This window comes from Prionailurus viverrinus, chromosome X, assembly GCF_022837055.1.
Source record: "Prionailurus viverrinus isolate Anna chromosome X, UM_Priviv_1.0, whole genome shotgun sequence".
Lineage (NCBI taxonomy): Eukaryota > Metazoa > Chordata > Mammalia > Carnivora > Felidae > Prionailurus > Prionailurus viverrinus.
This window is the reverse complement of record NC_062579.1, coordinates 38,206,535-38,350,713: the sequence shown is the minus strand read 5'-3', so window position 1 is coordinate 38,350,713 and position 144,179 is coordinate 38,206,535. Positions and strand designations below refer to the sequence as shown.

General features: G+C 43.6%; 2 protein-coding genes across 10 annotated transcripts; one reads left to right on the top strand and one right to left on the bottom strand.

Annotated features, from left to right (window-relative positions):
* Nucleotides 1–43,204: 43,204 nt before the first annotated feature.
* On the top strand, nt 43,205–90,510 carry ZNF41 (zinc finger protein 41). Of its 8 annotated transcripts, none has more exons than XM_047844378.1 (5): nt 43,205–43,414; nt 63,653–63,899; nt 77,027–77,153; nt 77,421–77,516; nt 87,826–90,510. In XM_047844378.1, exons 2-5 carry the CDS (start codon nt 63,828–63,830, stop codon nt 89,844–89,846), a joined length of 2,316 nt encoding a protein of 771 aa, XP_047700334.1. In that variant the 5' UTR covers nt 43,205–43,414; nt 63,653–63,827; the 3' UTR covers nt 89,847–90,510. The 8 variants fall into 8 exon arrangements, with proteins under 8 accessions (XP_047700334.1, XP_047700342.1, XP_047700337.1 ...); XM_047844386.1 differs by having other exon boundaries at nt 77,011–77,153; XM_047844381.1 differs by lacking the exon at nt 43,205–43,414 and adding an exon at nt 43,558–44,048.
* A 14,550-nt stretch (nt 90,511–105,060) lies between these two features.
* On the bottom strand, nt 105,061–143,655 carry ZNF157 (zinc finger protein 157). Of its 2 annotated transcripts, XM_047843965.1 has the most exons (5): nt 143,461–143,655; nt 141,657–141,863; nt 108,843–108,969; nt 108,449–108,544; nt 105,061–106,869 (listed from the first exon to the last, which is right to left on the bottom strand). In XM_047843965.1, exons 2-5 carry the CDS (start codon nt 141,726–141,728, stop codon nt 105,647–105,649), a joined length of 1,518 nt encoding a protein of 505 aa, XP_047699921.1. In that variant the 5' UTR covers nt 141,729–141,863; nt 143,461–143,655; the 3' UTR covers nt 105,061–105,646. The 2 variants fall into 2 exon arrangements, with proteins under 2 accessions (XP_047699921.1, XP_047699922.1); XM_047843966.1 differs by lacking the exon at nt 141,657–141,863.
* Between the last annotated feature and the right edge of the window lie 524 nt (nt 143,656–144,179).

The following is a 144,179-nucleotide window of genomic DNA, read 5'->3' as shown; positions in this document are numbered from 1 at the left end:
ACCCCCACCTCTCTTCAGTCCTTCCACACTTTTTCTCTAGACCTCATTCTTTCTCCTCCATCGCTTCCTCCCACCCATCCATCCATCCACCCATCCATTTAGTCCTTTCTAAATGAAAGGAGACAGCACTGTATATGCCCCATGGGTGGCGTTGGTGCGTGAAAGACCATGGTCAAGTTGAAAGCACGACACTTGAGTTGTGGGATATCGTGGTCCCTGCCTCCTGTTTCCCGACATCCCCTTCGCTCCCTGTGTTGTAAAACCTCAGGCCAGAGTGAGACTTTTTCTGGGAAGAGTACGTGGCCGGTTGGTTGAATTAGAGATTCAACAGGTGGTTGAACCTCCTAACGGGCGGTTAGGAGGCTGCCAAGGTAGGGTGAGGGGTCATTGGGCCAGGATGGTGGGACTCTGAGAATGTCTCACGGAGCAGGCAGAGGCCCCCACAGCAACCCCCACCCTTGGATGGACCCCTGAAGGGCAGGAGGCAAATCACATCACTAGCTTGAAAGGAAGGCTTCTTGGGAAGGGTGTGTGGGCCTGGCTAACTGGGTCAGCTCCTGAACTACTTAACTTCCAGAAGTCCTTCCTCCTGGCCTACACCCACTGAAAGCAACCCATGGGCTTGCTTTCTGACAGAACTTGTCCCAGGGAGAAGAAGGGTGGCAACCTAGCCCTTATTTGACATCCATGGGATGCCAGACACCCTGCTGGCTGCTGTTCTCTAGGCCCACCTGATTTCAAGTTCACAAGGCGTTTGCAAGGGGAGTATGTATATCTGCCTCCCCACACTTCCTGCCTTCCTTCCTTCATCCCTTCTCACCTGGGTTATGATTTTTATTTCCCTTTTTTTAAGTTTATTTATTTTGAGGAGGGGAGGGGCAGAGAGAGAGAGAGACAATCCCAAGCAGGCTCCGCACTGTCAGCGCAGAGCCCGATGCAGGGCTCGAACCCACAAACTATGAGATCATGACCCCCAGCAGAAATCAAGTCTGACGCTTAACTGACTGAGCCACCCAGGCATCCCATGATTTTTATTTCCTACTGTTCCCTTTGCTTCCAGACTTTTGTTTTTTACCAAAAAAAAAAAAAAAAAGTTGTTACAACATTTCTAACTTTATTCAAACACACCAGTGGTGGCAAAGAGCGCCAACAAGTGACAGGCATGGAACCTAACACCTGGATCAAAGACCATGAGGGAGTCTGTGAGTGTCTATCAGTCCCTGCCCCTTTGGTATTGCTATTCCTTTCACTCTTATGCCTGTTGTCACCTTTGAGATTGATTGAATGTGTGCAGGAAACAAAGTCACTTTCAAGGAGTTTGGGCTGCACCCCATTATCAAGAAGTACCTTAGGCTCTGAGAAAAAGCAGCAACTAGAGATGACAATTTGCTTCTGCCCCACGTGGGACTCGAGCTGACCACCCCGGGATCAAGAGTCATATGCTCTACCGACTTAGCCAGCCAGCCCCCCACCCCTTTTTGGAGGATGGGGAGGATATCTTTAAGGAGAGAACACTAACTTGATTCACTAATGGCTTGGGTCAAATACTTTTGCAGAAATCCCAACAAATGGCTCATCCTCAGATTCCTGGCATGGTGGGATATTTTTAAATTTTTTATTTACTTTTGAGAGAGAGAGAGAGAGAGAGAGGGAGGGAGAGAGTGCAGGGGAGGGACAGAGAGAGAGAGAGGGAGACACAGAATCTGAAGTGGGTTCCAGGCTCTGAGCTCTGAGTTGTCAGCACAGAGCCTGACATGGGGCTCGAACCCGTGAACCATGAGATCATGACCTGAGCCGAAGTTGGCCGCTTAACCAGGTAAGCCACCCAGCGCCCCTGGCACAGTGGGATATTCAGAGGTTGTCACTGGTGGCTTTTTTCACCAGGTGCTAATGTTTGCTTTTTCCCTTCAAAGTGTTAAAACCATTGACCATGTTATCAAAATGCTACCTGACTGCCTGCAAAAAACAATCAACATAAGTCTTTACACTTATAATCTGTAAGTTGCCTTTGGACGGAACCAATAGAGTTTGAAATACTCTGAAAAAAAATAATAAATCAGATGTTGTCACTGGGTTGAAGTGAGGAGGGAAACTTGGTGCCTCTCAAGGCAGAAAGATGATCTATGTCTATCTGTCCGGATGCTGAGGTCAAAGCTCAACACCAGTCCCCAAGATGGCGCCCTCCACATCGCCAGTGGCCAACCTGCCAAACCCAAGTCCAACACACTTCCTCTACTCCTCACGCTGTCCTTTATGTTCTGGCTACTGCCCGCCTTGCCCACCTCCTCTGCTCCGGGGCAGCCTAGGTTGTGTGAAGAGGAACCTGGGGTCACTGCACACCTACTTCCTTTGCCAAGAGAGCCCAGCCTTTCTTTGTCTACTTGGCAAATCCCTGCTCACAGCGTCGTTCTGAAGTGACTTCTTGAGAGCTGCAATTTCTGGTCCCCTCCTGACCAGTTCTTCCTGGCTTCCCCTGCACATGCTCTCTGACTCTGCTTGGCTGTAACACCATCTGCCTTCCTTCCTCCTCTAAGCAACTTCTTTGCATCTCAAGCACCTGGGAGCTCTACAAATACTTGGTGAATGTGTGGATAGAAGAATAAATGGGGAGGGACGCCTGGGTGGTTCAGTTGGTTGAGCGTCTGACTTCGGTTCAGGTCATGATCTCTTGGTTCGTGAGTTCAAGCCCCATGTTGGGCTCTGTGCTGTCAGTATGGAGCCCGCTTCAGATCCTCTGCCCTCTTCTCTCTCTCTTCTCCTTTCCCACTCACACACTTGTGCTCTCTCTCTTTCTCTCTCTCTCTCTCAAAAATAAACATTAAAAATTAAAAAAAGAAATGGGGAAAGATGTGAAGATCCTGAGTCTTTGTAAGGCTGGGTCACATGTCTAAGCTCTGAGCTCTAAGCTGTGTGAATGGATCAGTGTCCAGGCTGGAATCCTGGGCTCTAGTGTTTGCAACTCTCCTCCTCCACCAAGCAGTCCTCCTGGTGAACCGTCTCTGCTTGGGAGGTCTATGGGGACCCTGGGGCAGCAGCTGGGTGGGTTCTGGAATCAACCTTCATGTCTGACTACTGGGAGTCATCCCCTGCCTACAAACCATGCCGAAGTGGCTTGGGTCTGGCCATCCAATCCCTGGTCTGGGACAGCAGGAGGGATAACCTGGTCCAAACACAAGAGACACAGAGAGAGGGCGCCTGGCTGGCTGTGTTGTTACAGCCTGTGACTCTTGATCTCAGGGTTGTGAGTTCGAGCCCCACGTTGGGTGTAGAGATCACTTAAAACTGAAATCTTAAAAAAAAAAAAAAAAGGAGGCACAGAGAGGCATATATATATAGGGGTTCCAGGTGAGATGAGATACTAATTGAACCTCACTTGGGGTGACTTGACGCTGGGTTTGTGGAGGGTCACTAAGGTCCCTTCTGGCCCCACGTGGATTAACTTAGCCTGGCAGCTGGACCATGAGAAGTCCCTCAGGCCAGGAGCCTGGTTGGAATCTGAGACTACTCTGAATCAGTGATAGTGAAATGTCAATCCCCAGCAGGCTGAGCTCTAGAGATCTACAAAAGGGGTGGAGAGGTGGCTTCCTCATGTCCCCCACAAGCCCCTCCACTCATTCCTGAACAGTCATCCTGCTCTCTAAAGTACCACCATCGAGGGGCGCTTCTGTGGCTCAGTCGGTTAGACATCCGACTTTGGCTCTGGTCACCATCTCACGGTTTATGAGTTCGAGCCCTGCATCGGGCTCTGTGCTGACAGCTCAGAGCCTGGAGCCTGCTTCGGATTCTGTGTCTCTGTCTGTCTGCCCCTTCCCTGTTCACACTCTGTCTCTCTCTCTCTCACACACACACACAAATAAACAAACATTAAAGTGCCAGCATTGGGCATTTCCAGGGTCTTGGGCCAAGAAGTGGTGACAAAAATTCCCTTTGACCAAACTCTACTCAGCCTCCCCTGAACTTTTCAACTAGGTCTTCTGTGCTCATCACTGCATTGTCCAATTTTGTTTTACTTATATATAAGTAGGCTTCGTGCACAGTGTGGAGCCCAACACAGAGCTTGAACTCATGACCCTGAGATCAAGACCTGAGCTGAGATCAAGAGTTTGATGCTTAACAGACTGAGCCACTCAGGCCCCCCTGCATTGTCCAATCTTTAATCAGAAACCTGCTAAGTCAGTTTAGCCAAAATCCCCATCCTCCATAGCAGATCACCATCAATACATGATGGGGTTCCTTATCCACCACCCCTCCCCCAGTGATGTCTGATCACCTTAGCCTGCCATCAGTAAGAATCCTGATAGGTCGCTTTAGCCACAATTCCTCTGACCCGTGACATTTCTTCTTAGTAATTTTCCATTCGCCGTCTCTCTGCTCCTCGGCTGTAAATTCCCACTTGTCTGTGCCATATTCAGAACTGAGCCTGGTTCTATACTGAAAGTTCTTTTCCCCTGTTGCAATAGTCCTGAATAAAATCTGTTTTCACCATTTTACTATCGCGCTCTGGTTTTTCTTTGACAATGGCAGGTGCGGGCCTCAGAAACCCCAGCCCTCTGGCTTTCCTGTCCCATTTCCTCTGCCTCCGCCCGAAGCGGGGGACCTATTGGGGGGCGAGGGTGTGCAGTCCCCACCACAGCCAGGGTCGGTCCCTTCCAGCACCTGCTTCCACAGAGATTGAGAGACCAGGATCTGCAAGGAGGGGCCCCGGGCCTTGGCAGCTAGGTACGACCACTCAAGATCAGCCGCCACGCCAGGAGGGGGACCTGGACTCTGGCCAAGTCTCCCGCCCCCCCGTCCTGGGTCCCCTCTGGGCCTGCTCGTTCCCCTGGGTCTAACGACAGCAGCCGCCTCCTCCAGGGGCTCCTCGGGCTGGAACCCCGAAATTAACAAGCGGGCGGCTGGAGAGAGAGGACGGAGAGGTGGGCGAAAAGCTGTAGCAAGATGGAGGAGGCGGCGGCGATGGGGAGAGGACGAAGAGCTGCCGCCCCTTCCAGGTTTACAGTGAGAACGGCAGGGGGCGCCAGAGACCGCCGAGGCCAAGGCCAAGCGCCACTGCGGCAAGTGCGCCCGCCTAGTTCTCCGCAGTGTGGAGGGCTGGCCTCCTGCTTCGGGCTCCGGCAGCTCCGCCCCGTTCCGCAGCCTCGGCAGGGTGACGATCGTGCCCGCTCCTGGCTCCGCTCCCCGGGACCAGGATTCCTAACGTGAGGCAATAGCCCTCCTCCCTTCGTCTTCCCTCTCCTCCCCCGCCTCCTCCATCTTTTCCTCCATCTTTTCGTCTATCTTCTCCATCTTCTCCCCCGTGTTCACCTTCCTTTGATAGATGATAGATACATAGAGATGGTGTGTGTGTGTGTGTGTGTGTGTGTGTACAGGTATCTATTCAGGCTTTGTTTGTAAAAAGGGGAAACATTTGTAATCACTGCAGTTGGAGGATAAGAAATTAACAAAACCAGGGTAGACGGTCTCTCTAAAGATATTATGAAAACATTTAAAATATTGTTTCTCAAGACCAGGTAACGTCACTGGAAAAGGATTTTTCATGTAATATTAAAGCAAAAAAAACCCAAAATGTACATGGATCTCCATGTGAAAAAAAGGTTAACTATGCACAGAAAAAGAATGACAACAAATGCTCTCCCCCCCACACAAAATATGAATAATGCATTTCTAGAGGCATAGTAATGGTTTTCTAGACCTTTCACATTTATAGCGTAGGTATGAATTCATACTAAAATAAAATGAAGCCTTCTCTGTTTGCAAATAGAGAAAGCAAGCTGCATCAGGGCTGTGGCTGGGCAGGAGGGGGAGCCTGGGCAGGGTTTGAGTTGGACAGCAGGTCTCCCTACACACCCCTGAAACCCACAGTTCTTTGTTCCCCTTCCTCTCTACCTACATATCTCTTAGCCTTAAGATCCCCACCCCACATGCCCCAACCCACTCCCACAACCCCCAAATCTCACTCCTTAGGCTTCTTGAAGTAATCTCCTATTAACATTTCTGTGCTGAAAATATTTTAAAATCTTTCCATTGGTCTAATGAATTAAAGAAGCCTACCCACCTCTGGCATTAGAAGCATGCAGACTTTGGCCCTGATTTACAGTTTCCCCGTAACTGCAGTTTTCCCCCTAGGTATATGAATCAGACAAAGGAGACAGCTTGCCAATTCCCAAATCCTCCCCACCTTGCTGATGGTGCCCAGAGCCCGAATGGGGAGGGCAGAACGCCCAGATGTGTTGACTTGGACCCAGGGGCTTTTAGTGTAATGGATGGGATCCAAGTAAAAAGACACACAGGTCACATCCCAGGTACGCATCTGGTGTTTAACCCATCTTTGTGGAATAAGGAATGCATTAAATGCCCACCAGTAAAGTTAAAATATTGGCAAACAGAGAAGCAAGATTTAAATTTTTAATGTTTATTTATTTTTGAGAGAGAGAGAGAGCGAGGGCAGGAGACACAGAGCACAAACGGGGGAGGGGCAAAGAGAGTCAGAGACAAAGAATCCGAAGCAGGCTCCAGCCTCGGAGCTGTCAGCACAGAGCCCAACGCGGGCCTCGAACTCAGGAGCCGTGTGATTATGACCTGAGCCAAAGTCAGAAGCTTAACCGACTTGAGCCACCCAGGCGCCCCAAGAAGCAAGATTTTAAAATATGCGTTTAATTTCAAAGTGTGTAATACCTTTTATAGTCATTTTCAGGCCCTGCCCAGGCTATGGCTCCTAAAAGTAATTTTTGCCTGAGTATATTGGGCCCTTGATGGCAGGTAAGAAATTTGAATTGAGCCCTGACCTGGTGCTTCCCGCGCAGGTGCAGGACTTAACTTGACATTTTCTGTCTAGTTATGAAGGGGCTCTGTATCTTCAGCCGTCTAACTCACCGGGACAGGCAAAGGGTGGTTTCATGCTGTTCACGGGATCTGATTTACAGTTCTGGCTACAGTGGGGTGGAGACGTAGCTCCTGACTGAGCTGCTGGAAGAGCTGTCCCTTTGCCCACAGCGCACCTGCCTTCCAGGCCGGGCTCCCTGGGGGATGGGGCAGAAGTGGTTGCAAAATAAACTGGGGGAAGCAGCTTGAGAAACAAGAGCCACTCCTATTCAATCCCCCCCACCCCCCTTCTCCCTAGTCAGACCTTCCCTTCCTGTGTTCTCGGCACCTGACTTGTCCCTTCTCTCCCAGCTTGTCACTGTGACTGGAATAAATGGAGGGATGAGTCAGGACCTGGCAGCAATGGAGGAGCTGGAGGGAAGGGGCTGGTCCTCTGGCTCTAACACTTCCTGTTACAAATTTGACCCCTGCCTTCAGCTGCTGGACAGGTGGCTGGGAGGAGGGGACCGATGCACCAAGAGTCAACACTGGTCATTTTTTCTCCTCCTCCCAACTTTCCTATGGCTGTTATTTCTGCCTTATGTCCTAGGCCGACCTGACACTCAGCCCCACTGCCCCAGCCACCCCCCCCCCAGGACCTCTGTCCCCACCCCATTCACTGTCCATCAAATTCTGATTCGCAATATTATTGAGGTGAAACATCGGTACCTCAGAAACAAGAACACATGGTATTTCTCTAGTTGTCAAAATGAAGATTGAAATGGCATTTTTGAGTCCCATCTATTTCTTTTAATTTTTTAAAAATGTTTATTTAATTTTGAGAGAGAGAGAGAGACAGAGAGACAGAGTGCAGGCAGGGGAGGGGCAGAGAGAAAGGGAGACACAGAATCCGAAGCAGGCTCCAGGCTCCGAGCTGTCAGCACACAGCACGCTGCGGGGCTCAGACTCACAAACCGAGAGATCGTGACCTGAGCTGAAGTCAGACGCTTATCCAACTGAGCCACCCAGGAGCCCCAGAGTCCCATTTATTTTAAGAGAAGGAATCTAATATACATCTGATCATTGTTATGCCCTTCCCCATTCTTGTTTTTTATTGTTTTTAATATAACTTAGGGGCTATAGCTCATATAGTTATCAATGTGCTATTTTATAGAATAATCTTTTGGCCATATTTTGACATTCAGTTTTCTAATCAGATTTAGAATCTTATAAACTATGATTATGTCTAACCAAACTCAGGCATCACTGGCCAGGTCCTGCCAGGACAAGCACCTTCTCCAATAGGAATACAATGTATGCCACATAAGTAACTTTAAATTCTCTTTATAAAAAGTAAAAAGATATAAATAAAATTAACTTTAAGAACATATCCCATTTGGGCACCTGGGTGGCTCAGTCAGTTAAGCGTCCAACTTCGGCTCAGGTCATGATCTCACAATTCATGGGTTCGAACCCCACCTGGGTCTCTGCACTGGCAGCTCGAAGCCTGGAGCCTGCTTTGGATTCTGTCTCTCCCTCTTTCTCTCCGCCCCACCCCCACTCACGCATGCGCTCTCTCTCTCTCTCTCTCTCTCAAAAATAAATAAACATTAAAAAAGAATATATCTAATTTAACCCAATGTATCCTAAGTTATGTCATTTCAAGATGTAAGCAATATGAGAATATTAATCAGATAGTGTACATTTTTTTCATTCTAAATCAAAATCCCACATGTATTTTGCACATCTCAATTCCTGTAGCTAGCGGCTACTGTATTGGACAGTGCAAGTCTATGAATTCTCCACCCTTGTATAGGCAGGATGAGGAATCCAATGAACTGAATTTGAAGATGAAATACTGGCAAATCCGTTTCGACTATGTCCCAGCAGCGAATGAGAACTTCCGGTCACTGTCCAAACAGTTGCAATCTTTCTTTATTTCATAGATTTCGCATGTTGAAACAAAAAGAAAAGTAGCAGAGATTTATGAACTCTGTCAACTATATCTAATTGTCTTATTACTCATTTTAATAACAATGACCATTTATTAAGCACCCACCTCATGCCAGCTCAGGTGTTTTACGAGCCTTCTGGAAGCACGCAGTGAAGCACATGGGACTTTGGCGGCAGACTGCTTACAGATTAATCTCGATTTGATCCTTCATTAGCTGTGCTACTTTGTACAAGGACATCGAGTAGGGGTAATCTTGTTTTCTCACTTGTGATATGGAGACGATAATAATGCCTAATGCGTGGTTGCCATAAGGATTAAATGAGGTAATTCTTGGGGCTCCTGGTTGGCTCAGTCGATTAAGCGTCCGACTTTGGCTGGGGTCATGATCTCACCGTACGTGGCTTCAAGCCCTGCATCTGGCTCTCTGCTGTCAGTGCAGAACCTGCTTCGGATCCTCTGTCTCCCTCTCTCTCTGCCCCTCCCCGACTTGCGTGCACACACTCTCTCTCAAAAAAATAAATAAATAAACATTTTTTTTTTAATGAGGTAATTCTTGTTAAGACCTTATCCCAATGCCTGGCTCATAGGAGCCCCCCAGTGAATGTTCACTTGCTACTATTCGTGTCCTACTCGACGCTTACCACAATCATGTCTGTTTGAGAAGTGAGGAAACTGGGGTTCAGTGGCTTTTCCAAGGCTATGGGAGCTGTTAGACAATGATGGAACTGGTCTTGAAACCTTTGTTACCCGGCCTCAGATTCCAGGGTTTTAACTCCCACAGTTCTCCCTTATTTGTCTCCATTCTCACCATCAGCTTCATAAGAAGAGGAAATGGTGACATGTGATTTGGAGTCTATTCAATACAGAGGTTTCTTATGGGATTTTAATGGGAAAATAAAGATACATAATTGCAGAACCTTTGGGGAGCAACTGACTTCAGAAATTAAATAGAACAATTCTTTATAAGTAATTTTTACGGGCGGGACTTTGGGATACATTTTTTTTTCCTAAATGTGAATAGCCATATAACTTTTTCTATTCATAGATCACTGTCCATTCATTATGAATATTCAGACTAAAAAGAACAACGGAATGCATTTTTAAAAGGAATCTGTGGGAGGGCGCCTGGGTGTCTCAGTTGAGCTCTTTGGCTCAGGTTGTGATCTCACAGTTCATGAGTTCGAGCCTCACATCGGGCTCTGTGCTGACAGCACGGAGCCTGCTTAGGATTCTCTGGCTCCCTCCCTCTCTGCTCTTCCACCACCCTTGTGTGCACGCGCTCTCTCTCTCGAAATAAATAAATTAAAAAAATTTTTTAATGTTTATTTATTTTTGAGACAGAGAGAGACAGCATGAACGGGGGAGGGGCAGAGAGAGAGGGAGATACAGAATCTGAAACGGGTTCCAGGCTCTGAGCTGTCAGCACAGAGCCCGATGCGGGGCTCAAACTCATGGACCATGAGATCATGACCTGAGCCGAAGTCGGACACTTAACCGACTGAGCCACCCAGGCGCCCCCCAAAAAAAATTTTTTTAAAGGAATCTGTGGGGCATCTGCATGGTTCAGTCAGTTAAGCATCAGACTCTTGATTTTGGCTCAGGTCATGATCTCACGGTTTGTGAGATGGAGCCCTGCCTCAGGCTCATGCCAAGAGCGAGGAGCCTGCTTGGGATTCTCTCTCTCCCTCTCTCTGCCCCTCCCCCCCAACCTTCTCAAAAAACAAAAACAAAAACAAAAACAACTTTCAAAGGAATCTGTATTCCCATTACCACAATAAAACCACCAGGCTTCTTTTTTCTATGTGTTTGTTAAGCCAACAGAGACCAGCACACAGAGACGGAACTAGAGAGATGAAGTTGGTGTGGGTGTGGGTGTGGGTGTGGGTGTGTGCGTGTTCTGTGCACTCTCGCGTGTTGACGCACCTGGCACTGACCTGACCTGCTTTGGGGTTAAGTTAAACAGCAGGAGATGCTGCTGTCTGGGGACGTGAGGTCCCTGTGGAGTGACCCGTGCTTCGTGTGTTCACATTCCCAGCTCCTGGCAATCGGCCTTTGGCTCTATGGGTCTTTCTCCCATCCCTGCTATGCTCCATCAGCTGGTCCTTCAGGGTTCTGAGTTCTCTGATCCCCGGTACTACACACCCTCTTGTGGCTTCTTACCCCTGCCCACACTTCTGCCCTTCTCTTAGACCCCTCGAATTACCCAGTTTGAGGGTGTCATCTGTTTTCTGCCAGGACCCTGACGGGCAGCATAGAAATATCCTAAAAGTATTTTGGTTATTTATCCTCCCTCCTCATTTGCATTGCACATACTTATTTTGATACGCTCTGTCGTCAGGATACAACTTTTTTCTTTCAGGTTCTACATTTTATACTGCATTGTTTACCATACGCATTCTGAGAATGTGCCATGCGTCAATAACATGCACCATTCCCCCCCCCCCCCCCCCCCCCCCCCCCCCCGTCTGGAGACTGCTGTCCCTGTGGCCTTGGCCTTTGAAGAAGTACTTGAGTCCTGGCATGCTGAGAGCAATTCCCACCCGTAGAGGGCCTTCTGCTGGGACACCTCCTAGGAGAACCACGACATCATGGCCTCTTGTGCAGACCAGCTTTGGGCTGATAGTTGAGAATTTTAGCGTAAAAATGAGGTGACATCATCACCTTCCATGTTTTAATCGGCATCTCTATACCAGGCAACCCAAGATTTAAAAACAAAAAAAAAAAATTAGCTGGTATTTATTTATTTAAAAAAAATTTTAATGTTTATTTATTTTTGACAGAGAGAGAGAGAGAGAGAGAGACAGAGCATGAGCGGTGGAGGGGCAGAGAGGGAGGAAGACACAGAATCCGAAGCAGGTTCCAGGCTCTGAGCTGTCAGCACAGAGCCCAACGCGGGGCTCAAACTCACAGACCGCGAGATCATGACCTGAGCCTAAGTCAGCCACTTAGCGGACTGAGCCACCCAGGTGCCAGAAGAATTAATATTCTTAAAATGTCCATATTCCCCAAAGTAATCTACAAATGCAATGTAATCCCTATCAAAATTCCAGTGGTATTTTTCCCAGAATTAGAAAAAACAATCCTAAAATTTGTATGGAGCCACAAAAGCCAAAGCAATCCCGAGAAAGAAGAACAAAGCTGGAGGCATCATACTTCCTGGTTTCAAACTATACTACAAGGCTATGTGAATCAAAATAGCATGGTACTGGCATAACAATAGACACATAGACCAATGGAATAGACTGGAGAGCCCAGAAATAAGCCTATGCATAAACAATCAGTTAAGATTTGACAAGGGAACTGATAATACTCAAGGGAGAAGAATGGTCTCTTCAATAAATGGTGCTAAGAAAACTGGGTATCTACATGGAGAAGAATGAAATTGGACCCCTGTCTTACACCATCACAATAATTAACTTGAAATGAATTAAAGACTTAAATTTAAGACCTGAAACTGGGTCGGCAGCAATTTTCTGGATATAACAGCAAAAGCACGAGCAAAATAAATAAGTAAATAGTGCTATATCACATCACACTAAAAATCTTCTGCACAGCAAAGAAAACAATCAAAGGAAATGAAAAGGCAACCTATAAAATGGAAGAAAATGTTTGCCAATCATATATCTGAGAAGGGGTTAATATCAAACCATATACAGAATTCATACAACTCAATAGCAAAACAAAACCTAACATCCCAGTTAAAAAAATTGGACGGAGGAACTGGGGAGAAGGTTTTCCACAGAAGACATCCAGATGGCCAACGGGTACCTGAAAAGGTGCTTGACATCACTAATCATCAGGGAAATGCAAATGAAAACCACAAAGAGATATCACCTCACACTAGTTAGAATGGTTGTCATCAAGAAGACAAGAGATAAGGGCAACTGTGTGGCTCAAGTGTTTGACTCTTGATTTCAGCACAGATATTGATCCCAGGGTGTTGGGATTGAGCCCTCGGTGGGGTTTCATGCTGAGCCTGGAGCCTGCTTGGGATTCTCTCTCTCCTCCTCCTCTGCCTCTCTTCTGCTTGCTCTCTCTCCCTCTCCCTCTCTCTCTCAGAAGAAGAAGAAGACGACAACGACAAGGGATAATAAGTGTGGGTGAGGATGTGGCAAAAAGGGAAACCTTTTTGTAGACTCCTCAAAAAATAAGAAACAGAACTACCATATGATCCAGCAATCTCACTTCTGGGTATAAAAGAATTGAAATCCGGATCTTGTAGAGAGACATCTGCTCTCCCATATGCATTGCAACATCATCCACAATAGCCAAGATATGGAAACAACGTAAGTGTCCATCAACAGATGAATGGATAAAGAAAATAAAGGAATCTGATACATAAAGGAATATCATTCAGCAATAAGAAAGAAGGAAATCTTGCTATCTGCAACAACATGGATGAAATTTAAAGGCATTATGCTAAGGCAGAGGAAGACAGCTGGTGTATGATCTCACTTGTATGAGGAATCTTAAAAAGCTGAACTCATAGAACCAGAGAGTAGAATGGTGGTTACCAGAGGCTGGAGGGGTGGAGGAAATGGGGTGATGTTGGCCAAAAGGTACAAACTCGTAGTTAGAAGGTTAACAACGTCTGAGGATACAATGTACAGCATGGAGATTGTAGGTAATGATACTGTTTCGTATACTTCAGTGTTGCTAAGATCATAGATCTTAAATGTTCTCACCACACAAAAAAGAAATGGTAACTATGTGACCGGATGGAGGTGCTAGCAAATACTATGGCGGTGATCATTGTGCAATATATAAATGTGTCAAATCGGCATGTTGTACACTCTAAACTTACACACTGTTATGTGTCAGTTATATCTCATTAAAGCTTAGGATGGGTAAAGAGTTGCTTAAAGAAAACCACAGAAGTGCAGTTTACAAGGCAAACATTTGGTAAATGTCATTATATTTCAGAAGAATGTCTGCTCAGGTAAGCGACCCACACACAACGTTAACAGACATATGAAAACTTGGGAGAAGATATTTAAATGCCTGACACCAACCAAGGCCAATGTCTAGTATATATAAGGAACTTCTGCACATCAGCAAACCACGACAAAAAGGAAAGGATCCCAATCGAAAAATAGGCAAAGTATATGACAAGCAGTTCACAAGCGAGATACCAAGAAACAGATGAAGAGATATTTGAACTTTTTAATAGTTAGAGAAGTGTAAGTTAAAACAACTATGATATGTTATTTACACCCATGAGGTTATCGTCAGTTGGAGAGCTGGATCATGCCATGCTTTGGCAGGGATGAGCAGACAGCAGCCCTTTAAGAGTGCTATCTGGCCCTGCTTATTGAGGTATAATTAAGTCCTGTGACTTAGAAATCTGAGACCTAGGCAGATATCCCTGGGCAAATCCTGGCCTCATGGTGGACACGGATGAGGACATAGATTGTTTGGAGGCAGCCTTGGGTGTGCGACACAGGTGGATGAACACTGCGAGGGACTAAGCAACATTGGTGAACCTTGAAAACACATGCTTCATGAAACAGAAATAATCCAACTAACTGTATGACCAGTACCTTTCGCATAATTTTTTTTAACTTACTAAACTTTATTTTTTTAATGTTTATTAATTTTTGAAGGGGTGGGGGGAGACAGCAAGACAGAGGATCTGAAGCAAGCTCTGCAATGTAAGTCCAGAATCCGATGGGGGCTTGAACTCACAAACCATGAGATCATGACCTGAGCTGAAGTCAGACTCAACCAACTGAGCCACCCAGACGTCCCACTAAACTTTATTTTTTAGAGCAGGTTTTAAAAAATGTTTATTTATTTTGAGAGAGACAAAGAGTGTGTGAACAGGGGAGGCACAGAGAGAGAGGGAGAGAAAGAATCCCAAGCAGGCTCCATGCTGTCAGCGCAGAGCCCAAAGAGGGGCTCAAACTCACAAACCATGAGATCATGGCCTGAGCTGAAGTCAAGAGCCAGACACCCAACTGACTGAGCCATCCAGGCGCCACAGTTTTGTTTTGTTTTGTTTTGTTTTGTTTTGTTTGAGAGACAGTGTGTGTGCATGTGTGTGTGTGTGTGTGTGTGTGTGTGTGTGCGCACGCGCACGCTCACAAGCCAGGGATGGGCAGAGAAAGAGAATCCCAAGGAGGCTACATGCTCAACACTGAGCTCAACACAGGGCTCCATCCCACAACCTTGGGATCATGACCTAAGCCAAAATCAAGAGTCAGGTACTCAACCCACTGAGCCACCCAGGAGCCCCTATTTTTTTAGAGCAGTTTTAAGGTTGCATAAAATTGGTCAGATAGTACAGAGTTCCCATGTACCCCTCTCTCCATGGCTGTTTTCTCTTGTTAGTAATATCTTGTGTTTACGTGATGTATTTGTTACAATGCATAAGTTAATGTTGATACCTGATTATTAATTGAAGTCCATGGTTTACATTATGGTTTACTCTTGGTTTTGTACAGTTCCAGGAGTTTTGACATGAAACTCTGGAAACCACTGATCTTTTTACTGTCTATAATTTTTTTAAATGTGGTAAAAAAAAAACACATAACATTTACCATCCTAACCACTTTAAGCGCACAGTTCAGTCGTGCTAAGTATATCCGCATTGTTGTGCAACAGGTCTCAAGAACTTTTTCATCTTGCAAAACTGAAACTGTCCTCATGAGACAACTCCTCATTCCCCCCTCCCCCCAGGCTTCTGGTAACCACCATTCTACTTTCTGGTTTTATGAATTTGACTACTGTAAATACTTCATAAGAGTGGAATCATACAGTATTTGTATTTTTGCAACTGATTAATTTCACTTAGCATAATGTCCTCAAGGTTCATCCTTGTTGTAGCATGCGTCAGAATTCCCTTCCTTGTTTAGTAAAAAAAATGTCTTAAGTGTTTATTTATTTATTTTGAGAGAGCGAGAAGGGGAGGGACAGACAGAGAGGAAGAGAGAGAATCCCAAGCAGGTCCTGCTGTCAGCACAGAGCCTGACTTGGGGCTGGATCCCAAGAACTGTGAGATCATGACCTGAGCTGAAATCGAGTTGGACCCTTAACTAACTGAGCCATCCAGGTGCCCCAGAATTCCCTTCCTTTTTAAAGCTGAATAATATTCCATTATATGTATATATCACATTTTGTTTATCCATTCCTCCATCCGTGGGCATTTGGGTTGTTTCTACCTCTTAGCTATTGTGAATAGTGCTGCTATGTTTTGCTTTTTCCAGAATGTCATGTATTTGGAGTCATACAGTATGTAGCCTTTTCAGATTGGCTTCTTTCACTAATATGTATCTAAAGTCCCTACATGTCTTTTCCTGGCTTGATAGCTTGTTTCTGTTTTAAAGAATTGAATAATAGTCCATTGTGTGGGCGCACCATGGTTTGTTTTTTACCTTTGGCCTTTGAAGGACATTTTGGTTGCTTCCACTTTTCAGCAATCATGATTGAAGCTATTGGAAGCATTCCTGTCTTGGTTTTAGTGTGGACACAAGTTTTCAATTCATTTGGGTTAATACCTGGGAGCACAGTGCCTGGGTCATATGGGAACACTATATTTAGCTTTATAACAAAATGCCAAATTCTTGCGATAAGAAGGCTGTGCCATTTTGCATTCCTGTCAGCAGTGAATGAGAACTCCTGTTGCTCCATATCCTCATTAGCCTTTGCTGTTGTCGGTTTTTTTGGATTTTAGACATTCTCATAGGTATGTAATGGAATTTCAGTGTTTAAAAAAATTTTTTTAATGTTTATTTATTTTTGAGAGAGACACAGAGCATGAGCGGGGGAGGGGCAGAGAGAGAGGGAGACACAGAATCCAAAGCAGGCTCCAGGCTGAGCTGTCAGCACAGACCCCGACGCGGGGCTGGAACCCACAAACTGGGAGATCATGACCTGAGCCGAAGTTGGTCGCTTAACCGACTGAACCAACCAGGCGCCCTTCAGTGTGGTTTTAATTTGCATTTCCCTGACGACATATGACACGGAGCATCTTTTCATGTGCTCATCTGCCATCTGTATATCTTCCTTGGTGGTTAATTTCCTGTGAGGTTATCAGTGATGGGAATCGGTGGCAATCAGTGATTAGTGGACTTCGGAGGACACAGGGCAAGAATCTATGCAGCTGTTTGCTGTCTGTTGAGTCTGGGGTAGAAGTCCCTGGATGTCAGGTTTTACTGTCTACTGGATCAGTGATTTGGGATCTGTTGATGTCAAGGGTTGGAGATCTGTGAGGGTCAAGAAAATGGAGTTCTGGTGCTTAATGCAACTGAGGGCCCGTGAGAACTGTTGATTGGGGGAAATGTGTAGGTGAATGATTGGGATGCCTATGGGTTAGGGATTGTGGTTGTCTGCAAGGCAGCGATTGGGGACATCTGGGGTGTAGGTGTTCTAGAGGATTGTTAGGGACTATATGACTAGTGACTGTGGGTGGCTTATGTTCTGTGTGGTCTCTGTAAGAACTTAGTCTTATGAAATCTATGCCTTTTAGTGATTGAGAGTCTGCAATTAAGGGGTTTGAGGGTCAAGCCAGTGGGTTTCCTGGGAGACACAGATGGAGGCAATTCTAGACCAGTATTTTTTAACCAGCACCAGATTCTTGGGTCAGTGATGCTGAGCATATGAGCTTTGGAAGTCAGCAAATGGAGTATTCTTGGTGGTCATTTACTGGATGTGTAATGGGCCAGTGATTCACAGCCCAGTAATGGCAATGATTGCTTCTCTAGAATATAATTACTGAGAAATAAAATATATAACCCCCAAACATCTAGAGCAACGTCTTTGTTGTGGGGGCGGGGCATATGGTGCTTTGTGGGCTGTTTTAGCACCATCAGTGTCTCCAGACATTTCTAAATGTCCTTGGTGGGGTGCGTATGGCAAAACCTCCCCCTGCTGAGCATTACTGGTCTAGAAATAAGGCCAAAGAGTCACACTGAATATAAATGATTACACTCACCCCTCATAAACATAGAGAATCTCACAGTTGGATATATGAATGAAATACAGCTATGGTCAATGTCGAGTGGAGACGAAATGGAAAAGTTGGAAATAATAAAATGGAAGACCGTGTTTTGTAAGCATGTTGGGTCTGGTGACGCAGTTCACTGTGGGTCTGCACGTTCCAGTATGGGGAAGTGACTGGGTTTCTAGAGGTTAAAGGTCATGGAAACTCAGTTCTGAAATACAGAGGAAGATGACAGGGGGGTGAAGTTGTATTCAGAAGGAGTGTGTGGTGGATGGAAAAGTGTGGGGTCTTGATCTTGCCATTAGGCAGTAGAGGTTTCGCTTTGAGGATGTCGGAAAGCACAAGCTTCCTGCCCCTGTGGACTATCTTGATTATAATTTGAGATTTTGATCTGGTGGCAGGCATGTTGCCTCCTTCTATTATTTTTGCTCGTGTAAAACTTAAGGGAGATGTCCGCTTCTGGAATGATCCAGTTGATGCATTCTCTTCCTAGAAAGCAACTCTAAAGGCTGGAAAGGGGCGCCTGGTGACTCAGTCAGTTAAGGGTCCGACTCTTGATTTTGGCTCAAGTCATGATCTCACAGTTCATGAGTTCGAACCCCGTGTCTGGTTCTGCGCTGAGAGTGAAGGCTGCTTGGGGTTCTCTCTCCCTCTCTCTCTCTGCCCCTCCCCCACTCATGCTCTGTCTGTCTCTCTTTCTCAAAAATAAACATTTAAAAAAATTTTTTAATGAATAAACTTAAAAAAAAAAAAAGAGAAGAAGGGCCGCCTGCATGGCTCAGTCAGTTAAGCTTCCAGCTTCAGCTCAGGCCATGATCTCACAGTTCATGAGTTCGAGCCTGCATCGGGTTCTGTGCTGACAGCTCAGAGCCTGGATCCTGCTTCGGATTCTGTGTCTCCCCTTCTCTCTCTGCCCCTCCCCTGCTCATGCTCTCTCTCTCTCTCTCTCTCTCTCTCTCTCTCAAAAATAAATAAACATTAAACTGTGGCTCAGAGCAGGGGAGTTCGCGGTGGTTTTTTTCCAGTGGGGGTCCCATCCCTCCTCCAGTGCTGTTGGTACAGTAGTTCAGCCAGGACAGAGCAGGCCAGTAAAACAATCTTCATTGCAGCTGCCGGAGACAGCTAACATGACTTGGAGCGTGGCCAGTTTAAGTGACTCTCTCAGCATCAAGCAAATGGAGGGGACCAACAGTGCCATTTGCCGGACCTGGCAGCCTGTTGGGAGCAAGCGATGGACTGGTCCGCTGAGAATCTAACATGGAGGTCTGGGAGGTGACACATCCCTAGGAGACCAAATAAACTCTATGTCTTGGGCAGACTGGAGCCTGTGCACCTGCATAGTAGAGATCAGAATAGACCCAAATCACCCACATATCTCTGGCTTACTGAGCCTGCATATGCACAGGAGGAGACACGAGCACGTCTCGTGAAAAAGATACGGGGCACCTGGGTGGCTCAGTCAGTTAAGTGTCTGACTTCTGCTCAGGTCATGATCTTGGGGCTTGTGGGTTCGAGCCCCGCATTGGGCTTTGTGCTGACAGCTCGGAGCCTGGAGCCTGCTTCAGATTCTGTGTCTCATTCTCTCTCTGACCCTCCCCCACTTGTGCTCTGTCTCTCTCTGCCTCTCAAAAGTAAATAAATGTTAAAAAAAACTTTAGGGGTGCCTGGGTGGTTCAGTCGGTTAAGCGTCCAACTTCGGCTCAGGTCATGATCTCATGGCTACTGAGTTCAAGCCCCGAGTCGGGCTCTGTGCTGACAGCTCAGAGCCTGGAGCCTGCTTCGGATTCTGTGTCTCCCTCTCTCTCTCTGCTCCTTCCCCACTCATGCCCTGTCTCTCTCCCTCTCAAAAATAAATAAACATGAAAAAATTATTTAAAAAATTTTTTTAAATAAATAAATGAAAAATAAAAGGCAGGGCAGACTTGCAAAAGGCCTGGGGTTTGAATGTACTCTCCAGCAGTAAAGCAAGTTAAACGTGGCTTGCCTCTGATCAATCTTTGGCTGAACATGAAGCTATACAGACAGGGGTGACCCCTCAAAAGCCACCTTAAGTACAAACAAAAACAAAAACAAAAACCGAGCAGAGACTTCAGTGGCTGCACATTGCAGGGGAGACAGACTTTGCAGATTTAGCTCAGCTATAAAACCTGAGCAAAATGCATGGACCAGCTCTTAGAGAGTTCTCAAAAGTAAATAGAGACAGAAGGATGAGAAAAGGAAACCCGAATTCGAGCTACCGCTGAAATGGCGGTGAGGTTAATATTTTTTTTTCCCCTCCAGAGTATTCTCCAACCTGAACTAAATGCGGTTGAAATCGGAAGTGAGGATGGGGTGCAGAAAGAAATCGGGGAGAAGCCCTTTAGTTCTGGCTTGAGGAATAGAAAAGAGAATGCCTAATGCTCAGAGAGAGTGTAGAAATCCCCCTACCATTTTATTTTTATTTTTATTTTTATTTTCTCTGGTCTCCTGTGCTCAGGCCTTTAAGCAATATCATGGTGGCATCCACAGGGGCCAAAGGACACCTCAGAGGACCTAGAACTCTGAGGGAGGGGAACCTTCCTTTCCAGTAGGTGGAGCTGTGGGCCCAGGAGGGTGGGGCCTCCCTCGCTCCCTCCCTAGGGTGAAGAACTTGGTAAAAGCAACCCTATAAAATTATTTATGAACTCCAGAGGTCAGTAAACTTGTCCTGTAAAGGGCCAGCCAGTAACCATTTTAGACTCGGTGCCCCGTGCAGGCTCTGTCACAACTACCCAACTCGGCCGTTATAGCAGAAAGGCAACCAATACATGAACAAATGAGTGTGTCTGGTTCCAATAAAACTTTATTTACAAAAACAGGCGTTGGACTGGTTTTGGCTCACAGGCTATAGTTTGCTGGCCTGTGCCATGGAGGAATGAAAACTTCTGTGCACGCCAAAACCAGTAAGTGAAGGTTGATCGCAGCCCTGTTCATCACTGCCCCAAACTGGAAACAACCCAAATGGCCTTCAGTGAGTAAATGTATAAAGAAACTGTGATACATTCGTACAATAGAACACACAGGCTATGCTGAGTATACTCAGCAATAAAAAGGAATGAACCATTGATCCATGCATCAACATGGATGAATTTTAAAGCATTATGTTGAGTGAAAGAAGCCAGTATGTTACATAATGTAACCTGAACAAAAAGGTCCTGATGATTCCATTTATATGGCACTCTGGTAAAAACAAAACTACAGGGATCGAGACAGATCAGTGGTGGCCAAGGGCTGGCATGAGAGGGAGGTTTGATCATAAAGGCGCAGCAGGAGGGAATTTTTTAAGATAGGAAACTGTTGGGGCACCTGGGTGGTTCAGTCGGTTAAGCGTCTGACTCTTGATTTCGGTTCAGGTCGCAATCTCATGGTTCGTGGGTTCGAGCCCCACATTGGGCTCTGCACTGGCAGCTCAAAGCCTGCTTGGGATTCTCTCTCTCTCCCTCTCTCTCTCTGCCCCTGCCCTGTTTGTGCGTGTGCTTTTTCTCTCTCAGAGTCAATAAATAAACTTAAAAAAAAAAGATAAGAAACTGTTTCGTATATCAATTTCAGTAGTAGTTACGTGAATCAATGTATGTGTTAAAAGATATGAAAATTTTAATTTTTTTTTTTCAACGTTTATTTATTTTTGGGACAGAGAGAGACAGAGCATGAATGGGGGAGGGGCAGAGAGAGAGAGGGAGACACAGAATCGGAAGCAGGCTCCAGGCTCTGAGCCATCAGCCCAGAGCCTGACGCGGGGCTCGAACTCACGGACCGCTAGATCGTGACCTGGCTGAAGTCGGACGCTTAACCGACTGCGCCACCCAGGCGCCCCAAGATATGAAAATTTTAAATTAACAATATAAAATATAAAAGCCTGGGGTGCCTGTGTGGCTCAGTCGGTTAAGCATCTGACTCTTGATTTTGGCTCAGGTCATGATCTCATAGTTCATGAGTTCGAGCCCCACATTGGGCTCCCCACGGAGCCTGGAGCTTTCTTGGGATTCTCTCTTTCCCTCTCTCTCTGCCCTTCCCCTGCTCTGTCTCTCTCACAATAAATACATAAACTTTAAAAAATAAAATACAAAAGCCATAAAGAAAAATATCGACAAATATTACCACATCTAAGTTCAAAATTCCTGCACAACAGATCACAAATAACGTTGAAAGATAAGCCACAGAAGCATGATGAAGATTAATATCCAAAATCAACCAACCAACCAACCAATGGGAAAAAGATTTTTTAAAATTTTTTAAATGTTTATTCATTTTTGAGAGACAGAGATAGACAGAGCATGAGCGGGGGAGGGTCAGAGAGAGAGGGAGACACAGAATCCGAAGCAGGCTCCAGGCTCTGAGCTGCCAGCACAGAGCCCGAGGCGGGGCTCGAACCCATGAACCATGAGATCATGACCTGAGCCGAAGTCAGATAGATGCTTAACAGACTGAGCCACCCAGGCGCCCCAGGATTTTTTAAACCCAACAGAAAAATGTGTAAGTCATATGAATAGACAATTTATAGAAAAAAATACAAATGTCCAATAAACTGAGGAAATTATGCTCAACACTAGAGTACAAAGGTATTTAGACACATGCAAATTAAAATAAATGTAAGATTTGATTTTGCTTGTTCTGCCTTTTGGAGGATAATTTGGCAGTTTAATTAAAATTAATAGCACCCCTCTTTGTCCTAGAAATTCTATTTCTAGGCATCCATCCTCCTACTAAAAGATTCATGCCCCATGGCATGAATACATGAGATATAAAATACATGAGATATAAAATACAAAAAACCCTGGGGCGTCTGGGTGGCTCAGTCCATTAGCCTCTGATTCAATTTTAGCTCAAGTCATGATCTCACAGTTCATGAGTTCAAGCCCCTTTGTCAGGCTCTGTCCTGTGCCCCTCCCCTGTTCACTCTCTATCTCTCTCTCAAAATAAATAAACAGACATTGAAAAAAAAAAGATTCTCATGAGTACCCACAGAATCATGTGCCAAAGAATCTGCTGAACATTCCAATGACAACTTAGATGTGACCTCAAAGTTCACTGACAGAGAAATGGCTAACCAAATAAACAATGGCATTCCCCTACTATGGAGTAACGACAAGGTAGCAGTTAAAAATGATGAGGTAGTAAGTATATTCACTTCCTTTTGCTACTATAATGAATTACCACAAAGTTTGTGGCCTAAAACAAAGTGACTATATTACAGTTTTGGAGGTTGAAAGTTCTAAATGGGTCTCACTGGGCTAAAATCAAGGTGTTCGCAAGGCTGCATTCCTTCTAGACACTCTACGGAAGAATTCGTTTCCTTGACCTTTCTACCTTCTAGAAGTCACCTGCATTCCTTGGCTTATTATCCCATTTTTCATTTTCAAAAGATTAGCATTGAATCTCCCTCTCTCTCTCTCTCTCTCTCACCATTCTGCTTCTCTCTCTCTGTTTTAAAAAAAAATTCTCTTTCTCTGCTGAGAATGCCTGCCTGGTTTTTTTGTTGTTTGGGTATATATATATATATATATATATATATATATATATATATATATTGAAAGGGAGAGTGAGGGGCGCCTGGGTGGCTCAGTCGGTTAAGCGTCCGACTTCGGCTCAGGTCATGATCTCACAGTCTGTGAGTTCAAGCCCCGCATCGGGCTCTGTGCTGACAGCTCAGAGCCTGGAGCCTGTTTCAGATTCTGTGTCTCCCTCTCTCTCTGCCCCTCCCCTGTTCATGCTCTCTCTGTGTGTCAAAAATAAATAAACGTTAAAAAAAAATAAAAAAAAAAAGAAAGGGAGAGCGAGAGTTGGGGGGGAGGGGCAGAGGGAGAGAGAATCTCAAGCAGCCTCCATGGTCAATGCAGAGCTGGACACAAGGCCCACAGCCCTGGGATCATGAAGTGAGCTGAAATCAAGAATCAGACACTCAACCGACCGAGCCACCCAGGCGCCTTTGTGTGTGTGTGTGTGTGTGTGTGTGTGTGTGTGTGTGTGTTAAGTTTATTATTTTCAGTAATCTCTACACCCAACGTGGGGCTCAAACTCACAACCTCAAGATCAAGAGGCACACCCTCTACCGACTGAGCCAGCCAGGCATCCCTGTTTCTTTCTTATAAGGACCCTTATGATTATATTGGGACCATCCAAATAAGCCAGAAAAATCTGCTCATTTTAAGACAATTAATCTAATCATATCTGTAAGTCCCTTTTTGCCATGTAAGGTCACAGGTTCCTAGATTCCAGAGATTTTGGTGTAGATATCTTTGAGGGAGTCATTATTCTGAATGCCACAGGTAGCTTTCTAAGCACCAATATGGAAATCTGTCTGAGGCATATTTAAGCTATATTTTTTATTGGAAAATCAATTGGCAGAACAATAAGCATATCCCCATAAAAAGAAAAAGCACAAACTATGCATTTTTCTATATACAATATATCTGTTAATGCATAAAAAATGGTCTGGAAGGATATCCCATAAACTGACCCACAGCAGTGACCTTGCTAGATTCTAGGATTAGAGTGGGTAGTCAAGTGTAGGACAGTCAGTTCCCATTGGGGCAAGTCACAAAGCTGAATTCTTCAAGCAGAGACGGAATGAGTAAACTACTTCTTATTATTTGCAAGAATGGACTCTAGGCCAGATTATCTGGATTTGAATCCCGTCACCACCACTTTCTAGTATGTGATATGGGGTGATATGAGATAATAGAAAATACAGGTTGGTTTCTGCCCCCAGTTCCTGGCACAGAACTTCAAGACCCTTTGTAATTTCCTAATTGATAAGAGCAGTAGAAGCACTTTTTGTTCTAATAGTTGGTCTTTGATCCTGCTTCCGGACACAGGGCCCCTAAAACTGTTGCAACTTGCTGGGTGATACCAACCTGTGGGTGGTCTCCTCGATGAGGGCTGGTCACTGGAAAGACTAAGCCATGATCAGAAACTCGGGATTTTCAGCCCCACCCCCCATTCTCTCAAAAAGGGAGAAGGGCTGAAAATGGAGTTAATGATCAATCAATCATGCCTAAGCGATGAAGCCTCTATAAACTCCCAAGATATTGGGAGAGTGGTGCCTGGAGACCGCATGGAAGCTGGGTCCCTAACCAGGAGTTTAACCACTGGTAGAATCCAGAGTCCGCTTGCTGCTCTGAAAAGCAGGCACTGGGGCAGGTGGGTGAGTGGTGCCGGGCTCTGCCCTTTACTGGTTGACATTTGGGGCCTGGCTTTGGCCTTGGCCTCCTTGATCTCCTCAGCAGAACTGAAGCGGTGAAGGCAGATAAATTCCCCACCCCCAAACCTGGGCAGCTCCCCCAGGCTTCCAGCAGGTCTCAGACGGAGCCCGCAAAGCAGGTGTGATTAATACTTTTTTTTTTAACTTTTGTTTTAGTTTATTTATTTTGAGAGAGAGAGAGAGAGAGCGAGTGAGGGAGGGGCAGAGAGGGGGGAAGGTGGGAGGATCCGAAGCCAGCTTCCTGCTGCTAGCAAACAGCCCAATGCAGGGCTCAAACCCACAAACGTTTTTTAACGTTTATTCATCTTTGAGAGACAGAGCATGAGCGGGGAAGGGGCAGAGAGAGGGAGACACAGAATCGGAAGCAGGCTCCAGGCTCCGAGCCATCAGCCCAGAGCCCGACGCGGGGCTCGAACTCACAAACCACGAGATCATGACCTGAGCCAAAGTTGGACGCTCAACCGACTGAGCCACCCAGGCGCCCCAGTTCTTTTAATTTTTGAACTCACAGGGCGAATATATAGTGGAGGCACTGGATAGAGACCACAGTGCTAGATACAATATACAAAGCACAGTAAAAATCGATTCTAGGTTTTAGTCACCCCGAAATACTGGAAATACCATGAAATTCTGAGTAAAGCTAACGAGTTTCAGTTTCAGGTCTTCCTCTTTTTAGATGTGAAAATAGAAAGAAGGTGATTTTCACTTACTCTGTCTGAAATATGGGTATTTTCAGACCAAGAGTACAGAGAATTTACCATCAATGTTCTGGGCTTGAGAAAAATATTTGACAAAATTCTCTAACCTTAGCACAGAAACCTCAAAATGAAAGAAATGGTAGCAAGAAATGACTCTTGTAAATTAGGCATAAAATGAAATCTAAATGGATGACAACTGGGCATTTAATATAAATATTCTCTGCTCTAAGAGAAAAACACAATAGTCAAGAACTTAAATATTTTTATTAAAAAATAAAAGACAGTGGCGCCTGGCTGGCTTAGTCGGTAGAGTATGAGACGCTTGATCTCAGGGTTATAAGTTCGAGCCCCATGTTGGCTGTAGAGATTAGTAAAAAATAAAATCTTTGAGGGCTGCCTGGGTGGCTCAGTAGGTTAAGCGTCCGACTTCAGCTCAGGTCATGATCTCATGGTTCGCGGGTTTGAGCCCCGCATCGGGCTCTGTGCTGACAGCTCAGAGCCTGGAGCCTATTTCAGATTCTGTGTCCCCTTTCTCTCTGTCCCTCTCCTGTTCCCTCTCTCTCTCTCTCTCTCTCTCAAAGTAAATAAACATTAAAAAAACAAAATCTTTGAAAAAAAATTTAAATACAATATAGATAGAGAAAGCCATATAATACAAAAGTATAGCTTAAGGGGTTATTATACCAAACGTCTTTATAACCACTGCCAAATTCAAGAAAGAACTTTGCCACTCACCCCAGAAGACTCATCCAAACTGAACCAACCCATCAACCATTACCCTGACTTTATAGCAATTATTTCCTTGCATTTCTTTATTGTTTTATTGCCCGAGGGTACATCCCAAACATTGTGGTTTGGTCTTCTGCTTTAAAAGATATTGTTAGGTGTTTGGGGCACCTGGCTGGCTCAGTTACTGAGTTGCTCACTGTTTCTAGGCCTCTTGGGCGGATAGGGCTAGAAAGTGCATACACACACACACACACACACACACACACACACACACATTGTTGTTATTTTAAATACACTATCTTATGACATCATACTGATATTTCCAATTTAAACTCAGGAATACAGATTTTTTGGGTTTTTAACCTCTTGTATATTGTATCTGTGTTTCCTTCTTCCACATAAAAAATAAAGGGTTCTCGAAGATAACAGGGGCTGACAGAATACACCCTAATTACTCATTTATTTTATCCCACTGTGTTAGGGGTTCCCAAGACCAGCTCACATTTGGTGGCTCAGTCGGTCGGGCATCAGACCTTGGCTCAGGTCATGATCTCACGGTTCATGAGTTCGAGCCCCACATCAGGCTTTCTGCTGTCAGCGTGGAGCCTGCTTTGGAGCCTCTGTTTCTGTCTGTCTTTGCCCCAGTGGTTCTCTCTCTCTCTCTTTCTCAAAATAAATAAATAAACTTCAAAAGAAAGAAAAACTCACAGGTTTGAACATACAGTTGTATTCACAGCTAAGTTTTAATACAGAGAAAGGATTTGCCGCAGAAAAAAAAAACAAGAGAAAAAGACATAGGCGGAGTCTAAAGGATGCCATGCACACAGGCCTGCCTTATGCTGTCTCCCTCCCACGATGGGTCATGCACAGCTCACTATTCCCTAGCAACGAAAATACAGTGACAAATATGTGATGTTTCTGCCCTGGGAAGCCATTAGAGATTCAATGCCCCATTATTGCGGGGCAGGTCACTAGGTACTCTCTGCCTAGAACATTCCAAAATTCTAGACTCTTAAGAGGAAAGCAGATGATGCATAAACCATGCTGTTTGCACAGTCTGGGCACAGTGAACCGTTCTTATCAGTTAAGGGATAGTGGGAGCAGTCCCCAAATCCAAGGTCCCAGCCAAGTGCCAACCTCTCAAGCAGGCCTTTCAAAAGATAGCAGTCTCAGGCCTGCTGTGTTAACCCCTTGGCCAAGTCAAGTTTACAGCAAAATTATCAGTAGGACCGCATGCAGCAGGGTGAGACCGGCCTGTAGTATTGACCTCATTTATACACTCCAGGGGTCCTAGATTTCACCAGTTCAAACAAATCCCAGGGGCGCCTGGGTGGCTCAGTCAGTTAAGCATCCAACTTCAGCTCAGGTCACGATCTTGCAGTTTGTAAGTTCGAGCCCCGCATGGGGCTCTGTGCTGGCAGCTCAGAGCCTGGAGCCTGCTTCAGATCCTGTGTCTCCCTCTCTCTCTCTACCCCTCTCCTACTCATTCTCTCTCTCTCTCTCTCTCTCAAAAATAAATAAATATTAAAAAAATGAAAAAAACCCCCAAATCTCATTAACCATAAAGATCCATCTTAGAAAGCCAGGTGGCTTCCTCCTTACATTTCTATTTTAATCCTTTTTGACCTGGCTCACGGCGTCCATTCAGACACAGCATAGCCTGGTCGGGAAGCGGAAGCTGATCTGAAAGGCTTCCAGGCCAGGACAGTGTCGGGCTAGTCGGTGCACACACAGGAAGTGCAATCCAGAGGGCACATGTAGCACCCCAGGAAACAGTTTAGACTTGTTAGGGCCCCCCCCACCCCGAGCAGAACAGACAATAGTCAGGAGGTATGGATTAACAGGTCCCCAGTGTGGCCTCCCACCCAGTCCAAACCACAGAATTACATTTAGCTCTTAGTTCCAGAGAGACTGCCTGAAGGCAAGCCAGACTCCGTCGGTTCTGCTTGCCTGAGACATATGCCTGAGATGTATGTCCGCCTTTTCTTTTTTTTAAAATTTTTTTTAATGTTTATTTATTTTTGACACAGAGAGAGACAGAGCATGAGCGGGGGAGGGGCCGAGAGAGAGGGAGACACAGAATCCGAAGCAGGCTTCAGGCTCTGAGCTGTCAGCACAGAGCCCGATGCGGGGCTCGAACTCACGAACCGCGAGATCATGACCTGAGCCGAAGTCGGACGCTCAACCAACTGAACTACCCAGGCGCCCCCGTATGTCTGCCTTTTCATGAGTGTGGACAACATCTGGAGGTGTCAGCACCCTGGCAGGTGTGACTTGGGCTCATCAGTCACTTTGCATTCAAGGTGCTCACAGCAGCTTGGAAATGAAACACCAAGGGGGCATTTTTCTTCCAGAAGAGGGGAAGCTTCCAGGAACACTTCAGAAAGGCAAAGGGCGCTAATGCCCTCTGTACTCCCTGGCTCCTCCCCGGATATTTCCTTATTTCTCCATGGTTACACCATCAGTGTGTCTCACTCAGTGACCTAAGCTTACATTTCCCAAGCATTTTATTCTCCACCAGACCTTATTTGTCTGGAAGGGTTGCGTGCAACAAGGACAGAATCATTTTCCCAAGAAAAACATTGTTATACAGTTTAACCAGAAAGATGCATCACGTCCAGGAACTGGTCAGGAGAAATTCTCAACTTTCGTTTTCTTTCTTTTTTTTTTTTTTTCCAAAATGGGTTTACATAACTCCCACTCTTTTGGTCCAGATCGTGTTCCCAGTGAACAGCCTAGAAAAAAATGCTGGGGACAGCTGCATTTGATAAGCAAACGGCTGGCAAATGCATGTGTAGCAAGAGGGAGATGAAGAAAAGAGAGTCAGGCTATCAGTTCAGGGCTACAAACTGCGAGGAATCTAGAACTTTGAAGACTGCAAGTCAACAGCAGTGAGACATCTCCAAGAGAGGGTCGGGAGTCTCATCCGTAGGGAGTGGGTGAAGGGTTACATTTCCTGTGTGTTCCCTCACAGTTAGTCCCCATATCAGTAATCTGAAGCCAATCCAAGAACAAGCTGTCTCCTGTCGGCATCTGTGTGATTTTCCAATATATTCATGGGTCTGTTTCTGATTTTTTTGTTGGCTTGCTTTGTTTCTGCATTTCTTGAGAAAAATTGGCAGTTTTCAGAGGGGAGGGGTGGAGGATGGGTGAAATAAGTCAAGGGGGTGAATAAATATACACTACCAGTTATAAAATAAATGAGTCACGGGGTGCCTGGGTGGCTCAGTCGGTTAAGCCTCCGGCTTCGGCTCAGGTCATGATCTCACAGTTTGTGGGTTCGAGCCCTGCATCGGGCTCTGTGCTGACAGCTCGGAGCCTGGAGCCTGCTTCGGATTCTGTGTCTGCCTCTCTCTCTGCCCTTCCCCCACTCATGTTTTTTCTCTGTCTCTGTCTCTCAAAGATAAATAAACATTAAAAAAATTTTTTTAATTAAATAAGTCACAGGGATGAAAAGTACATCGTGGAGAATATAGTCAATAAAGTGCAGTAACGCTATACGGCGACAGATGGTGCCCATACTTATGCTCACACCATGGCGAGCATCACATGATGTATAGAAGTGCCAAATCACGACGCTGTCCACCTGAAGCTAATATAATACCGTGTGTCAACCCTAGTTCAATAATAAAAAACACATAATAAAAAAAGCTCAAATATCCTATTCACTTGGCATCCACAATATTTTCTTTCTTTTTTTAAATATTTATTTATTTTGGGGAGAGTGCAAGGGGGGAGGGGCAGGGGGAGGGGATGCTGAAAGGCTGTCAGCAGAGAGGCCACCACACGGCGACTCGAACCCTCGAACCGTGAGACCATGACCTGAGCCGAAGTCGGATGCTCAACCGACTGAGCCACCCAGGCGCCCCTCTACAATATTTTCATAGCTTATGGCCCCTCAGAGGCTGTCTTAAATAGGGGACCGGTGCAGAATCTGAGTTCTTTTCTTTGAGATATGCTTGCAGTCCTGCACAACTCATGGATGGGCTGAAAACAGCTGCAGAAGCCAGTATCAGCTTTCAGCTCAGAGTCGGGCCCAGGCAATTAGGATCTGGGGAATCCAGGATTTTTTTTTTTTTTTTTTAAGCCAGCAGCCTTTCTTCAGGAGCAGCAAAGCCGACACAAGGAAGGGGACAGCTGTGTTCCCAAGTCCCAGTGCCAAGCAATGCTTTCCCAGTTGCTCTTTTTATTTTGTCAATTTTTTAGAGTGCAAACAGACCCCCTCAAACATACAAACATACGTGTTTGGGGCTGGGACACCAGCACACTAAAAGCTGAGTTTTAAATCTCCTGAAGTGCCATTTCTTTTTTTTTTTTTTAATGTTTATTTTTGAAAGAGAGAGAGCAAGCACGAGCAGGAGAGAGAGATGGAGAGAGAGAATCCCAAGGCTCTGTGCCTCCCTCACAAAGCCCGATGCAGGGCTTGAACCCACGAACTGTGAGATCATGATCCGAGCTGGTCGCTTAACCTACTGAGCTACCCAGGCGCCCCCCCACCCCCCTCCCCCGAAGTGTCCTATATGGAGATTGCCTCTTTTCACATCCTCCCTTTTTCCACAGTCTTGTTCTGTCTCCAGTACTCAAAGACTTTAATAAACTGCGATCTGCCCACAGGCAAGACAAACGAGGGGGGTGTGATCCATCAACACTTTTTGTTTCATTTATGGCTTTCCTCTACCTTCTTAGCACTGATGAAACGTCTAATGTCTTCATCAATTGTTATCAGACCCCCCTCCCCCACCACCATGCGGTAGCCCCAGAACCCAAGGTCTTTGTAAAAATCCCTCTTTTTCCCTCAAACCCCAGCTTGTAAAATCAGCATTTACAGGGTTAACATTACAGCTGCCAGGAGGAGATCCTTGCAGCCCAGTCAGGAGGGGCAGCTGCTAAGCCAAAGAAAAGGCTGGCGTGTTTTTTTTTGTTCTTTTTTTGTTTGTTTGTTTCTTTTGCCCTTTTTGTCCCTCTGGCTTATCTAAAGCCTTGCTGCAGCCCTCGGATCCAATTTAGCTGTTTTTCTTCCAGTTGGAGGAGAGAGCAAGACAGGACTAAACATTTTCCGTCCACCCAAAAATCCGCCTGCAGGAATTTGGGGATTCTTTCCCCTCCTTGTCTTTAACTCATGCAAAGCTCATTTTGTGCGTGGGGGAGGGATATTCGGGGCCTTTCTCCTCTTCTTGGAGGACAGAACGAAAACCAAAGCCACCTTCTGAGTTGTTCTTTTTCCTCCCTTTAGCCAGCAGGACCAAGAGTAGCCAAGAGACTGCAGCCCTGTTACTATTTAATACTGTAGGTTACTCCACAGCCACCGAGACACCAGGATTTTGTCATCCCCACCCCCGTTCCATTTTCCTAAATTTTCAGTGAGTCCCACTGCTGCCACCACATCCGGTGATTAGCTAAAAGGACTCATAGGACTCGGGGATATAGTTGTACCCATGGCTAAGCTTGATAACAGCATGTAACTATGTGGTAGGATCTGCAAGGGAAAAACAAAACAAAACTGTCTTCCTCCCACGAGGGGTCACACACAGATTGCTGTTCCCCCAGCAACAAAAATGCAGCCATACATGTTTCTGCCCGGAGAAGCCCCATTACAGACCCAGTGCCCAAGATTAGTTATTCTTGGGACTTAGTCACTAGTCACCCTCTGCCAAGCACGTACCAATATTCCAGATTCCCAGCACGAAAGCAGATGTTTGACATACACCACACTGTTTGCACCGTCACGGTGCACATCGTGAGCCATCCCTATCAGTCAGGGAATGGTGGGAAACCTCCCAAAATCCAAGTTATGAGACTCCAGCCAGGGGCAAACCTGTGAACAGGACTTTCGGAGGACGGGCTCAGGCTTGCTAGTGCGTGCTCTCCAGTCTCAGAAAAACAATACTAATTGCACCACTGATTTAATTACCACGAATAGTTTAAAGACATGAGCATATTCTTTCCCAATTGTTTTTATTTTTTAATGCTTATTTATTTTTGAGAGAGAGAGAGAGAGGGAGAGAGAGACAGAGTGTGAGCAGGGGAGGGGCAGAGACAGAGGGAGACACAGAACCCGAAGCAGGCTCCAGGCTCTGTCAGCACAGAGCCCGACGTGGGGCTCGAACTCAGGAACTGCGAGATCATGACCTGAGCCGAAGTCAGATGCCCAACTGACCGAGCCACCCAGGCGCCCCTCCCCCAATTATTTTCGTGGTTGCGTTTTTATCTACACTACCTGAGCCACTACATACTCACCTCTCCGTTTGAACTACTATTTAGTCTTACTCCTTCGTTCAGTACTTACTGTACCTTAGGTCAAAGACCCCTGGGTCATTGTGGTTTTCTGAAGCCTGTTCTTTCATAGATTCCTCAGAAAGGAATGATGAGGACAATATTCCTTCAGTTTTTGTATGTTGATAACATTTTGTTGAAAAACAGCTTTTCTTGGTAGAAAGTTCTTGGCTCACATTTTCTTTCATCCTACTGTCAAAGTGTGAGGATCTAATTTTCTTACCCTGATCTATCACTTGCTCTTTTTCTTTTCTAGCTGCTCAAAGATTTTTTTTGTCTCTTTTTCTTTATTTTAAAGTGCAATCACTTACGAGGGTATGATGTAGTGGTGTTCACTCTGGATGGATATGCTCATTTTTCAGTTCTTTTTCCCTTCAGTTTGGATAGTTTCCATCACTATGCCTTCGAATACATGAATCTTTTCTTCTGCAATGTCTAATCTGTTGTTAATCCTGTCCGTGCATTTTTTTTCTTTTTCTTTGTTTTTTTCCATCCATGCATTTTTCATTTCAGATTTTATAGCTTTAATCTCCAGAAGTTCTATTTGGGCCTTAATATGCTTAATCTAGGCTTCTGAACATTTGGAATAGAGTTATAAGGACCGTTTTAATGTTCTTCACTATTGATTCAGATTCTCTATCATTTCTGGGTCAATTCGAATCGATTTGTTTTTCTCAAAATTATGTATCATGTCTCCTGGTTCACTGGATGCCTGGTTATTTTTTACTAGGTGGCAGGCATTGTGATTTTTATCTTGCTTGGGGCTGGATATTTTTGTATTCCTATGAATATTGTTCAGCTTTCTTCTAAGACACAATTCATTTGTCTGGGAACAGTTTGATTCTTCTGGGTCTGGCTTTTAAGCCATATTGGGCACGAGCAGAGCAGCATTTAGTCTAGGGCTAATTTGGTCCCCACTGCTGGCCTCCTAAGTCGTCTACTTGATCCTCTGTAAATTATGAGGCTTTCCACTCTATCTAGTGAGATCAGGAACTTCTTCCAGCCCTCTGCAAACTCCGAGGATTATTCCCTCTAATCATTTCTGGTGGTTCTTTGCCCAGCCTTGGGTGGTTTCCTCACATGCAAGAGCTGAGGAGTATTTAGCCGAAGGCTCAAGCGGGACCCTCTACAGACCTCTACAGCTCAGCTCTTTTCAACTCTGTGCAGCTTTCTCTTCTCTAGTACCCTGTCCTTGAACTCCAGCCGCCTTGGTCTCCTTGGACTCCCAAGTCCATCTCCTTAACTCAGGGAGAGCACCGGGCTCTGCCTGGATTCCCCTCTCAGGGCTGTGATGGGAAACTCTATCCAGGCTGAGATGTCCGTAGAGCTCACTTCATTTGTTTCAGGTGAGAGGGTAAATCTGGTCCCTGTGACTCTGACTCAGTCAGAAGCAGAAGAAAATCTGGCATGCTCTTTCGGTATGCAGGGGCTTTTTTATTCCAGAAAGTTTTATGGAATTATAGTTTTCAGTATTTCTTTTGTTCCCTTAATCTGGTTTTCTTTTCTTTTTATTTTAATGTTTATTTAGTTTTGAGAGAGAGAGAGACACAGAGAGCGAGTGGGGGAGGGGTGGGGGGAGAGGAGGGGGACACAGAATCTGAAACAGGCTCCAGGCTCTGAGCTTTCAGCACAGAACCCGATGCGGGGCTCGAACCCACAAACCGTGAGATCATGACCTGAGCCGAAGTCGGACACTTAACCGACTGAGCCACCCAGGCGTCCCGATCTGGTTTTCTTGTTCAGGGACTCTGATGGTGTAACAATTAGATCGTCTCTAACTTGATATTTGTCATTTGTTCTCAAATCTTTTTCTTTTTTATTTGAAGAAACACGTTCCTGCTTGTCACCTTCTATTTCTCTTAAGCCATCATGTGTTGTGTGTATTTGCTTTGTGTTCCTTGTAGTTTAATCTTCTATTCTCAAATGATCTTTTTCTTTTATTTCCAAATATTTCCTGAGATCTATCAAGTCATTTCTGAATTTTTCTAGTACTTATTTTATGTTCTCCATTATCTTACACCATTTCCTCTTTTTTTGAAAGATTTTATTTTTAAGTAATCTCTATACCCAACACGGGGCTCAATCCCACAACCCCGAGATCAAGAGTGGCACACTCCACCGACTGAGCCAGCCAGGCGCCCCCTTCCATCATTTTCTTAATGTCTCTTAGCTTGTTCAAAATAGCTGGCTATAGCTTTGATCTGTTCTGTTAGCATGTGTTTTTGGCGTGCTTTTACTGTCTCTAAGGATGGTATTCTGCCCCTGATTCTTTAGCCTTCTAGCGACATTGTATGGGATTTCCCCTCCAAACATTGTTGTAGCTCTTTATACAAAAGTGATCTTCCTTAACTTTTGGAGGGAGGTGGGGTTCAGGGTTAGCTTCTTAAATGTCAGAGCTCCCTCTTCTGTTGTTTTTGCATAGTGCTAAAAATTATGGCAACTTGTTTCTGAGAACTCTTGGCTCTATTTACCTACTATTATCTGGACATTCTCTTTCCTTATTGAGGTAGGCTGAGTTATGTCTCCCTGAAAGAAACCCATGTTCTAACCCTGGAAACCTGTGAATGTTACCATGAAAGGACTTTGCAGATGTGATGAAGGATTTGCAATAAAGAGATTCTCCTGAACTATCCAGGTGGGCCCTAATTGCAGTGGAAAGTGCCTTTATAAGAGGGAGGCAAAGGGAGATCACACAAAGAGAAGAAAATGTGACTATGTAGGCAGATATTGGAGTGATGGGGCCACAAGCCAAGGAATGCCAGAAGCCACCAGAAGCTGGAAAGAGCAAGGAGTGAATTTTCCCTTAGAGCTCCCAGAGGGAGCATGACCCTGCCAGCACCTTGATCTTGGCCCAGTGATCCTGATTTGGGACTTCTGGCCTCCAGAACTGTGAGATTATAAATATCTGTTGTTTTAAGCCACGCAGCTTTGTGGTGATTTGTCCCAGCCACAATAGGAAACAGAGTTTGGTACTGGAAGGATGGTATAACTATACCAGATTTCTAAAAATGCAAAAGTGGCTCCAGAATGGGGTAACTGGGTAAAAGAGGCTGGAAGAATGTTAAAAAGCAGGACAGAAAAGGCCCAGGTTGCCCAAAACAGACTGCTGGTGGAAATATAGATGCTGAAGGTGCTGCTGGTGAGGGCTCAGAAGTGAGGAACATGGTGGAAAAGCTTATATTGTCTTAGACAATATATATATAATATATAATATAGTATAATATATTAATATATGATGTATATTAATATATATTATAATATATAATGTATATTGATATGATGTATATTAATATAATATAGTATATATTATATATTAAATAAAATATTGGCATAAATATGAGCATTAAAGGTGCTGTTCATGAGGGCTCAGAAGGAAAGGTGGAACGTGTTATTGGAAACTGGAGGAAAAGCGATTCTCGTTATAGCGTAACAGAAAATGTAGCTTAATTGTGTCCTACAGTGATATGGAAAGCAGAACTTATAAGCAATGAACTTGGATATTGAGCTGAGGAGATTTTTGCCCCAAGTTTTTATTAACCCCCAGCTTGTTAGCATCCAGTGCAATATTAGTTTCAGGCGTAGAATTTAGTGATTCATCACTTACATACAACACGTGGTGCCCATCACAACACGTGCCCTCCTTCATCCCCATCACCTGTTTAACCCATTCCCCTCGCCCACCTGCCCTCCAGTAACCTTCAGCTTGTTCTCTATAGTTAAGAGTCTGTTTCTTAGCTTGCCTCTCTTTTTCCCCCTATGTTCATTTGTTTTGTTTCTTACATTTCACATATGAGTGAAATCATACGGTATTTGTTTTTCTCTGATTAACTTATTTCACTTAGCACTATACTTTCTGGCTCCATCCACGTTGCTGCAAATGGCAAGATTTTGTTCTTTTTATGGCTGCATAATATTCCATTGTCCATATTTACCACTTCTTCTTTGTCCATTCACCAGTCGATGGCCATTTGGGCTCTTTCCATAATGTGGCTATTGTTGATAATGCTGCTATAAACATCAAGGTGCATGTACCCCTTCGAATCAGTATTTTTGTGTCCTTTGGGTAAACACCTAGTAGTGCAATTGATGGCTTGGAGGGTAGTTCTATTTGTAACCTTTTCAGAAATCCCCATACTGTTTTCCAGAATGGCTGCACCAGTTTGCATTCCTAGCACGAGGAATTCCCCTTTGTCCACATCCTTGCCAACACCTGTTGTTTCTTGTGTTGTTGACTTTAGCCATTCTGACAGGTGTGAGGTGGTAGCTCATACATGGCTTTGATTTGCATTTCCCTGATGATGAGTGATGGGGAGCATCTTTTCATGTGTCTGTTGGCCATCTGGATGTCTTTGGAAAAATGTCTATTCATGTCTTCTGCCCATTTTTTAACGGGATTATTTGGTTTTGGGTGTTGAGTTTTATTAGCTGAGGAAATTTTAAAAAATTTAATGTTTATTTCTTTTTGAGAGAGAGAGACACACACACACAGAGCAGGGGAGGGGCAGGGAGAGAGGGAGACAGAATCCGAAGCAGGTTCCAAGCTGTCAGCACAAAGCCCGATGCGGGGCTTGAACTCAGAAACCGTGAGATCGTGACCTGAGCCGAGGTCGCTCGCTCAACCCACTGAGCCACCCAGGCACCCCTAGTTGAGGAAATTTTTAAGCAAAGTGTTGAAGGTGCAGCCTGGTTTTTACTTGCTGCTTATAGTAAAAAGTGAGAGGAGAGAAACTGAAGGAAGAACTACTAAGTAAAAAGGAGCCAGCACTTGATGATTTGGGAAATCCTCAGCCTATCAAGATTGCAGAAGGTGCTAAAATTAGGAGATTCACTGTCAGGAAAGCATGTTCTGGAGATGGGGCCAAGGGTGTGGCCATACAACCTTCTGCTAGTACTGAAGAGATTAAGCATGTGATTCATGGAGCCCCTCAACCTTCACAGCAGAAGCCAGGAGTAGAGAGGGGATTAATGAAGAAAAACCTGTGGACGTTCCTCTTCTCTAATGATGTGAATCCCTGTGACATACACGGGAGACCTGCAAGGTTTTTGAGAATGTTAGACCGTCAGAAACACTGCCAGTGTGGACCAAAAGGGACAAAGATAGAATAATATGAAGAAAGGCTGTCAGAGTCCTAAAACCAAAAAACAGTTATAAAACTACTCAGCTTATTTTTTTTAATTTTTTTTTCAACGTTTATTTATTTTTGGGACAGAGAGAGACAGAGCATGAACGGGGGAGGGGCAGAGAGAGAGGGAGACACAAAGTTGGAAACAGGCTCCAGGCTCTGAGCCATCAGCCCAGAGCCCGACGCGGGGCTCGAACTCACAGACCGCGAGATCGTGACCTGGCTGAAGTCGGACGCTTAACCGACTGCGCCACCCAGGCGCCCCTCAGCTTATTTTTTTAATGTTTGTTTGTTTTTGAGAGGGAGAGACAGAGCGTGAGTAGGGAAGGGGCAGAAGGAGAGGGAGATGCAGAATTGGAGGCAGGCTCCAGGCTCCGAGAGATCAGCACAGAGCCTGACATGGGGCTCGAACTCGTGAGCCATGAGATCATGGCCTGAGCCAAAATTTGGACTCTTGCTTTGGCTCAGGTCATGATCCCACAGTCATAGGATCGAGTCCTACCTATGTCGGGCTCTGCGCTGAGTGTGGAGCTTGCTTGAGATTGTCTCTCTCTCTCTCTCTTTCTGCCCCTCTCCCCAGCTTACACACACACACACACACACACACACACACACACACTCTCTCTCTCTCTCTCTCTCTCTCCCCCCCCTCAAATAAAAAAAAATTAAAAAGAAGATGATTCTAGAAATGCTAGTATGGTTTAATATTTATAAGTCAGTCAACATATTCATTACATCAATACTTTAGAAAAGCTATATAATGCTATTAATATTTCAAAAGTATATGGTACAATTCAGTAGCCATTACATGAATGATTAAAAACTCAAAATAGCAATAGAAGGAAACTACTTAAAATTAACACAACCGTTTTCCAAAAATCACCTGAAAACTTTATACTAAATGATAAAATGTTTAAATTATTTCCATTAAAATTGGCAACAAGATAGGGATGTTCTCTACTACATGTATTATTCAACATTATTTTGGGTTTTTGTTTTCTTAATTTTTATTTTTTATTTTTTTAGCATTTATTCATTTTTGAAAGGCAGAAAGAGACAGAGTGCAAATGGGGGAGGGGCAGAGAGAGAGGGAGACACAGACTCTGAAGCAGCCACGGACCGTGAGATCATGACCTGAGCTGAAGTCGGCCGCTTAACGGATGGAGCAACCCAGGCGCCCCTGTTTTCTTAATTTTTGTTTAATGTTTATTTTTGAGAGAGAGAGAGACAGAGAGAGACAGAGTGCAAGTGGGAGAGGGCCAGAGAGAGAGGGAGATACAGAATCCGAAGCAGGATCCAGGCTCTGGTCTATCAGCACAGAACCCAATGCAGAGCTTGAACCCACAAACCATGAGATCATGACCTGAGCCAATATCGGATGCTTAACCGACCGATCCACCCAGGTGCCCCTCAACATTATTTTGAAGGCTGTATTTCAGCATTGTCCAATACCACTGTCCAGAAATGTTTTATATTTAGTGCTGCCCAAGACAGTAGCCACTAGCCATATGTAGCTATTGAACATCTGAAATGTGGCTAGGTAACTAAGAAACTGAATTTTAATTTATTTGGCTTAAATAAATTTAAATTTATTTGTTTGTTTATTTATTTAGGCTTTTAAAGTTTTAATTTTAATTCCAGTTAGTTAACATACAGTGTTATATTAGTTTCAGGTGATTCAGCACTCCCATACATCACCTGGCACTCATCATGACAAGTGCACTCCTTAATCCCCATTACCTATTTAACTCATCCCCCACCCCTTCCCCTCTGGTAATCATCAGTTTGTTCTCTATAATTAAGAGTCTGTTTCCTAATGAATTTAAAGAGCCACATGAGCCGCACGAGCTACTGTGCCGAACAGCTAACACAATAAAAAAGAAGAAATAATCACACCAAATATTGGATAAAAGAGAGAATATTATCTGTATCTGATGTCACTGTACAATTAGAAAACTTTAGCGACTATACTAAAAAGCTACCAGAATTGGTAGGTAGTTTTGGTAAGGGGCTGGATACAAGATAAAATTATAAAAATAGGTATTTTCATCCTATACTAACAGTACGCAGATAGGATTAGCCAACATTAAGTCTTGACAATTACAACGAAGGTATGGTAAATACCTAAGAACAAATTTAACCAAAAAAGACGATGGACTTATAAGAAGACTACAAAATGTCATTGCAGTATATAAGACATAATCAAATAGAGACACATGAAATAAAAAACAGTAACTCTTCCCAAACTATTATATTAGGGTAATAAGCTCCAATCAGAATCCCAATAGTTTTGTATTGTTTATTTAGTTTGAGAGAGAGACAGAGAGAGAGAATCCCAAGCAGACTCTGGGTTGTCAGCACAGAGCCCGATGTAGGGTTTGCATACACGAACCATGAGATCATGACCTGAACAGAAATGAAGAGTCGGACGCTTAATGGACTGAGCCACCCAGGCGCCCCAACATTCATTTTGAAACTCCATCTCAAACTTCAGAGAGTTCTTAGAAAAATAAATTTGCAAGAAACAAAAATCCTTTGAAATTCGGTTACAGAGACACAACAGAGTTCAGATCAAGCAAAACATACTTGCAATGTTGTATGACAAAAGTGATATTTCATTCAGTGGATACAGGGCAGTGTGTCCCATGAACAGTGCCAGCTGATACTGCTGAATTTTTTTAAATATCTTTTTTATTTTATTTTTTTAATGTTTATCTATTTTTGAGAGACAGTGAGTGAGACAGAGTGCAAGCAGGAGAGGGGCAGAGAGAGAGGGAGACACAGAATCCGAAGCAGGCTCTGGGCTCTGAGCTGTCAGCACAGAGCCCGATGCGGGGCTCGAACTCACAAACTGTGAGATCACGACCTGAGCCGAAGCAGGACGCTCAACCAACTGAGCCTCCCAGGTGCCCCTACTGCTGAATTTTATCTGAATTTTATCTGAACCTTGTGATCCTGGAAAACAGCTTACTGCAAAGAACTCCCCTTCCCTACGTGACTTAGGACTCATGGATGCTCCTGTTGTTTACCTATGACAAGGACAGACACCTTCCAAATTCTCGTTCCTTGCCTCAGAAATACTGATTTAATCAGAACAAGATGCTGGTAGCCAAACTTCAGTTGAGCTCCTCTCTTTCCTACAGGCTCCTGAACTCTGCTCGTCCCCGCCCCTGAGAAAACACAAGAACATGTGGAACACTGCTCCCTCTTCTCAGCCTCTCCTGGGTGGGAATCCACTGACCACAGTGGGCACTTTCCAGTCAGATCCTACTGGCCATTCCCCTGCTTAAGCAGCTTCTCCTCTTACAGATTCTGCTTAGCTCGGTTTGCCTCCCCCTTACCCTATCTATAAAGGAGAAGCCTTTTTGTTTGGTTTGGAGATAATTGCAGATTTCCGAAATGGAAGCTTTCTCCCTATTTGCAACCGTCTTTATAATTAATATCTCCCAATCTAAGTCAGGACTTGTTTTTGACGCAGCAAAAACAAAGCTTGACCTTGACCTCATACCGTAAGCCACAGTAAATTCCAACTAGATTAAAGGTTTAAGTAGAAACAATTAAAGCAATACAAATCAAATAAATGTTAAGACTATCTTTGTAAGCCTACCTGGAACGGAGGAGGAGGACCACGCTAGACAGGAAATACAGAAGCCAGGAAGGAAAGCGTAGACATTTCTGATGAGAGAATACATTTTTCTAATTACATATCAAAGGACACCTATAAAATGCAAAGGAGAAAAAGAGTGAAGGGGGAAATACTACAATGCAACTCACAAAGGGTTGATATCCCTAATGCACAAAGAGCTTCTACAAACGGATAAAAAAACCACAAATCAAAGTAAATTGGACAAAGGATATGAAGACTTACAGAAGAGAAAATCTAAGTGGTCAACAAACAGGAAAAGATCCTCAGTTGCACTAGTAATCAGGAAAAAGCAAATTAAAGCAAATTAAATACTACTGCCCCCAGATTGGCAAACATTAAAGACAGCATCAACATCCAGGGCTGAGAAAATTTGCCTCCGTGAACTCATAGGTTGCTGGTGGGAGTAGGAATGGTACAGTCTTTTGGGAAAGTGATTTGGCTGTATCTATTCCACAACAAAATATCCTTACCTAAATTTAATAATAAACTTCAAAATATAGGAAGCAAAAATTGACTAGCACAATGAAAACCTGACTTAGCAATACAGTGGGAGAATCTCTCTCCTTTCTAGGAACTCAGCGCACAAAGAAGAAAGTCATCAGGAAGGAAATAACACATTTTTAAAAAGTATTTATTTTTGAGAGAGAGAGAGAGCAAGCGCATGTGCACTCATGTGCACACAGGGGAGGGAGAGAATCCCAAGCAGGCTCCATGCTGTGGGCTCCATCACAGGACCATCTGGAACCCTGAGATCGTGACCTGATCAGAAATCAAGAGTGAGAGGCTCAACGGACCAAGACACCCAGGTGAACAAAATAACACATTTTTAAAGACCCAACTAACAAGCTTGAGCCAACAAACACATACGCTAAATGCCACAACTGGAAAATAGCCATTTTTTCTTTAAAAAAAATTTTTTTATGTTTATTCATTTTTGAAAGACAGAAAGAGAGCGCAAGCAGGGGAGGGGCAGAAAGAGAGGGAGACACAGAATCCAAGGCAGGCTCCAGGCTGTGAGCTGTCAGCACAGGGCCAGACACTGGGCTCAAACTCACAAACCATGAGATCGTGAGCTGAGTCAAAGTCGGAGCCACCCAGGCGCCCCAAAATAACCGTCTTTTCAATGAAGAGATGAAACATTTTTGAAAACTGGGCCCATACTTGAGCCTTAAGACAAGTTTAAACAAATTTCAAACACTCAACATCATTCAGACAATGTTCCCAGACCACAATGCAATTAGGTTAGAAATCAGTAACATTGGATTATCTTGGTGTTTGGGAAAATGAAAAACGGTGTAAGGAACTGTCAAATTTGCTGCACTCCTTCTAAATCCGCTGTGGAGTCATTAAATTTTTAGAGGAGTATGTGACAGACTGAGATGAGTCAAATCGCAAACAGCTCCTTCGGGGCAGCATTTCTTTCGACACGTGTGGACCAAAGCCCACCAAACGTGCAGCTGGCACTCGGCCGCTTTTGTTTCCTTCCTCTTATAAAACTCCCCAGGCTCCAGGAAACTCTGGGCTGGGCTGTTCTGCCTGTGGGCAGCAGTCTGAATAAAGTACCCATTCCGTTACCCTGTGTGTCCTGAAGTTTTGCAAGTTGGACAATGGACTTCTCAATAATTCATGGATTTAAAGGGGGGGGAGCGGAATTTACAAATGAGCACTTGAAACCGAACACGGATGGAAATAAATCAAAACTCGGATCTTTGGTACTTTTTAGCCTTAATGCTTATATAAGGAGGCCAGGAAGGTCGATGCCTCGATTTTTTTAAACTGGAGGAAATGCCCCACCACTGATGTCACAGGTCCCGCAATTAGTCGCTCCGCAGACACTTGGTCCCTGGCGCTAAATCACCTCCGCTCCCCGCGCCCAGAGTGGTTAAACTCTCGCTGCGGGCGACTTCCGCTTCCTGGCCTAAATCTGACACGTACTATTCCCCCCACCCCGTGGGAACCACCCAGGGTCGGTGACAGTGGAGGAGCCCGGCGATGCCCTCAGCCGACGGGGCGGACAGAAGCGCCGGCAGGTGGGCATGTCGCGGCGCCCCGGGCCGTCCGGGGCCTTTTCCGTTCCCCGGAGCGGGGGAGCCGGGGCGGAGGCCGGGGCGGGGGCGGGGGCGGGCCGATCTCTGAGCCTGCGGCTCCGCGGTGTCTTGCCAGCGGGGACGGGGCGGCGGGAGACGCAGGGTGGCCCAGCGGCTTTTGAAGACGCCGCGGCTCCCCCCCACCCCCACCCCCGGGGGATGCGGCCCGAGGGCGGGGCCCCCTGAGCGCTGGGCAGGGCCTGCGCCCGGGCGGCCGCCGGGGAGGATGCGGCCCCGCGGCGGGAGGAGTCCCGGCGCCCAGCGCGCGCTCCGGCCGGCTCGCTCTCCCCGGCAGATCCCGCAGGGGCGGATCGGGCCTGGGACCCGGCGGCCCCGCGGCCGAAATGACCACCCTTCCAAGATGGCGACTCCCGTAGAGACACTCCCGAGGGGACAGCCATGTTAGTTGCCTGACAAAGTCACTAAAGAACACTTGAAAGCCCGCCTCTCCTCCGACACGCGCACACGCACTGGCACCTCGCGAGTGCACCCCGTGGGGTTGCGGGCTGCCGGCCGCTCCCAAGCTGACACTGAGCATGTGCACGGGGAAGTCCAGACACGGAAGAGTCCCTCAGAGGTAGTTTCAACACTTAGGGGCCCGGGACGGAGTTTAACAGAGGCGGCACAGTTGGGCCAGTAAAACAATTGATATGATTATGAGGCTGTTACGACATGGATTTCGTACGCAGTGATGGTACTCTTTAGGGCCAGTGATGATGAGGCTTCTCTGAGGTCCCTAGGGAGGAGGTGTGTAGAGGGAGTGACAAGGGTTTGGGGGTGAGTGATGGGGTCAACGGGGAAAATAAAATGGGTGCTCTGTGGGATGAGTGATGGGAGAACTGTGGGGTGACTATTGGCGGGTCTATGAGGTGAGCGATGAGGAGTCTACGGGGTGAGTGGTGACGACTCTCACAGGTCACTGAGGGGGTCTGTAGAGTAAGTGATGGAGGTCTGTGGAACAATGATGGGAGTTCTGAGGGGTAAGTCATAGCGGGTTGGTGGGGTAAGTGATAGGGGGTCTGCAAGATGACTGATTGGAGTTCAGTGGGTGAGTGATGAGGGCCTTTAGGGAGTAATGAAATGGTCTGTGGAGTAAATGGTGGAGAGTTTGTGGGGTGAGTATTGAAGAATCAATGAATGAATGAATGAGTGATTCCGACCGCGAGGTGAGTGTTGCATGGTCTATGAGGTGCGTGATGGGATTTATTGAGTGGATGGTCAAGGTTTCTGTGGTGTCATTGATGCATTTATTTGGGACTAGTGACAGAGGGGCCAAGGGAATCAGATATGATGCTTCATGGAGTCAGTCAGTGATAGGTGGTCTGAAACTGACATGGGATGGTTTCAGAACCCCACTTTGACTTTGTTGGGCCTCCTGTATCTTTTTCTTCTACGTCATTAATGTCTCCCCTTGGTTTCATTATTTATCTTCTTTGGGTTTGTTTTTTTTTTCTTTCACGCGTCTTTTCAAATTCCTGACTTGAATGCTTATCTCGTTAACATTCAATCATTTTCTTTTATAATATAAGCATTAAGTTGATGAATTTTCCCCTAAGAACGCTTTAGCTCCGTGTAACGCATTTTGATGTGTAACATTTTCACTGTAGTTTACTTCTAACGTTTTCTGATTTGTGTTGCAGTTTTCTCTCTGACCCTCATATTTAGATAGGAGATTTCAATTTCCCCAAGAGTTGACATTTTGGTTATTGATTTCTAAACTATACTCAAAGGGCTCATTCTAATATTGTCTCCTACACTGAATATTGCTGCTTTTCTTCATTTTCCCCATTCTGAGAGCCAAACAGAATGGTATTTGTCTTTAGTTTCGTAAAGTAAATGGTACCTAGTATCTTGTTTTACTTTGATGTGCGTTTTCCTGGCAACTAGTGGTTGAATATCTTCTCGTATTTATTCGCCATTGAAATGTATTTTTCAATGTTTTTTGTTTTTTGTTTTTTTTTTGAGAGAGAGAGACAGAGAGAGAGAGAATTAGTGGGGAAGGGGCAGAAAGAAAGGGAGAGAGAACCCAAGCCAGGGTCCATGCCATCAGCGCAGAGCCCGATGCAGGACTCCATCCCACCAACTGTGACATCATGACTTGAGCCAGAATCAAGACTCATACGCTTAACTGACTGAGCCACCCAGGTGCCCCAAAATCTATTTTTTTAAAGTTTTCATATTCCTTGCTCTTTTTTCCCTTCAGGTGGTTTGTCTTTCTAATTTGTGAATATTAACCTTCTGTCATTTACTGTGATTTTTTTCCCCTCGATTTCTCTTTATATCTTGATTTTTGAAAGATGTCTTCACATAGGAAAAAATAATCATCTGATTAGAGCTCTCTTTTTCCTTTTCATATTATGAGTATCTTGTCTTGCCTACTGAATTCTTCCTATTTGTGCTTCCATAAATACATGCCTTAAAAAAATAAATATATATATGCCTTAAGTTTAACATTTTTATTGTTTTAATTTTTAAAGTTAAATTTCAATCAAACTGAAATTTACTCTGGTGTGTGATGTGAGATGAGATCAGTGTTTGTATCTTCCATTTGGATAGGAAATTTGCCAGCACCAATCATTAAAGGAATATACTTTTCTAACTCAATTAAATGCCTCTTTTGTCACAAAATTTTTTTATTTTTTAGAATAATTTTATTATTATTTTTTTAATGTTTATTTATTTTTGAGACAGAGAGGCAGAGCATGAGCAGGGGAGGGCCAGAGAGAGAGAGAGAGAGAGGGAGACACAGAATCCAAAGCAGGCTCCAGGCTCCGAGCTGTCAGCACAGAGCCTGACGCGGGGCTCGAACCCATGAACCACAGGATCATGACCTGAACGGAAGTTGGACGCCCAACCGACTGAGCCACCCAGGTGCCCCGTCACAAACATTTTTAAATGTGTATCACTCTGTTTCTGAGCTCTATTTTTCCTTCTGATATATGTATCTACTCCCTTTCAAAAAATTGTATTGACTTTAGAAATACTTTAATAGCCAACAGTGCTAGTCCCCTCACTGTTCTTTTTCTTTCTTTCTTTTTTGGTTGTTTTCTTTAGTATTCTTAGCATTTATTCTTCCATTTGAATATTAAGACCATTTTATTTTGTTTCAAAATGACCATTAAAGCTATAGTATTTCATAGTTTTCTTCTTGTAGACCCAGCACCTTTTTCTTAAAAAAAAATTACATTCTTAGATATTTTACATTTGTTTTTGTCACCAGGGTGAAGAGCATATTTTTTCTATTTCCGTAGAAAAAAAAATCTGTCAATTTTTCTTTTTCTTTTTTGTATTTTATTTCCTATCCAATGCAATCATTAGATTCTCATGTGAATTCTAGTTGCTTTTTATAGTCTCTTCGTTTTCCTAGATAGAATATCCGTCCATCCAATTAACAATAATACTCTCTCTTCCTTCCAAATATTTATGCAGATTACCTTGCCTTCTCTTACACTAGCCAGAGCTTTTGGAACAATGTTAAATGATAGTTGACAGAGGGAATCTCTATTTTGTTACTAATTTGAAAGTGAAAGGTGTTCATTCATTCATTCATTCACTCATTCACTCAACAGTTATTGAGTACACATTTGTGTACAACTTTTTGTGTGGACATAAATTTTCATGTCTCTTGGGAGTGGAACTCATTAAGTGTTGAGTGAATGAATGGGAGTAGAATTGCCAAACTGTTTTTCAAAATGGCTGTGCCATTTTACACCCCACTGGGAATGTATGAAGGTTCCAATTAGTCTCACCCTCACCAACACTTGTCACTGTCTTCTTTTATTCTACTGTTTTTTTTTAAGATTTATTTATTTTTGAGAGAGAGCACATGTTGGGAAGGGGCAGAGAGAGAGGGGGACAGAAGATCTGAAGTAGGCTCTGTGCTGACAGCAGTGAGCCCGATGTGGGGCTTGAACTCACGAACCGTGAGATCATGACCTGAGCTGGAGTCAGATGCTCAACCTACTGAGCCACCCAGGCACCCCTTTCTTCTTTTATTCTAGCCATCCTAGTGGGTGTGAAGTGGTATCTCATTGTGGTTTTGATTTCTATGTCTCTAATGACTACTGATATTGAATACCTTTTCGTGTGTGCAATGGACTGAATGTTTGGGTCCCCCCCAAAACTCATATGTTGAAATCCTAATTCCCAATGTGATGGTATTAGGAGATTAGGCCTTTGGGAGATGATTAGGTCATAAGGGTGGAGCTCTCATGATGGGATTAGCACCCTTATAAAAGAGACCCCAGAGAGTCCTTTCCCCCTTTTTGCCATGTGAGGACACGGCAAGAAGATGGCCATCTATGAACCAAGAAGCAGTTCTCACCAGATACCAGATCTACTGATGCTTTGATCTTGGACTTCCCCATCTCCAGCACTGTGAGAAATGTTTGTTGTTTAAACTGCCCAGTCTGTGGTAGTTCATTATAGCAGCCCGTAATCACTGACCATGTGTTTTTTGCCCATTTGTGTATCTTCTTTGAAGGAATATCAGTTCAAATCCTTTGCCTATTATTAATTGAGTGATTTGATCTTTTTTTATTATTGAGTTGTAAACATTCTTTATATATTCTGGATGCAAGTCCCTTGTCAGCTATGTGACTTCCATTTGTTTTCTCCTATCTTGTGGGTATCTTTTCACTTTCTTGGTGGTTGACTTTGTAGCACGAATTATTGAATTATATTGGGGCGCTCATCTAAAAGCAATTGACTGTAAATATAAGGGCTTATTTCTGAACTCTCAATTCTATTTCATTTATCTATATGTCTACCCTTCTGCCAATACCACACTGTATTGATTTGTGTAGCTTTGTAGTAAGATTTTTTTAAATGTTTTATTTATCTTTAAGAGAGCAAAAGCAGAGGAGGTGCAGAGAGAGAGGGAGACAGAGGATCTGAAGTGGGCTCTGTGCTGAACAGGAGATCATGACCTGAGCCAAAGTTGGACGCTCAACCGACTAAGCCACCCAGGCGCTCCTGTAGTAAGTTTTGAGATAGGGAAATGTGTGTCCTCCAATTATGTTCTTATTCAATATTTTGGCTATTCAGCGTCCCTTGCATTGCCATATGAATTTTAAGATCCACTTAGAACCCTCTGTACAAATTCCAGCTTGGATTTTGACAGGGGTCATGTTGTACCTGAACATCGTTTTGAAGAATATTACCATCCTAATGATATTAAGTCTTATGATCTGGGCACTCTTTAGCATAATGTTTTCTGGTGATTTTTTGGTAGCCATTATAATATTTAAGTAGCTTTTTGTGTTCCCATTTTAATTTGTATTTTTATTAGGAATGGCTCCTGAATTGTGTCAGATGCTTTTTTTAAAAATGTTTTTTTTAATGTTTATTCTTGTGAGAGAGAGACAGCATGAGCAGGGGAAGGGCAGAGAGAGAGAGGGGAGACACAGAATCCGAAGCAGGCTCCAGGCTTGGACCTGTCAGCACAGAGCCCGACGCAGGGCTCGAACTCACCGTGAGATCATGACCTGGGCTGAAGTCAGACGCTTAACTGACTGAACCACCCAGGCGCCCCCAGATGCTTTTTGATGTTACTAGTCTTATGGTGTTGTTCTCTTTAATTGACTGTTGTAATGAATTATACTGATATGTAGTGTGGCCCCATCTTTGACTTCCTGGGATAATTCTGTTTGGCTAGGAGGAATTTTTCTTATGAGACATGGTTGGATTTGAGTTAGTAATATTTTATTTAAAAAATTTGCCACTAGAAGAAAACTGTTTATACTTTTCTTGTCTTTGTACTATATTTGCATATGTCGATATTAAGGTTCTGCCACTTTTTAACAGGAATCCCGGAGATTTCTATCTTTTTATAGGTTAAAATGGCATAGAGATTATTTTCTTTAAGATTCAGCCATTTTCTTTGTCCATTCATCCATGCATTGACACGTGGGTTGCTTCCATATCTTGGCTATCGTAAATAATGCTTCAGTAAACATAGGGGTGCATATATCTTTTTGAATTAGTGTTTTCATTTTCTTTGAGTATATACCCAGTAGTGGAATTACCAAATCATATGGTATTTCTGTTTTTCAGTTTTTTGAGGAATCTCCATACTGTTACCACAGTGACTGCACCAATATACATTCAGCACTGGTCTTTTAAAATCCGAAAATTGTAATTATTTTCTTTTCTCTGGTTACTGGTCTTAACGGCCTTTGGGGGCGGGGGGATTAATTTCGGTAGTTTATGTTTGCTGCGGATTTTATATTCTCATAGAGCTGCGTGCGATACTCACATTATTTTGTTCACTCCCACCTTATTCTTCTCCATTAATACTGCTTTCGCTATTCTAGGGGCTGTGCCTTTCCATAGAAATTCTAGAATATGCTTGTCTGTGGATGTTGAACATATTCTCTGGTGATTATTTGTGCCCCCTATATCGTGTTTGGTGAAATCTCTTCATGTCTTTGGCCCATTTTCTAACTGGATTGTTTTGTTCCTTCAGTATTGAGTTTTGAGAATCCTTCATACATGGCAGTTATGAGTCTTTGCCAGATGCTTTCTCAAAGTCTGTAGCTTGTCATTTCGTCCTCCTCCCAGTGCCTTTTGCTACAGTTTTTAATCTGGCGAAATCAAATATATGTGCATTTTCTCTTATTGATCATATTTTTGGTGTCGTATCTAAGACGTCTCACTAAGCCTTAAGTCCTGATGATTTCCCCCCACATTGTCTTTTAACACATTGACAGTTTTACATTGTGCATTTGAATCTATGATCCATTTCAGGTTAATTTTTTATGAAGTGTGACATTTCAATCGAGATTCATTTTGTTTTTTCCTTATGAATGATCCAGTTACTCTGGCACCATTTGTTGAAAAGACCTTCCTTCATCCATTGAATTGTTTCTGCGCCTTTGTAAAAAAAAAAAAAAAAAAAAAAAAAAGTTGGCTCTACTTGTGTGGGGCTATTTCTGGGTTCTCTCTTCAGTGTCACTGATGTGTGTGTCTGCCCTTCATCAGTACCACATTGTCTTGAATCCTGTAGTTAAATAAAATGTCTTGAAATCAGGTAGATTGATTTCTCCTGTTTCTTTGTCAGAAATGTTTTAGCTATTGTAGATCCTTTGTCCTCCCACATAAATTTAAGAATACCTTTGCCCAGGGGCTCCTGGGTGTCTCAGTCGGTTGAGCGTCTGACTCTTGGTTTTGGCTCAGGTCGTGATGTCATGGTTTGTGGGTTCGAGCCCCCACGTTGCGCTCTGTGCTCACAGTGCAGAGCCTGGTTGGGGATTCTTTCTCCCCCTCTCTCTCTCCCCCTCCCCCGCTTGTGCTCGCTCTCTGTCTCTCTCAAAATAAATAAATAAACATTTTTTAAAAAGAGGGGCTCCTGGGTGGCTCAGTCAGTGAAGCATTCATCTTTGGCTCGGGCCTTGATCTCACGTTTTGTGAGTTCGAGCCCCACATTGGGCTCTGTGCTGACAGCTTGGAGCCTAGAGCCTGCTTCGGATACTGTGTCTCCCCCTCTCTCTATCCCTCTCCTGCTCACACTCTGTTTCTCTGTCTCAAAAATAAATAAATGTTAAAAAATTTTTTAAAGAAAACAATAACTTTGCCTATGTCTACAAAAACTTCTTGTCGAGATTTTAATAGGAATTCTATTAAGTCTGTATGTCAACTTGTGGAGAATTGATATTTTTCCTATGTTAAGGCTGCCAAACCATAAACACAGTAGCTCTCTCCATTTATTTAGATCTCTGTTGATTTCTTACATCAACATTCTCTAGTTTTCAGCATGCGAGCCCTATACATGTTTTGTTACATTTACACCTAAATATTTCATTTTCTGAGTGCTGTAAATTATTGTATTTATTTGTTTCATCTGTTCATTTGTAGTATATAAGAGTACAGCTGATTTTTGTGTATTGTTCTTGTGTCCCATAACCTTGTTGAAGTCATTACTTCTAGAAGTTTTTGTGTAAGTTCCTAGGGATTTTCTATCAGGACCATCATGTTATCTGCAAATAGGGTCAGTATTATTTCTTCCTTTTCAACCTGTATGCCTTTTATTCCTTTTTCTTGCTTTATTGCACTGGTTAGAATTTTCATTACTATATTGAATAAGAGTGGTGAGGGGCACCTGGGTGGCTCAATCGGTTGAGCATCCGACTTCAGCTCAGGTCATGATCTCATAGTTCATGAGTTTGAGCTCCTCATCGGGCTCTGTGCTGACAGCTCAGAGCCTGGAGCCTGCTTTGGATTCTGTGTCTCCCTGTCTCTCTGCCCCTCCCCTACTCACACTCTGTCTCTGTCTCTCTCTCAAAAATAAATAAACATAAAAAAATTTTTAATTAAAAAAAAGTGGTAATAGTCAACATATTTGCATTGTTCCTGATATTAGGAGACATTCGGTCTCTCACTATTAAATATGGTGTTAGTTATAGTTTTTTTTGTAGGTCTTTTTTTATCAAGTTGACAAAGTTTCCTTTTATTCCAAGGTTCTAAGAGTTTTTCTTTTTTTTTTTTTTATCATGAATGGGTGTTGGATTTTGTCAAAATCTTTTTCGGCACTGATTGATATGATCATGTGATTTTTTCTTCTTTGGCCTGTTAATATGGTAGATTACATTGATTAATTTTCAAATATTGAGTTCATCCTGCATCCCTGCAATAACCCCCCTTGGTCACGGTGTACAATTCTCTTTGTATATCGCCGAATTATATTTGCTAATATTTTGTTAAGAATTTTTGCATCTATGTTCATGAAGGATATTGGTCTGTAGTTTTTTTTAAGACTTTTTTGGTTAGGTAATAGAATAATTCATTAAGAAACATCCTATTTTCAAATACAGCTGATGGCAGAATACAAAATTTGCTATGCAGACCAGGTATAAACCCAGTGGGAAAACATTAGCACATCAACAGTGTATTTTTTGTACTCTTTGTCTCATTTTGGTATCAGGCTTTAGGGAATGAGTTAAGAATTCTCTCTTCTATTTTCTGGAAGAGATGGAGTGGGACTGATGTTAATTCTTCTTGAGAAGTTTGTGGAAATCTCCAGTGAAACCATTTTAGCCTAGACATTTCTTTTTTCTTTTTAATTTTTTTTAATTTTAGAGAGAGAGAGCGCGCGCGAGCAAGGGGGAGAGAGAGAGAGACAGAGACAGAGACAGAGACAGAGACAGAGAAATAGAGAATCTTAGGCAGGCTCCACACATGTGGAGCCTGATGTGGGGCTCAATCCCACAACCCTGGCATCATGACCTGAGCTGAAATCGAGAGTCGGACGGACGCTCAACTAAGTGAGCCACCCAGGCACCCCGGGTACCTATTTCAAGCATTATTTTTAAAATCACAAATTCAGTTTCCTTAATAGTTACGAGGCTATTCAAATGAACTATTTCATAGTGGAAGAGTGGTGGTAGTTTGTACTTTTCGAGGAATTAGTCCATTTCCTATAAGTTGTCAAATTTATAATTGTATTTCTTTATTATTCTTTTGATGTCTTCAGGGCCTATAGTGACATCCCCTATTTCCTTCCTAATATTAATCATTTGTGTCTCTGACTTTTTCGTTATCAATATTAATAGAGGTTTGTTTATTTTATTATTCTTTTTGGAAAACCAGCCCTATGATTGATTGTTTTTCTCTATTGTTTTTCTGTTTTCAGTGTCCTTGATTCCTGCTCCTATTTTATTATTTCTTTTCTGCTGTTGGCTTTGGTTTGCTTTGTTCTTCTTTTCTAATTTCTTTTTTTTTTTTTTTCGGACTTTATTTCTGAGTACTCTCTACACCCAACGTGGGGCTCTAACTCATGACCCTGAGCTCAAGAGTTGCATGCTCTACCGACTGAGCCAGCCAGGCATCCCTTCTTTTCTAATTTCTTGAGATGAGAGTTTAGATTACTGACTTGAGGCTTTTTCCTTTTTACTTGTAAACATTTAGTGCCATAAATTTCACTTACAGCACTCCTTTAGTTTATGGAGCAGTGTCTTGGGCACTGGTTATCAATCCCAGGGGAGGACTCTGAACACTTCTGCCCACTGCACTTTGGTATCAGAGTCACCAAGGAAAACACAACACAGTCAAGCATGGAATGGAACAATGCTTTACTCACACGGAGAAGAGACAGAGCGAGATCAGCATCAGGAGTGTGCATTCTTTTCTCATAGCTAGCAGGTCCCCTGGCAGCCAAATGGCAAATAAGCATCGGAAAAGATCCTTCACTCCATTAGTTAGCAAGGAAATAGAAATTAAACTAAACTTAGATACAATTCACACACCTCTCATGTCACAGTGGAAGCACCTCACCCCCTCCCTTGCAGAGTCTGAAATACTGAAAGCTGGGGGCCATTGATGTACAAAAGTTCAGCAGAAAGAAATAGCACACACTGGGGCACCTGGGTGGCTCAATCAGTTGGGACTTTGGCACAGGTCATGATCTCACCGTTGTGGGTTAGAGTCCCGCATCGGGCTCTCTGTGCTGACAGCTCGGAGCCTGGACCCTGCTTCAGATTCTGTGTCTCAGTCTCTCTCTGCCCGTCCCCTGCTCATGCTCTGTCTCTGTCTCTTGTCTCTCTTTCTCTCAAAAATAAACAAACATATAAAAAATTTTTAAAAAAGGAACAGCACACACTCAGTCTGAAGTAGAGAAAAATATTCCCACACAAGGCAATAAACCCAACACAGGCTATGTGAGCTCTTTGTCTTTTGGGAAGGAAGTGTTCTAGGCCCTAGGTCAATTCTTAGGTCATCAAGTAGGGATTAAAAGATTATATGCCTGAGATTGTATCCTACAAATTTTGATATGTTGTATTTTCATTTTTATTTAGTCCCATGTATTTTTTAAAAATTTCCCTTGTGGGGCGCCTGGGTGGCTCAGTTGGTTAAGCGGCTGACTTCGGCTCAGTTCACGATCTCGCGGTCCATGAGTTCAAGCCCCGCATCGGGCTCTGTGCTGACAGCTCAGAGCCCGGAGCCTGTTTCAGATTCTGTGTCTCCCTCTCTCTCTGACCCTCCCCCGTTCATGCTCTGTCTCTCTCTGTCTCAAAAATAAATAAATGTTAAAAAAAATTAAAAAAAATAATAAAAATTTCCCTTGAGACAGGGCACCTGAGTGACTCAGTCGGTTAAGCGTCCGACTTCGGCTCAGGTCATGATCTCACGGTTCATGAGTTCGAGCCCCGCATCGGGCTCTGGGCTGACAGCTCAGAGCCTGGAGCCCGCTTCAGATTCTGTGTCTCCCTCTGTCTGCCCCTCTGCTGCTTGCACTCTGTCTCTTGCATTGTCTCAAAAATAAATAAACATTAAAAAAAAATTTTTTTAAGTTTCCCTTGAGACTTCCTCTTTGGCCTGTGGTTTATTTAGAAGATGTTGTTGAGTTTCTGAGTGTTTGGGGATTTTCCTGTTCCCTTTTTGTTTTGATTACTGGTTTCACTCCATTGTTGTCAGCGAGTATACTATGTGTGATTTCAGTTCTTCTACAGTTGTTGAGGTTTGTCATGTTGTCTGGGATATGGTCTTTATGGTCTATTTTCTGTGGACATTTAAAAAGAAGGTATATTCTGCTACTGTTGGGTGGAATGTTCTATAAATGCTGCTCAGATCCTGTCGGTTGATGGTGTTCATGAATTCTTTTTTTAACCTTGCTGATTTTCTGTCCAGTTGTTCTGTCAGTTGCCGAAGGAAGGGTATTGAAGCCTCCAACTATAATTGTGACTTTTGTCTATTTCTCCTTTCAGTTTCATCAAATTTTGCTTCATATATTTTGCAATTCTATTGCATGGTGTATACACACTTAAAATTGCTATGTCTTCTTGGCGGATTGACCCTTTTATCATTATGTAATGTCTCTGTATGTCCCTGGTAATTTTCTTTACTCTGAAGTCTACTACTCTATCCAATATTAATAAGTTCATTCCTGCTTCCTTTTAATCAATGTTTGCATGATACAGCTTTCCTTTTCAATTTTTATTATTTTATTTTTTTCCAAATTTTTATTTAAACTCTAGTTAGTTCAACGTACATATATCATCATATTTGAAGCACATTTCTTGTAGGCAGTACATAGTTGGGTCACGATTTTTTATTTTTTATTTTTTTATTTTAGAGAGAGAGAGAGAGAGAGAGAAAGAGCTCCACACTCAGCATGGAGCCCAATACGGAGCTTGATCCCACAGCACTGGGATCATGACCTGAGCCTGAGCTGAAATCAAGAGTCGAACACTCCACTGACTGAGCCACCCAGGTGCCCCTGGATCATGATTTTTTAAATTGAATCTGCCAATTTCTGTCTCTAATTAGTGCATTTATACCATTTACACTTTATATAACTATTTATATGTTAAGGTTGGAGCCTGTCATATTTTGTGTTTTCTGTTTGTTCTCTCTGTTTTTGTTTTCTCCTTTATTTTTCCCCTTTCTTTGGGGTATATGGACATTTTGAAGAATTCCATTTTGATTATCTAGTATTTTCAGGAGGATCTCCTTATGGAGCTTTTTTTTTTTGCCAGATGTTTTATGTATTGTGTAATATATACACAACTTATCAATGTCTATTGGTATCATTTTACCACTTTCAGCAAAGTGTGGAGATCTTCCTTACCCCTTTTCTCTTTATCCTCCCCTATTCATTGTCTTAATATAATTGTCTTATATATTTCCTTTATATGCATTGAGCACCACATTAGATGGGGTTATAATGTTTGCTTCAACTGTCAAACCTATTTTATTTTTTAAAAAAAATTTTTTTTTTCAACGTTTATTTATTTTTGGGACAGAGAGAGACAGAGCATGAATGGGGGAGGGGCCGAGAGAGAGGGAGACACAGAATCGGAAACAGGCTCCAGGCTCTGAGCCATCAGCCCAGAGCCTGACGCGGGGCTCGAACTCGCGGACCGCGAGATCGTGACCTGGCTGAAGTCGGACGCTTAACCGACTGCGCCACCCAGGCGCCCCTGTCAAACCTATTTTAGAAAACTTAAGAGAAGGAAAGCATAGTATATTTACCTATATTTTTTGCTCTTTCCATATTCTTTCTTCCTTACTGATGGTCCATTTTCTTTCATCATTTCCTTTCTGGTTAGAGAACTTCCTATAGCCATTCTTTTATGGTAAGCCTGCTGGTAATAAATTCCTACTTTTCCTTGACCTGAAAATGTCTCAATACTTCTTTCATTCCTGAAGGATATCTTTTATGGGCATGGGATGCTAGACTAACAAGTCTTTCCTTTTAGCACTTGAAACATGTTGTTTGGGGCGCCTGGGTAGCTCAGTCGGTTGGGCATCTGACTTCAGCTCCGGTCATGATCTCGTGGTTCGTGGGTTCAAGCCCTGCATCAGGCTCTGTGCTGACAGCTCGGAGCCTGGAGCCTGCTTCTGATTCGGTGTCTCCCTCTGTCTCTCTGCCCCTTCTCCACTCACGCTCTGTCTCTGTCTGTCTCTGTCTCTGTCTCTGTCTCTCTCTCTGAAAAGAAATAAACATTAAAAATTTTTTTTTTCAAGGAAAAATGTTGTGCCATTTACTTCTGGTCCTAAATGGCACCTTCTTCCAATAGAGGGTCGTTTCGTCTACATTGAAAATCTACTGTTTAGTGTGGCCACCTTCATTATCTGAGCTAGATCTTCTGGATAATTTGCTGCAGCTTCTATATCAGCACCCACTGCTTTGCCTTACACTTGTATGTTATGGAGGTGGCTTCCTTCCTTAAAATGCATGAACCGACCTCTGCCAGCATCAAACTTTTTTTCTGCAACTTCCTCACCTCTCTCAGCCTTCAGAGAATTGAAAGGAGTGAGTGCCTTGCTGGGGATTAGGCTTTGGCTTAAGGGAATGTTGTGGCTGGTTATATGGAGGTGGCTTGCGGCACCCCAAAACCGTTATTATAATAGTAACGTCCAAGGTCACTGGCCACAGGTCACCACAATAAATATAAGAATAGTGCAAAGGTTTGAAATATTACGAGAACTATATTACCAAAACGTGACACAGAGACACGAAGTGAGCAAATGCCTGTATTTCTTCGCTGAGGTTTTCTATTGTCTCATTTGTGTTAGGCATTCTTCATAATTGCCCAGTGAAGTGTGTTTATGATGGCTGCTCTAAAATCCTTGTCAGGCAGTTCCGGCATCTGTTGGGGTTTCAGTGTTGGCATCCGCTCAGTAATCTTTCCTCCCTCCAGCTGAGGTGTTCCCGGTTCTTGGTATGACATCTGATGTTTCATCGTGTCTAGGACATGTGGGTATTAAATTAAGAGGCTCTGGAATTCATTTAACTCTCATGTTTTCACAGGCGTCCTTTGACAGACCTCCGTTGGGTGAAGGGAGATGTCAGCTCATTACTCCACTTGGCTTCTTTGCGGTGTGGGGGGGTGGTGTCCCTTATATTGCCCGGTTGGGGTAGGAGTTCATGCTTCCCCCTAGGCCTCTGCTGATGCCACCCTGACTGGGAGGGAGATAGGTGCCTTGTCACTGCTTCCCATTTGATGCCCCTTGACATTGTTGGCAGAAGTGGCCTAGTTACTGCTGAGCCTTGGTGAGAGCTCTAGTAGGCCTCCTCTGACATCACTCAGTGGGGAGAAGGGAGGACACTGTGTTAGCTCTGGGTGAGGATGGAAGCCCAGACTCCTCACATTGTCTCCACTGTCACCGACGGGTGGGAGAGGAAGAGGCAGTGGTTACTGTTGCCCAGCAAGGCAGAAAGCTCCAGCACCCTAATGGGCTTTCTCTGATACCGCCTTGGTAGGGGGCAAGGGTTGTTGGGCTGGGGGTACTGTAAGAAGTTATAGTTTGTCAAGGGTGGGAGTATTGGCTCTCCACTTGGCCTTTGCTGTTAGTGATGGTGGTGGGACCCCAGTGTTTTCTGTGGTGCTTGGCTTGAGTAGAGCCATCATTGTCTGAAAGTTTTCTATCTTCCTAGACTGCCTCTTCCCTGGTCCTTTGACTAGAGAGAGCAGGCTTTTCTTTGGGCACTTTTTGTCTGCACCCATTGGCCTTTCTAGGTTGCTGGCTTCTCCAGCACCAAGTCTAAGATATCTGAGGCTAAAAGAAAACCCCGTACTGCCACATCGTTTTTGGGGTCTCAGGATCCCTAGCCAATATGCCTTCTTCATTTCTTTCAGAATCTTCCTATGTTTTACATATAATGTCCACACTTGTTAGTTGTATGTAGCAGAAAAAACAGTTAAACATATCTACTCCATCTCCACAAGAGGAAGTCTCCATAATTATGATTTTTAAGACCTCATGTGGTTTTGGGGTACCTGGGTGGCTCAGTTGGTTGAGCATCCGACTCTTGATTTTGGCTCAGGTCATGATCCCAGGATTGTAGGATTGAGCCCCGCATTGGGCTCTGTGCTGACTGAGCATGGAACCTGCTTGGGATTCTCTCCCTCCCTCTCCCTCTGCCCCTCTCTCTGACTCGTGCTCTCTCTCTAAAAAAAAAAAAAAAAAAAAAAAGACTTCATGTGAGTTCATGCATCTGTGCTACTTTTATTTGTATATATTGAATGACCACTAAAGGTTTATGCAAAGGTTTACATCCTTCTTTATTGTATATTTTATTATTAAAAATGGCCCCCTTTGTTAATGTATTGAGCACTTTGGGCTTAATTTCCACCTCAATCATCATATTTCTAGATGTGCTTGCATTTTCTTGCACTTGCCTGGTGTGTCATATGTTTTTTAAATGTTTAATTATAATACAGAAAACTGCACAGATTATGCACATTTAGCTTGATGATTTTTTAACAGACTGAGCGAACACGCACAACCACCTAGATTAAGAAATAGAACGTGACTAGCACCCAGAAGACACCCCCTTGTGTTCCTTTCCAATCCCCAACCTCCTCCCAACGGGGGACCAATATCCTGCCTTCTAGCGGCAATAGATTGGTTTTACATGTTTTCGAAAGTTATATAAACACAATCGTACAGTGTTGACTCATAGCTCTTTTGGGTCTGGCTTCTTTGGCCGATGCATCAGATGAGATTCATGTGTGTTGTCTGTAGTCACTTGTTCATTCCTGTTGCTGTATAGTACTTCCTTGTATGACTGTAAGACCATTTATTTATCTAGTCTGATGTTGATGGGCGTTTGCCTAATTTTCAGGTTTGAATAAAGCCACCCTGAACATATCCTGTCTTTCAGTGAACATGTGTTCGCATTTCTCAGGAGTACACTCCTAGGAGGACATTGCCTATGTTCAGCTTTCGTAGATAATACCACACCCAACAGCTCTGCAAAGTGTTTGTACTCTTTTGTGCTCCTTAAAAACAACTTACGGGTTTCCTCCCCTCGTATCCTTACCGGGTCTCTTGGTTATTTGCCATCGTTTTCGTTTTAGCCATTTCTGGTGGACATGAAGGCATGTCTGATTGCAGTTTATATTTCCTTGCTAACTAATGAAGTTGAGCATCTTTTCCTCGGCTTATTCGCCACTCGGGTATCTTCTTCGGGAAGTTCCTGTTCCTTTTGCTCTTTTCCTCTGGCTCCTATTGGTTTCTAGGAATTCCTGATACATTCGAGACATGAATTGTTTGTCAGATACAGGTATTGCAGTTAACTTCCCCCACTGTGGGATTTGCCTTTACACTCAAAGTTTTGGGTTTTTTAAAAATTTTTATTTATTTTTGAGAGAGAGAGACTATGTGTGAGCAGGGGAGGAGCAGAAAAAGAAGGAGACACAGAATCCGAAGCAGGCTCCAGGCTCCGAGCCATCAGCACAGAGCCCGACGCGGGGCTGGAACTCACGAACCGCGAGATCATGACCTGAGCCGAAGTCGGACGCTCAACCGACTGAGCCACCCAGGCGCCCCTACACTCTTAATTTCATCTTCTGATGAACAGAGGTCTTTAATGTTAGTGTAGTCTAATTTAATAACCTTTTATTCTACCAGATAGCAAAACCTGATATGAGGCACATTAATTAAGACACGGTAGTGCTGGTCCAAGAATAGACAAATAGACCAATGGAAATACAGGGTTCAGGAATGAACCTCCACATATACAGTCACAGAGCAACATTGCAGAGCAGTGGAGAAAGGGTAGTCTTTTCAATAAGCCATGCTGGATCACCTTGATATCCATGTGGAAGAAATGAATCTTGACCCTAACACACACCATGCACCAAAACCCTTCCCGAGAGGACTATAAATCTAAATGTGAAAGAACAATAAAAATTAAGAAAACATGGGACATCTTTATGACCCTGAGGTAGGCAAAGCTTTCCTAACTAAGACATAATGAGTGCTGACCATAACAGAAAGAATGATAAATAGCACAGCATGTTTCTGTCCAGTGCTTCATCTCACATCTTTGTCTTTTTTATTTAGATGTGTGGCGATTGTATTTTTGTTTTGTTAACCGGTCCCATCGTCTTTACCTTTTATGGCAGGATTCAGCTCATTCAGTTTAGTTGAATTGTAACATATTAAATTTCAGGGCGCCTGGGTGGCTCAGTCAGTTAAGTGTCCAGCTCTTGGTCTCGGCTCAGGTCATGATCCCACGGTTTGTGAATCTGAGCCCTACATCGGGCTCTGTGCTGATGGTATGGAGCCTGCTTCAGATTCTGTCTGTCCTTCTCTCTGCCCCTACCCTGCCTGTGCTCACTCTTTCTCTCTCAAATTAAAAAAAAATAATTTGGGGCGCCTGGGTGGCTCAGTCAGTTGAGCATCCTCTTTTGGCTCAGGTCATGATCTCACCACTTGTGAGTTCGAGCCCTGTGTCGGGCTCTGTGCTGACGGCTCAGAGCCTGGAGCCTGCTTCGGATTCTGTGTCTCCGTCCCTCTCTGCCCCTCTCCTGCTCGCACTCTGTCTCCCTCTCTCAAAAATAAATAAATATTAAAAAAATTAATAAAAATAATTTTTAAAAGGTCTTAATATCTTGGGATTCTAATAGTTTGGAGTTTTGATTATTTTTATCAATTTCTGCTAGTAGTTGCCTTCACCTCTCTTACAAGTATGATGGTCTATATTTTCTCTATTACTAGATCCGATAATGTTGTACTAGTATTTGGATCTACTAATAGAGGTATGTGATTGATTGGCCTTCCCCTCCTCATTTCACTCAGTAGATTTTTCCAGGGTATTTTAAAATTTCCAGTTAGTAATGATCTTATTTATTCAAAATGCCCAATTACATTATTTTTCTTTATTCAGATATAACTGTGTATTATGAGAATCATTTCTCAAGACTGCTTTCCTCTGATTTTGAGGTTTCTGTTACTATTCAGTTTATAATTGTTTAGACTATTCCCTGGAGTATTCTCCTGAGATAGGAATATTGGCATAATGCTGTAGATGCTTTTGTGTCTAAAATCGTCTTTTGCGCTGACAGAAGAATGGTATTGAACTAGGATGGGTTTAAAATTCTCGGATCTCAGCCCTTTTCTCTCAATAATTTGTAGATGTTTTCTTCTAATATGATTCCTATTGGTGCCAGTAAAAAGTCTAGTGCCATTGTGAGCCCTTTCCGTTGTAAATAATGTGTTGTTTCTTCCTGGAAGTGTTTTGGGTTTGCTTTTTATCCTTTAAATTCAGTGCCAAATCAGATCTGGGGTTGATTTGGTTCCTCTGGGAGTCCAGGATTGGGGGGATTTCTGTGGGGGAGGATCAATGAGTTAGGGTCCATTAGGATTAGATAATCTAAAGCCTATAGATGTGATTCATATTGGAGCAGTGAGTGACAATCGGGAAATTCTTGAGGTTTTATAAGAGTTGGAGATGTAAATATCTGAAGGCATCGATTAGCCCATGCGAGTTATTGATTGGAACGTGGAGGTGGTGAATGATTGATTGCAAGCCTGGGATTACAAATCGTCGGGAGTCAGTTTTGGTGGCCCTATAGGAGTCATTGATTGGGACCTGTGGATATCTGTAAATGCAGGACTGTGTGAGTTAGTATGTGATGGACTATTATTGAAGGTTTGATGGGAGTCCCTCATTCTATATATGGGCTGTGAGTTAAGGGGTCCTCTAGGAGGTCAGGTTTGGCCCTCGAAGGGCATTGAGTAGATCAGTGATTGGTTTTCTACTGAGGGTCAATTGCCTGTATTGGTGATTATTTGAGGAGCCTCTGGAAACCAGTTGACGGTGCCATCTGGGACACGGTTTTGTCAAGCAGTGGGGGTTACAGATTTAGGAGCCTATGCAGACATGCTGGTTTTCTGGACCCAGGTGGGAGCTGGGGAAGGGAGGCAATGAGTTTATGTTTTCATCTATGGCAGAAGAGGGTGGGCTTTATAAATTGCCCAGAACATACACTGAATTATACAGAAACTCAGTTTATACATGTGTGACATAATCATCCCCTAGCCAGAGCACTTTAAGGGCAGCAGGAAATGGAAATCATGTTTTTTATGACTCTGCCATGTACAGAATACCATCTGGCATGGTAGTTAAGAAAATGTACTGTAGAGCCCGGCGTACCTGGCTTCGAGTCCCTGTCCTTCCCCCTAATCTGAGTGATCTTGGGGCAGATTTCTTGATATCTCTGAATACCTTTATCTGATGATAAATGGGAATAATAATAGCAGAATTACCTAGTTCCCAGGATGAGTTTGAAAATTCAATGAGGTACCTGATAAAACGTGCCTTGCAACCTTGTAATAATAGCAATATTTAATATCACTGGAATATATTCCAGGTAGCAAGCAGAGGTGAGTGCTTTAGAGGCTTTATACCGTTTATCTCTAACATCCCTATGAGGCCAGTGTTTTCATCCTCAATTTTATTTACTTTTTTTTTTTCAACGTTTATTTTTGGGACAGAGAGAGACAGAGCATGAACGGGGGAGGGTCAGAGAGAGAGGGAGACACAGAATCGGAAACAGGCTCCAGGCTCTGAGCCATCAGCCCAGAGCCCGACGCGGGGCTCGAACTCACGGACCGCGAGATCGTGACCTGGCTGAAGTCGGACGCTTAACCGACTGCGCCACCCAGGCACCCCCATCATCCTCAATTTTAAGGTGAAGGAACTCAGACCAAAGTGACTTGCCCCAGATTCTAGCTAGGACATAGAAGACCTGGAATTCAAAGCCTCATTCATTTTATACCAAATCCTATGAGTATTTTTTTTTCATGGTATATGCTAATGCTTGGTGTCGGTTTTACTAAACTTGTCTCTTTCACAGTATCCGGCACAGAGAGCCGCCCGCCTTGGTGCCCCCAGGAGGCATCTGTGGGGTGGCTGCTGCTTGACGGACTGTGTGGGCACTGTCTTTCTAGGGTTTCTTGGAGTCTCTGAGGAGCCCCTGGGCCAGACCCCTCAGTGAAGGCTGCAGGACCCACCTCCCGGCCCCAGCAGCTCTGATTGAGTCCACACGTGTCTACCTGACTTCAAGCTCCTGGGAAGAGTGGAGTCGTCAGCAAGAGAGCCTGAGAGCTGAGGCCCGGCGGGAACATGCCAGCTGACCAGAGTTCTCCCCGGTGGTCCTCGGTCCTGGCTCCAGAGGGACATGGCAGCTCATGTGAGGTGAGCAGGGAGAGGACCCCACAGGCAGGAATTCATTCAGTGAGGACACAGCCCAGACCTGTCAGCAGGCCCTCAGGGAAGGGGCAGAGGGGCCACAGAAGTGGCAGATTCTAGGCTACCAGATCACCATCCACCTGCTGTCCCACATCCAGAGCCCTGTGTGTTTCAATGGACCTGTGATGTGGCTGATGGAGGAGAGGTGGGATGGGAGGGCCACACTACATCTGGGGTCCTAGCCAGAGAGAGACGCTTCCCCTGCCAACCCTCGACACAGGCCCTGCCCTCTCCATTGGCTCTTCACAGATGCTCAGCTGATCCACACTAGACCCTCCTTTTCCCTTTGTGTCTGGAGATTTGCTGATTTCTCCTCTATCCTGATCTAGGCAGAAGAATCCCTTTTCTTTGGAACTGAGAGGATGGCAGGGAAATAGGGTGACAACATTCTCCAGGGTCCTTCTAGGTCTTCCTCCTCTTTTCGAAGATGGTAATGGCCTGAGAAGGGACATGACTTGCCCCAGCCTCTCAGATTGTGAGTGACAACACTGGACTGGGACCAGGTCTCCTGAATGTGTCCTCCACCCTTGCCGCACTACAGCCAAACCAAGTTTCCCACTACAAGTTCCCCCTTGAGGGGTGCCTGGTTGGCTCCGTCGGTTAGGCGTCCGACTTCGGCTCAGGTCATGATCTCACGGTCCGTGAGTTCGAGCCCCGCGTCGGGCTCAGTGCTGACAGCTCAGAGCCTGGAGCCTGCTTCACATTCTGTGTCTCCCTCTCTCTCCGCCCCTTCCCTGCTCATGCTCTGTCTCTCTCTGTCTCAAAAATAAATAAACATTAAAAAAAATTTTAAAAAAAAGTTCCCCCTTGAGAGTCTGTAAACAGGGGAACGTGATGAAAGAGCCAGACCCTGCCCGCCAGCCCCTTCTTCGGACCTTCCTGGATGCTGTCACCTCTGGGACAGGCTCCTTGTCACAGGGGCTCAGGGTCATATGGTCATTAGGATCACAGTAAACATTAAAAAATTATTTTGGTTTTATTATTTCACAACTTCACTATTTCCCAATAAAACGTCAGAAAATGCAGGTAAACAAAAAGAAGAGAATAAAACATTACTTGTAATTCCAGCATTACCCAAAGTAAACCATTGTTAATATTTAGCTATATTTCCTTTCAGTTGATTTTTCCTTTGTATGCGCATACGTGCACATATATGGGTATATGTGTGGGGCTGTGAGTGTGCATACGTACCATATACATATGCATTATATAGCTCAAGTTTGAAAATGGAATCACAGCATTTGGTTGCCTCCTTTCTATTTATTTTTATTTTTTATTTTTAAGTTTATGTATTTATTTTGAGAGGGAGCGAGAGAGAGCGCATGAGCAGGGGAGGGGCAGAGAAAGAGGGGGGTAGGGCGCCTGGGTGGCTCAGTCTGTTAAGCATCCGACTTCGGCTCAGGTCATGATCTCACGGCTCATGAGTTCGAGCCCCATGTCGGGCTCTGTGCGGACAGCTCAGAGCCTGGAGCCTGTTTCAGATTCTGTGTCTCCCTCTCTCTCTCTCTGACCCTCCCCCGTTCATCCTCTGTCTCTCTCTGTCTCAAGAGTAAATAAACGTTAAAAAAAAATTTTTTTTAATAAAATAAAATAAAAAAGAAAGAGGGGGGGAGACAGAGAGAGAATCCCAAGCAGGCTCCGCACCGTTAGTACGAAACCCACCCGACCAAGGGCTCGATCTCACGAACTGTGAGATCATGACCTGAGCCAAAACCAAGAGTTGGATGCTTAACTGACTCAGCCACCCAGGCGCCCAGTTGCCTGGTTTTTAATTTGATAGTTTAACATAATTTTCTAGGCACTAAATACTTTTGTCTTCACGTACACATAACACACCGCATTATGTCCTTTGGATAAACTTTAATTTAACCCCTCCGCTGTGTGTGCACTTAGGGTGTTTCAGGTTTTCTGTTGTGATTAACACTGCTGTGGTAAAATTCCTACGCTTAAATCTTTTTGCCCGGGTCACCGAATAAGGAATAAGTAGGAAATGCTGCCTGACTGCAGTGCACTTGTACCCGTGGAGGCGTTTAGGCTCTGCTCTGTCATCTCCATCACAGACCCACACTTTGGGGCCACAACAACGTGGTCCTCCCCAGTCTTTCTACAAGTGGCCTCTTGGCCAGCCGGTGTGTGGGAATTTCTAGATGAATGATTCTGGGCTGTACGAGGCACATTTCTCCACTCATCTCTTCCTTCCCAAGAACAGGACCAGGAAATAGTGGCTGGAGCTGGAAAAACAGGCAGAAGGGTCAGTGAGAGAAAGAGGGATGCGGAATAGCCCCAGGCACCTGCTGAGGGAACCCTGGTGCACTTGCTGGAGACAGAGGATCGCCAAGGGGCCCCAGGCACAATTGAGAACGCAGTGGAACAAACAGGGAAAACGGGAAAGAGAAGCCCAGAAGCCAGGGGCAGCAGAGAAACCAAGAAACAGTCACTGGGGCTGGAGAAATGGAGAGCAAGGAAAAGGAAGCTGGTCCGAGAACAGTAAGAGGGGGCTCCAAATAGGAGCAGGGATCAGAATGTAGAGGAACCAGGTAGCAGCCAGAAGGAGCAGGGACCATCCAGAGGGATGAGAAAACAGAAGATTTGGTTCTAAAATGGAAAAAAAGCAGGTGGGTATGGTGTTCCGGGCAAGAGCCTGTGAGACAAGCAACCTCTCAAGGCACCAGGGTTTAGAGGGGAATCTGAGGGGATGGGGAAAGGCAGAGGTACTGGGGAACAAGGAATAGGAAAGAATGGGAAGGGACTAGATAGCAGCCAGAGCAAGCAGGGGCCAGCTGCTGAGGCTGCAGAACAGGTGGAGGGGTGGGGAAGGGACTGACCCATGGGACAGTTGGAAGGACAAAGAAAGGCCTCCCAGGCTGAGGAGTAGCTGAGGAAACCAGGAGCCACATGGAACAAGGAATAGTCTCTGAGGTTGGGGAACATCCAGAGGGAACAGCAAAGCTGTGCTGGGCACTGGGTGTCTACTAAGAAGTCCCAGGGGCTAACCAGAGGACAGGGACACAACGAAGTGGGCATTCAAAGTTTACCTGGTGTTGGAGAGTGACTCGAGTGACCAGAGAGCAGCAAGAGGGACTAGAGAACAGCTGAAAGGCATAGTAGCCATTCCTGAAGCTAGTTGCCAGCCAGAGGCCCCACGCAACAGGCACTGGGGTGAAGGGACAGTTGCAGAAGCTGGAGAGAGGCTGAGGAACCACCAGAGTTCCCTGGAATAAGGTGACAGGGATTTCCTGGGACGTGGGACTTCAGTGCTAAAACAGAGGAAGTCCTAGACAACTGGAACAGTTGGTCACCCTACCCAGGAGGCAACCAGAGGAACCAGCAAATAGTCAGACATGATGGAAACGATGGACAAGGTGAAAGTACAGAATCAAGCATGGTGCAGAGTGCACAGAACCAGTAGACTTTGGTGGTCAAGAGCCTAGGCCAGGAGCCAGGTCGACCAGCTCTCCGCAAAGTGTGGTCCCTGAACCAGATGTGGGAGCATCAAGTGAGGGTGTCTGAGAAATGCATTCCAGGAGTGCCCAAGGCACAGGAAAGAATTGGGACTGGGCGGCAGTCAGAGGGCTCAAAGGGCAGTCAATCTGTGTCAAACAGAAGGAACAAGTAAGGCTCATCAGGACCAGGGAACAGCCCGATGGACTAGGGCACAATCAGAAGAAATGTACCACAGACTAAGGATCAGCTCAAGGGAAAACTGTCCAAGGAAAACACAGGACAGTCAGGGGCAGCAGGAAGCAGTCAAAGGGAAGAAGAAACAGGAGGCATGGAACAGTTAGAGGAATCCAGGGGCAATCAGGAAAGAGGCCAGGGACAACCTGCATTAAGAGGGAACAGGAAACAGAGGGATCAAGGAAGAGTCAGATGGGGACTATGCAGGCGGAATAAGGACCAGCAGAGGGAGCAGCAGGGAGAAGTGAGGCACAGTAGTGGGCAGGAGAAGCAGGGGAAAGCCAGAGGGAGGAGCATAGGGGCACCAGGGAACGGGAATAGCCAGAGGGAGCAGAAGGGATCCGAACAACCCCCGCCAAGGGCAGACATACAGAGAGGCTGGGTGTCTGCCCTCTGGGGAGGGCACAGTGAGCCAAGAAGTCACCGCACACTTTCAGCCGGCTCAGCGAACATGCTGGAAGCCCTTCTGCTAGGCTGGGACAGGGTGTAGAAAGGCAAGATCATATATCACAGGAGGTGATGCAGATATGTTCTCGGGCACGAATGAGGGCAGCCCCCAAAGTGGGAGGACCCAGCCCTAAGCCAGCTGCAGGGTGGGACAGAGAAGGTGGCAGGGACACAGTGGGTAGTGAGCGCTCAATCCCGGCAGCCCAGCACGCCCTGGGGATGAGAGCGCACGGTGTGCCGGCTCCAGTGATCCCGAAGGGAGACATTGCTGTGTGGGTCGCTGGAGAGCCATGAGGAGCTGGAGTGGGGACCCTCACCTAGGATGAAGAAGTCCTTGTAGGGGTCCTGGTGGTGCTAGGGATACATGCCATCCTCCATGGTAGAAATGGGCCAGAAAATCAAACCTTCTCATATGTGGCAGATGAGACTGGAATCTGGGTGAATCTGTACCAGCAACTTTCTACCCAAATTCCTAGTACCAAAATGCCCCCTCCCAAAGCTTCTATTTTAGTGGGGAAAGGATCAAAGAGGGGCAGCTGTGGGCAGCGTACCTTGCGTGTATTCATCTTGTGTCAATGCTCGTAATGCCTATCATGGTCTTTGTACACTTTCCCTGAGAATGTGGCCTTAGTGACTCCCAGGGAGGGGAGAGACAGATGAGGGTGGTCTTTCGTCCACCAGCTTGGGCCGCTGGAGTTGTTAAAATGTTTGAGAGTGTAAAATGATGGAACATCTTCATTCGTTCCTACTGGTTGGTAAATAGCCACTCCTGTCCTGCTGCCTGAGGCTCCTCCCCTGTGTTACCCACCACACCTGCGGGCCTGTCCTGGGTAGCCGGCAAGCTGGTAGGTTGGATGGGCAGGCAAAATGAGAGCTTCGCTCAAGCCTGACCCCAGGGCTCTCCCTGGTTGACTGCTCTTGGGTGAAGAAGGGGGCACAAGTCAGGGGGTGTTGCTAGGGGCCCAAGTGGAGGTCCTGCTCTCAGTAACCCTCAGGGCCGTGCTCAGGAGAGCTGGTGGGTGGAGAAGTGCTGGGCATGTTCTGGTGCTTATGGATCTGCCTCCAGGAGCTACTGGTGGTGGAGAACGTACTGTGAGTTCCCTGCCTGCTTGGTGCCCCTGAACATTCACCAACAAAGGGAGGGTGACCCAGGCCCCCAAAGTGAATAAAGGCTCCTCATTTCCTCATAGTCAAATCATTGGATCTCTTCTTTGATACTTAGCATGTTTTCTGTCTTGTTTAGGACATCCTCACCTACCCCAAGGCCTGACCAAACATTTACCTAAATTTTATTTATTTATTTATTTATTTATTTATTTATTTATATTTTAGAGAGAGAGCACGCAAGCAGGGGAGAGAGGCAGAGAGAGAGAGAGAGAGAGAGAGAGAGAGAGAGAGAGAGAGAATCTTAAGTATGTTCCACACTCAGTGCGGAGCCCAACTCAGGGCTCGATCCCACGACCCTGGGATCATGACCTGAGCCAAAATCAAGAGTCAGATGTGCAACCGACTGAGCCGCCCAGGTGCCCCTCACTTACATTTTCTACTAGGAGTTTCAAAGCTTGGATTTTCTTGAAACTTTTGATTCTTTTGAAATCATTTTAAAATTAAGAGAAGTTACAAGAATAGTAACATCTTGCCACATTTGCTTTTGCTGTCTCTTGACTTATGCATGTATGTTTGTGTGTGCATGTGTATATGTTTATACACACAGATATAGTTAAAACTTTATTTTCTGAACCATTTGAGAGTAATTTGCAGACACAATTCCCCTTTACCCCTAAATACTTCAATGTGTATCTCTCGAAACCAAGGACATTCTCTTCCATAACCACAGTACAGTTACCAGAATCAAGAACTTTCATACTGATGTTACTACATACCATGAGGGTACTAACATACCATGTATTATCTAATTATCTGACATCTCATGTGTAATATACAGTTTTCCCAGTTGTCACAATAAGGTCCTTTAGAGCATTTTCCCCTGATCCAGGATCCAATCCAGCTGCCTGCATTGTGTTTGATTGTCATGTCCCTTTAGTCTTTAATCGGGAACAGTTCCTCAGCCTTTCCTTGATTTTCATGACACTGAACATTTGGAAGAATGTCCCTCAATTTGGATTTGTTCCTGCCTCCTCATTTGATTTAAGTTATTCATTTTTTTTTTCTCAGAAATATCACAAAAATGATGCTGTGTTCCTCTCAGGGCTTCATGTCAGCAGGCATTCAATATCAATGTAACCTTTCTTGATAATACTAACTGATTACCCACGACTACAATGGTGTCCATCAAGTACTATAACCTGACCATCTTTCCCTGCGTAATTAAAAACCATTTTGTGGGGGGATAATTTGAGACTACATAAATGTCCTGTTTCTCATGTTCTCTGATTTTAGCATCCTGTGGTGATTCTTGTGTGTAACAGTTAATTACTGTACTGTTTCCCTAATGATGTTCTAATCCCATCATTTCTCCTACATTGATTAGTTGGCATTCTACTATAAGGGGAAAATATTCCTCTCTCTGACCGCTGGAAGTATAATTACATGCCAGGCACAGTGAGCACACCTCGATTTGTCATTAGTCACCAAGAACCAGAGCTTTTTGGAGAAAAGACAGACTCCAGGGCTAGAGCAGAGAGAGTACAAAATGATCCTGGAAGAACTCATTGTTCTGGAAAGTAATGAAGTGCTCAAAAGATGGGGACGAGTCGACAGGACACAGGAGCTACCTTGAAGGAGCTCCCTCTGGTCCAATTTGGGACAATTTGAGTAGCAAAGTATAATAAAGATAGCAATAAGTTATAACCCACGGCATAAAGTAGGAAGTCACCAGTTCATTTAATAGGTAAATAGGTTTGTAGGTAGGCAGACAAGGGAGAACTGAGTGCTTCTTTTTTTTTTTTTTTTTTTTTTTTTTTTTTTTTTTTTTTTTTTTTTTTAATGAAATTTATTGACAAATTGGTTTCCATACAACACCCAGTGCTCATCCCAAAAGGTGCCCTCCTCAATACCCATCACCCACCCTCTCCTCCCTCCCACCCCCCATCAACCCTCAGTTTGTTCTCAGTTTTTAAGTCTCTTATGCTTTGGCTCTCTCCCATTCTAACCTCTTTTTTTTTTTTTTTTTCCTTCCCCTCCCCCATGGGTTCCTGTGAAGTTTCTCAGGATCCACATAAGAGTGAAACCATATGGTATCTGTCTTTCTCTGTATGGCTTATTTCACTTAGCATCACACTCTCCAGTTCCATCCACGTTGCTACGAAAGGCCATATTTCATTTTTTCTCATTGCCACGTAATATTCCATTGTGTATATAAACCACAATTTCTTTATCCATTCATCAGTTGATGGACATTTAGGCTCTTTCCATAATTTGGCTATTGTTGAGAGTGCTGCTATGAACATTGGGGTACACGTGGCCCTATGCATCAGCGCTCCTGTATCCCTTGGATAAATTCCTAGCAGTGCTATTGCTGGGTCATAGGGTAGGTCTATTTTTAATTTTCTGAGGAACCTCCACACTGCTTTCCAGAGCGGCTGCACCAATTTGCATTCCCACCAACAGTGCAAGAGGGTTCCCGTTTCTCCACATCCTCTCCAGCATCTATAGTCTCCGGATTTGTTCATTTTGGCCACTCTGACTGGCGTGAGGTGATACCTGAGTGTGGTTTTGATTTGTATTTCCCTGATAAGGAGCGACGCTGAACATCTTTTCATGTGCCTGTTGGCCAGAGTGCTTCTTTTTAATAGCATTCTGATCTTTTCTGGTGAGTGCTTCTTTTTAATAGCATTCTGATCTTTTCTGGTGTGCCCATTCCTCCGGTCCTTCTGAGGCTCATATTGGTAGTTTGGTATTCTTTGGAAATAATTACAGATTTACTAGAAGTTGCAAAGATAGTAGAGAGAGGTCTCATGTATCCCTTTACCCAGTTTCCCCCAGTGGTTACATCCTGCATCACTAGGAAACTGACATTGCTACAGTGTGTGTGTGTGTGTGTGTGTGTGTGTGTGTGTGTGTGTGTGTAGTTCTCTGCCAACCATGCATTGATCCCTGGGAAATAATACACATACAGCACTATTCCATCACCAAACAAGTCTACTGGTGTTAAAATTTTACCAAAGTATAGAAAACTCAGCTGCCTTTAAATCCCTTTACCCTCAAAAAAAAAAAAAAAATCCCTTTACCCTCACCGGTTTATATTATAATACAGTTGTCTTAAATATTTCCCTTACATACATGGAGATCCACAATAGACAATGTTAGACTTTTTGCTTTGGCCCTCAAACATAGTTTAGGAAAAAACTCAAGAGGTGGGGTACTGGGTGGCTCAGTTACATGTCCGGCTCTTGATTTTGGCTTAGGTCATGATCTCGTGGTTCATGGGATCGAGCCACATGTCAGGCTCTGTGCTGACAGCATGGAGCCTGCTTAGGATTCTCTCTCTTGCTCTCTCTCTCTCTCTCTCTGCCCCTCCCCTGCTCACACACACTCTCTCTCTCAAAATAAATAAATAAAAATTAAAAAAAAGAAATCTCGAGAAGAGAAGCAATGTCTACTGTCTTTACTCATATTTTTGCTTTTTCCATTTTTTCTTCTTTCCTGATGTTCCAATTCCTTCTCTTATTATCTCCTTTCTGTTTTGAGAACTTCCTTTAGCCATTCCTTCAGGGTAGGTCGGCTGGCAACAAATTTTCTTAGTTTTCCTTCATCTGAGAATATCTTGATTTCCTTTTCATTTTTTCTTAGTAACAGTTTTACTGAAATAATGACTTTCATACCATACAATTTACCCATTTAAAGTGTACAACTTACTGTTGTTTATATTTATGGGTAGGAGCAACCACCACCACAATCAATTTGACAACATTTCCATCACCTCAAAAAGAGGCCCCATTTCCTTTAGCCATCACTCCTCCCCACCCCACCCGTGTTCCCTGCCTCCCTTAACCTTAAGCAACCACAAATACACTTTCTGTCCTCTAGACTTCACTATTCTGGACAGTTCACATGAATGGGATCATATAATCTGTGGTCTTTGTGTCTGGCTTCTTTCACTCAACGTAATGTTTCAAGGAGCTCCCTCTGGCCAAATTTGGGACAATTCGAGTAGCAAAATAAATAATGATAACCATCGATTATAACCTGATGAATAAAGTAGGAAGTCACCATTCCATATGATAGGTGGGTAGATTTGTACATAGGCAGACGGGGAAGAATGTAGCATGTTGTGCGTGTACATGTTGTAGCATGTATCAGTACATCGTCCATTTTTATGGCCGAATAATATTCCATTTTACTGGAAATGTTGATGGGTCAACATTTTGTTTATCCGTTCGTCATCTGATGTACATGTTGGTTGTTTCCACCTTTTCGCTATGATGGGTAATGCCACTATAAACATATGTGTACACATTTTTGTGTGGACATATATTTTCATTTATCTTGTGGATACATATACCGAGGAATGGGATTGCTGGGTCAAGTGGCAACTATGTTTGATCATTTGGGGAACTGTCAGACTGTTTCCCCAAAGCAGCTGTACCATTTTACACTCCCCCAGCAATATATAAAGGCTCCAATTTCTCCACATCCTCACCAGCACTTGTCGCTATCTGACTTTCTGATGCTAGCCATTCTTGTGGGTGTGAGGTAGTATCTCATGGTAGTTTGGATTCATAATTCCCGCATAATTAATGATGCCAAGCACCTTTTCATGTATGTATTGGCCAGTGCCACTTCATTCCTTAAGGATAGTTTTGCCAGAGCCAGATACGGAATTCAGAGTTGCCAGTTCTCTTCTTCCAGCCCTTGAAAACTGTTGGGCCACTTCCTTCTCTCCCCCATGGTTTCTGATGAGAAATCCACTGTCACTTTAATTGTTTTTCCCCAAAAGGTAAGTTGTGGTTTCTCTCTTGCTGATTGCAAGATTTTTTTCTTTGTCTTTAGCTTTCCGAAGTTTGATTATAATGTGTCTTGGTGTAGATTTCTTTGGCTTACCCTTTTGGGGTTCGCTCAGCTTCTCGAATCTCTAAGTTGATACTTTTGCCAAATTTGAGAAAATTCCGGTCAATTTCTTCAAATACTCTTTCAGCCCCACACTCTTTCTCCCCTCCTCCTGGGACTCTGATGACACCAATGCCAGATCTCTGATTATAGTCTCACAGGTCCCTGAGGCTCTGCTCATTTTTTTCCAGCCAATTTTCTTTCTGTTCATATTGGATCATTTCCATTGTTCCATGGTCAAGTTCTCTGAGTCTTTCCTCTGTACTGTCTACTCTGCTGCTGAGACCACAGTTGAGTTTTAAATTTTTAGTCATTGTATTTTTCAGTTCTGAAATTTCCATTCAGTTTGTCTTTATATCTTTTCTTTCTCTGCTGAGACTTTCTATTTTCAAATTTAAGTGTATTGAAACATTTTTATGATAGCTGATTTAAAATTCTTGTCAGATAATTCTAACTTCTGTCTCATCTCAGTGTTGGTGTCTGTTGATTATCTTTTCTCGTTCCAGTTGAGATTTTTCTGCTTCTTCACATGATGCCTGATTTTCAATTATGTCCTGGATATTTTGGGGAACTATGAGACTTTGATATTATTTAAATCTTGTGTTTAATAGGCCTCCTCTGACACTGTTCTGCTAGAAAAGGAGAATCTTCTTTTTCTGAAGAGAATTCGGAAGAGGATTCAGAAAAATCCTCCTTACTGCCACGTGGAAGTGGAAGTTCAAGTTCCCCACTTGGCCTCCTTTGACACCCCAGAAGGCGCCAAGCACCTTGTTGCTACTGGGAGGGGGTGGGTAGAATTTCAGGCTTTCCACCAGACCACCTCTGACACCACCCTGGTGGGAAGACAAGACTGACACCTCATTTTTGAGTCAGGGGTGGAGTCCAAGATCCCCACCTAGCCTAAATTGACGCTGTGGGGGAAGGGTCTCATTACCCACAGGCTGGAATGAAAATCTAGCCTCCCCATTCAGCCTTTACTGATAAGAATGGAAGTAGGGGGCACAGTTATTTCTGTGATGCCTGGCTGGAACAGGGCAATATGATCTAGGTTTTTCTCTCTTGCTACGTTGCCTTTTTCCTGGTACTTGAACTAATGAAAGCAGATTTCTCTGGCTGTTTCTGCCTGTGCCAGTTGGCATTCTAAGTTGCCAGTTTCTCTAGCACCTGAGGATCATGACAGGTTTGCCTCCCTCTCTCCAACGGCCAGAGTATTCTTATCTTTGTTTTATATATAATATCCAGGGGTTTTAGCTATACTTAGCAGGAGACCTAGGAAGAATTATGTCTATTCCATTTTGGTCCCATTGGTAATTTTTAACTTATTTTTTTTTAAGTTTTTAAATGTTTGTTTATTTTTGAGAGAAAGAGAGAGACAGCGAGAGAGAGTGAGCGAGCACGAGCAGGGAGAGGCAGACAGAAAGGGAAACACAGAATTGGAAGCAGGCTCTAGGCTCTGAGCTGTCAGTACAGAGTCCGATGCAGGGCTCAAACGCACGAACTGCAAGTTCATGACCTGAGCTGAAGTCGGACCCTTAACTAAGCCACCCAAGCACCCCTAACTTAATTTTTGAATAGGTAATACATTCACATGGTTCCCTCCTTGAACTCCCCAGATCTCTCTAGCAGAAAACCGGTCTTGGTTAGTTTGTGAGTGGGTGGGGTATATGCTTAGAGATTATGCAAATGAAAGCAACGAAGAAACTATTCTTAATATTTTTCACAGAGTAGATATTGTTACCATTATGTTGAACACTGATTTTTTTAATTAGTAATTTTTAACTTTTTATCATGAAATATTACACACATTTGAATAATGCTGCCATAAATATTCTTGACCATGCCTCTAATTGCACATGTATGCATATTCAGATTGGGCATATTTCCATGAATGGAATCACTGTGTCCTAGTGTATGCATGTTTCAACATTACCCAATAAAGAAAAAATGCCTTCTAACGTGGTTGTGCCAATTTACACCATCAACAATATGATAGTTCTCATTGCACCATATTCTCCTCAACACTCCGTACTATCAGTCTTTTTTATTGAGGACATTCTAGAAGCCATATAGTGGTGTCTCACTGTGGTTTAAATTTGCATTCCCTGGTTACCAAGGTTAAGCCCTTTTCATGTTTATTGAAACCTTGGATTTCCCCTTTTGTAAAATGCCTGTTCAAATGCTTTGCCCACTTTTCTACTTGGCGCTCTCTTTTCTTCTTATTGGCTTGTAAGAGTTCTTTACATCCTCTAGATATGAACCCTTTGACAGTACTCTGTGTTGCAGATATCTTCTCCTTTTCCGTGGCTTTCCTTTTGTTCTCTTATAATGCTGTCTTTTAAATAAATAGAAGTTTTAAATCGTGTTGTAGCCAGACATCAATCTTTCTTTATGGTTAATGTTTTTTGCATCTTGTTTTGAGAATTATTTTCCTAATCTGAGATCATGTCTTTTTTCTGCATTTTTGTTTGTTTGTTTGTTTGTTTGTTTGTTTTTGGTGCCAAAACCTGGGAAGGAATTTTCTGCATTAATTTTAAAGGCTTTATTGTTTTGCCTTTTCCCCTACGTTTCTTGTTAGTCAATTCTAGTTCATTCAATTCTATGTTGCCATGGCTGGCACATAATCAAGCAGTAAATGTATATAGTGCCCACATTAACTAGCGGATTTAAACAAAGCCTAATTTAATCCTCATTTTTGAAAAAGAATGACTGCATAAATCAATGAATAAATGTACTACATACGCAAAGAATGCTAAGATACTTCAACAAGTTTTTTTTTCCTCTCATAAAATACAAAACCAGACACTGAGTGCAAACCCTGTGTGATACATTATGTCATTATGTCATATACAGATACGTCATTGAAAACAACTTCCTATTTGCCTTCTATCCAACCCCCCAGTGCTGACCATATTGCCTTGAACAGGATTGTGTTGTTACAGGTCTCCGTGTCATTCGAGGATGTGACCGTGAACTTCAGCAGGGAAGAGTGGCAGCATTTGGACCCTGCTCAGAGACGCCTGTACCGGGATGTGACACTGGAGAACTACAGCCACCTGCGCTCAGTGGGTAAGCACAGCTGCCCTGTGTGTCTGCCAGGGGCGTCAGTGTGCTATTTCCATTCTCAGCTGCTGAGTGTTCTGGAACATCTTAAGTGTGTGATGGTGTCATCCTTGATTGGTCCAAGATTCTTCATTCCCTTTCCATGACTATTATTATTACCCTGTTCCCGGTGCAATGCGTGATTACTTTTCTGAAGGGCAAATGGAAATGTCACTGAAAGTCCCCTGAAACCCAATTAGCTGGACCCAATCCTGTATCATATCCTGTCAACAGGGTACCAGGTTCCCAAACCAGAGGTCATCTTCAAATTGGAGCAAGGAGAGGGGCCATGGACATTGGAGGGAGAAACCCCACATCAGAGCTTTTCAGGTGAGTGTGACCAGAGCAGACGGGGGACACAAAAACAAATCGACTCTTTCTAGAAGAAGCTGTGAAGATAACCAGCCTTGAAAGTTCTAAACGTTGGTCGTTTATTGGAGATGGTTGACAGAAGCGTCTTTGATACCTAAACAACGTCTCTAAGTACAACCCTCGCAAAAAACCATTGTCTTGGTTGTTTGGCTTTTTTTTTTTTTTTTTTTTTTGACAGGAGAGCTGTCTCTAGTCTCTGCACCCTGGATCACACACACGTGCCGCCTTATCTTATCTAAGGCCTTTTTATTCTTTCTACTCCACTCCTACCCCCTTTATCTTAGATTCTTTCCTTGTACGTTCAGGTATTCTAAAATGTCTTCCCTTTTATGCCAATTCCACATGCTCCTTCCCTACATGTCCTCCCAGGGGCAACTGACCTACTGCGTCTGGTCTTTGAATTTGTGCGGTGGTCTTTTAAAGCCTGGAGGGTTGGTGTGTGAGTAGGTATTCTTAGTGTATGTAAATTGTGTTGCACCACGTGTCTTAATTCTGTTCCTCTTTCTCACTCATCCATGAGGTCTGTCCATACTGCAGTGTATTCCGCTGGCTTCCCTCCTTCAGACTGCTGCAAAGCACCCCCCCTGTGCCAGCAGCACATCTTAACCATTCACCCTGTGGCGGAACCTAGGGTTGTTGCTAAATGAAGCTCCCAGCTAATACAAACAGCTCTGCGAGAACTTTCTACAGCAGTGTTCCCTTATGGAGGGTGAGAATGTCTCAGGGGATGTTTACAGAAGAAGGGATTTGCCTGATCATTGTATATTTCCATCCTGAATTTGACTGAGTGCCACCATATTGTTCTCAGGTTGACTGAACGAGTCTATACTAGCAATAGTTTCTGCCAACGATTAGTAGAACCAAGCTTTCTCATCTTTTGGCCAACAATGGGTATAAAGTGGTATCTCATTTTTTTATTGCACATCTCTCCAATACCTAGTTTCAGCCTTTCATGACTGATCTGTTGTGGTCTGTTTGAGTTTCCCCTTCTATGAGTGACCTTGTTCATGTTCCCCGTGTTTTGCTTGAGTTTCCTGTTTCTTTTTTTTTCTCTTCAATTCTATATGTTCAAATTTTTATTGTTACCTTCTTTTTTCTTCTTCTTTTTTCTTTTTTTTAAAATTTATTTTAATCCAAGTTAGTTAACATATAGTGTAGCATTGGTTTCAGGAGGAGAATTCAGTGATTCATCACTTCCATACAACACCCAGTGCTCATCATAACAAGTGCCCTCCTTAGTACCCATCACCCATCTAGCCTATCCACCCCTCACCCACCTCCCCTCCAGCAAACCCTCAGTTTGTTCTCTGTATTTAAGAGTCTCTTATGGTTTCCTCGGTTTCTTACTGGTTTACATCCAATTTATTACCTGCCCTTTTTCCCAGTCTTCTCCTCTTCCTTATCCCCATACGTGAGGTTGCCCTAGGGACGCTGCCTACTGTTCACCAGTCTTTCCTTCATATACATGCAAGGATGCATCCATACTGAATTCTGATGACTCTGCTTTTGACATCCCCAGTCCGGTTTTCTCTGGCACTTTATTTATTTACTTGCTTATTTTTAAAAATTTTTTTCATGTTTATTTTTGAGAGACAGAGAGAGAGACAGAGTGTGAGCAGGGGAGGGGCAGAGAGAGAGGGAGAAACAGAATCAGAAGCAGGCTCTAGGCTCTGAGCTGTCAGCACAGAGCCCGATGCGGGGCTCGAACTCACAAACTGTGAGATCATGACCTGAGCCTAAGTCCAATGCTTAACTGAGCCATATGGATACCCCTATTTACTTATTTTTATGGTTATTTATTTTGAGGGGGGAGGAGAAAGATAGAGAGCAGGGGAGGGGCAGAGAGAGGGGGATAGAAAGAGAATCCAAGGCAGGCTCTGTACTGATGATGCAGGGCTGAAACCCACGAACCGCAAGATAATGACCTGAGCCGAAACCTAGAGTCCGATGCTGAACGGACTGAGCCACCCAGGTGCCCCTGGTACGTTATTTTTTTAATTTATTTTTTAATTTTTAAATTTTATTTTAGAGAGGCAGGCGTACGAGCAAGGGAGAGGGGCAGAGAGAAAGAGAGAATCCCAAGCAGGCTCCATGCTCAGCAGGGAGCCTGACACAGGACTCGATCCCACGACCCTGGGATCATGACTTGAGCCAAAATCTAGAGTCTGAGACTCAACCGACTGTCCCACCCAGGTGCCCCTTCACTGGTACTTTAGTACTAGATTTAGCTTCCTAGAAAGTTTCCTTGAGATGTTTCTCTTGATCCTCAGTACATAAGAAATTTGAATCATCATCTCACGCATTACCTTCTCACCTTCAAATTCTGTCACAGTCTGTCAGTGCTTCTTAAATCTTTTAGTCTTTTTTTTTTTAATTAATTACCTGCAGTTCCTAGTGCCTTTCCATTTTTGCAAATATCATTTTTGGATCTCAGCTCATCTTCTCAATTCCCAGTAATACCACCTAAAACCAGCTTCTTATTTTCTTATGCTTGGATTACGATGATTCTATTCCTGATTGAATTTGCCGATTCCATTCTTTTTATTAGTTCACTTTAAGTGCTAATGACAGATGTCATTACCTAAAACATTCCATTTATGTTGTCAGCTTTATGAAATAAACCCAACAATTACTTAGAATGTCATAATTAAACTCTTCTTTCAAAGAGATAAACAATATGGCCACATATTTCCAATTCAAACTTGTATCTGTATATTTTCTATAACCTCTACTCATCTCCGTTTTAAACAGTTTGATTGTTTATTGATATTTCTATCAGTAATTGATATTAATAATTTATCAATGTAAATAATTCTATGCGTTTTGATAAATGCATACAGTCCTATAACCACCACCACCACTGTCAAGAATATAGAGCAAAAAATTACACCACACCCCTTTGTTGTCACTCCTTCCCACTACTTCTGGCCCTGAAAAATACTCATCTTTTTTCTGTCCTTATAAGGTTTGCCTTTTCCAGAATGTCATATATATGGAATCATAGAGCACGAAGCTTTTTTAGCCTGGCTTCTTTCACTTAGTATAATGCATTAAAAACTCATTCATCCTCTTGTATGTTTCCATTGTTTGTTATTTTTTTATTGCTGAGTGGTATTCCACTGTATAAATGTACCACGGTTTGTGTATCCACTACTTGAGGGCTATTTGGATGGTTTCCAGTTTGGGTGATTATAAATAAAAGTGTTATGAAGTCTATTTACTGGTTTTGTGTGATGAGAAGATTTCAGTTCTCTAGGGTAAATACCTAGGAGTGGGATTCCTGGGTTGTATAGTAAGTGTATGTTTAATTTTATTAGAAACTGCCAAACTGAGTTTTAAAGCAGCTGTAAAATTTTACATTCTAGCCAGCTATGTATGAGAATTCCAGTTGATCTCCATCTTTACCAGCATTTGGAATTGTCCATTTAAAATGTTTTTAGCCATTTTAGTAGGTGGGTGGTAGTATCTTACTATGGTTTTAATTAGCATGTTTGTAATGTCTAATAGTTAACATCCATATATCTTCCCTGATGGAGTATTTGTACAAATATTTTGTCCAGTTTTCTATAGGGAACTTTGTGTTCTTATTGAGTTTTGAAAGTTCTTTGTATATTCTGAACACAAGTTATAAGATATGTGTTTTGCAAATTTTTCTTTTTATTTTCTTATCAGTGTCTTTCATAAGACATTTTATTTATATTTTTAAAGTTTTCATTAAATTTTTTTAATGTTTATTTTTTTTTCTTTCTTTTTTTTTTTTTAATTTTTTTTTCAACGTTTATTTTTTTATTTGGGGGACAGAGAGAGACAGAGCATGAACGGGGGAGGGGCAGAGAGAGAGGGAGACACAGAATCGGAAGCAGGCTCCAGGCTCTGAGCCATCAGCCCAGAGCCTGACGCGGGGCTCGAACTCCCGGACCGCGAGATCGTGACCTGGCTGAAGTCGGACGCTCAACCGACTGCGCCACCCAGGCGCCCCAATGTTTATTTATTTTTGAGAGAGAGAGAATGAGAGAGAGAGAGAGAGCATGAAGTGGGGAAGGGACAGAGAGAAGAGAAAGACACAGAATCTGAAGCAGGCTGAAGGCTCCAGGCTCCAAGCTGTCAGCACAGAGCACAACACCAGGCTCGAACTCACGAACTGTGAGATCATGACCTGAGCTGAAGTCGGATGCTTAACCGACTGAGCCACCCGGGCACCTCTCATGAGACATTGTAAATTTTGACAGAGCCTAATTTATCTATTTTCTTCTTTTACAGAGTGTGTTTGGGGGTTGTATCTATGAAATCTTTACCTAATCCAAGGTCACAGAAAATTTAGATTTTATATTTGGTTCTGTGATCTCTTTTCTATTAATTTTTTATGTGATTCAAGTATGGATCAAAGTTCAATTTTTTACACATGGCCATCAAATTATTCCAGCATCATTTATTTTTTAAAAAATGATGCTGGGGCTCCTGGGTGGCTCAGTTGGTTAAGCATCCCACTTTGGCTCAAGTCATGATCTCACAGTTTGTGTGTTTGAGCCTTGCATCAGGCTCTCTGCTCTCAGTACAGAGCCTGCTTTGGATTCTCTCTCTCTCGCGCGCACTCTCTCTCTCTCTCTCTCTCTCTCTCTCAAAAAGTAAACATTTAAAAGATTAAAATAAACGATCCTTTCTTGGGGCACCTGGTTGGCTTAGTCAGTTGAATGTCCAACTTTGGCTCAAGTCATGGTCTCTCAGTTCATGAGTTCAAGGCTTATGTCAGGCTCCTTGCTGTCAGCATAGAGCCCGCTTCAGATCCTCTGTCCCCTTCTCTCTGCCCCCTCCCACTTGTGCTCTCTCTCAAAAAAAAAAAAAATAAACATTAGAAAAAAAATGATCCTTTGCCAACTGATTTGCCTTTGCACGTTTATTGAAAATCAGTTGCCATATGTGTGTGGATCTCTTTCTGGAGTCTTTACTCCATTCCTGTGATCTATTCATTTATCTTTATACTATTCCCACACTGTTTTGATTAGTATATAATAAATTTGAAATCATGCAGTGTTAGCCCTCCAACCTTGTTCTTCTCTTTCAATTGTTTTGGCTATCTGAGTACTGTGTATATCCATTTGAATTTTAAATCAGTTTTTTAATTTCTACAAAAGTGAATTTTGACTGGGATTATGTTGACTCTGTGGCTCAGTTTGGAGAGAACTGACATCTTAACATTATTGAGTCTTCGAAGCCATGAATAACTTATACATTTCCATTTATTTAGGCGTTCTTTACTTCCTCTCAGTGATATCTTCTACCTTTCAGTATAGAGGTTTTGTGCATCTTTTGTCAAATTTATCCCTAAGTATACCACATTTTTACTGTTTATTTATTTTTGAGAGAGAGACAAACAGACAGAGTGCAAGTGGGGGGAGCCATAGAGAGGGAGGGAGACAGAATCCGAAGCCGGCTCCAGGCTCTGAGGTGTCAGCACAGAGCCCAACACGGGGCTCAAACTCACGAACCATTGAGATCATGACCTGAGCCAAAGTTGGACACTTAACCAACTGAGCCACCCAGGCACCCCCTAAGCATACCACATTTTATGCTATTTCCCCCCAGCTTTATTGAGATATAATTGACACATAACATTATATAAGCTTAAGGTATACAAAATGTAGGTATTGCAAAATAATTAACACCACAGCCTTCGCTAATATCTCCATCCTGTCACATAGTTACCAATTCTTTTTTGTGGTGAGAACATTTAAGACTTACTCTCTTAACACCTTTCAAGTGTATGATACAGTATCGTGAGCCCGAATTACCATGCCGTATCTTAGATCCTCAGAACTCGTTCCTCATAGAACCTAGAACCGGCAGTTTGTACCCTTTGACCAATACTTCCATTTCCTTCACCCCCAACCCCAGGTAACCACCACTCTAGTCCGAGTTTGACTTTTTTTAGATTCCACATACAAGTGATAATACCATACAGTATTTGTCTTTGTCTGACTTATTTCATTTAGCATAATACCCTTAAGATTCAGCCAGGTTCTAACAAATGGCACAATATTTTTCTCATGGCTGAATTATATTCCCTTGGGTGTGTGTGTGTATATATATATATATATATATATATATATCTTCTTTATCCATTCAACGTTGACTGACAGATTGTGTCCGTATCTTGTTATTGTGAATAATGCTGCAATGAATACGAGAGTGCAGATATCTCTACGAGATCCTCATTTCTGTTCTTATGGATATATACCCAGAAGGGGGATCGCTAAATCATGTGGTAGTTCCGCTTTTAATTTTTCAAGGAACCTCTATACTGTTTTCCATAGCGGCTGTACCCATTTGCATCGCTACCAACAATGCACAAGGACTCCCTTTTCTTCACACCCTCAGCAACACCTCTTATCTGTCATCTTGATGTAGCCACTGTAGCAGGTGTGAGGTGGTATCTCATTGTGGTTTTGACTTGCATTTCCCTGGTGATTAGTGATGTTGAGCACCTTTTCACGTACCTGTTGGCCATTTGGATGTCTTCTTTGTGTTTTTGTTTTAAAATGTTTATTTATTTATTTTGAGAGAGAGAGCGCGCCAGAGAGAGTGAGAGTGGGGGAGGGGCAGAGAGAGAGGGGGAGAGAGGGAATCCCAAGCAGGCTCCTTGCTGACAGCATGGAGCCTGACGTGGGGCTCAGTCTCACAAACCGTGAGATCATGACCTGAGCCAAATGGAGAGTCTGACGCTTAACCGACTGAGTCACCCAGGAGCCCCATTTTGATGTCTTCTTTGGAAAACTGTTCAGTTCTTCTACCCATTTTTAATCGGTTTATTTCTTTTTTGCTATTGAGTTGTATGAGTTCTTTATATTAACTCCTTATCAGATATATGACTTGCAAAAATGTTTTCACATTACAGAGGTTGCTTTTTCATTTTGCTGATTTTTTTTTGATGTGCATTTAAGAATTTTTACTTATGTCTACCATATGTGTTAGTGTTCTATGAATCAGACTCTTTATTCTGTGCTCTGTCAATTCAGTGATACATTTTCACCTGGTGATCAGATTTCGGTGTTCCATGAAATGGCTCAGTGACTCTTTTTTTTTTTTAATTTTTTTTTAACGTTTATTTATTTTTGAGACAGAGAGAGACAGAGCATGAACGGGGGAGGGTCAGAGAGAGGGAGACACAGAATCTGAAACAGGCTCCGGGCTCTGAGCTGTCAGCACAGAGCCCGACTCGGGGCTTGAACTCACGGACTGCGAGATCATGACCTGAGCCGAAGCCGCTTAACCGACTGAGCCACCCAGGCGCCCCTGGCTCAGTGACTCTAGCATATGTGGCTCTTTCCTCTTTCTCACCTTTCTTGCCACAGGAGCTCAGAAAGAAAGCACAGACTTTAGACTATGTGGTAACTGAGGCTTTTACCTCTCTGTTTTTAGAAAGTTCCCAGAACTAAGAGCCTGTTTCTTCTTGTATAACTCAGGGGCTGAGCAGGAGACAGAAACTACCTACTAATTTGAACAGCAAAAGTATAACATAAAGAATGATTGGCTACGGTGAGATTGAAGTGACAAGAGATTAGCTAGTAAAAGTAAAGAGAAATCTAAAGAATAAAGGAATAGCAGATAAAAAGAACAGCTGGGGGGCGCCTGGGTGGCGCAGTCGGTTAAGCGTCCGACTTCAACCAGGTCACGATGTCGCGGTCCGTGAGTTCGAGCCCCACGTCGGGCTCTGGGCTGATGGCTTGGAGCCTGTTTCCGATTCTGTGTCTCCCTCTCTCTCTGCCCCTCCCCCGATCATGCTCTGTCTCTCTCTGTCCCAAAAATAAATAAAAAACGTTGAAAAAAAATTTAAAAAAAAAAAAAAAAAAAAAGAACAGCTGGTACCTCTAGGGCTGTGATTGAACACCCAAGGAAGGGCCTCCCTTGCTTCCCGGGGATGAATCCAGACCTTGATGGGAGGCGCAGCCATTGGCTCACAGCACTGAAGAAGAGTTACTGCGGTGCCGTACTGGTGGAACTCGCTGGAAATCTGCTCTCTGGGGTTCCAGAGAAAGCTGATCATGCGGAAGCTTCTCAGCAGAGGCAGCCCCCTACGAATCATCTGAGAGGGGTGCTAGGGTAAACTGCTGAGTGCTGCTGGCCATGTCGCACTGCACAAACCTGGAGCTAGAGAAGCTCCCAGAGTTTACGGGAGCTGGGTGCTTGGGAAGCCGTATGAGCCACAGGAGGTAGGTGCTCGAAAAGTCGTCCCCACCGCAGGAGCTGAGGTCTAGAGAAGCCACCCACACTGCAAGACCTGGGCGCCCGGGGAGCTAGAAGTGCATCAGCAGCGTGGTGGTGGCGAAGCCACAGGTGGCTGCAGGAAGCCCGGTGGCGGACGAGCTGCCCTTGCTGGGATGGCAGGGGGGCTGCTGAGTGGGCCCACAGTAACCAGGAAGCAAAACCCCTTCCTCCTGCGGTGTTTCTCCATCACCCGGTGCCGAAAAGGCCCAACATCATGCCAGTTGGCAAAGGAAACATATCTAAAGAGACTCACATCCATTTTTGTAGAGCAGGCAAAGGGGAGTGGATTCAGAGCTGAGAGGCAATAGGTTGGTACCTGGCACGTTTATTCTTCAGTTCACTGAGGCAGAGCCTGGAAAATGTTTGGCAAACTTCCAGTTATTGAATTTGGGGAGATAGGCAGCGGAGGATATCTTGCTCTCTTTTGGCAGGATTTTGCAAGTGTCTGCTCAGGGAAATTCAAAGGACCATACATTATACTTGGAAAGGGAAGAAATGTTAACATGTTCAGCCTTTCTGTTGGAGCAGAAAACTGGGCCAAATTAGGTATCAATATGAGCGGCACCCTGTCGGCTTTCTACACTCACAGCAGATAGAACCTCCCTAGAAGTGTACTGAAATTAGAGCTAATAGCAAGGACAATACATTTTGAATATGCAGAGAAACCAAACAACAAACTCAGTATAAATTCTCTTATGTAAGAATTCGGAGGTGAACGGATGCAGTCAACAGGTCAACTCTACCCCTGACGGGTCATTCAGGGGCCATGTTCCAAGTCATTGCCCTGCCATCCCCCAGGGCACCATTGTCAGCTGCGTGGTTAATGTTGGGTCACTGCTGAGTCCAGTGGGAAGGAGAAAGGGGAAGAGAGTTTTTCCCACTGACTTCAGGCCCGGCTTGGAAGCTGCATATACCTCTTCTGCTCATACTTTTCGCTGGTGAGGACAAAGCCAGGCTGGTAAATGCAAGTGCAATTAGTTGTGGGCGGACGGCTTGTACTTTCTGCCTCAGGTGGCTTTTCCTCTCCTATCTGGCTCTTGTTGAAAGCATAGATCCCTGGGACCAAGGAAAACATGCAGCTGGCTATAGAGTAGGAGCACAGATACCTATTTACTATTTGGATGGTTGATGTTGCAACACTGTTGGGTATAGCTGCAGAGGAATGGGTCTCTGAGGCACAGAAATTTAATGTTGGTGCTCCTATGGTTCAGAGGAAAAGCAAGACAAAGCAGAGAGGTTATAAAGGTTCAGAGCAAGGGCGCCTGGGTGGCTCAGTCAGTTAAGCGTTCGACTCTTGATTTCGGCTCAGGTCACAATCTCACGGTTAATGAGATTGAGCCCCAGCATCAGGCTCGCAGAACCTACTTGGGATTCTCTCCCTCCCGCTCTGTGCCACCCCCCACTCCGCTCACGTGTACACTCTGGCTCTCTCTCAAACTAAATAAATTAAAAAAAAAAAGAGAAAGGTTTAGAGCTGATAAGTAATAAAGACATATAACCTGAAATATTTCTTCCATGCTAGGATTCCCCTTAACAGACTTAGGTTTCTTCTTCTGGTTAGTCTCATTATCAAGACCTCCTACATAATGGATATGAATTCCCAGGGTCACAGCCCATCTCCCTGACTTAATTAGTGATTTGGTCTTCAGCAAGTTACACAACTTCTCTGTACTTCTGTTTTCTCATCTGACTGGTCATGACAGCTGCCTCTTAGGGGTTAGTGAGGACTGAATGAGCTATTTATGCATAAAGCACTTGGAACAGTGCCTGGTGCATCATAAATGCTATAAAATTATTTTGTATATAGTAAGTGCTTTAGAAGAATTTTGTATTACTACATTATTACTATTTTCATTATTGTCATATGGACCCTTCCATTTCTGTGTCCACCTCGTACCCCGTCCACGGCCAGACCACCCCAAACGCGCCCCATCTTGTCTGAACTACATGTACCCTGGGCTGATTGCCCTTTGAGTCATTTTTACTTTCTTCTTTTTCGTTTTAGGTGAGGATATTGGGAAAGTACAACAACAGAGAATTTCTGGAAAAGTTCCACTCCCCTGTGAGAAATTTGGTCAATCTATGAGAAAAGCTCCATTGTGTTCCATTTTAGAAGAATTGTGGCAAAATAATAGCGAGCTAGAGAGATATCCAGGAAGCCAAAATAACCCTTTAAGTCCTGTGAAAGTGCTGAGCTGTGAATGTAAAAATATTGAAAAAATAATTCACGTGAGTTCCAAGCTTGTTCCTTCAATTAAAAGACTCCATAACTATGACACATTTGGAAAGAGTTTGAAGCACACTTTAAACTTACATAACCATAATAAAAGCAATTCAACAAAGAACCTTGATAAGATTTTTGGAAATGATAACAATTTTGCCCACAGCTCTTCCTCCCCCGAGAATGCTGCCACAGGGGCAAATGCCTGCAAAATTAGTCAATGTGAAAAGCATCTTGGCAACAAACAAGTTCTCATCCCCCAGCAGCAAATTCAGACCAGGGAGCAACTTTATGTTTGTACTGAGTGTGTAAAGAGCTTCCCCCAGAAGTCACATCTCTTTGAGCATCAGAGAATGCATGCTGAGGGAAAATCCCATGAATGCAATAAAAGTGAGAACGCCCTCACTCAGAAGCCACAGATTAATGGACCTCAAAGTGTTTATACAGGGGATAAACCCTATATATGTACTCAGTGTGGGAAGGCCTTTACTCTCAAGTCAAACCTCATTACACATCAGAAAATTCATACTGGGCAGAAACCGTATAAGTGCAGTGAGTGTGGAAAAGCCTTTTTCCACAGATCGTATCTCTTTAGACATATGAGAATTCATACAGGAGAAAAACCCTATGAATGTAGTGAATGTGGAAGAGGCTTCTCCCAGAATTCAGACCTTAATATACATCAGAAGACTCATACTGGAGAGAAACACTATGCGTGCAGTGAATGTGGGAAAGCCTTTACAAGAAAGTCCGCGCTCAGAATGCATCAGAGAATCCACACAGGAGAGAAACCTTATGTATGCACTGAATGTGGGAAGGCTTTCATCCAGAAATCACATTTCAATACACATCAGAGAATCCATACCGGTGAAAAACCTTATGAATGCAGTGAGTGTGGAAAATCATTCACTAAGAAGTCACAACTCCATGTGCATCAAAGAATTCACACAGGAGAAAAACCCTATATATGTACAGAATGCGGAAAGGTCTTTACTCATAGGACAAACCTCACTACACATCAGAAGACTCATACTGGAGAGAAACCCTACATGTGTGCTGAATGCGGAAAGGCTTTCAGTGACCAGTCAAATCTCATTAAACACCAGAAAACTCACACTGGAGAGAAACCCTATAAATGCAATGGCTGTGGAAAAGCCTTTATATGGAAGTCACGCCTCAAAATACATCAGAAGTCTCATATCGGAGAGAGACACTATGAATGCAATGAATGTGGGAAAGCCTTTATCCAGAAATCAACACTAAGTGTGCATCAGAGAATCCACACAGGAGAGAAACCCTACGTTTGTCCTGAGTGTGGGAAGGCCTTCATCCAGAAATCACACTTCATTGCACATCACAGAATTCATACTGGAGAGAAGCCTTATGAATGCAGTGACTGTGGGAAGTGCTTTACTAAGAAGTCACAACTCCGTGTGCATCAGAAAATTCACACAGGGGAGAAGCCCAACATATGCGCTGAATGTGGGAAGGCCTTCACCGACAGGTCAAATCTGATAACACACCAGAAAATCCATACCCGAGAGAAACCCTATAAGTGCGGTGACTGTGGGAAAACCTTCACCTGGAAGTCCCGCCTCACCATCCATCAGAAATCTCACACTGGAGAAAGGCACTATGAATGCAGTAAATGTGGGAAAGCCTTCATCCAGAAAGCAACGTTGAGCATGCATCAGATCATTCATACAGGAAAGAAACCCTACGCTTGTACAGAATGTCAGAAGGCCTTCACCGACAGATCAAACCTCATTAAACACCAGAAAACGCACAGTGGAGAAAAGCTATAAAGGCACTGACGGCAAACGCCTTCAGCTGGACCTCACAACTCGGTACGCGTCAGATGTCTCATAGACGGGAAGAGGAGTGACCGTGACACTACAGCTTCCGTGAACAGAAGGCAAGCAAAGCCAAGTACCCTTCAGTCAACGGGAAGTACAAGTACCTGCATCGCTGCAAGCTGACGCGCAATTAGACGCGTAGGGAGACGCTTTGATAAAGCATTTGAGCAATAGTCCTATTTGGGTGCATGATTCATCCACAGACCCTCAAGCTCCTACAAGCGGTACAAATAGAGACCCCAGGAGATGACTTGGAACCTGTTATGTTTCACTTTTTGGATGAAGGACTTGATAAATTCGGCACTGATGAGTTCTTCGTCCCCCGGGGTGTAAAAGTACTCGATATTGACCACTTCTTTTTCAGATTCCTAGGGCGGGGAGAAGAGTTTTTAGAGCACCAAGGTCAAGGCAGAAAACTATTTGGGAACGCAGGTCTGTGAGTAGAAGCCACAAGTTTTTGTGATCGTTGACATTTAAGACACACAAAAAAGATTGCCATGAGGAACTGTTTGTCTCTTCCCTTCACCATAGAATTTAAAAAATGTAATATTTAAAAAAATTTTTTTAATGTTTATTTATTTGTGAGGCGGGGGAGGGGCAGAGAGAGAGGGAGACACAGAATCCGAAGCAGGCTCCAGGCTCCGAGCTGTCAGCACAGAGCCCAATGTGGGGCTCGAACTCATGAACCCTGAGATCGTGAGCTGAGCCGAAGTCGGACGCTCAGCCAACCGAGCCACCCAGGCACCCCCAAAATATAATATTTTTTAAAAATGAAATAGAATTTTAAGCTGAAAGTCTCGCTTTAGGTTTAAATTGGCAACTTAGGCACGGCTGTAGTGGATGTTACAGAAATACAGTTGTTAAGCCTTACAGACCTCTGAAGGTGGCAATTGTTCCCTCATTAATTCCATGCTGTGGCAGCAGGCGATTCACATCCAAAAAAGACGTGCATGCGTTCTGACCTGTATCCCAAAAGCTATCATTTATGGAAGCTGGCAGACCACAGACTTCTCATCCCCTTAGATGCTGACCCTCATCCACTGAGGCTTCTGCTTTCTTTGGGATTCCTGTTTGGAAAGGAGTGGTTGACAAATTGGGTTTCAGTACCTAAAACTTTGATTTGGTTTTCCTTTCAATTTGCATAAGATACATTCGCATTCTACACGCACGTTAAGAGCAGTTTTGTGTAGATTGCTACAGGATAAAGTCATCTCGCACTGTATTTGGTTAGTCTCGGATATGATTATAGTTGAATAACTGCGAGACTTCTCTAGAAAGAGCACTGCTTTTTTTTAGGCAGTGATATGCAGACACTTTCTCATTTTGCCTTAAATGGTTTTTTATGACACTCATAAGAAAAGGGACTTGCTTTCTCGCATGCAATTTTATTTTGTTTTTAAACCTTTTTATTAAAGTATAATGTACACAGAAAATGCAGATAGCATGAGCAAACAGTTCAGTGATCTCTCACAAAGTGAACATACTCAGATGAAGAAGGAAAACATGCCCAGCACTCCAGAAGCATTCCAGGCCTTGTCCCCCATCCCCAAGTTAAACACTATCCTGACTTGTAACAGCACAGATGGTTTTGTCTGTTTGGTATTTTATATAAATTGAGTCCAACAATTATATTTCCTATTTTAGTAATATACTCTTTAGTGTCTGTCTTCTTAAATTCACATTATAAATGTGAGATTCATCCATTTGGTCAAATGTAGTTGTAGATAATTCATTCTCATTGTCACGTTATGTTCCATTGTGTGAATATACTACAATATATTTATCTATTCCTCTGTTGATGGACATTTGGGTTGTCTGCAGCTTGGGGCCATTAGGAATAGTGGTGCTATAAATATTTTAGTGCCTATCTATTAATGAACATATTTACGAATTTCCATTAGGTATATATATCTAGGATTTGAACTGCCAAGTCATACGGTATCCGTATGCTCAGCTTTAGTTTCTAAAACTAGTTTTCAAAAGTGGCTGTACCAATATACACTCCCACCAGCACAGTATACGAGTTCTACTTGTGCTCCACGTTCTTGCCAACACTTGGTGTTTTCTGTCTTTTTCATTTTAGCCCATATATATATATATATATATATATATATGTATAGTACACACACACACACACACACACACACACATATAACCATTATGGTTGGTATATAGTGATATCTCAATGTGATTTTAATTTTTATTTCTTGTCTTCCAATCTCAACGTAGTATCTCTCCAAGACAGTTAACTGATATCTGAGATCTGAGACCTCATCATGGTCCTCACATGGCTGCACCATTTATATTTCAGCAACAATAGTAAGCCATTAGTAACTTTAAATCTTCCCACACAAAAATGCCTAAAGCCAGATGGTTTCACTGGTTAATTGCATTAAACATTTATAGGAGAAATAACACTGACACTCCACGAAATCTTTCAAAAAGAGGAAGAAGGAACCACTCGCCAAGTCTGTGAGGCCAGGATTACCCTTATACTTAAGCCATATCAACACATAACAATCACAAAGACTACAGACCAATATTCCTCATGAATATAGATGTGAAAGTCTTCAGCAAAATACTAGCAAATTGAATCTAGCAACATATAAAAAAATTATATATCATGACCAAGTGAGGTCTGTTCTGTAACACAAGGCTGCCTCAACATTCAAAAATCAGTGTAATCTCCCATATTAACAAGCTGAAGAAGAAAAATCACATGACCTACAGATTCAGTACCATTTTATCAAACTTCCAGCAGCCTTTCTTCCCCCAGAATTGATAAACGAATCCTCAAAATATAGAGAGAAGTAGAAAGGACCAAGAATAGTGAAAAGGAATCTGCCAAACAAAGTGGGAGGACATTTACCTACCAATTTCAGACACATAGATTAACAGAACAGAAAACAGTCTGGCAACAAGCCCTCATACTATGATAAACATGTATTTTCCCCACAAAAGTGTGAAGGCAATTCAATGGGGAAGGAAAAACCTTGCAACATTTGGTGCAGGGATCATTGGATATCCACGTGCAAAAAGATAAATTTAAATCTTGCTTCCTGCCATTCTAACAATGAGCTCAAAATAGATCACAGACATAAGTATAAAAGCTACAACTATAAAAGTTTTAGTAGAAAACAGGAGAAACTCTGTGACCTTGGTTTAGGCAAGAAATTCTTAGATAGGACATCAAGAACATGATCCATAAGGAAAAAAAATCATAAACTGGACTTCCATCAAACCAAAAACCAAAAAGGTTTGTGCTTCAAAAGACACAGCTAAGGAAACAAAAAGACAAAACACAGACTGGGAGAAAACATTTGTAAGGCCTGTATCTGATAAAGGACTTCTATCCAGAATATATAAAGAACACTTACAGCTCAATAAAAAGACAACCCACTTTAAAAATGGACAAAAGACTTGAAGAGACATTTCATCAAAGAGGATATAATGCAAATAAGCACATAAAGAGATGCCCAACATCATTAGGGAAATTCTAATGAAAACCCCAATGAAATAACCACTTTACATGCACTAAAATGGCTATAATTAAAAAAGACCATCCTAACAAATGTTGGCAAAGATACGGAGGATTAGGAACTTCCATACATTTCTGGTGTACATGCACGAAAGTGGTATAGCCACTTTGGAAAAGGGGCAGTTTGCTTAAAAGTCGATCATAAATTTACCATAGGACCCAGCGATGTCACTCCTAGTATCCACCCAAAAGATATGTAACATGTGCTCACACAAACTCGCCCTTATTGATAATAGCATAATTTATATAAGGCAAAAAGTACAGACAGTCCAAATGTCCATCAACTGGCAAATGGATACACCAAATGTGGTAGTCAGCAATAAAAAGGAACCAATGCTAATAAATACTACAACATGGATGAACCTCAAAAATAGTATGATAAGTGAAAGAAGCAAGACACAAAGGATCAAGTATTGTATTTGTATATTGTATTTACATGAAATGTCCAGAAAAAAATCTATAGAGATCTGTAGATTAGTGGTTGTCTGGGGATGAAAATGGGAATGGTCATGAATTATACATTACTACAAGGATTTTTATTGGGGTCAGAGACATGTTCTAGAACGTGATCGTGGTGACGGTTGCCCCACTAGGTATAAGTTTAATAAAGGTCACTGAGGCGATCCTTAATTCCATTCCTTTTTAAACACCTGGATCCCCTGCCATAACATCTGTTGCCGCCTATAGCTACAATGAACTGTTGTCTTGGAGCTTGTTGTACATTGAAGAAGAAACTCTTGTTTAAAAAAAAGTCATTGACCTGTACAATTTAAATACGGAATGTAAATGCTACCAAAATAAAGTTGTTCCTTTTTCAGAGTTGCTTTGCCTATTCTGGGTCCTTTACATTTCCATATGAATTGTAGAATAGGTTTGTCCATTTCCACAACAACAAAAAAGCTGCTGTGGTTTTTATTGGGATGACTTTGAATTTGTAGATCAATTTGGGGATAATTGAAATCTTAACAATATTGTTTTCTGACTCATAAATAAGGTCTATCTCTCCATTGCTTTAAGTATTCTTTAATGTCGTTACATTTTATTACATTTGCAGCTTTCAGCGTATACATCTTTTGTATCTTCTGACAAACTTCCCTAAGCATCTCACATTTTTGATGCTTTTTTACTTGGTGTTGTCTTGTTTCCACTTTATTGTGTGGTGTTGGTTTTCGATTTAAATTTCTTGGGCACCTGGGTGGCTCAGTCGGTTAAGCGTCCAACTTCAGCTCGACTTCGAGCCCCACATCAGGCTCTGTGCTGACAGCTCGGAGCCTGGAGCCTGCTTCAGATTCTTTGAATCCCTCTCTCTCTGTCCCTCCCCCGCTCATGGTCCCTCTCTGTCTCTCTCTCTCTCTCTCTCTCTCTCTCTCTGTCTCTCTCTCAAAAATAAATAAACATTAAAAAAAATAAATAGGGGCGCCTGGGTGGCTCAGTTGGTTAAGTAGCTGACTCCGGCTCAGGTCATGATCTCATGGTCCGTGAGTTTGAGCCCCGCATCGGACTCTGTGCTGACAGCTTGGAGCCTGGAGCCTGCTTCAGATTTTGTGTCCCCTTCTCTCTCTGCCCCTCCCCCTCTTGCGCTCTGTCTCTCCTTTCTCTCTCTCTCTTTCAAAATAAAGTAAAAACATTGAAGTAAATAAATAAATAACTTTTTTTTTTTTTAAAGTAAGCTCTATGCCCAACGTGGGGCTTGAACTCAGGACCCTGAGCTCAAGAGTCTCATGCTCTACTCACTGAGCCAGCCACGCACCCCTTTAATTAAAAATTTTTATTGTTAATCACCAGTATATAGAAAGTCAGTTGCTGTTTATATGTGTTTCTTGTGCAGAAGTTAGAGAAAACAGTCCCCACACAAGACTGTCCTCACTTATGGACAGCAACTGCAAATTCAGAAGTCTCCAAGACCACCCTAAGTTTCAATAATTCACTAGATGGACTCTAAGAAGTTACTGAAAGCTGTTATAACTCACGGTTACATTTATTACAGCTAGAGGACAGAGATTGAAATCAGTCAGGGAAGAAGTGAATAGAACAGAGTCCAGGAAAATAAGCTTCCAGTTGGAAAGAACAGCTTCTAGTTGTCCTCTCCCCATGGAATCAAGACATTACTCTCCCGGCATTGATACGTGACAATGACATGGAGGGAGCACTGGCAACCAGGGAAACTCACTCCAGCCTTGGCGACCACAGCCTTCAATGGGGCTCCATCGTGTAGGCATCGGATGACTGCTCACATGGCTGGCTTCAGTTTCCAACCCTCAGGAGGCCGAGCTTCACAAACCAAAGCCCCCACACTTCATCATGTTGTTCATATGACTCTGAGCCCTCACCCTAAATCACGTAGTTATGATCTGAAAGGCATAAAGACCCCATGTAAACAAAGACATTCCTATCAGGCATGACATTCCAAGGGCCTAAGAGATTATTTCCCAGAAGCTGAAGGCAAAGGCCAGGCTTCTCTTTGAGTAAGGTTAAATTATTTACTATACAGGCCACCCCCCAGACCTTTGGCCATGGCTCTTTCGCAGCAAAATATATTTGGGCATCGACGTTTAGCATTTACATGACATCAGCAACAGTAAAACATCCATCCCATAAGGCCATTATATACATTTTCATGTTTTTATGCTTATTCGATTACTCTTCCCCTTTGGTCCATCTCTATTTGTACCTTATTATTAAGAACTTTTGGGGGGCGCCTGGGTGGCTCAGTCGGTTGAGCATCTGACTTCAGCTCAGGTCATGATCTCACGGTCTGTGAGTTCGAGCCCCGCGTCGGGCTCTGTGCTGACAGCTCAGAGCCTGGAGCCTGCTTCAGATTCTGTCTCCCTCTTCTCTCTGCCTCTCCCCAACTTATGCTCTCTCTCTCTCTCAAAAATAAATAAAACTTGAAAAAGAAATTTTTTTTAAAAAAGAACTTTTTGGGGCACCTGGGTGGCTAGTCGGTTAAGTGTCCAACTTTGGCTCAGGTCATGATCTTGCAGTTCATGGCCTGGAGCCTGCCAATAGGCCGGTGTTTAAAAAATAAGGCAACCTGTCATCAAAAGTCATAAATAAGTTACACAATCAGGTGGGTATTTAATACAGATTTTATATAGAATTTTTTATATTCTATATATTTTCTAAAATATATATATTTTATACAATATAGATTTTTTTCAAAGGGCAAGCAACAATGGAGTATGTATTATGAGGGCTATCGATAAAGAGATTTTTGGGGGCGCCTGGGTGGCTCAGTCAGTTGAGCATCCGACTTTAGCTCAGGTCATGATCTCACAGTTTGCGGGTTTGAGCCCCGCGTCAGGCTCCGTGCTGACAGTGCAGAGCCTGGAGCCCACTCGAGTTCTGTGTCTCCCTCTTTCTCTGCCCCTCCCCCACCCCTGCGCTCTCTCTCTCTCTCTCAAAAATAAACATTTTAAAAATAAGGAAACAAAGAGATTTTTAAACAAGAGTGTTGAATAAGAACTATGCCAATGGGTGTTTATGAATAGTATTTCTTAGTGGCAGACATCTATGGGTGATATGTCAATGGTTTTTATTTCTCAGGGGGGAGACTTGTCAACAGGGGTCATGAATGGAAATATTTTAATGGGTATTTTTGAATGGAGTGATTTTTTCCCCCAAGAGGTTAATGAATGAAAGAGTTGCCAGTGGGTGGGTATTTATGAAAGGGGAGATTTACCAATGGGAATCATAAATGGAGACATGCCAGTGGGATATTTCTAAACAAGCAGATAGCACAAAAGTGGCTACAGTAAGCAGAATTGTGGGAATGACCCCCAATATTCCAATCCCCCTTACATAAGCTCCTCCCCTTAAATGTGGGTGGAACTTGTGAATAGGATGACGGGTAACTCCATGACTGTATTACATTAAGTAGCAAAAGGGATCTTGCAAATGAAAATAAGGTTAATCGGTTGGTCGGTTGGTCGTAAAATAGGGAGGTTATCCAGGTGAGCCTAATCTAATTAAGTGCAGGAGGACTTCAAAAATGCAATTTTCTCCTGCTGGTGGCATAAGAGGTCATCAGAGAAGTTGGAAGCATGAGAAGCATTTGGCACATCCTAATAGTCTTTGAAGGCAAAGAGGCCCCTGTGGCGAGGCATGCATTTGGCCTCTAAAAGCAGAGAACCACCCCTGGCTGACAGCCAGCAAAGAAACGGGAACCTCAGTACTACAACTGCAAGAAGCTAAATCCTGCCAATAACCTGAATTAGGTTGGAAATGGATTCTTCCTGCGAGCCTCCAGATGAGAGTCCAGTGTGGTCAACTTCGGTTTTGTGAGACCATTAATTTAGCAGGGTATCCAGCTAAGCTCACTTGGACTTTGTTTTGTTTTGTTTTGCAACATTTTTTTTTGAGAGAGATAGAGGGCGAGGGGCAGAGGAAGAGAGAGAATCCCACAAGGGGCAGAGAGAGAGAGAGAGAAGTTGGGGGTCAGCCAGGGCTCCTGTCTTACCCAAAGCAGTGCTCGAGCTCACCCGATGTGGGACTTGAATTCACGAACCATGAGATTATGACCTGAGCCGAAGTCAGATGCTTAAGGACTGAGCCACCCAGGCACCCAACTCGGACTTTGAATCTACTTTCTGTCTCCACAGTTTTGCCTATTCTGGACATTTCTTATAAATGGAACCATACAAAAAAAAAATAAAAAATAAATTTAAAAAAATAAATAAATAAATAAATGGAACCATACAATATGTAGTCTTTTGTAACTGGCTTCTTTCAAGTAATATTTTCAAACTTCGTCCATGTTGTAGCAGGTATCAGTACATCATTCCTTTTTATTCCTGAAGAATATTCCATTGTATGGATATACCATATTTTGATTATCCATTCATCAATGGACATTTGTGTTTCCACTTGGGGGCTACTATGAATAATACTGCTGTGAACATTTGTTTCTTTCTATATGTGGACATGTTTTCATTTCTCTTGGGTGGCTGCCCCACTTTATGCCCTACCAGCAATGTAAGATGGGTCCAATTTTTCCACTTCCTTGCCAACACTTGTTATCGCCTATCCTTCTTATTCTAGCCATGCTAATGAGCGTTAGGTGTTATCTCATTGTGGGTTTTTTTTTTTTCATTGTGGTTTTGATTTCCATTTCCCTGATGCCTAATGATGTTGAGCAGCTTTTCACATGCCCTCTCCCATTCTGTGCGTTTTCACTGTCTTGACAGTATCGTTTGCAGAAAAGTGTCTCTAATTTTGATGAAACCCTATTTATCTCCTTTTTGTTTTATAGTGTGTGCTTTTGATGCTGTATCTGAGAAACCATTAAGGGATAGGATTGGAATACAGATTTGGCTCCAGTATCTATGTTCTTCATCACACTACGTTGCCTGTTGAGAACTTACATCACTGGTACTAATAGTACACAGGAAGTTATTATTATGAGTTTCATGTTTTGACCTGAAAAAAATACCCATTAATCATCCTCCAACCCTAGTACAGACCTCAGGATTCTGATCATGTACTGTGAGGCCCATGTTATAGGGAGAAGTACTGAGGCTCAGGTGAGGGAAAGGCTGGCCCCCAGGCTACCCACTGAGCTGTACCACCCCCCCCAAGGCTGCGCATGTCACAGGGCTGACACCCCTCCACGTGCTTCCTCTCAGTCATCAGTCTCTCTCCTAAGCAGAGATTCATACCCAGACACGTGGAATGCTGGCTTTGGGGGTGTGGGTAATTGACCTTACTCACGTTAGCGGATTTTCTAGAAGGGTAATGGGAGGAAATGGAGTGACCTCAGGACTACAGATCTCCTACCAGGAGCCACACAAGGACTGTGAAGTAGGAAGCTTGCCTGTAGGGTATGCTTCTTCATGGCAGCCACAACTAAAGGAGGCAGATGCCTGGGTGGCTCGGTCGGTTAAGCATCCGACTTCGGCTCAGGTCATGATCTAGCAATCTGTGAGTTCAAGCCCCGCTTCGGGCTCTGTGCTGACAGCTCAGAGCCTGGGGCCTGTTTCAGATTCCGTGTCTCCCTCTCCCTCTCTGCCCCTCCCCCACCCACGCTCTGTCTCTGTCTTTCTCAAAAATAAACATTAAACAATAAATAAAGGGAGCTACCTGGAAGGAAGGTGCTCCCTCTGCAGGCTGACACTCTTTGCTGTTTAACACCCCCAGCCACATCCTGTGTATGCAACAGTCCTTGGTGCTGAGAAACAGTTGGATACACCAGAAAATAAGCAGGTACAAACACACCCAGGATTGAGGGAACAACTGGGAGAGGAAGGTAAATTATTCCAGGCATTGGGGAACACCCAGAAGCAGCAGGAACAGTCTGTGGCTCCAAATAGGCCAGGGCTGAGGAACCATTCCAGGTCACTAGAAAACAGCTTTAGGGCAAGGGATCAGTCACCGCAGTGATGTGCAACAAAGAGGCTATCAAACAGCCAGAGGGACAGAGACTCTAGAACAGCCAAATGGAAGAGGAAACCATTCCTGAATGGCATGTGACAGCCAGAAATACCTAGGAGACAGCCCCGAGAGATAAGGGAACAATCTCAGGCTGAGGGAACAGCCAGAGAAACAAAGAAACAGCTGGAGGGACAAGGAGACAGTGTCTGGACCCGAGGAACAGTAGGATCAACAAATATCTGGAGAGACCACAAAATAGTCCCTGTATGTGGAAGACCATCAGAGGGACTGCAAAACAACCAGAGGAACAGGGGGTAGACCCTGAGGATGAGACCACAGCAAAAAAAGACCAAGGGATAGTCTCTGAAGCGCAAGGAACAGAAAAATCAAATAGTCTGAGGCACTGGGGAACCGCCAGAATCTAAAGACTGATCACAAGGATTGAAACAGCCAATAAACCGGGATACAGAGATCAGGGAACAGCGGCTGGTCCTAACATAGGTTTATCAGAAACGGGAGTAATCACAGAGATTAAGGACACTGTACTTATAACTAGTGGGAATTCAACAAACACAGTCACGGGAGCTAATATAGTGCCAGCAGATACAGCCAGGGGGACTAACGGGGTCAGACACTATACTGGTGACTAATACAGGATCATCCGAACCATGAAGGACTGTAATGTAGGGTAGGCTCTAATGAGTCCCAGGCATTATACTGAGGCTCATGAGGCAAATACACCATACTAGCGAATAATGAGGGACCAGCAGCCACAGGGATGCAGGTGGTAAATGAACTGATGCTGAGATAGAGACAAAATCACTTTAGTGATGGCTAATGGCTAATCAGCAGAATGACGAAAGGCTAACGTGAGGTCAGCAGACACTGGGCTGATTTTTTACGACCAAAAACACTGTATTTGTGACCAGTATTAGTAGACATAGGGATGGCAGTAATCCGGTGTCAGCAGCAGATGTCATGACTGAGAAGCATGAGGCAAAGACTGAACTAGCGAGCAGTCAGAGTGTTGAGGCTAACGTGGGGTGACGAGCACTGTGCTGGGGGATCGTTGCATTCTGACACTGTATTAGTGGCTAATGAGGGAGCAGAGCGATGAGGGTTCATGCAGTCACAAACACCATGATTGGAACTTCAGAGGGTGAAAGACATTCTAGTCGTGGCTAAAGGGTGATCGGCAAGATGGGGCTAATGTGGAATCAGCAGATACTGTACTGGAAGCTCGTGGAAGTTAGTCTCTGCTCTTACGGCTAATTGGGGATCAGCAGACAGAGGGATGGTAGCTAAGGAGGGTCAGCAAACACATTGCTGGGGCCTCATGGGTGTCCAAGAAACTACTGTTGGCTAATGGAGGATCAATGGACACCATGATGGGGGCCAATGAGGGGCCACCAGACTTTACTGGGGCTTCAACTGGTCAAAGACACAATATTAGTGGTTAAAGGGAGGAGATTTAACAGACACAATGATTTGACTACTATAAGGACAAAAACCATGGTGATACATCCTCAAGGAGTTCATCCTCAGCTAGTGGCTAAAAATAAAAAGGCACTGGTGTATGGTCAGCCCATACCCTGACAGGCTGTAGTGTTGGGTGAGAAGACACAGTGATGGGGGCTATTTTAAGCAGACACCACTGGGTCTGAAGGTTAAAAAACTTGAAGGTTCGTAAATAGGGGTTCCGAAGACAGAGTGACAAGGTCATCCAAGTTCTGCAGATGGTCTACTGGGGCTCAGGAGGATCAAAGTCACCACACTGGTGGCTAACTGGGGAACAGCAGATAGATACTGGCGCAACTGTGCTGTGCTGAGCTGTGGGTTCATTCGGTGGCCAATAAAAATCAACATAATGATAGGATCTAAAGTAGGAAGAGCAGACGCTGTGATTAGAACACACTGGGTTGAATGTATTGCATGGTAGCCAGTAGGGGAGCAACAGACACTGCCGATATGGGTCAACAGACACTACATTAGGTCTAAAGGAAGGTGACAAGACACATTGCTGTGAGCTAATGAGAGGTCAGCAGTCACCACGCTGAGTCCAAAGAGAGACAAAAAGCATGATATTGAGTTAATGGAGGATCATCAGTCACAAAGCTGGGGCTAAAGGCGTGAAGAGACTCCGCGATGAGCAAACAGGTCAGCAAAAATTGTCATGGCAACTGAGAGGGGTGGCGAGACGTGATGCGACAAACTGGGGGGGGGTCAGTAGACTTGGTGGGAGCAAAAAGTTGTGATAAGACGGGATATTGGGAGCTGATGGTAGGTCATTGTACAGACATTGTGCTCTAGACTAGCGGGGGTGAAAAGAAGTGCTGTTAAGTTAATGGGGTGTTGGTAGTCACCATGCGGACATATTCTGGGGGTAAAAACTACTGTCGTGGTGGCCAATGGAGAATCAAAGGAGACTGTGCTTAAGCTGTTGCGAGTCAAATACGCACGGCAGTGCTGGCAGTGAGGGATCACCACGTAAATGACGTTCCCTAACACGAGGCCAGCACAACCCATCATGGGGCCTCAGTGAAGGTCATTTTCATGGAACAAAGCCATTTCTAAAGCCCTGGGACTAAGTCTCCCATTGCCGGTGTCTTTTTCTCCCAGGCAGCCCACATCCAGCTCCTGGTATGGGAACAGGGAACTTTTTATTATTGTTTTTAAAGTTTGAGATATAATTTACATGCAAGCAAGTGCAAAAATCTTAAATTTACTCATTTAATAACTATTCATACACATCCCAATCAAGATATAGAATAGTTCCATCAACCAGGAAGTTCCCTCCTACCCTTCAGGAGTTAATTCCCCTCCTAGAGGCAACCGCTGATCTGCTTTCTGTTATTATAGATGACTTTTATTATGTTTGACATTTTCCAAAACAGAATAATAATTCTGAAACATAAACTTGAGGGGCGCCTGGGTAGCTCAGTTGGTTAAGCATCCGACTTCAGCTCAGGTCATGATCTCACGGTTCGTAGGTATGAGCCCCGCGTCAGGCTCTGTGCTGACACCTCAGGGCCTGGAGCCTGCTTCAGATTCTGTGTCTCCCTCTTTCTCTGCCCCTCCCCCACTCACCCTCTGTCTCTCTCTGTCAAAAATAAATAAACATTAAAAAAATTTAAACATAAAATTGAATTTTTTAAATGGATGATCTGAAGATTAAAAGAATCACTGAGATGACATCTTGATAAATTTAATTAATACTCAGTAAATAAGGGTGAGGGCATGCTGTTGAAAAAATGCATAAAGTGTAATATATACACTCAAGTGTATGCTATATTTGGGGGCATCTGATGGTTAATTCAAATACGTGGGTCATCATATTTATTATGGAATATCCAGGGAACAAAAAAAAACAGGTATTTAATGTAGCATCAATTTTCTATGGCATAGCATTACCAAATGCTAAAGGTAAAGGGTTCACTTTTGCTCATCAAAAATGCTGCATTAGAGAACATTCTCAGGGCACCTGGCTGGCTCAGTCAGTAGAGTACGTGACTCTTGATCTTCGGGTCAATAGTTCAAGCCCTACACTGGGCCTAGAGCTTACTTAAAGAACAAATTAAAAGATAAGCTTTAAAAAAAGAAAACATTCTCAAAGGTCAGAGGTTTGTCACTGGCAGACTTCCACTAAAGGGCATTGTTCAGGCAAAGAAGAAAATGATTGTGGATGGAATGCAGAAAGGTGGCAAATATGTGGGCAAAATGAAATGAACGTATAAAAGAAAAAAGTTTTCTGTGGATATATATGTATCTCTTCTGTGTGTATGTGTGTGTGTTACACATAAATATTTATATAAACCCCATAATACATCAGTATATTTTGAAATGTATATGTATATACATGTACAAGCAAAATTTCTGTTAAAAGTTAACTTTAATTAAAGACAATTTATGGGAGAAAACCGTAACATACAATGGAAGTCGAAAAAAGTTGAGTTAAAAAATAAAAAGACAAACCATATTCATGGATGGGAAGGCTTAAAGCCATTTTACATCTTCCGGACTGGCAACAATTTGAAAGACTGATAAGTCCTGGTGTATATGTGGGATAATGTAAACTTCGTCTCAAACTGCTCATGAGAGTGTAAATTAGTACAATTTGGAGGGGGGCGGAATTCAATTATTTAATAAAGTTGCAAAACTTCTGTAGCAATCAGAACCCAGCTAGGAGGGGCGCCTGGGGTGGCTCAGTCGGTGGAGCCTCTGACTCTTGATTTTGGCTAAGGCCATAGTCTCACAGTTCACAGGTTCGAGCCCTGCTCTGGGCTCTGGATGATGGCACGAGCTTGCTTGGAATTCTGTGTCTCCCGTTCTCTCTGCCCCTCCACTGCTCACGCCCACCCTCATTTTTGAGGGTCTCAAAAATAAATAAACATTAAAAAAGAAAAAAAGAACCCAGCTAGGAGACAGAAACGATGCCAGTTGTTTTAATGAAAAGAACTTCTTATAAAGAATTTTTGACTAGTCACAAAGTTATTAATCATGTAACTGAAAAGGACAGAAAGAGAACATTAAAATTATCATGGAGGCAGCAACTGCAGGAAGCAGCTAGGCTACGGTAACAAGGGAAGAAACTGGAATTATTAAAAACTGGAAGGTTGGCTGGGGTGCCTGGGTGGCTCAGTCGGTTGAAAAACTGGAAGGCTGGGGAGTGGTGTCACGTGAGTGGGACTGGTAACTCCCAAGGGAGTGGCACGAGCCAGCTGCCGCTAGTGTTTCTGAGGGGGTGGGGCACCATTGGCTGTTCTGTGAGTGCTGAATTAAACAACTGCCACCATGAGGAACTTCTGCGCAAGGGAGGGAGCGATACTGGGCTGACACTCAGATGAACGGGGCGCTAACAGGGAGGAAAAGAAAAGGAGCAAGGCCCTTCTTCCTTCCTCACGCTCACGGTTCACGGTTACTATCTCCGATTGGCAAGGCCCCACGGGAAGCAGCTGGCAAGACAGAAACATGTTTTGTAGAGTCACAGCCCCAGCATCGCAAAGAACAGCGTAGAAGGGGGGTGCTGGAGCTAGGGGCACAACAGCTTAGTAACTTAAACACTGCCTATCCTCTATGACCCATCAGTTCCACTTTTAGATCCAGACGCTAAACACAGAAACAACACAAATGTCTTGCGCTAGGGGGAGAGAAATGAATACACCAGACCTATATTTATCAGCATGGATAGATCAAGGACAGGTAACGTTTCATGAAAAAAGCAAGCTGCAGAACTTTCAACACAGGGTGGTACCATTTATGGAAAGTGTACAGAGGAATATAGTATATATTGTACAATTCACGCTATACACACACACACACAACCTCAGGGGAGATTAACATTCTAAATGTTGAAAGGAAAACCTTAACTTTAGAGGAAAAGTGTAAGAGAATTGTGATCACCTTGAAACTGATAATATTCGAACATAAAACCTCAACGGAAGAGTTAACAACATTAAATAACCAGCCACAGTCCAGGAGAAGATATCTGCCGTACACATGACTGAAAAAAGGTTTGTACATTCTCATATACTGAAAAATGAAAACAAGACCATGTAAAGCCAGGATGTAAAAGATAAGCAGCCCGTCAGAAAACAATGGGGAAAGGATACACAACAGTCAAAGCACAGAAGAAAAGAACCCAAACGGCCAGTCAACAGGTAAGAAGTTATTCAACCTCACCATTAATTAGGGGAATCCAAATGAAACGAAAACAACGAGCTATCCCCTAAGAGGAATCAGGATGTATTTTCACACCAGTGTCCGAGCCTAATTGTTACGGGTGTGCTCTGTGTGCCGGTGACCAGAGGACCCAGAGGGCTTGGTCAGATGGTGATGGGAGTCTTCACAAAGAAGCTTTCTCCACAGTAAAAGGCAAGGGCCGGCCCACGTGAGTTCTCTGATGTTCCGTGAGGTGCGCTTTCCGGCAGAAGGCCTTGCCACATTCTTGACATTCAAAGGGTCTCTCTCCCGTGTGAATCCGCTGATGTTCAATGAGGCGTACTTTCACGTAGAAGGCGTTTCCGCACTCGCTACATTCATAGGGCTTCTCTCCCGTGTGAGTTCTCTGGTGTTGACAAAGGGATTTCTTCATACTGAAGATTTTTCCACATTCGCTGCATTCATAGGGTTTCTCTCCTGAATGCATTCTCTGATGTTCAATGAGGCGTGCTTTAACATAGAAGGCATTGCCACATTTGCTACATTCGTAAGGTTTCTCTCCCGTGTGAATTCGCTGATGTATCCCAAGAGACGAGTGTACCCTGAAGGATTTCCCACATTCATGACACTGATAGGGTTTTTCACCTGTGTGAGTTCTCTGATGATTATTGAGAGTCATTTTCATTCTGAAGAACTTCCCACATTCGCCACATTTATAGGGTTTCTCACCTGTGTGAATTCTCTGATGTTGATTTAGGGATTTCTTTGCACGGAAGTTTTTCCCACAGTCACCACATTCATAGGGTTTCTCCCCTGTGTGGGTTCTCTGGTGTTGGGTAAGGGATATCTTGACTCGAAATGTTTTCCCACATTCGTTACATTCATAGGGCTTCTCCCCTGTGTGGGTTCTCTGGTGAATCATAAGGGTTGCCTTCTCAGAAAAGGTTTTCCCGCATTCGGCACACGCATACGGTCTCTCTCCTGTGTGTGTTCTCTGGTGTAGAATGAGTTGTGACTTCCGGCCAAAAGACTTCCTACATTCATTACATTCAAAAGGTTTCTCCCCCGTGTGAGTTTTCTGGTGAGCAATGAGGTATGACCTTGCACTGAAGGTTTTGGCACACTCACCACACTTATAGGGTCTCTCCCCTGTGTGTATCCTCAGATGTTCAATAAGGTTTGATTTCCTGCAGTAACTTTTCCCACATTCATGACATCCAAAGTTTTTTACTCCTGCGTGTGTTCTTTTATGTGCAACAAAGCCTGTGTTCTTGTAGAAGACTTTTCCATATCCATTATACTCAACAGTTTGATCCACAGGTTGAATCTTCTGACGCTGAAGGTCACTGTCATGCCTGAGGGCACCACCCCCGACAGAACTCTTGCCACACAGCAGTGAGAGAGATCCTTTAAAAACAAATCAGATCACTTACTTAAAAGTCAACAATGGTTTCCCTTGTCACGGTACCGAATGAAAGTGCTTACCAAAGCCCACAAAACATAGCCTGTTAAAAAGTGCTTCACCTCGCCTAAAAAACTCAACATAATTTGGCCCCCAGCTAACTCTCTGATATGGCCCCCGGCCACTCGCACCACCCACCATTAAGCTACACTGGCCTCTTTGCTCTTTTTAGGATCTATCACCCTGACACACACTGTTCTCTCCACCCCGAATATTCAAAGTCTACGTGGCTCTGTCTCTCTCACATCACTGATGTTGGTGCACCAATGTTAACCTCCCCAAAAAGTCGTCCCTGGACATATCCTCCACAGGCACACGACACATCATTGTCTATCTTTCGTATCTTGCATTGATTTTCTTCTCACCACCAAACGTGATGTATCAGACTGCCAGCTCCGGGACAGTGATATTAGTTTCCCAGGTGCTAGATCCCTACGCCTAGAACGTGACCAGATCATAGCTGACACTCATTTAAGAGGTGGTGGAACACCAGAGGCGCGTACAAACGAATGCCCCACAACGAACGGCATCCAAGGCAGTGGAAAGCGGGCAGGCAATTGAGAATACTAAAGGGAGACAGACTAGCTGAGAACGTGTAAGACGAGGCGGGCGGGGATAGGTAAGAGTGGTAGATAACCACAAAACTCAAGAGGGGCGCCCAGGTGGCTCAGTCGGTTGAGCGTCCGACTTGAGCTCAGGTCACGATCTCGTGGTTCCTGGGTTCGAGCCCCACGTCGCACTCTCTGCTGTCAACACTTCGGCTGCGGCTCCTCTGTCCCCCTTTCTCTCTGCCCCTCCCCTGCTTGTGCTCTCTCTCTGTCTCTCTCAAAAATAAACAATCTTGGGGCACCTGGGTGGCTCAGTCGGTTGAGCATCCGACTTCGGCTCAGGTCATGATCTCACAGCTCGTGAGTTCGAGCCCCGTGTCGGGCTGTGCTGACAGCTCAGAGCCTGGAGCCTGTTTCGGATTCTGTGTCTCCCTCTCTCTCTGTCCCTAACCCACTCGCATTCTGTCTCTGTCAAAAATAAACATTAAAAAAAAATTTTTTTAATAAATAAATAAATAAATAAGCTTACAAAAAAAAAAAAACCTCAAGATAAAACAGGCCAGGGGCGCCTGGGTGGCGCAGTCGGTTAAGCGTCCGACTTCAGCCAGGTCACGATCTCACGGTCCGTGAGTTCGAGCCCCGCGTCGGGCTCTGGGCTGATGGCTCAGAGCCTGGAGCCTGTTTCCGATTCTGTGTCTCCCTCTCTCTCTGCTCCACCCCCGTTCATGCTCTGTCTCTCTCTGTCCCAAAAATAAATAAACGTTGAAAAAAAAATTAAAAAAAAAAAAGATAAAACAGGCCAGAGCACTTAAGTGTGAACGTAATGAGGGCAGGTGTGATTTAGGTACCTGAAGTGTGTAAACCTTCTGCCCTCCAGTCATTTGCAAAGAGGAAGGGCCCCTAGAAAGAGCCTACTGGAAACCACTGCCCCAAGCGTGAATTTCTGCACTCTTCCTTCCCGTTTCTGCTCACTCACCTGGGAAACCTTGGCCTGAGGATTCCTCCTCTAAAATCCACAGCTCTTCTCCTCGCTCCAACTTGAAGATCATCTCCGGTTTGGCCACGCAGAGGCCTGTTAATGGGAAATGGCAGAGGACATGGGCCAAGTTGTCTGAGCGCTAGGGCCTCTGATGGAGGAGGAGGAAGGTGCATCTTCATGAGCTGCACAAGGAAGGGGGCCCATTTAAACCTTTCATTGGGGGAAGTGACAACACACATCACGCTTCCTGGTGCCTCAAACCTAATCAAGCATCTGTGACCCTTGAATCTAGAACCTAAAGTATTGTTAAAGTCTACAAAGGCCACACACGTTACAGTAACCAAGAAAGGAAACCTATGGTACCAGGAGTTACGTGGACAGTAATCCTCACCCACGGATGCCAGGTTGCTGTAGTTCTCTAACATCACATCCTTGTGCATGGTCCTCTGAGCAGGGTCCAGTCTGTGCCACTCCTGTCGGGTAAAATCCACAGCCACGTCCTCAAATGACACAGATCCCTGTAACAACAAGCTGCAATGATCAGAATGGGACACACGGAGGGGCGCCTAAGTGGCTCAGTCGGTTACGCACCCGACTCTTGAGTTCGGCTCAGGTCATCATCTCACGGTTCGTGGGATGGAGCCCTGTGTCGGGCTCTGCACTGATGGCACGGAGCCTGCTTGGGAGTCTCTCTCCCTCTCTCTCTGCCCCTCCCCAACCTGCTCACACACTCTCTCTCAAAATAAACATTAAAAAAAATGTTAAATACTATCTCAAAAAAAAAAAAAAAAACAGATGTGTGAAACTAATTCTCTCCACAGAGCACCAGTAAGAGTTAACTAGAACTACATTGGACACCTGACCCCGTGTCTTGCTCGATATTATATTTTGTTGGGCGGGGGGAACCCAGAACGGCCCTGCTATTGTGTTACTATATCAATCCATGAAGAAAAGACTGTTGACTGCTGAGTTAACACGAGGTGCCCGGACCTGTCCCAGTTGCTGGGAAAACAAAAAAGGGGTAAGATGGAGTGCCTGTTCTCAAAGAGCTCAAAACCCAGTGAAGAGGCTTAGGTATGAACACAGTCTTGCAATGAGGTGTTACGGGAGCTGCGTTAGGCATGCGTACAGGGTGCAGTGGGCTGTGTTATCAGATCCAACTTCACTTGGGGAGACGGAGCGTGGAATCCTTCAACAAGAATACAGTTTCCCTCAAAAATATGGGACAACAGCATAAAAAAAGGCAGGAAAACATGAAACACACATGGTGAGCTATGAAACTACATATAGAACCGGAGGAGAGAAAAACAGCACTTCAGGCTATGATGAGTTTAAGGGCTGCAGAGACATTCCGGGGCCAGAGAGGGGAGAGATTTTCAACTGTTTTTTTTTTTTTTCCTACAGATCATCAGTCTCTAAAATGCCTGACTCCCTATACCATCAGAATATTTTCTGACCCTCCCACAATATATTTATATTTCGAAATTAGACAGAAGTCCTGTTAAGTGGGAGAAAGGCACAGATCATCACTCCCAGGATAATGGCGCGAGCAGATGGGTTGAGGCTGGTGCCATATATTGAGATGAGCAAAACAAGAGAGATACTGGGTTGGCAGAAGGAGAAATTGAAATAGATCTTGGACCTGAGCTGGGTTGTTTATGGCACACACTGATAGACGTCCAGCTGGCAGGTGGCTATAGGATTCTGAAGCTCAGAAGAGAAGGCTAGGATAGGCCAACGATTGGGAGGCAATAGCATTTCAGTACTAGCTGAAACCACCAGAATAAACTGGAAGGCTAAGAAAACACAAAGAGCTTGAGAGAAGCACCAGGTACAGAGTCAGCAGGGACACCAAAAGTACATGAAGCTTGAAGGTGGGGGGGGAGCCCTGTGGTACACAGAAAATGGGAGAAATACTGTTTTTTTTTAAAGCAGTCCTGCCCCAAAGTAGGCCCCAGGGCTAAAAAAAACCACAAAAAAAAAAAAACCACAAAAAAAAAACCTGTAACCTTGTAGCAGCAGACACCTCAAACTCTAAGGAAGAGAAATCCTTTTCTTTGGCAAGAATAGTGGTCTGGAGAGTGTGGGAAGGATCCCCATTGCCTTTTTTCTACCCTCCCACCCCTTGGCCCCAAGGACAAACTTCCTTACAGACAGTGAGTGCCAAAGCGGACAGACTAAATCCCTAACTGTCCAGCCAAAAGATCATGGGAGGGAGTGTGGGGGAGCACGACTGTGGGGGAGACTGCCCTAATAAAATAGCCTCAGAATACATGAAGCAAATCTGAAAGAACCGAAAGAAGGAAGGGGCAAATGCACACTTAGAACCGCTGACTTTCAACACTTCTCTTAGTAATCAAAGTAACCGGTAGACAGAAAATCAACAGGGATATAGGAAAACTGAACACCACCCAGCAACCAAAGGACTCTGCAGAGCATTCCACTCAGAAACATAGAAATTAAGTTTCTTCAAGTACACACGGGATAGTCACCAAGCTAGGACATACCCGGGATCATTAAGCAAATCTCAACACGATCAAAGGCCCCTTGGGTACCAAGGAAAATTGACCCGGAAAACCAACTCTGACATAGCACTTAACAAAACAATTAGAATTTAAAGACAAAGAAAATATCTCTTCAGGGCCTCCAGGCAAAAAAGATGAAATAACTTACAAGACCAGAGAATTAAACTGGGATCAATTTCTCAAAAACACCTGTGCCCTTCCTCAGGAATTTAACAGAGCTGCGCTGTCCAATTTGGTAGCCACACGTGGCTAGTTATAGTCCTGGACAGCAAAGACACAGAACGTACTCATCACTGCAAGGGGTTCTATTGACCAGCACTACACCAAACGGTGAGCTTCATCCGAGCAAATTCGATGAATGGGGAAATTTTGGCAAAAGCCTGACACTGGGCATTTTACATACTACCGTAAAGTTAAGACTAACACAACGCTGGGGTCACGGGCTGAAGGATAACGTATAGATATTAAGTTGTCCCGACAAAGTAGAAAAAGAACTAAAAAATGGAAGAAGAGAAAGAAAAAGAGAAAAGATGAATGAGATCATTGACTGCCATGTAGGTAAAGGTGAGAGACAAATTAGATGTTATAAAAGATTAATAAAGAAAAAAAAAGTAGGGGCACCTGTCGGCAGAGCGTGCAACTCTTGATCTCGAGGTTGGAAGTTCAAGGCACGCATTGGGTGTAGGGATTACTTTAAAATAAAATCTTTTTTGAAAACAAGGTAAATTGGTATAGGCGTTACGGGAAACAGTATGGAGGCTGCTTAAAAAATTAAAACTAGACCTACTATATGATCCAGCGGTCCCACTTCTGGGTATATATCTGAAGGAAATGAAATCACTCTCCCAAAGAGATATCTGTACTCTCATGGTCATTGCAGAATTATTCAAGATATGGAAAACAACTTAAGTGTCCATCAATGGATGAATGGATAAAGATGTGGTGTGTATACACACACACACACACACACACACACACACACACACAACTCAACATCATTCAGTCATGAGAAAGAAGGAAATCCTACCATTTGCAACAACATGGATGAAACTGGAGGGCATTGTGCTAAGTGAAATGACTCCGACAGAGAAAGGCAAATATTGTACTGTATGATCTCATTTATATGTGAAATCTTTTTTTTTAAAAAGTGAAACTCACAGATGCAGAGTAGAACATTAAGAGGGGTATGGGAGAAATGTGGCAATGGTCAAAGAGGACAAAGTCAGCTATGTAGAATGAATAAAGTCTAGAGATGCATGGGGTGCCTGCCTGGCTCAATCCACGGAGTGTGCGACTCTTGATCTCAGGGTTGTGAGTTTGAGCCCGAGGTTGGGTATGGAGATTACTTACACATAAAATCTTAAAAACAAAGTCTAGAGATCTAATGTACAGGCATGATGACTATACTTAAGTAATACTATATTGAACAATGGAAATATGCTAAGAAAGTAAATTACAGGTATACTCATCACACACAAAAAATGGTAACTACGTGAGATGATAGGTTAATTAACTCGACTGTAGTAATCATTTCAATATGTATATGTGTACATCATGTTGTATACCTCAAATATATACAACTTTCATAAATAAACAAAAAGAAAGAAACAAGGACTGCCTAAGGGTACTATATGAAGTATTAACACAAAGTGAATTATCAGCATGAAAATACAACCTTCCTAATAACCAAAAAAAAAAAAAAAATGTAGAGGGAACACTAAATAGAGAAAGAAACAGCAAATATAACAATCTCACAGTGATTACATCAGAAGATAAAGTGAAAAAATTGAGACCAAACATATCTGTATTGTTTATGACATCAAACAGTAACATAAATAAGTGTAAATGGGTTTACGCCACCTACGAACTGAAAAATGTTTTCATGTTGCCTTGTAAAGCAGAGCCCAATAATACTGTGCACAAAAGGTATGTTTAAAACACAGTCATTCAAAAAGGCTAAGGGGCGCCTGGGTGGCTCAGTCGGTTAAGCGTCCGACTTCAGCTCAGGGCACGATCTCGCGGTCCGTGAGTTCGAGCCCTGCATCGGGCTTTGGGCTAATGGCTCGGAGCCTGGAGCCTGCTTCCGATTCTGTGTCTCTCTCTCTCTCTGCCCCTCCCCCGTTCATGCTCTGTCTCTGTCTCAAAAATAAATGAACATTAAAAAAAAAAGGCTAAAACTGGGGCACCTGCGTGGCTGTCGGTTGAACGCCCGACTTTGGCTCAGGTCATGATCTCACAGTTTGTGAGTTCAAGCCCCACATCAGGTTCACTGTTGCCAGCCCAGAACCCGCTTCGGATCCTGGGTCTGCCTCTCTCTCTGCCCCTCCCCCGCTCACACTCCCTCCCTCTCAAAAATAAACATTTTTTTAAAAAGGTAAAATTAAAGAGGTGGATAAAGATTTACCAAATGAAAACAATATAAAAGCAGGGACTGAAATCCTGATGCCAACGTAGAATTCCAAAAGCAATTATACGAGACAAAGGAAGACACTTTGTAATATTAAAAGCCTTGTCCAAAATAAAGATCTAACAACAGAGATATGTGTAAATACCTATGCACAAAGTGATACCGCAAAAGCCTATATAAACCAAAAACTACAAGAATACAAGAAAAAGAAGCATCCTCTAATGGGAGACTTTTAACATACCATTCACAAAATAAGACAGATTACGTGGACAAAATAATAAGCAATGATACAAAAGACCCAAGCAACATAATAAGGTGAAACTTTTGGATATATACATATTAAACACTACACTCCGATCATACAGAATATACTTTCTCTCAAGCACACATGGAACATTCACAAAAATTGATCATGTAGTAGGGCACAAAGAAGATAATCTCAGTAGGTTCCTTAAAATAGAAATATTATAAACAAGGGCGCTTGGGTGGCTCAGTCGCTTGAGCATCCGACTTCGATTCAGGTCATGATCTTACATTCATGGGTTCCAGCCCCGCATTGGGCCGTGTGCTGACAGCTCAGAGCCTGGAGCTTGCTTCGGATTCTGTGTGTGTGTGTGTCTCTCTCTCTGCCCCTCCCCTGCTCATGCTCTATCACTCTCTGTCTCTCAAAAAATAAAACGTTAATTTTTTTTTAAAAAATACAACTATTATGAACACCAATCACAATCAGTAAAGAGTTTTAAGAGTTAGAAAATTGACAAGCTGATTCCAAAATTCATATAAAAAAAGGAAGGGGGGGCACCTACGTGATTCAGTCAGCTGAGCATCCAACTCTTGATTTTCAGCTCAGGTCATGATCTGAGCGTTGTGGGATCAAACCCCCTGTTGGGCTCTGTGCCAAGCATGGAGCCTGCTTGAGATTCTCTCTTTCCCTCACCCCCCTCTCCCCAACTTGTGTGCTCGCTCGCTCTCTCTCTCTAAAATTAAAAAAAAAAAAAGAAGGGAGTGGGACTTGATGCAGGTCCTAGAAATAACAAGACACTACATTGATGATATCATGATAATATCAGAAACTGAAAATCAAGCCAGGACTGGCTGAAATGCAATAGTGACATATGGGGAGCAGAGGAGAGTTGATAGATGCGACAAAAATCTAAGGGCCTACTCAAATGGAGTAATTTGTAAGAATACCCGGGGCAGAAGCTATCCCTGACATGCCACAGGCAACACAAAATGAACTATCATTGGCCTGCGAGCGTGGGTAAGAGCCAGAAACTGGCTGGAGCTTGAGAGAGGTCTTGTCATTCTCGGAACGGAAGAAGGCCTCAGGCCCTGTATAAACCATCTGTGATGGAATTTGCATTGTTTCCTGAAAGGAGGATTCTGTAATCACCGTGAGGATCGGGGATCTAAACTTACCCAAAAAGCTAGAGGCACCATTTGTTCCCATTGCAATGGCGGGTTTTGCAGCAATCATTATGTGTGGATTATATAACCTGAAGAGCAGGACAAATACTAAATGTGCAATGTTTATTTATTTTTGAGAGACAGAGAGAGACAGAGTATGAGTAGGGAAGGAGCAGAGAGAAGAGGGAGACACAGAATCCAAAGCAGGCTCCAGGCTCTGAGCTGTCAGCACAGAGCCCGACGAGGGGCTCGAACCCACGAACTGTGAGATCATGACTGGGGCCAAAGTCAGACGCCCAACTGACTGAGCCACCCAGGAGCCCCAGCTAAATGTTGTCTGTTCACCCGTTCCACATGTGCGTGGCAGCCCAAGGCTTTGCTGTGGGAGCAAGGATTCTTGGTATGAGCTATTCCATGTATGAGGAGTTCTGGGCAAGGCCTAAACCTTAGAAGAAGAGATAATGTCAGGGCACCTGGCTGGTTCAGTTGGCAGGGCATATTTATTTTTAATGTTTATTTATTTGGGGGAGGGAGAGAGAGCACGAGTGGGAGAGGGGCAGGCAGAAAGAGTGGGGACAGAGGATCTGAAGCGGGCTCTAGCTCTACACTGACAGCAGCGAGCCCAAGGCGGGGCTCGAACGCACAAACTGCGAGATCATGACCTGAGCCGAAGTCGGATGCTCAACTGAGCCACCCAGGTGCCCCCAGTCAGTAGAGCATCTTGATCCCAGGGTCACGAGTTCAAGCCCCACATTGGGCGTGGAGCCTACTTTAAAAGAAAATTAAAAAAAAAGTAAGAGCAACTGTTTTGGTCTTGGTGGTGGTGGTTAGACATCTCATTTGAAGGTTATATGTTCATGTTCAAAATAAATCATTAGTGCCTGGGTAGCTCAGTTGGTCAAGCATCTGCCTCTCGATTCTGGCTCAGGTCATGATCTCACAGTTGGTTGGTTCAAGCCCTGCATCGGGCTCTATGCTGACAGCACAGAGCCTGCTTGAGATTCTCTCTCCCCCTCTCTCTCCCCCTCCCCTGCTCACTCATACACACACACACACACACACACACACACACTGTCTCTCTCTCTCTCTCTCTCTCTCTCTCTCTCTCAAAAGTAAATAAACTTAAAAAGAGAAGAAAAATCATTAGAATGGGTCAATTACCTGGTAATTGAATATTGGCTTCCTTTTATACAGGCTTGATTTGGCTGGTGACTAAATTATTAGTGCCTAGTTCCCCAGGGGAGTCAAATTAGCACCAAAAAAACCCGTCACTTTCAAATGCACTTGATAGTGGTAAAATGTTCAGCTTCTTCAACTCTTCCAATGAAATCAGTTCTAAAGAGGACAACATGCAACTCCTGAAGTATTTGCAACTCCTGAAGTATTTTCAGTTTTTTGGGCTATTGAAGGGTTGGCTATTGAAGCCCCTTTCAGAACAGTGCGTGGAATATAACATCATAAGCCTCCCCACAACCGAAAATGTGTGTATATGTGTTTAAACCAAACCTAAAAAGCTGATAAAAGGGCTCCTTAGAAGTAGTATTTATTTCAGGATTATACTTGCAAACATGGAATAATTATGGATCTTAGCTTAGCTTAGCTGTTTGTGAGTGCAGAATTATATTTATGCTGCTGTTATATTAGAATAATTTTAAATGCCAGGCACCTGGGTGGCTCAGTTGGTTAAGCGTCCAACTCTTGGTTTCAGCTCAGGTCATGATCTCGAGGTTTCCTGAGTTCGAGCTCTGCGACGGGCTCTGTGCTGGCAGCACGAAGCCTGCTTGGGATTCTCTCTTTCCCTCTCTCTCTGCCTGTCCCCCACTTGCTCTCTCTCTCTCAAAATAAATAAGCAAACAAAAAAAATTTTTAAAGAAAAGAGTAATTTTAAAGTCCTCTTGATACAAAACAGATGAACATAAGGGAAGGGAAGCAAAAATAAATATAAAAACAGGGAGGGGGACAAAGCATAAGAGACTCTTAAATATAGAGAACGGAGGGTTGCTGGAGGGGTTGTGGGAGGGGGGATGGGCTAAATGGGGGAGGGGCATTAAAGAATCTACTCCTGAAATCACTGTTGCACTTCATGCTTACTAAATAAATACATTATTAAAAATAAATAAAGTCCTCTTGAAACAGAAAGCTATCTTTTAAGTGCTAATGCAAAGGCAAATGAAAAACACTTTTTAAACATGCGAAGTATGTTTATTTTTCCTGTAAGAACCATAAATGCTAATAAATTACCTAAAACGGAAGTGACCAATGATTTATGAGCAAGCTGCTTTGGTCAGACATTACAAACTTTGGTATACTCCAGCACGTGTTACTGCACTTGTGAAATTTCTCTTGTCTAACCTAAATTCACATCCCACGGTGATAACATGGTAAATGTAGTGTTATTAAAGTAAGTGAAGACGTTTAGAAAAAACACCATCGTTGTCAACCCCTGGTACTAAACAAAAAACGCAGCACCTGATCAGATTACTTGGGATTTTGCAGGGTGCGTGCTCCACATCTATAGGTATTGCTAAGCTCCTATCTACAAAATTACCCAAAAGAAGGTCATATTTGAATAAGATGCTGAAAAAAAGTAAGCAGTCTCAATCGTAAAAAGCAGTAGCTCTTTTTTTTATGGTGAAAAAACTTATATTTAGATTTAGCCAGCTGGACTCCGTTTAGATGATCCCAATTTTGTTGGCAACACCCAAAGCATCATAGTCAGGAGCCAGTCGAATATAGGTCTTCTCTTCCCCATCGGGCCCGATCAGAGTGTTGACTTTGGCCACATCAATGTCACAGAGCTTCTTCACAGCCTGTTTGATCTAGGGCTTGTTGGCCTTGACATCCACAATGAACACAAGTGTGTTGTCCTCTATTTTCGTCATGGCTGACTCGGTAGTCAGGGGGAACCTGATGACGGCATAGTGACCAAGCTTGTTTCTCCCGGGGGCGCTCTTTTGAGGGTATTTGGGCTGCCTTCAGAGATGCAGTGTCTTGAGCCGTCGGAAGGGAGGTGGAGTGTGGGTCTTTGTGCGACTGGACGCCTTTCAGCACTGCTTTCTTGGCCTTCAAAGCCTTTGCTTTGGCTTCAGCTTTGGGAGGGGGTGGAGCCTCCTTCCTCGCCTTTGGTGCCACCTTCGCAAAAGGGAACAGTAGCTCTCTTGATGCCTTTGGCCGTTATGATCCACACCCAGACATGATTTTGAAAGCGTATGCAACTTGTACTAATGGAGACAGGAGCCCAGTAGGCTCATGAACCAAATGACCATGGTGACAGGGATGGAGGCTATATATGGAACCAGCGACACAGACTCTCACTCACCAAGGCTGACCTGGCCACAGCGACAGCACAGTGGCCCAGGTGCCAGCAGCAGAGACCAACACTGAGTCTCTGACATGGCCCCACACTCTGGGGTTATCAGCCAGCTGCCTGGTGGCAGGTGGATTACACTGGGCCGCGTCCACACGGTGAAAATTTTTGTGATCTTGGGCTAGGTGAACGTTTCCCAAATACAGCGCTTAAAAGCAAGACCCATAAAAGAAAAAAAAAATAGTAAATCAGGCTCCATCAAAATTAATGTCTTGTTTTTTGGCAAAACTCCATGAAGAGAATGAAAACACAATCCAAGACTGGGGAAAGGATTTGCAAATTACCTATCTGATAAAGACAGCATGGGAGAATGGCCTTTTGAAGGCTCAGCTGCAGTTCTAACTAGGTGATAATACCTTGCAGAGCTGAGACGATATCCACCAGGAGGCTGTACAGCCTCGGAATCAGCATCTAATATATGGTACTGTTTCTCCCAGAGACGGGAGTCACGGATCCAGAATTCAGAGGGGGGAAATGGGAACGGCATATCACTGACTATTGCCCATAATGGTCAGTGAGCAAAAATGTCCCTGCTCATCCATGTGACCTTTATGCTCTGCTGGTATAGAGATCTCAGTTCCAAAGGGATGAATGCTTGGGGCGCCTGGGTGGCTCGACGCTTGGTTTGGGCTCAGGTCATGATCTCACGATTGGTGAGTTCGAGCCCCACATTGAGCTCCGCGCTGACATCGCAGAACCTGCTTGGGAGTCTCTCTCTCCCCCTCAAAATAAATAAAATAAATTTTAAAAAACGTAAGAGTGATTCCGTTTCACTGGAACCTAAGACTGCCACCCAGAAGCTTTGGGCTTCTCATGCCTCTGAAGCAACAGGCAAGGAAGGGAGTTCCCGTGTTGGCTAGGGAGACGGAGTCTGCTGATACACCATGGAGGTATGGAGGGATATGCCCGAAATATAGAAGGCCCCCTGAGGCATACTATCCTGCTGTGTGATTAAAGTCAGTGGACAACTATACAACCCAATTCAGGCAACTATTAATAGATGGACCCTGAAGGAATGAAGGTTTAGGTCACCGTACTAAGTAAAGAAGCGTGACCCAGCGAGGTGCCTGCTGAGGGCAACGGGAATATGGGATGGATAGAAGAATGTATTTATAAATACCAGGATGGTTGCATCATGTTAGGCAGAAGGATGATCTTGTTATTGTCTTTATTTGGGGACTGGGTATGGCTTAGGGTGACGTGTGTGGGTGCCAAGTTGACAAGGGCTGGACTGTGATGGTCAGTTTTATGTGTCAAGTGGGCTAGCTATCATCCCCAGGTACTCAATCAAACACTAATCTGGGCGTTGCTGTGAAGTTAGTTTGTAGGTGTATTTAACATCTACCATGAGTTGATTTTAGTACAGAAGATTATCCTTGATAATCTGGAGTGGGTTTTATCCAATCAGTGGAAAGGCCTTATGAGCAAAACTGGAGTCTCCCTGAAGAAGAAACTCTACCTGTGGATGGCAATGTCTGGCTCCTGCCAGCTTCCACTTTGCCCTTCCTGCTGGCTCACTCTATGGATTTGGGAGTTGATTAGCCAACTCACACAATCACTGAATCAAATTTCTTGCAATAAATCTCTTTTTAAAAATTTTTTAATGTTTATTTATTTTTGAGAGAGCGAGATAGTGCGAGTTGGGGAGGGGCAGAGAGAGAGGGAGACACAGAATCCGAAGCGGGCTCCAGGCTCCGAGCTGTCAGCACAGAGCCCGACATGGGGCTCAAATTCACGAACAATGAGATCATGACCTGAGCCGAAGTCTGGCACTTAACCGACTGAAGCACCCCAGGTGCCCCATTGCAATAAATCTGTTAATGTACCTATATATCCCCTAGTGGCTCTGTTTTCTCTGGTAGAACTATGACTGATACAGGGTACCCAGTTGGGCCTTTAATCCATTGACAAGCAATCCTTATAATATACAAAGAGAAGGCAGACACAAAGGAGAGGGTCGTGTAAAGACAGAGGCAGAAATTATAGTGATACAGCCACAAACCAAGGAATACCCATAACCATAAGGAGCTGGAAGAAGGAGGCAAGCAAGAGAAAAAGCCTAGACTGCCCTGAAGAGACTGTTGGAAGAAATACAGACTTCACGTCTGGAACCCTCTGCTGGAGAGGGCTCAGAAGGAGGTGAAAAAGATGGCAAGGGAGGGGCGCCTGGGTGGCTCAGTCGGTTGGGCATCCGACTTCAGCTCAGGTCATGATCTGGCAGGCATTTCACGAGTTCGAGCCCCACATCAGGCTCTGTGCTGACAGCTCGGAGCCTGGAGCCTGCTTCGGATTCTGTGTCTTCCTCTCTCTCTGCCGCTCCCACCCACCATGCTCTCTCTCTCTCTCTCTCTCAGAGGTAAATAAACACTAAAAAATTAAAAAAGAAGATGGCAAGGGAAATTTCTATCATCTTAGAGAATACATGCATCACGAACAGAATGGTAACAGACACAGAAACATTAAAGGTGCTTCTGGTGAGGCTTCAGATGAAAATGAGGAACACGTTATTGGAAACGGAAGGAAAGACTATCCTTGTTATACAGTAGAGGAAAACTTGGTAGAATTGTGTTCTATAGTTCTGTGGGAACTAAAACTTGTAACGAATGACCCTGGATAACTTAGCTGAGAGATTTTCCAGTGAACCATTGAAGGTGTAGCCTGTTTTTGTCTTGCTGCTCATAGTAAAAGGTAAGACAAAAGGAACATATTGAGTAAGGAACTGTTAAGCAAAAAAAGAACCAACAGTGAACGATCCGGTATATTCTCAGCCTACCCATCTCGTAATGAATGCTAAACTCGGAAAATTCATTGTTGGGAACTAGAGCTGTGGAAAGCCAAGGGTGTGGCCAGACAATCTCCTCCTGAAGAGATTAGGTGTGTGACTCATGGATCCACTGAACCATCTCAGCCAAATCCAGGAATAGAGATGAGACTATCCAGTAAAGATCTTTGGGGGCCCTTCTGTCTAATGAGGACACACACGAGGGAGTCACAAGGCTTTTGTGAACGTTATATGTTCAGAAACACTGACAGCTCGAACTGAAAGGCATGGATACAGGACAAAATGAGAGAAGGCTGGGAGCTTCCGGGCTGGTGGACACGTAGAAAGGTGGGGAGACTGGTGTGCCTAGAGAGGGCATGGAAGCTCTATATCCCTTCCCCATACCTCGCCTTATGTGTCTCTTAATCCGGCTGTTGGCTCGTTTATCATATCCTTTAATAAACTGGTAAACATTTAAAAAACTGAGACAAGGATGTCAGACTTCCAAAATTTTATAGGCAGGAAACTGGCTGAGGGAGCTGGCTGACTGTAAATGTTTGCCACCCTGCAAGAAAAAAGGAAGAATGACTTAAAAGGCACAGTCAGAACGAAGTGTAGGTCCAGAGGGAGAGGCCAATGGAGCCACTGTAGGCAGTGCAGAGGCTGGAAGTGTTGCCACAGGTCCAGAAGATCAAGAGTCTGATGCAAGAGAAAGAAACACTACTGCAGTCACTCAATTCTGTCTTCCGATGGTTCTTCCTTTATAGAACAGCTCCCTCCCAACTCTGATCGAGAAAAAGCACGGCAGTTTGCTGCACAGGCAGAAAGACCAGCTACATTCATGGGACACTCGTCCAATGGAGACATTTGGACACCATGGGGGGCAGTACTTTACCCATGACTTGTCATCTGGATATTGGTTAGCAATTTCCAACTTAGTAATGTTCCTCCTGCACAGACTTATTTGAGAGCATTGTCAGGACACTCAAGTCGTGCACCATCTGGTAACCCAGGAAAAAACTAAAAAAGAACCAGCCAGGACAGAGTGTCAGAAAAGCATGGGTTAAGACCTCAGAAAGGAAGGGCAACAGATTAAGGACTCAAGATGATGGTGAAGAGGAAAACACATGGAATGCAAATTCTACTCAACAGAGGTGGTGATGTAGTAAGACTACAACAATATACGCACGAATCATTGTTTGTCTCATGATTTAATTCAACCAAAATTCTACTGGGGGTATTAGAGAGTATACTCGGGGGCACGTGGGTGGCTCAGTCGGTTACGCCTCCAACTCTTGGTTTCGGCTCAGGTCATGATCTCAGCCTGCTTGGATTCTCTCTGTCTCTCCCCCTCTCTCTGTCCTCACCACACACACACACACACACACTCTCTCTCTCTCTCTCTCTCTCTCAAAATAAACAAACAAACTTAAAAAAAATAATATTACACTGTATGTTAACTAACTGGAATTTAAAAACATAAAAATATTGTGTTGGGGAAATAGGACTGCTTTATGTTTTCCAACTAATCTAAGTTTATTTATTTATTTTGAGAGAGAGAAAGCACAAGTCAGGGAGGGGCAGAGAGAGAGAATCCCAAGCAGGTTCCACACTGTCAGTATGGAGCCTGATGCAGAGCTCGAACCCACAAACCATGAGATCATGACCTGAGCCAAAGTTAGATGCTGAACCTACCGAGCCACCCACGTGCCCCCAGCTAATCTCTATTTTTAAATATTTCTTTAATCCTGTTTACTGGGTGTGAGTTAAAACACATGAAGCAATGGAACAGAAAACCATCAACAAAATGCAAAGGCAACCTATTGAATGGGAGAAGATATTTGTAAATGAGATGTCATATCCAAAATACATAAAGGACTTAAACGACTCAATACCAAAAAAATCCCCGATTAAAACATGGACAGAATGGGACACCTGGGTGGCTCAGTCAGTTAAGCATCCGACCTTGGCTCAGGTCGTGATCTCACAGTTCGCGAGTTCGAGCCCCGTGTCAGGCTCTGTGCTGACAGCTCAGAGCCTGGAGCCTGCTTGGGATTCTGTGTCTCCCTCTCTCTCTGCCCCTCCCCCACTCACATTCTGTCTCCCTCTATAAAATAAACATTAAGAAATTATTCAAAAAATTAAAAATGGGCAGAGGATCCAAATAGATATTTTTCCAAAGAAGACAGACAGAGGGCCAACAAACACATGAAAAGATGCTCGACATCCCTCATCGTCAGGGAAGTGCAAATCAAAACCACAATGAGATATCACTTTACAGCAGTCAGAATGGCTAGTACCCAAAAGAAAAGAAATAACAAGTATTGGCAAGGGTGTGGAGAAAAAGAAATCCTGGTGCACCATTAGTGGGAATGTAAATTGGTCCAATCACTGTGGAAAACAGTATGGTGGTGCTCCAAAAATTTACTACCACTTTGGAAGACAGTAATTTAATTACTCAAAAAATTAAAAATAGAATTACCATACGATCCAGTAATTCCACTACTGCGTATCTACACAAAGAAAATGAAAACACTATTTTGAAAAGATATACGCACCCCTATGTTTATTGCAGCATTATTTACACAAGCCAAGATATAGAAGCAGCCCAAGTGCTCACCCGTAGATGAATGGATAAAGAAAATGAGGTAGATCTATACGTATATCTACATACATACTAGAATACTGCTCAGCCATAAAAAAGAATGAGATCTTGCCATCTGCAATCACATGGATGGGTCTGGAAGGTATTATGCTAAGCGAAATAAGTCGGACAGAGAAAGACAAGTACCGTATGATTCCACTTCTATATGGAACCTAGAAAACAAAACAAACAGACTTGTAAATACAGAGAACAAACTGGTGGTTGCCAGAGTATAGGTGGATGGGGAAATGAGCAAAACAGATAAAGGGGATTAAGAGTTAGAAACCTCCAATTACAAAATAAATACATCACACAGATACAAAGTACGGCATAGGGAATATAGTTAATACTGCAATAATGTATGGTGACAGACAGTAATGTGTAGAACTGCCGAATCAATACGTTGTATACCTGAAACTAACATAATGGTGTATGTTGACGAAGTTTTAACTTAAAAGTAAATTATTCTATAACCTATAATTCTATAACCTATCATCTACAATCTACATATTCCCCTGGGGGGAAGAAAAACCCACTCTAACTCGGAAGAGTCAAAAGATAAACAACTAACTGGTTGCAAACTCCCTGCATAAGGTAACCAGCTGTCAGAAGCCTAAAGAGTCGAAAGGCGTGACACCAGTAACCTCCATCAGCTTCCTTATGTAGCATTTCATACACCCAATATCACTATTCTCCTCTCAGATGGCATGTTTTGCTTAGAAGTATGTTACTTTAAAACTCTTTTTTGCGGGGAGCGCCTCGGTGGCTCAGTCGGTTGAGCGTCCAACTTTGGCTCAGGTCATGATCTCGTAGTTCGTGGGTTCAAGCTCCACATCACGCTCAGTGCTGTCAGTGGAGAGCCCACTTGGGATCCTCTGTCCCCCTCTTCTCCTTGCCTCTCCCCCACTTGCGCTCTCTCTCTCTCAAAAATAAATAAGCATTTAAAATAAATAAATAGGGGCGCCTGAGCGGCTCAGTCGGTTAAGCGTCCAACTCTTGGTTTTGGCTCAGGTCATGATCTCACGGTTCGTGGGTTCGAGCCCCACGTCAGGCTCCATGCTGGCAATGTGGAGCCTGCGTGTGGGATTCTCTCTCTCCCCCTCCCCAGCTTGAGCTCACGCTCTCTCTCAAAATAAATAAATAAACTTAAAAAAATTTTAATAAATAAGCAAAAGAAGTAAAGTTCTGTAATTTTAATCTGAATGGAAAATGAATTCTGTACTTTTCATTCTCTTAAGAAAAAGTACGCTGAGTTCTGCTTCCAGGAAAATACACGTAAATGTACTCTTCCCTAGTCCTCCTGCTAAGTATATCTAAGAACCCTGGACACTATATATAAAACAAAGAAGAGAATTTTCTATGTACAGCATCATGTCATCTGCAAATGACAGTTTAACTTCTTCTTTACCAATATGGATGCCTCTTATTTCCTTTTCTTGTAGGACTGCTGTCGCTCGGACTTCCAGTACTATGTTAAATTAAAGTGGCAAGAGCAGACATCCTTGTCTTCTTCCTGATCTTAGAGGAAAAGCTCTCAATTAACCCTCACACACCATTGGTGGGAATGTAAACTGGTACAGCCACTGTGGAAAACAGTATGGAGGTACCTCAAAAAATCTGAGGGACACCCGGCCGGCTCAGTTGGTAGAACATGTGACTCTTGAGCTCAGGGTCATGAGTTCAAGACCCATGTTGGGTGTGGAGCCTACTGAAAAAGAGATTTCAAATCGAAATACGATATGACCCAGTAATTCTACTACAGGAATGAAGTGAAAATGAAGAAAAGGCAAATTAAAATACTAATTTGAAAAGATACACGCACCCCCCATGCGTACTGCAGCCTTATTTACACTAACCAAGATATGGAAGCAACCCAAGTGATCACTAACAGATGAATGGATGAGGAGGATGTGGTGCATACATCGTGCACCACATACAATGGCGTATTACACAGTCATAGAAAAAGATGATATCGAACCATTTGTGACATGGGTGGACCTAGACGGTATTAGGTTAAGTGAAATAAGACCGAGAAAGACAAACGTCAGAGGACTGCATTCACATGTGGAATCCAAACAAAACCCCAAATGAATAAACGAACAAAAAGCAGAATCACACCTATGAATACAGCAAACAAACTGGTGGTTGCCAAAGGGAGGGGGTGGGAGAATGGGCAAAATGGGTGAAGGCGAGTGGGAGACACAGGCTTCGGGTTATGAAACGATGAAGTCACGGGAGTGACAGGCACAGCACAATGGTATCTACACTTGTGATGGGCAGAGAATAATGTATAAACGTGTCAAACCGCTATGCTGAACACGTAAAACTAATTAGTGTAACTCTGTGTGTCAACTATACCCACATTAAAAAAGGCACGGCATAAGGAATGTAGTCAATGAACGCTATCGCGATAGCTCCGTATGGCAAAAAAAAGGAGGCTAGGCTGGCGGTGGGCACAGCTTAATGTATAAACCCGCTGATTCACTATGGGGTACACCTGAAACTAATGTAACACCAGGTGTCACCTATACTCTAAAAAGTTTAAGAAATAAATAAGATATATTTCAGTAGTCAAAAATAATAATAATTCCTTCCTACCTGTGGTGCTCCCTGTCTGGGTCATAATAAAATATATTTAATTTTAAAAAGAAAATAAAATGAAGAAGACTGTGCCACTTGGAGATGAGGCAGATCAGTGGGGGACTTAAAACTCCAGGAACAACATAGCAGTGATTCCCCTGAGTTTTCTTTATACCACATATATCCCACAGTAGGTGCTGGAGACACAGGCAACCCAAAAATTCCAATGGACTAAGAAAGTCTGCTTTATCTGGTCAAAGGACCAGGAAAAGGACAACCTAGCAAGAAAGCATTTTTAAAAATATTTATTTATTGGGGCGCCTGGGTGGCCCAGTCGGTTAAGCGACTGACTTCGGCTCGGGTCCTGATCTCACGGTTCGTGAGTTCGAGCCCCGTGTCGGGCTCTGTGCGGACAGCCCGGAGCCTGGAGCCCGCTTCGGATTCTGTGTCCCCCTCTCTCTCTGCCCCTCCCCACTCATGCTCTGTCTCTCTCAAAAATAAATACACTTAAAAAAAATTTTTTTTAATAATTATTTATCTATTTTGAGAGAGAAAGAGAGAGAGAGAGCATGAGCGGGGGGGGGGGGGGGGAGACAGAATGCCAAGCAGGTTCCATGTCAGCATGGAGCCTGACACGGGGCTCGATCTCACAAACCATGAGATCACGACCTGAGGTGAAATCAAGAGTTGGATGCTTAAGCGACGGAGCCACCCAGGCGCCCCCAGAAAACTTTGAAATAATAACCAACTTATTCCAGCCAAGCATCGTGGGAGAAAAGCACGAAAACCTATGGGTCCCGGCTCCATCCCGTCAGCAAAAGCCAAGTGGGGAGCATATAGTTCCACTTCTTTGTGGTTTTGACAAAGTGCTATACCCCCTACAACACTGGAGTGGTATCACAAAAGACAAAGCAGGGAGCTGAGGCTCATCCCTTCTGGGCAGCAAGGAGCCTCCTCACTCAGTGCCGTCAGTGAAGAAACCAGGGGGAGCCTGGACGTCCATTGCAAATCAGCAGTAATGAGGCATCCTTCCCCCGTCCTACCGAGTAGTGGTATCAGAGGTCTAGCGGAGAGTCAGGAGAGGTGTCTGGAAAGATACAATGGAAAGCTGGAACCCGACGCCTGCCCAGAAGAAACGAGAAGCTCTCTACCTCGGGTTCAAGGGAAGCCAACTGGGAAACCTGGGCTTATTCTGCTGCCCGGTAGTGGTGACATGTCATCCTTTCTTCCCCAGGTGCACTGAAGTTAGAGGAAGCCAGCTAAAACAAGTTTAAATAAGAACCAGAATCTCGTAACATCATATCAAAAATGTCTAACGGTTTCGATGGATAATCACTCATATCAAGAACCAGAAAAGGGGCGCCCGGGTGGCTCAGTCAGTTAAACGTCCGACTTCGGCTCAGGTCATGATCTCACAAGCTTGTGAGTTCGAGCCCCGTGTCGGGCTCTGGGCAGGCAGCTCGGAACCTTGAGCCTGCTTCGGATTCTGTGTCTCCCTCTCTCTCTGCCCACCCCCCTGTAAAATAAACATTTAAAAACTAAAAAGAACCAGAAAAATCTCAAACCGAATGAAAAAAAATCAACTGCTATCAAGACTGAGGTAACAGAGAAAACTGTCCGATGAAGACTTTGAATCAGCCATCACAAAAACACTTCAATGAGCGCGTCTCAGGAAAACACGAGAAGATACCAGGAAGACGCAAATGGAGATGTTAGACCTGAAAAATACAATAACTAAAATAAAAAACTCAATGGATGGCCTCAACAGCAGAACAGAGGAAAGAATGAATGAAGTGAAACACAGAACAGAAATTACCCAGTCTGAATAGCACAGACTAAATAGACTGGCGGGGGGGGATGTGCCCCAAAGCTCTATAACAAAAGAACCAACATCTTGCCATCAGAAATCAGGAAGGAGAAGAGAAAGAGGTGAGGCTTTAAAAGTACATGAAGAAATAACGATAAAAATGTCCCAATTTGGCAAAACAAATACATTTACAGACTGAAGAACCAGAACAAATCCCAAACAGGATAAAACCAAAGAAATCCACACTAAGATATATTATCGTTAAACTTTTGAAAACCAGAGATTTAAAAAAATACATATTGAAAGCCATGAGAGAGAAATGACACCTTACCTACAGAAACAATTTGAATGACGGCAGATTTCACATCAGAAACCATAGAGGCCATAGGACGTAGCACATCATTTTTCAGCTGAAAGAAAAGAACTATCAACAATGAAAATATCCTTCAGGAATGAAGGAGAAATAAAGACATTCTCAGGCGGAAAAAAAAAAAAAAATCCTAATACAATTTGTCCCGAGCAGATCTACCTTAAAAAGAATGGCTAAAGGAAGTCCCCTAAACAGAAAATGAAAGATAACAGAAGGAATCTTGGAACACCACAAAGAAAGAACAGATGCAGGAAACAAAAATATGGATAAATAAGGGCACCTGGGTGGCTCAGGTCATGACTTCGGCTCAGGTCATGATCTCACGGTTTGTGGGTTCGAGCCCCATGTTGGGCTCTGTGCTGACATCACGGAGCCTGGAGCCTACTTTGGATTCTGTGTCTCCCTCTCTCTCTGTCCCTCCTTCACTTGCTCTCTCTTTCTCTTTCTCTTTCTCTTTCTCTCTCTCTCAAAAATAAACATTAATAATAACAATAATAATAATAAGCTATACAGGGGCACCTGGCTGGCTCAGTCATCAGAGTGTGTGACTCTTGATCTCAGGGTCATGAGTTTGAGACCCACATGGGGGGTAGACTTTATTTAACAAAAAAATAAAAAATAAATAAAAAGCTATACAAAGAGATACACTCAAAAACACTCTAAGTAAATCAAAATGGAATTCTAAAAAATGTTCCCATGACTGACCGGGGAAAAATAAAACAGAAAATGAAACAGAACAAACACAGAAGAAAAAATAAAATAAGACCTAACTTATCATTACTCACATTGAATGTCAATGGTCTAACTGCACCAATTAAAAGACAGAAATTGGAAAAAAAAAATTACACACAGGACCCAAGTATATGGTATCTGAAAGAAGGTCACTTCAAATATAGCAATATAGGCAGGTTGAAAGTAAAAGTATGAAAAGAGATATATCATGCAAACATTCATCAAAAGAAAGCAGAAATAATGTTAATTATACCTCAATAAAGTTGAAAAAAGAAAGCAGAAGTAGCTATACTAATATCAGACAAAGTAGACTTCAGAGAAAAAAATTACCAGAGACAGAGAGAAGACATCTAATGATAAAAACGCCAATTCATCCAAAGAGACAAATCAATCCTAAATGTAGAAAACAAAAGCAAAAGCTAATGAAACCAGAAAAAAACAGAAAATGGGCAATTTGGGGGCGCCTGGTGGCTCAGCTGGTTGAGCGTCCTCAGCTCAGGTCGTGATCCCAGGGTCGTGGGACAGAGCCCCGCATTGGGCTCTGCGCTGAGCGTGGAGCCTGCTTAAGATTCTTTCTCTCTCTGGGGCGCCTGGGTGGCTCAGTCTCTTAAGCATCCGATTTCAGTTCAGGTCATGATCGCGTGGTTTGTGAGTTCAAGCCCCACGTTGGGCTCTCTGCTGTCAGCGGGGAGCCTGCCTCAGATCCTCTGCCCCTCCACTTCCCTCCCTCTCTCTCTCAAAAATAAGTAAACATTAAAAAAAGAGTCTTTCTCCCTCCGCCCTGCTACCCCGCTTGCATGCTCTCTCTCTCTCTCTCAAATAGAAATTTTTAAAAAGAAAAGAAAATGAGCAATTTTCCCTGACCACACTGGAATGAAACTAGAAATCAATAATGGAAAGCTCACAAGAGAGCAGAAAGCTAACAAGAGAGGGGCACCTGGGTGGCTCAGTTGGTTGAATTGGTTCAGCTCAGGTCGTAATCTCACAGCTTGGCTCCTGAGTTCGAGCCCCGCATCAGGCTTTCTGCTGTCATGGCAGAGCCCACTTTGGATCCTCTGTCCCTCTCTCTCTGCCCCTCCTCTCTCTCTCTCTCTCTCCCTCACAAGAATAAACAAACATTTAAAAAAAGAAAGACAACAAAACAATCTCCAAACACTTGGAAGCCAAATGGCACATTTCTAATAATCTATGGTACAAGAAGAAAGTCTCAAAGGAAATTTTATTTATTTTTTTTTTTTAATTTTTTTTTTTTTTCAACGTTTATTTATTTTTTTGGGACAGAGAGAGACAGAGCATGAACGGGGGAGGGGCAGAGAGAGAGGGAGACACAGAATCGGAAACAGGCTCCAGGCTCCGAGCCATCAGCCCAGAGCCCGACGCGGGGCTCGAACTCACGGACTGCGAGATCGTGACCTGGCTGAAGTCGGACGCTTAACCGACTACGCCACCCAGGCGCCCCACAAAGGAAATTTTAAAAATACAATAAACTAAATGAAAATGAACTACAATACAATAAACTAATACAATAAATACAATAAACTAAATGAAATACAATAAATACTAAAAAAATACAATAAACTTAATGAAAATGAACTAAATGAAAATGTTCCATCAAATGTTTAGATGGAACACATCTAAAGCAGTGCTGAGAGGGAAGTATAGCACTAAATGCATACATTTGAAAGAGGAAAGTCTCAAACCAAAAATCTAAGGTCCCGGGGCACCTGGGTGGCTCAGTCGGTTAAACGTCTGACTCCTGTTTTCAGCTCAGGTCATGATCTCACGGTTTGCGAGTCGGGGCTTGACATTTCTCTCTCCCTCTCTCTCAAATGAATAAATAAATAAATAAACAAATAAACATTAAACATTTTTTAATAAAAAAATAAACAAAAATAAAAACCTAAGGTCCATTTCAAAAACCTAGAAAAAGATGGGGCGCCTGGGTGGCGCAGTCGGTTAAGCGTCCGACTTCAGCCAGGTCACGATCTTGCGGTCCGTGAGTTCGAGCCCCGCGTCGGGCTCTGGGCTGATGGCTCGGAGCCTGGAGCCTGTTTCCGATTCTTTGTCTCCCTCTCTCTCTGCCCCTCCCCCGTTCATGCTCTGTCTCTCTCTGTCCCAAAAATAAATAAATGTTGAAAAAAAAAAAAAAAAAAAAAAAAATCAAAAACCTAGAAAAAGAAACCATATTGAGGTTATGCTGTTTAAGGGTACAAACTTGGAACAGCAAGTGATTATAGGAAACAATATTATAAACCTCAAAGTTGTTAAGAAACTAGACTTAAATTGTTCCCACCACAAAAAAGAAATGATAATTATGTGATGTGATTGAGATGTTAGCAAACTTACAGTAGTAATCATACTGCAATATATAAATGTATCAAACACATGTATACCTTAAACTTACACAATGTTATATATCAATACTTTAATTTTTAAAAAAGAAAAACAATAGGACTAAAATAAACCCAGAGCAAGCAGAAGGAAAGAAATAGAAAAGAGAAAAAAATAGGGGCACCTGGAAGGCTCAGTACGTTAAGCGTCCGACTTTGATTCAGATCATGGTCTCATGGTTTGCGATTTCGCGCCCCTCATCGGGCTCTGTGATGATAGTTCAGAGCCTGGAGCCTGCTTCAGATTGTGTCTCCCTCTCTGCCCCTCCCCCATTCATGCTCCGTCTCTTTCTCTCTGTCTCTCAAAAATAAACATTAAAAAAAATTTTTTTAAAGAAAAGAGCAAAAATTAGTGAAGTTGAAAACAGAAAAATAATAGATAAAAATCAGTGAAATAAATCTTTGAAAAGATCAACAAAATTGACAAATTTTTGGCAAGACTGAAAAACAGAGAAGACACAAGTTACCAAAATCAGGAATGAAACAAAGACTATCACTACAGACCTTGCAGACATCAAAAGGATAATAAAATTATAAATAATTCTTCATATACACATTTGATAACTTACATAAAATGAACTAGTTCCTAAAAAAAAACCCACAAACTATCACAAATTGCCTGAAATGAAATAATTTGAATAGCCCTAGTACTACTAAGGAAATTTAATCCATAATTTAAAAGAAGAGAAAAGAAGGAAAAAAGAAAGAAAGGGAGGGAGGGAGGGAGAGAGAGAGGAAGGAAGGAAAGAAGGAAGAAAGGAAAGGAAAGAAAGGAAGGAAGGAAGGAAGGAAGGAAAAGGAAAGAAAGAAAGAAAGAAAGAAAGAAAGAAAGAAAGAAAGAAAGAAATCACTGGCCCACACAGTTTTCCTGGAGAATTCTGTCAAATTCTTTTAAAGAATTAACACCAATTGCAAAACCTCTTACAAGAAAAAGAAGAGGAAGTAAGTCTTCCTAACTCATTCCACAAAGCTAGTTATTTACCTGTGATAAGCTTAAAAGGGGGCCCCCAAACATATCCGCATCCTAATCCTGACAGCCTGTGGATATCACCTCTAAAAAATGGCAAGAGTAAAAGGGTCTTTGCAGGTGTGATTAAGGATCTCAAGATGAGAGGAGTATCCTGAATTATCCAGGTGGGTCCTACACGCAGTCACATGTACCCTAACAAGAAGAATGTAGAAGAAAATTTGCCACACACACAGAGGGCAGTGATGTGAAGCCACAACAGAGACAGATTCGAAGATGCTGGTGGCCATAAGAATGGAATGAGGAAGGCCAAGGAACAGGGGCAGCCCCCAGAAGCTAGAAGAGGCAAGGAAGGTTCTGGAGGGAATACAACCCTGCCAAAACCTTGATTTGGGCCCAGTGATACTTATTTTGGACTTAAGGCCTCCGGAACTGCGAGAGAACAAATTTCTGTCATTTTAAGCCACCAAGTGTGTGGCAATTTGTTGCGGCAGCCACATGAAGCTAACACATTCCCTGATTACAAAGTCAGACAAACACAGTATAAAAAAGAAAACCACACCCCAATATCACTCATGAATATGTAGGCAAAAATTCTTGACAAAACATTAGCAAATATAACTCAGCAATATATTAAAAGAATTATAGGGCGCCTGGGTGGTTCAGTCGTTAAGAATCTGACTTTGGCTCAGGTCATGATCTCATGGTTCATGAGTTCAAGTCCCACACTGGGTGAGGGCGAGTCCCACAAGTCCCACATCAGGTGAATTCAAGCCCCGCTTCGGGTGAGCCTCGCTTCTCTCTCTCTCTCTCTCCATATCTCTCTCTGTCTCTCTCTGCCCCTTTCTCTCTCTCTCTCTGTCTCTCTCTCTGCCCCTCGCTCACTTGTGCCCTTTCTCTCTCAAAAAAAAAAAAAAAAGAATTATACACCATATCCAACTGGGGTTTATTCTAGGAATGCAAGGCAGGTTCAATATTCAAAAATCAATCCATGTAATCCACCACATTAAGAGGATTTTTAAAATCACATGATCAGGGGCGCCTGGGTGGCGCAGTCGGTTAAGTGTCCAACTTCAGCCAGGTCACAATCTCTCGGTCCGTGAGTTCGAGCCCCGAGTCAGGCTCTGGGCTGATGGCCCGGAGCCTGGAGCCTGTTTCCGATTCTGTGTCTCCCTCTCTCTCTGCCCCTCCCCCGTTCATGCTCTGTCTCTCTCTGTCCCAAAAATAAATAAACGTTGAAAAAAAAAATCACATGATCATATCAACGCATGTAAAAAATAGCATTTGACAAAATTCAATATTCATTCCTACAAAAAAAATATGAATAGAAACAGGAAGAGACAGGAACTTCTTAAACCTGATAAAGAGCATCTAAAACAAAACCGCAGCTAACATTACACTTAATGGTGAAAGACAAGATTAACCAGCAAGGCAAGAACGTCCATTCTCACAATTCTTATTCAACATAGTGCTAGAAGTTCTAACCTGTGCAATAAGGCAAAAAATGGAAATGGAAGGCGTACAGAATAAAAAAGAAGAAAGAAAAAGTCCCTATTTACAGGTGATATGATTGTCTATGTAGAAAAATCACAAAACTTTGGGGCTCCTGGGTGGCTCAGTCCGTTAAGCGTCCAACTCTTTATTTTGGCTCAGGTCATGATCTCACAGTCGTGAGGTAGAGCCCTCACATCAGGTTCCATGGGGCATGGAGTGTGCTTAAGATTCTCTCTCTCTCTCTCTCTCTCTCTCTCTCTCTCTCCCTATGACCCTCCCCCATGCACACACGTACTCTTCTTCTCAAAACTTTTTTTTTTAATCACAAAAAAATCTACAAAAAATAAAACTCCTAGGACTAATAATTGAATTCATCAAAGTCACAGGAAACAAAATATAATACAAAAATCAACTGTATTTCTATGTTAGCAATGAAAATGTGGACTCCAAAATTAAAAAAATATATAAAACCATTTATAATCACTCAAAAAAATGAAATACTTACGTATAAATCTAACAAAGTATGTACAAAACTTGTAATAACTACAACAGACTGGCCATCTTGAGAAAAAAGAACACCGCGGGCCTTATGCTCTCTGATTTCAAACTATAATACAAAGCTATAGGAATCAAAACAGTGTGGTATTGGCATAAAAACAGACACACAGATCAATGGAACAGAATAGAGAGCTCAGAAATAAACCCACACACTTATGGCCAATTAATTTACGACAGAGGACCCAAGAATAGTCAGTGAAGAAAAAGGACAGTTTTTTCAATAAATGGTGTTGGAAAAACTGGGACAGCCACATGCAAAAAAAAATGAAACTTTTTTTCAAAGTTTCACCATGCACAAAAATTAACTCAAAATGAATTAAAGACTTGAACCTAAAGCCTGAAACCATAAAACTCCAAGAAAACATAGGCACTAAGCTCCACGGTAAAGATTTTTTGGATTTGACACCAAAAGCAAAGGCAACAAAAGTAAAAATAAACTACCGGTACCACACCAAAGTAAAAAGCTTCTGCACAGCAAAGGAAACCATCAACTAAATGAAAAGGCAAACTACCGAACGGCAGAAAATATTTGTAAAGCGTATATCTGATAAGGGGTTCATATCCAAAATATATGAATAACTCACACAACTCAACGGCAAAATAAAAAAAAATCCGATTTAAAAATGAGCAGAGGAGGGGCGCCTGGGTGGCTCAGTCAGTTAAGCGTCCGACTTCAGCTCAGGTCATGATTTCAAGGTTCATGAGTTCAAGCCCGGTTGGTGAGTTTGAGCCCCGCCTCGGGCTCTGTGCTGATGGCTCAGAGCTTGGAGCCTGCTTCGGATTCTGTGTCTCCCTCTCTCTCTGCCTCTCCCCGCCTACTCGCACGCGCGCACGCGCGCGCTCTCTCTCTCTCTCAAAAATAAATAACATTAAAAAAAATTTTATAAAAAAATGGGCAGAGGATCTGAGTAGACAGTTTCCAAAGAAGACATGCAGATACTCAACAAGTACATGAAAAGATGCTCAACGTCAGTAATCTAGGGGCACCTGCCTGGCTCATTTGGTAGAGCGTGTGACTCTTCATCTCAGGACTGTGAGTTCGAACCCCACATTGGGCATGGAGCCTACTTTTAAAAAGAATCACTAATCATAGGAGAAATACAAATCGAAACCACAGTAAGATATCACCCCACACCTGTTAGAATTGCTAGGCAGTGTCAAAAAGGCAAAAAATAACAAATGTCGACGAGGATGTGAAGAAAAGGGAATCCTTGCCCACCACTGGTAGGAACATAAACCGGTGCAGCCACTATGGAAAACAGTATGGAGGTTCCTCAAAAAATTAAATATAGAACCATCATATCATCCAGCAATTCCGCTTCTGAATATTTATCCAAAGGAAAAAAAACACTAACAAAGAAATATCTGCACCCCCATGTGCAGTAAAGCATTATTTACAATAGCCAAGATATGGAAACAACCGAGGTGCCTGTCCATCAACAGATGAACGGATAAAGAAAATATGGGGTGTGTGTGTGTGTGTGTGTGTGTGTGTGTGTGTGCGCACACACACAATGGAGTATTATTCAGTCATAAAAGAAAGGGGAAATCTTGCCATTTGCAAGAATGTGGATGGACCGTGAAGGCATTATGCTAAGTGAAATAAGTCAAGACAGGGAAAGATATAAACACTGTATGATCTCACTTACATGTGGGATCTAAAAGAAAAACAAGCTCACAGTACAGAGAACAGATTGGCAGTTGCCAGATGTGGGAGTAGGAGGTGGGCAAAATGGGTGAAGTCAAAGGTCAAATAAATAACTCACGGAGATGTGACGTACAGCATGACGACCAGAGTTAATTATACTGTACTGAATATTTAAATTTTTTTTCTTCAACGTTTTTATTTATTTTTGGGACAGAGAGAAACAGAGCATGAACGGGGTAGGGGCAGAGAGAGAGGGAGACACAGAATCGGAAACAGGCTCCAGGCTCTGAGCCATCAGCCCAGAGCCCGACGCGGGGCTCGAACTCACGGGCCGCGAGATCGTGACCTGGATGAAGTTGGACGCTTAACCGACTGCGCCACCCAGGCGCCCCAATATACTGTACTGAATATTTAAAAGTTGCTATGAGAGTACATCTTCAAAGTTCTCATCACAAGAAAAAAAATTTTATAACTCTGTACAGTGATGGATGTTAACTGGCTTTATTGTGGTGGCCGTTGTGCAAAACATACAAATATCAAATGATTATGTTGTACATTAATATAATGCTGTAAGTCAATTATACCTCAATAAAAAAAAGAGCATGGTACTGGTGAAAGAAGAGATAAATATATCAGTGTAACAAAAAGAAAGGAAATAGATTCACAAATATAATCCACTGATCTTTGACAAAGGAGCAAAGGCAATTCAGTGGAGAAAACAAATAGGGTGGAAACTGGACATCCATATGCAAAAAAAAAAAAAAAAAAAAAAAAAAGAACTCCAGACATAGTCCTTATACTTTTCACAAAAATTAACTCTAAATGGATCTTAGGATACAAAAATACTGATTCGAAGGGGCACATGCACCCTGATGTTTATAGCAGCTTATCAACAGGAACCAAACTATGGAAACACTCCAAGAGTCCATCGACTGATGAATGGATAAAGAAGATGTGGTATAAATATACAATGGAGTATTAGCCTCAAAAAGAATGAATCTTTGGGGCGCCTGGGTGGCGCAGTCGGTTAAGCGTCCGACTTCAGCCAGGTCACGATCTCGCGGTCCGGGAGTTCGAGCCCCGCGTCGGGCTCTGGGCTGATGGCTCAGAGCCTGGAGCCTGTTTCCGATTCTGTGCCTCCCTCTCTCTCTGCCCCTCCCCTGTTCATGCTCTGTCTCTCTCTGTCCCAAAAATAAATAAACGTTGAAAAAAAAAATTAACAAAAAAAAAAAAAAAAAGAATGAATCTTGCCATTTGTAATGACATGTGAAGCGAAAGAAGTCAGTCACAGAAAGACAAATACCACATGATTTCACTGATCTGTGGAATTTAAAAAACAAAACAGATGAACATAGGGGAAGGGGAAAAAAAGAGGAAAGCAAACCATAAGAGATTCTTTTTTTTTTTAATTTTTTTTTAACATTTATTTATTTTTGAGACACAGAGAGACAGAGCATGAACGGGGGAGGGTCAGAGAGAGGGAGACACAGAATCGGAAGCAGGCTCCAGGCTCCGAGCTGTCAGCACAGAGCCCGACGCGGGGCTCGAACTCACGGACCGTGAGATCGTGACCTGAGCCGAAGTCGGCCGCTTAACCGACTGAGCCACCCAGGCGCCCCAAGAGATTCTTTTTTTAATGTTCGTTATTTTGAGAGAGACGGAGCACAAGTGGAGGAGGAGCACAGAGAGGGGGGACAGAGGATCCGAAGCAGGCTCCGGGCTGACAGCAGAGAGCCCGATGCTGGCTCCAACTCACGAATGCAAGATCATGACCTGAGCAGAAGTCAGATGCTTAACCAACCATAAGAGACACTTACCTGTAGGGGCACCTGGGTGGCTCAGTCAGTTGAGCGTCCGACTTTGGCTCAGGTCATGATCTCGAGGTTCGTGAGTTCGAGCCCCACATCGGGCTCTGGCTGACCGCTCAGAGCCTGGAGCCTGCTTCTGATTCTGTGTCTCCCCCTCTCTCTGCCCCCTCGCCTGCTCACGCTCTGTCCTTGTGTCGAAAATAAACAAACATTAAAAAAAAAAGTTTAAAAAAAAAGAGACACTTACCTATAGAGAACAAACTGAGGACTGATATATATATCCCTATGCTTATTTCATTATTATTTATAATAGTCAAACTATGGAAACAACCTAAGTGTCGATCAATAAATAAATGGATAAAGAACGGGGCACCTGGGTGTTTCAGTCGGTTAAGCGTCGACTTCAGCTCAGGTCATGATCTTGCATGGGTTCAAGCCCCACGTTGAGCTCTGTGCTGACAGCTCAGAGCCTGGAGGCTGCTTCGGATTCTGTGTCTTCCCCTCTCACTCTCTGCCCCTCCCCCACTCGTGCTGGCCCTCTCATAAATAAATAAGCTTTAAAAAAAAAAAAAGAAAAGAGGGCGCTTGGGTGGCTCAGTCGGTTGAGCGTCGGGCTTTGGCTCAGGACATGATATCGCAGTTCGTGAGTTCGAGCCCCACGTCAGGCTCTGTGCTGACAGCTTGGAGCCTGGAGCCTGCTTCAGGTTCTGTGTCTCCCTCTTTCTCTGCCCCTCCCTTGCTCATGCTGTCTCTCTCTGTCTCTCAAAAATAAATAAAACGTTAAAAAAAATTTATAAAAAATAAGTAAATAAATAAAAGAAAAATAAATGGATATTAGACATATATGCAAAATGTAAAACTATAAAACTTCTACAAGACAACAAGGGAAAAACTAAGTGACTTGGGTCTGGAGATGTTCTAAAATACAACACCAAAAACATGATTCATAAAAGGAAAATTGACAAGTTGGACTTTATTAAGATTTTAAAATTCTGCTCTATGAAAGACACTGTGGGGTGCCTGCCTGGGAGGCTCAGTTGGTTAAGCATCCAACTCTTGATTTCAGCTCAGGTCATGATCTCACTGTTCGCGAGATCAAGCCCCACATCGGATTCCAAGCTGACAAGCATAGGAGCCTGCTTGGGATTCTCTCTCTCTGTCTCCCTCTGCCCCTCACCAGCTCGCTCTCTCTGTCTCTCAAAATAAATAAATAACCTTTTTTTTTTTTTACAAAAAGGGACACCATTAAGAAAATAAAGAGACAAGCCTAAGAATGAGAGAAAAGTATTTGCAGAACACATGTCTGATAAGGGACTTGTATTTAAAATATACAAACAACTTGGGGCGCCTGGGTGGCTCAGTCTGTTAAGCGTCCGACTTCGGCTCAGGTCATGATCTCGCGGTCTGTGAGTTCGAGCCCTGCATCGGGCTCTGTGCGGACAGCTCAGAGCCTGGAGCCTGTTTCAGATTCTGTGTCTCCCTCCCTCTCTCACCCTCCCCTGTTCATGCTCTGTCTCTCTCTGTCTCAAAAATAAATAAAACGTTAAAAAAAATTTTTTTAAGGGGCGCCTGGGTGGCTCAGTTGGTTAAGCGACCGACTTCAGCTCAGGTCACGATCTCGCGGTCCGTGGGTTCGAGCCCCGCGTCGGGCTCTGGGCTGATGGCTCAGAGCCTGGAGCCTGCTTCCGATTCTGTGTCTCCCTCTCTCTCTGCCCCTCCCCCGTTCATGCTCTGTCTCTCTCTGCCTCAAAAATAAATAAACGTTAAAAAAATTTAAAAAAAAAATTTTTTTAAATATACAAACAACTCTTAAAACTCAACACTAAGGAAACAACCAATCCAATTAAAAAAATGGACAAGATCTGAGTAGACACTTGCCCGAAGAAGATATACAGATGGCATATGAGCACGTACAAACTACGTTCACCATCATTTTTCATTAGGGAATTGCAAATCAAAACAAGGAAATACCATCACACACCTACTAGAATGGTTAAAATCCAAAAACCCAACAACACCAAATGCTGACAAGGATGTGGGGCAACAGGAATGCTCTCGTCCATTGCTGGTGAGAATGCAAAATGGTGAAGAACTTGGGAAGACAGCTTGGCAGTTTCTCACAAAGCCAGTCTTACCATACGACCTATGGTTGCACTCCTAGTTATTTACCCAAGTGAATTGGAAACTTACGTCGACACAAAAACCTGCATATAGGGGCGGCTGGGTCAGTGGGTTGAGCGTCTGCCTCTTGATTTCAGCTCAGGTCACGATGCCAGTGTCTTGGGATAGACCCCAGCACTGGGCTCCTCTACCTCTCCCCGTCTCGTGCACACACATGCTCTCTCTCTCTCTCTCTCTCTCTCTCTCAAAAAATTAGAACTAAAATAAAATAAAAACCTGAATATAAATGTTGATAGCAGCTTTACTCATAATTGCCAAGAACTGGGAACGGCTAAGATGTCCTTCAATAGGTGAATGGACAGGCAAACTGTGGCACATTCATACAATGGAATATTATTCAGTGGTAAAAACAAATGAGTTATAGGGGTGCCTGGGTGGCTCAGTTGGTTAAGTGTCGGACATGGGTCCGACTCTTGATTTCGGCTCAGGTCACCATCTTGATGTTGGTTCAGGTCATGATCTCATGGTTCGTGAGATTGAGTCCCGCGTTGGATTCTATGCTGACAGCACGGAGCCTGCTTGGGATTCTCATTCTCTCTCTCTCTCTCTCTCTCTGCATCTCCCCTTCACGCTCGCTCTCTCTCTCTCTCTCTCTCAAAAATAAATAAACATTTAAAAGAATAATGGGGAAACTGTAGGGGAATACAGAGCGGTAATGGACCTGCATGTACTCTTTTCTCAATTAATTTGCAAATCTAAAACTGTACTACAGAAATTAAGTCCATTAATTGTTTGAAATGCACTTAGCATACAATCCAGCAATTGTCATTCATCTCCTCCAAAATCCTTACACAAACGATCACAGGATCTTTATTCATAATAGCCAAAAACTGGAAACAACCCAGATTCCCTTCAACTAGAGGTTGGTTAAACAAACTGCAGTACATTTATACCATGGAATACTGCTCAGCAAGAAAAAAGAACAAGCTATTCGTAAATGCAACAATCTGCATGAATCTCCAGAGAATTACGCTGAGTAAAATCCTGTCCCAAAAGGTTACATAGTGTATGATTCCATTCCTATGTCATGCTTGATATGACAAAATTACAGAATGAGACCACAGATTAGTGATAGCCAAGAGTCAAGGAGGGAGTAGGGGGAGGAAGGAAGTGGCTACTAAAAGGCAAGATGAGGGGCGCCTGGGTAGCTCAGTGGGTTAAGTGCCCGACTTCCGCTCAGGTCATGATCTCGCGGTCCGTGACTTTGAGCCCCGCGTTGGACTGTGCTGACAGCTCGGAGCCTGGAGCCTGCCTTGGATTCTGTGTCTCCCTCTCTCTCTGCCCCTCGCCCACTTGCGCTCTCTCTCTCTCTCTCTCTCAAAAGATAAATAAACATTAAAAAAATGTAAAAGGCAAGATGAGGGGATCCTTGTGGTGATGGAAATGTTCCATATGTCAATAGCCTGGTTGTGATACTGTACCAAGGTTTTGCATGATGTTCCCACTGGAGAAAAGTGTGTAAATGGTACATTGCATTTGAATCTACAATGATCTCAAAATTAAAATTTACCTTAAAAAAATAAAAGAAAAAATGTGTTAAGTAGGCTCCTCCTCCTTACCTCAAAGGATCTGCCAGGCTGTCCTGGAACCAGGGCAGGGAACCTCTGGGGTGATTTCCCAGTAGCTGGCATGTTCACCCTGGGTCTCAGCCCACCTTCCAAAGCTGGAGGGGAGTCTGTATGTGGGCTGCGGTCAGAATGAATGGAAGATCCCGCAGCCTCCAGTAAGGAGGAAACTCAACAGCTCCACGGGGACACCAAGAAATCCTAAAAGGACAGTATCCATGTCATCAGTGTCATTCTACATTCACACCACAAAATTCAGCACCGCCCACTCTGAGTGTTAGGATGGATTATGAAAACAATCATGATATCTGAAGTCACACTGATGACCTCAGAGTCCTTGATTCTGGGGTGGCTCCCTAGGGAGCTTCACACCTTACCTAGCCAGCCTACTCCTCAATTCCAGGTTCAGGGTAGATCGGGGTTTGTGGGGAGGGCAGAATTGGGGCAACAAATGGTGCTAAAGCCCTATGAGGCGGACAGAGGAAGGACTTGTCCATGGGGACCTAGTGGGTGACCACGGAGGCAGGAAACCTGGAAACCTGAATGAAAGGTCTCTCTTCTGCCCTCTTTAATTATTTTGCCATTTATAGGGTGAAAAATCCCTCTTAAATTCTTCTACAGGAAGCTCTTAACCTCTTCTTTCCAGGAGATGATTCAACATTAATGTTATTTATTAATCAATACATGGGGGGGGATGCTGCTATTAAATTACACCAGAAAAGCATTTGACACCATTCTGCAGATATTACTAATAAAACTCCAACTAAAACTAGGGAAGAAGTAAATCACTTAAATATCACAAAAAATCATCTACCAAGCATAGCCCTGAAATATTATGCTAAAAAGTAAAATGATGACACTATTGCCGTTAAAATTACGAACAAGATAGGGATGCCTGACACAACTCAAAATTGTTTTGCTGGCTCTATGAGAGATGAAACAAGGCGAATAAATGTTGCAAGTTAATAGAAATGTGGCTTTCCTTGCCAGTGATATGATTTTACACAAAGAAAACCTGACACTACTAGCATTCAGAGCAGTTTGATAAGGGGCTGGATACCAGATAAAATTACAAGAGCAGATAATTTTTCCTCTGTAATGGCAACAATAATCAAACAAATGAAAACGGGAAAACAAAAATCCATTAATAATGATAGCAAAAAATACACAAAATATACTTAAGGAGTTGGACGAGTATGATTTAAACAAAAATTGACAAATATAAAATAGTCACACAGATATACCATATCCTTGGATAAGAAAATGTAATAAAAATGTCAACCCTGCCAAAAGCATTATATTAAAGTAATGTAAAGAATAAAAAAGAAACACAAAACTCAATAATAGTAAGATGGTGTGTACAAAATGTGTGGAATGCAGCTAAAGAGATTCTTCAAGAGCAATTCACGTTCGACATGGTTTTTAACAATGAAGAAAGGGTGAACATTCATGAAGTAACGTCTCGACTTAAAAAGTTACAGAGAAAATGGTACAGATAAGAGTAGAAATTAATAGAAAACAAAGGTACATCAGAGAGGATGAACAAGGCCAAAAGTTGGTTCTTTGTGAAGGCTAGTAAGATTAGCAAATCTCTGGGGAGACTGATAAGGAAAAACCTAAACACGCACTCTATTAAGACTTGACAACAAGAAGCAGCAAGCTATCTAAAAACCTGACCACCCCAGAATCCCCTATCCCTGACCTGCACAGATTCCTATGCACCAGATTCCTTAACTCCCCACCAATGGACCTCACAAACTGACAATTCATCATTCCCAAAAGCCAACAAAGCCATCACCTCAAAAATCACTGATGACTGTCACGCCACAAAACCTCGTGCACTCGCTTTAGCGTCGCGCGCCAACAGGACTTAAACGTCCTCTGAGGGCCACTTCCGTTTCCTGTCCTCACCCCTGACCGTGCCCCTTCTGCGTGGTTGTTCTCGCACACGATCGTAAGGGCTGTGATGCTGTGGTCTACTCACTCCGAGCAAGGTGCAGTTAGGGATCGGCAGAGACTTTGTCCACGAGTGGCGTTGTTGGGCGAGGAATATGGCTGTGCCCAGGCTTTCCTCCACGGGGGCCGCCATCTTAGCGCCCATTCCGTACAGTGGGCTGTTCCACCGAAGGCGGGGGCGGGGGGGGGGGCGTTGTTCAGGGGTAGAAACCTTCTGAAGGCAAGCATTCCAGAAGAGCTGGTCTTTGGAACTGGGTTCTATAGGTCTGTGCAAACGTGACAGAAGCAGAGGTGCCGGGGGCAGGGGAGATGTGCCCTCATCTTCAAGGGAGATACCACTGAGGAGAGGGGTAAAAGTCAAGATTAGTTCCCCCCTGGAAGATGTCACTCAGAGGAAAGGAGAAATTAAAATGGTACAGTCCCCCTCCTGACAGATACCTCTGGGCAAGAAAGGGAAGGAGTCGGGGTGGTATAGTCCTCTCCTTGGAGATACCACTGGAAAGAGGGGGGAAACTCAGGTTATTGTTGATCCCCTCCTGGGCGATACCACTGGAGAAGAGT

Bases quoted from the DNA above. Each gene is read 5' to 3' on its own strand.
- ZNF41 (XM_047844378.1), top strand. From the start codon at position 63,828: ATGCCAGCTGACCAGAGTTCTCCCCGGTGGTCCTCGGTCCTGGCTCCA. The intron at 63,900-77,026 runs GTGAGCAGGGAG...GTGTTGTTACAG, and splicing joins GACATGGCAGCTCATGTGAG to GTCTCCGTGTCATTCGAGGA. The intron at 77,154-77,420 runs GTAAGCACAGCT...TCCTGTCAACAG, and splicing joins CAGCCACCTGCGCTCAGTGG to GGTACCAGGTTCCCAAACCA.
- ZNF157 (XM_047843965.1), bottom strand. From the start codon at position 141,728: ATGCCAGCTACTGGGAAATCACCCCAGAGGTTCCCTGCCCTGGTTCCA. The intron at 108,970-141,656 runs GTAAGGAGGAGG...TTGTTGTTACAG, and splicing joins AGCCTGGCAGATCCTTTGAG to GGATCTGTGTCATTTGAGGA. The intron at 108,545-108,842 runs GTGAGGATTACT...TCCCATTAACAG, and splicing joins CAGCAACCTGGCATCCGTGG to GCCTCTGCGTGGCCAAACCG.